Source organism: Crotalus tigris, unplaced genomic scaffold (assembly GCF_016545835.1).
Source record: "Crotalus tigris isolate CLP2741 ecotype Arizona unplaced genomic scaffold, ASM1654583v1 scf7180000020518.712944, whole genome shotgun sequence".
NCBI lineage: Eukaryota > Metazoa > Chordata > Lepidosauria > Squamata > Viperidae > Crotalus > Crotalus tigris.
Genome location: NW_024098057.1, coordinates 357,380 through 501,558, shown reverse-complemented (window position 1 = coordinate 501,558; position 144,179 = coordinate 357,380).

Sequence of the window (144,179 nt, the reverse complement as noted above, 5' to 3'; positions counted from 1 at the left end):
GTCAATGTCACTGCGTGGATGAAGGGCATGATTCATTGTCATTATTTTTCTGGTCCTCCTATCCATTGCTTTTAGTTCTGCTTGAGTCCAGTCCACTATTCCAGCTGTGTACCTAATGACTGGGATTGCCCAGGTGTTGATTGCCCTTATGGTATTTCCTCCATTGAGTTTGGACTTTAAGATCTTCTTTACTCTCTTGATGTATTCACCTCTAATCTTTTTCTTGACTTCAGTGTGCTTGATGTTGTCAGCTTGAAGGATACCCAAGTATTTGTAATAATCTTCCTCATCCAGACTCTTAATAATGTTGTTGTTGTTGTTGTTGTTATTATTATTATTATTATTATTATCACACAGTCAGTCAGATGTTCAGACTGGATTTGGCATTTTGTCTACCTATCGAGTCCTTACCCTGGACCTGGGATAGGCAGATGTGGATGTTTGATGGTATTACAGATATCGTCGCAGGATGGAAGCAGTTCCTAGTAAGGCCGCCTTTTGCAATTGACTAGTAGCAAATTTGTCAATGCCAATGGTGTTCAAGTGGTGCTCCAGTTGTTTTGGGATTGCACCCAAGGCGCCTATTACTATTGGTACTACGCTTGCTTGCTTTTGCCACAGTCTTTCTATTTCTATTTGTAGGTCTTTGTATTTTGTTATCTTCTCCAATTCTTTCTCGTCTATTCTGCTGTCTGCAGGCACTGCCACATCCACTATCCAGACTTTTTTGTCTTTCTTATCAACAATTGTTAAGTCTGGGGTGTTATGTTGCAGGTGCTTGTCTGTTTGAATTCTGAAGTCCCAGAGCAGTTTAATTTTATCATTTTCTATGATTTTCTCTATTTTATGATCCCACCAGTTTTTGCTTGCAGGCAAATGATATTTTTTGCAGATCTTCCAATGCACCATTGTTGCTACTTTGTCATGCCGCTGCTTGTAGTCAACCTGTGCAATCTTCTTGCAACAGCTTACCAGGTGGTCTACTGTTTCTTCAGCTTCTTTGCATCATATCATCATCATTATTATTATTATTATTATTATTATTATTATTATTATTATTATTATTATTATTATTATCCTAAAACCACAACTGGTGAAGACATATCCCAGAATGCCAAAAATACAGCTCCCAATAGCACTAAGTTTATAAGAGTGTTGCACCACCCATTAAGATCTTTTTCAAAACATCCTTTTAGAAATTCTGGAAATTGTTGTCCAATAATCTGTTTGGCAAAGACTAGATTTATTATGTTCTAATTCAAACAAATTCATCTTATTTGGTAAAAATAGATGCAAAGTATAGATGCATATTATAAATGCATTATTATGCTATGTCTTCATTATACTCATGACAAGAAGAATGTAGTTGCTGTGTATTACATTAAATGCACTTATACATGGGTTGTTTTACATCAGCTTGTATCACAGCTGCCAAGTATCCCCACAACAGATGATCACAATATGGAAATCAGAAAATAAGTACCAAATCTACTAACTCAAATTCAAACCAGCTGCAGATCTCCTATTTACAGTGACGGCTTGTGTTTCAAAAGCTTTGATCAATGCTTGTGTGCATGAGCTTTATATTTTTAATGCTACAAAGCAGAAAGCAAGTTGTTATATAGCACAAATCTGGCTTAAAATAGATGTTTACATTAATCACACAGCATAGTTTGATATGGATATTTCAGAAAGCGATCATAGTTAATATTGGAATGAGACATCCTGGTCATTTAGACTAGCATTTTTAGCTATAACATCTTTAAGTCTAAAATTATTTAAAGTGTGAATCTATAACATCTGAGGGACATGGGTGGTTTCTAAATTTAATAAATAAAATATAGTATACTTTAAATTCATATCTACACTGAAATAAGACTTTTGGGAGAAATAAATAAAATCTACTATGAATTCAGTTGCTAGACATTTGCTGCAGTGGCAGAATTTTATTTGTTGAAGACTAAGATACTAGCTAATTTTTATTACCAGAACTACTGTATTTAGCAATGGCTTTGTGGAGTCAGATTTGAGAATTTCAGCAGCCATTTCAGGTCCTTGGGCCATTAGCTAGGCTGGATCTGGGTTTGAAATCATTCAGATTCCTTATTTTCTTTCAAGTCCTGCCATGGCTGGCTTTGTATTTGATAAATATTTTCATTCAAAGGTTTATTAATAGATTTTCAATCATCTTTTGTTGTGTTGAATGCTGTTTAGGATTCTTTAGGACTTGGGCAGATTATAATATAATCTATAATGCTATGCTGAAAATATAGAGCATCTCCACAATTAATCTATTTCTAGTCCCCAGTGCCTCAAAAATAATTTGAAAGTTTTCTGTTATTCTCTTTATTTCTACTGACCTGTAAAATATGAAGGACAAAGAGCAAATCACATTAGATGTCAGACTCAAACCCACTTGATCATGTCAAATTCGCGATGTCACGTGATGTCACACGATGTATCGTGACTTTTTCCCCATTGCCAGTAATGGGGTGGGTGCAGTTTTGGCGTGACACATCCGGCCCACAGGCCAGCAGTTAGACATGCCTGCACTTGATCATTCCAGAAAGTATTAAAGGCCAGATTTGTGGTGGAGTGTTGCCTGTTATTGATGAGTTGGAACTTATTATATAATTATAATTACATAATTATAGATAATGATTTTAATTAAGTTGTAGATTTTAATTATGCTGTTTGCTGTGTTGAGTTTCATGGATATTTTAATGTTTGTTTTAAGTGTCTTATTGTATGCATTCATTATAGCTATGTTATTGTTAACATTGATTCTGTCCTGTGGAAATTTTAAATTTGTTTGTAAGCTGCCATGAGATAATTATTATTATTATAATACATGAAATAAATGAAATAAATAAGCCTGCATACATTATTTATCCAGTCCAACTTGCCATAATAAATTGCCTGCACCAAAGGAGACAATTAATAGAATGTATTTTGATCCAAAAAAAGAGATGTTATCCTTATAATAGTTATAATATCTGAGATGTCTGTATGGAAGGTAGACATTAACACAGGGACTGTTCTGTGTTTCACCATCAAGTCTCTTCAGCTGGATACATCCTCCCTTCCCACACTCGCATTCAAACTCAAAGAAAGTTATCATGGAGAATTCCTTCTATTGAGCTGTTCCAAATTGGAGTGCCTGGAGAGTCAGAAAGACTTCAGAATGAAAACAGAAAATAAATTTGCAACCCCAACCTTCTGTCTCATCAAAACAATAAAGCATAACAAAGACTTTTGAGTTGTGGTTGACTCTTGATTGCATGGGTGTCATGCAATTTTCTTGGCAACAAAGTAAAAGTGGTTTGCCACTCTTCCAGCAGGATGTTCTGTTTTTTGTTGTTTTTTTAATCCCCCTGGTTAGCTTGCAGCACTGCAATTTTTTTGCTGGCCTTCTATCCAACCACTAACTGGGTCTGACTCTATGTAGTTTCCAAGGTCGTCGAGGTGCTGCCAACTGCTTAGGCCACAAGTATAAAGTAGACTCAAAAATATCACAAAAGACATTTGAAAGAGAATGAATGGGTGGAGAAAAAAAGTCTTTTGCAGTCAGAGGCAGAAAAGTTCTGCAAAACCAAGAGAAAGATTGTAGCCTCATGATGTACAGTATGCTATATCTATTCTCTTTTAGGTCTTAAGTGAGTTCCTTAAATACATGAGTTTGGCACTCATTTAAAATAATTTTAAAATATTTAAAAGCAGAGCTAAAGTCTCTGGTGATAACTCTAGCTGCACAGAAGGTTGATTTAAAGTGGGGAAAATGCTGGAATTTGCCAGTTGTATGCTGTATTTTTATCATATTCAATATTTTCATGTGCTTCTGGTGACAAAGGATTTCCTATAGATGTACATTTTACATCTGTACTTATTACTTTTGTGGGGACATTGTCATTTTATCCATTTCAATGGCTACTTCCAACTGCTGTTGGCTATGAGTTCTTACAACTAATCCCCTTGCAGCATTGGTTGAGAATAGTGTCCAGTTGTTATCACTTGTTCCCTACCACTTCTTATTTCTTTTCTACAACTACTGTGGTCACAGAACAGAGTAACAGGGTAAAGCAGGGGAAGACATCAATGCTCTTTGCAACTTATCTAATCTACCAGCTCCTTCCCACTTTATCTCAATACCTGGACCTAAGGGTCAGACTATATTTCAAGATAGGTTTAAAATATTTTTAAAGGAAATATGTTTGGAAATAACCTGAGTGAAAGTCACAGGTGTTGAGTGCCCCCATCTTTGTGACTGTTCACTTGGGTAAACTGTGTGGTGGTTCATCCCTCATCCTTTGCATATACTTATCCAACTGTGCTCCATCACATGTAATGGAGAATGACTGGTGGCAGCACCTGGAAATGATGATTGGTGGAAGGAGAATCAGAGTCAGAGGAATCCACCAATCATTTTCTTTAACTTGTTTCACATTCAAAGTAGATGTCCCCTGACTCATATAGTGCTTGACGATCAGGGTTAAGCAATTTTCACTGGCATACTTTTCTGTCAGTTCATGGAGTCGAAGGTAGCATGGTAAGGCCGCTAGTGGTTATGACCTGGTTACCCATTCAGAACAAAAGGTTGGACTTCATTTGGCATAAGTAATCAAGTCATTTCACTCAGAAGAAGCCATTTTAATGTGGGAAAACATTCTGAGAATCATAAATTCGAAATAGTGCTAATAGAGTCTCAGAACATTTTTTCTGTTCTGGCACTTTTCCTGATATGTTGAACTTCAATTTTCAAACTTTCCAACCATCAGGCTAAATTGACTAAGGATTCTGAGAGCTGAAGTCCAATTGAAAATATGACTAAAAGAGGGAATAAAAATCCCCAATCAGCCATGAATTCCTATGGTGAATGTGACGCTTCTGGAATGTTGTAAAGAGGACAGAATAATGATAATAGGATATAGAAAGCCTTTGTATACTCTGCTGAGCTCTTAGGAGGAAGGCAAGATCCAAGTGAAGTTAATGCAGACTGAGTAAAAATAAATCTTGACTCCCAAAATCTTTAGATTGAAAAAAAACCCACAATACACACTGTCAGAGAAGCTTTTCAATTCCATCTAGCTTTTCCATCATCAAGTCCCATCCATCAGAGTTCTGGGATTTTGACAGCTACATAAAAGTGAGCAAGAGATTTTTATTGTGCTTGTGTGTCTGAACTCCTGCTTGTCAAAAAAGGAAAGGAGAAAAAAGTTGTTAACTATTGGTTTTCAGTTAGGGTTCCTTGAGAAATTACATAGATAGGTCTGCATGGGCATGACATAAGGTTTTGTTAACCCACTTTCTTTAATAAAGTAATGAACTCAAAATGGATGACAATAATTCCTAATGTTTTCTAGTTGCAGTTTTGTTCCATTGGCATCCCACCACTAATTGGAACAGCCATAGAGCTATTTTATTTATTTATTAATTTTGCCAAGAAGTAACTTAATGCCTAGATGTTTCCAAGAACAGGAATGGAATAACCCATTTAAATCTCTTTTTTTTCCCCTTTCAGCAGAGCTGTGAGATATAAAGGACTACAATGGACATAATTCATTCTCATTTACATGAGGAATAGCTCTGAAGAAGCCAATAGAATTACATCAGAGAGTAAAAAAGATGGACTTGTGCTAATTGTAATTCCAGCTGACCCATTTCATATAGATAAAGCCTGCAGATAATTCCTTTTCTTTTTGTACATGAAAATGAGATAATATAATAATATGCAGCAGTAATCACACCAAATAGCTGCATCTCCTGCTAGTAAAACTGGCAATTTGTGGAATTTTTTTCCTTTGAATTTGGCTTAAACATTGTGTTGTTTAATCACAAAGATAATGAGAGGTCATAAGAATTACTCAGAAGAGAGATAAACACACATCTGCTGACTTAATAGGAATACATTTATATTGCTCGTGGTTTACCTGAAATTTTCTCTCAATAAAAGCAATCCTGCTAAACAATTGTGAGAAGGGAAGGGGGGAGCGAGCAAGTGGTGATGCAGCAGCTTAAAAATAATGTGGACTCAATATACAGTGTTAAAATATGAATATTACTACCTAATCAGTGGAAACTGTGGTTCTTAAAAACAAAATTTCAATATCCTACTGAGTTTATACTTGCATCTTTATAATATTCTCATTAAAGTCCACATATAAGCGGTTCATAATTTTCATAACTCTCTCATATGTGGCTATTGTAGTATTTATTTTTCTAGAAAAGAATGCTGCTGGATGACATTGGATTTTATTTCTATTTCACCTGATCTGCATAATTCATTAGAAAATCAGTCTGAATGTGTTTTCAGAGCTTTAATGATCATTTAACCAACTTTACCATAACAACAACAAATGTTTTTATACGTGGTACTAAGGATGGCATCAGTCTTCCCACTTAGCATTTCATTGCTTGAAATATTTATGCAAACAAATAAAATTATGCAATTTATCTTATTCCAGTTATCAGGACTATGCTATTCCAAGTATTAATATATATATATATATATATATATATATATATATATATATATATATATCCCTAATAACTACAAAAATACGAATCCCAGGCATATCTGTACAATGACATAAAATCCTAGACCTCTGGGATGAATATAAACCAGATGCTTTATTGTTAAAACAATAGAAAAACAATAAAAAACAACTATTTACAAATCTAAAACAATCTTAGCTTTCGCTGGTCCACTGCCAGCGTCATCAGAGTGAGTGTTAGGGGGTGGGGAGTTCTCTTATAAAGCCTGCAAAAGCTAAGGTTGTTATAGATTTGTAAATAGTTGTTTTTTATTGTTTTTCTTTTGTTTTAACAATAAAGCAGCTGGTTTATATTCATCTCAGAGTTCGAGGATTTTATGTCATTGTGTATTTATATATATATGTCTTTTAAAATACTAAAAATGTGAATCCTGGGCATTATGTTAACAAATAAAAGAAAAAACGAACACCAGGATATAATAAACCAGCCTGTTTAATATAAACAAGCCTGTGGTTAAGAAGAGTCACTAAGCTTTCGTCCGCCCAAAAACTGCCGGCGTCATCAAAGTTAGAATAGAAGGAGATCGGGAAGGCAGCTCATATAGCCTCCTGCCTCTGTGCCCAGATCCTTGAGCGCGTCATCGGCCCATTAATTGTATTAATCGTTATCACGTAGAGTTGTTCCACATCCGGCAAACTGTCTTTGACTCCACTGGTTGTTTTACGATCCTCAAGGGCTCTTTTAGAGAGTGTTCAAGCACTTGGAGGGTGGCTGTCAATCCATCCCTGCACCTAGTCCCCCTGCCTCCCAGGGCCATTATTCTCCCCCACCCCCAAGGCCATTGTCGTAATTTCTCCGCCCGAATCCTGCAGCAAGCAGCTGTTCCGGCATTCCTGCTCCCTGTCTTCCCCCTCCCTCCCCCTTCTTCCAGATCACCTCAATGCTTCCATTCCTGGCTTAGGGCCGTTTGGTCCATCATCTCGGTCCATGGGAGTCGTGGTCGTCCCGCCTATAGAGCCATCATCCCAATTAGGCAAAATGCTTTCATCGTCTTCCTTAGAGATCGTGCCCATCTCATCCATCATTCTACCACCCCAATCCTGCCAAGGGAGAGTTAAATGTCTTCTCAGCAGGCCATGGTGCTGTTTTTCCCATCTCCTAAGAGTCTGGTAGGCCAGCAAAAGATCTATATGCTGGTTGATGGAATTTTCATTAGAGAACCAGGTTTCCTTGAGTAGGTGGCCACCCTCGATAGTCTCATGAGCTATAACCTCAGCGTTAGCTAGATCGAACGTGTGGCCAGAGCTGGACATATGGGCCCACACTTGTGAGCATTGCTCCTGCCTTCTAACAGCCAGTTCATGTTCATGAACCCTGGTCCTCAGTCTTTTAGTAGTTTCCCCAATATAATTGCTCACACAATCTTTGCAATTAATTCTGTAAACCACAGATGATCTTTGACCATTGGGGAGCGGTTCTTTTGGATGCATGACCTTGGACCTAAGAATACACAAACACACACACACATGCACACACAAACATATTTATTCTTGATTGTCTTAAAAACTCGAATCTTCTGACCACTGGATTTTACTCTGATGATGTCAGCAGAAGACTGACGAAAGCTAAGTATTAAACAGTTTGTTTTTATTTATCCTGGAGTTCAGTGATTTTGTTGTACTTTATATGTGTGTGTGTGTGTGTATCTACATCTACATCTACTTTCATATCTATATCTATATCATCTATATCTATATCATCTATCCCTTCTCTTCCTGAATACTAAAAGGAAGACCAAAAGTCCATTCAAAAACAGTCTTTCTGTTACTTTTTATCTACTATTAAAGCACATGCAAAACACACATGCATAATATAGGAATATTAAAGGGCTTCTGAATGTCTGGACAAAAAGAAAAATTTGTCAGCAAAATCTAACCACCTCTCTGATCTCACAAGACATCTTTAGAACTAAGCTGTAACATTGCCTTTCAGTTAATATAACAAATTATAGAATTCCTGAAAAGAAAGAAGAGAACTTTGGTGAAGGAGAGGAAGAGCATAAGAGAAGTTGGAAATCTTTTTTAAAAAACAGAAGTTTCATTTATAAGAGAAATGTGGTCATGTTTTGAAGAATTTTATGAGAAGGGAAAAAGAAAAAAAGGAAAGAAATCAAGTTTTAGGACATTATTTGAAGAAATTAAAGATTAAGGTTGTTAAAAGATTAAGGCAGGAATATAAAGTTAGTTTATTTGATCGAGGTTAGAATAGATATATTGTTATTTTTGATAAGAGACTTAATAGACTTTTATTGACCTGGATTGAACACAAAGCTTTAAGTATTTGTTTATAGATTATAGATGAGATATGGGAAGGAAGATATCATTTGTTGTACTTTAAGAGAAGATGATAAGTCACTAAAATTATACTTGTTGTGATATAATCATTATCATCATCATCATCATCATCATCATAAAGTTGGAAGGTATCTTGGAGGTCATCTAGTCCAACCCCCTGCTCAGGCAAGAAATCCTATACCATTTCAGACAAAGGAGAACATTTATAAATTTTCTTTTTCTTTACTACATTCTTATATTTCTTTTCTATTTTTCTTTCTATTTTTTCTTTTCTATGCTTCTTCTTTTCATTTTAAGTTTCTATTAGGTTCTGTTCCTAGGCCTTGTTTACACTATCTGTAGGCCCCTATAAAGTTTTTTTTTTGTATGGTGGGAAAATGTTATTTTTAATTCAGGGTAGTCATAGATAGAATGAATAGATATAATTCTTTATTGGCCAAGTATGGTTGGACACACAAGGAATTTATCTCCGGTACATAAGCTCTCAGTGTACATACAAGTAATAGTGATAATCACCATTGTAAACAACATGAAATACATTCATCATAAATTGTAAAATTCAACACTTCATCATAAATCATAAGATTTTTAATCATAAATTGTAAATCATGCAGTTTTAGTTGTGTTTTTAATAAATGTATTCAACATATAATAAGCACTCCCTATTTTATTTTCACTACTTTACTGTATGTATTTAAATACATTTTTCTGAGAAAGAGTCTTGGTTCCACCAGATTCTCAAAAGGCACAAAAAGACCATGAATCCCTGGCATAGAAGTAGGGAATAGGGATAGATTTACAATAGTGGTAGGAATAGAGGTAGAGAGCAAAGGAAAAAGAACTATTGTTCCAAAATCAGTTTTCCATTTTCTATCTCTCACAGATACACAGAGACATGTTTCTTCCCTTATGAAAAGTCTTGTATTTTTCTCAGGGTAATCTATAATTCATTTAAAACTCTTGTGATATTATAATAGTTTGGTGTTAGAGAATAAGAAGAAGACAGAAAATGCTGTTATGCTTCTTGAGCTGGAAAAGTCCAGTGGGAAGAGATTCTTCACAATATATTTTCTTCATCTATGGAAACAGAGGTACATTGGAAACCACTGGAGAAGCTATTCTACAGTGAAAGACAGAGCACTCAAAATAAGATTAGTGTCATACTCATGGCGGCAAGTTGGTTTCTTGTTGGTAATGGTTTCATAACCTCTCTTTCACCAATATACTTTTAGTCAATAGAAATAAACAGTTTAGGGTAGAATGAGCCACGTTATTTTCAGATATCTAAAGGATATAATTTTGTTTGAAGTATATCTTCTACGTCAATGGCCAAATAATAATAATAATAATAATAATAATAATAATAATAATAATAATAATAATAATGTTGGAAGGGATCTTGGAAGTCATTGAGTCCTGCTTAATACTTTGGAATTATAATGAGGTATTGACTGTTTGTAGAATTTTTGTTATATTTCAAATTCACTGAAGGTAAATTTTACATTTTCTCCTGTACATTTGTTTAGCAACATATTTTCTCCTGTACGTTTGCTTAGCAACACTTCCTGTCTTATTGACCCCCAGTGAGGCACTACCTTGATGTGGTTGTGGGGCTTGTGTACTCTGAGGAAGATGAGAGCTATGCCAGAGGTTCAACCATACTGGACAGGTCTCATCAGAGGAGTCAGACAAAGAGTGTCTCTCCCATAAAAAATATGGTGTAAATTTCAGAATGCCATACCGGCTCGGACGTCGCCCGGGTTAACAAGGTCCGCACTAGATATTGGAGTTCCTGGATATCTGGTGAAAAATGGGTTACAGGACTCAGGACTGTTGGCTGAGCAACCAGGGCCAGCAGCTGCAGAACTACTGGAAGAAAAGGTGTTTACCCGTCGCAGATACACAGTGATGGGAAATAATGATCTGTTACTACAGATCAAGTCCAACAAGACGAGGATATCTAAAACGAATATTCTGGAAAGAACAACATCCAGAATCAGAAATAACAGAACAGAGACTAGCAGATCAACGCCGATTTATAACACGAAATAAAGTATTTACAGAAACAGAATTGGACGAACTGCAAAGGTTTACCCAGGGCAAAGAAATCAAAGCCTTACCAGAAGTAATTCAGAATGTAGAGGCAAACCAGGGGGAGTTGGCAGTGAAGGAATCCAGTAGAGATATACAACTGTTCTCATTTGGAAACCAGGCACCTCTTCCTCAGGAAGAACAAAACCCTCTAACTAAAGAAATAAAAGAATTGAAACAAAGAATAACTGAGCATCTAGAACAGCACAAAAACAACAGAATAAGGCTGCCTGCATTGAAGCTTGTTCCAAAGAAACAGCTAGCACAAGCATTAAAAGATGCAAATACTGCAATATCAAGTATAAGCACCAATTCACTGCAAGAAACAAACCAACTAATGTACAGCACAGCTGCAGTTATAACAGAATACCTGGGATGCAAAATCAACAAAAAAGAAAAACAAACAAACAGTGCACCACAAAAATGGAAGGTTAGACTAGAAAATAAGATCAGCAAGTTAAGATCACATGCAAGCAAGCTAGAACAGATGAAAGAAAAGAAGCTGAAGAACAAGAAGACCAAAGAATACCTAATCAAGAAATACCACTTAGAAACAAGGAAGATCAAGGAAGCACTGGAAATAATAAAGCAACAAATAACAGCTATAGCCAGGAAAATCAGTAGATATGAAGCTCGAATTGCAAACTATAGGCAGAACCTCCAATTTCAATCCAATCAGAAACGTTTCTACCAATCCATCAATGGAGAAACTGCAAGGAATCAGTCAGTACCTGACAAGGAAGAAACAGTGCAATTCTGGAAGCAGATATGGGATAACCCAAAGAAATACAACAAGGATGCAGCTTGGTTAAAAGAGGTGGATGCAAATAAAACAGAAGTTGAAAAATAACATTAAGAGTCTGGATGAGGAAGATTACTACAAATACTTGGATATCCTTCAAGCTGACAACATCAAGCACACTGAAGTCAAGAAAAAGATTAGAGGTGAATACATCAAGAGAGTGAAGAAGATCTTAAAGTCCAAACTCAATGGAGGAAATACCATAAAGGCAATCAACACCTGGGCAATCCCAGTCATTAGGTACACAGCTGGAATAGTGGACTGGACTCAAGCAGAACTAAAAGCAATGGATAGGCAGACCAGAAAAATAATGACAATGAATCATGCCCTTCATCCACGCAGTGACATTGATAGACTTTATCTACCAAGGCAAATAGGTGGGCGTGGAATGCTACAAGTACATCAGATGGTTGAAGAAGAAAAAATGGCTTTGGAAGAATATCTGAAGAACAATGATGAAGATGCACTGAAATTAGTATATCAGGAAGGCTTACTAACTACTGGAGAGACCAAACTGGCCTACAAGAAAGACCAAATGAAGAACAGAATAGAGGCATGGGAAGACAAAGCACTACATGGCCAATACATGAAAAAAATAGCTGGGAAAGCAGATAATAATAAAACCTGGCAATGGCTAAGAGCAGGAAAATTGAAGAAAGAGACCGAGGGACTAATTCTGGCTGCACAAGACCAAGCCTTAAGGACAAATGCATACAAAGTCAAAATTGAGAAGACAGCAACAGACAGTAAGTGCCGCCTATGCAAAGAAGCTGAAGAAACAGTGGACCACTTGGTAAGCTGTTGCAAGAAGATTGCACAGACTGATTACAAGCAGCGGCATGACAAAGTAGCAACAATGGTGCATTGGAAGATCTGCAAAAAATATCATTTGCCTGTAAGCAAAAACTGGTGGGATCATAAAATAGAGAAAGTCATAGAAAATGATAAAATTAAACTGCTCTGGGACTTCAGAATTCAAACAGACAAGCACCTGCAACATAACACCCCAGACTTAACAATTGTCGATAAGATTTGTCATTGGCATTGACAAATTTGCTATTAGTCAATTGCAAAAGGCGGCCTTATTAGGAACTGCTTCCATCCTGCGACGATATCTGTAATACCATCAAACATCCACATCTGCCTATCCCAGGTCCTGGGTAAGGACTCGATAGGTAGACAAAATGCCAAATCCTGTCTGAACATCTGGCTGACTGTGCGATGATTGATAATAATGTTGGAAGGGATCTTGGAAGTCATTGAGTCCTGCTTAATACTTTGGAATTATAATGAGGTATTGACTGTTTGTAGAATTTTTGTTATATTTCAAATTCACTGAAGGTAAATTTTACATTTTCTCTTGTACGTTTGTTTAGCAACATATTTTCTCCTGTACATTTGCTTAGCAACACTTCCTGTCTTATTGACATGAGCTATTCATGAACCTTAATTTTGATGAATGGCTTAAATATACTTTGGAAATTCCTTCACTTTTGCTTTTCATATTAAGAACATACTTGAGGCATTTCTCAAAACATCTGTATGAGACTAATTCCCAAATATCTTTCGAACTTGAATAAATTATCCAAATGACTTATGAACAGTCAGTGCGAATATCCCAATTTGTCATTGCATTTTGCTCATTTGCTATACTCTCTTGCATTTTGGCAAAATATGTCAATCTGGTTCTCTCTCAAAAGCACTTCAGAATTGCTTTCTAAGTTCTGAGTTAGTTCTTCGTCATGCTGCTGTATGGTATCTTTACAATACAGAAATCTGCATTAATATTCTAATTTTAAAGACCACAGATTTCAGCAAGACTACAAATAGCACAATGAATGAAAAACACTGCCTTTGATTCTGTTAATTATGTGCGAAACAGAATCCACTACTCAGATAAAGTGTGACGGTCCTGCATCTCATTTTCACTATATTATTTCTTGCCTCACTATTCTTACCTGCTATTACCAACCTTGTCCCAAAATCTTTAGGGCCAGACAGCAACCCTGGAGTTTATACCAAATGAACCTATTTGTTCATTTAGCTCAGTAAGGCTTGGAAAGTACCAGCTTTGGGTGCAATAGAGGATTAGAGGACTAGTCGGATAACTGTGAATCTTTAAATGTTTGGTTTGGGCAAGTAGAATCAAATAAGCAGCTAAAATTATGTTTGGAATATTTCCTCTACTTCAATAGCCAAATCTGTCACTATTCATGTAACATATGCAGCTGATAGAAACAACATTCTGCACATGAAGCAGCAGGCATACATATGCATAAGCTTGTATTCATATAGAATGGTTCCCTTTTTGTGCTAGCTTTTTGTGAGTATGTGTATTGACAGCAAAGTGAATGAAGTTAGGAATATCATTTAAATCTGTGGAAATCCATTTCCCAAATTTAAAAAGCCTCCTTTGCGTGACCACTTGGATAATATTCTTTTGATTTCTTCTTTGAGTAAGCATTACATTCTTTCTCCACCCTAAGTCCTAATGGGGAAAATGGTCAAGATTAGATGCCCTGTTTTCACTAACCACTTTTTTATTGTACAAGTAATCATGCATATTTTTTTCTCTTTTTCTTTATATTTCAAGGTCTTTTCTGAATGTTCTACATAGACAGTAACAGAAGATTATAAAGACAGCTTCTCGTGTGGAACGGATTCCTCAGAGATCTTGGTTGCTATCATCATTGTTAGATTTGCTTGACATTTTCAATAATTGCATTCGCAAAGCCCTCAGAGACAATGGCTGTGATCTTTTTCATGAATCTCTCCTTCTCTTCTATAATGCACATTGTGTTTTGTTTTGATGAAATGATTTTTTAGGCTAAGGAAACTTTTCTGATGAGTTTGCATCCCTTAGCTGCCTTGGTAAAATCATTCCCCATGAGGAATAGGACTATGAGATCTGAGTTGCTGCCACTTAGTAGTCAACTGGATTTTTGCTGCCCAGATTTGGCACTCCTAATTAAGACTAATCAGTGCAAATACATAGGTGCCCAATTTAAGGCCGAAAACCTTAAATAAATGTATGTACATTTATGCAGCCTGCATATATTTGCTACTAAATAAGGATGACAGTCCTAAACTAATCACCCTGTTCCAAGTTGTAAATTTAATATAGTGTACACTGTAATAATACCTATGTATTAGGGAATAAATTCTACTGATCTGGGTAAACATGTTTAGGGTTCTGCTTCTTCAGACAGTTGTATAATTAAGGTGCTATAACTAAGTTATTATCTGGGAAAATAATTATCCAGGTAGATGATGTAGGTAATTGTCCATAGTCTATCATCACTTCACATAATAAATTCTGCAATTTGATCAAAATACCACTACACATTCAGCCTATTGTGAGTAATCCTAGATCTAAAAACTCCAACATTACACCATTTTAGGTTATATGAAAAAAAGTCTTAGATAAGATGATTGGATCTAGGCTGCAAAATTCTAGATACTATTACATGGCCTTCCTATCACCTTCCATTGAGATCCATTGGCCAAGGTATATGTAGTGGTCTACTATGTCTAGTTCTTAACCTGGCTCTTTTTCAGGTTTATTTTTAAGTCAAATGGTTCTCCTGCTTTGTGCAGCTCTTGTATGGGTCTTTTGAGAAGAGAACAAAATCATCTGCAAATCTTAAGTGATTTAAATATGCGCCACTGATTTTTATTTCATCTTTTGCCCAGTCTAGTTTGCGAAATATGTCTTCAAAACAGGCTGAGAAAAGGATAGGTGATATTGTATCACCTTGTCATTCACCTTCTTCTATGTTGATTTCCACTTTAAGATCATTAAGGGAAATTGTCACCATTGTTTTTTCATATAAGATAAGGTATAGAAATAAAATATAGAAAGTACTAATTTTCTCTGCTGTGATTTGGAAATATTCTGGACTTTTGTCACCCAGATCTGTATAACGTGGCAAGTTTTGGAGGAAATACATGAAGAAATCCTAATGAGGAATCCTCTTACCCTTCTCTCACTATTGCCATTTATTATTATTATTATTATTATTATTATTATTATGTTGGAAGGTACCTTGGAGGTCATCGAGTCCAACCCCTGCTCAGGCAGGAAACCCTACACCATTTTGGACAAATGGTTGTGCTCAGGATTAAGGAAATGCTGATTACAATGATTAAACTTCTGGTCTGGGGAGATGGAGCAAATGCATAGCCATTCTGGTGAAAGTCTGATTGGATCGTAAATCTATTCAATACTGATCACTTTGAAAGTAAGACAATCAGAACTGGGAAGACAATCAGAACCAGAATGTTTCTTCTGTACAAGTTTCTACTGTGCAATTAGGAGACTCAGTAGCTTCCCTGAGTCTAACCAATGGTGAATAGACATAGGATTAAAACTCACTTTGGGCAGGTATTAAAAGAAGGGAGGAAATTCTCATTTTGATTTTTTTTCCATCTCTAGTTGAGATCTCTAGAGGAAACCACAGCAGCTGGATGTCAAGCTCGGAGATTTCCCATTCCTGTCAAGCCTTTGTTTATTCCAGACAACTATTTGAGCCAAGTCTCCTTCATGATCTGGTCTCACACATGGTTAGCATGATCACACGGGGAATAGATGTTAGTTGGAACCTTCAATTGAACAAGATTTACATTTGCAATCCCAAGGAAGGACTTTTTGGCAATTGAACTTCACACTTCCAGGGTGTTCTTTCTTTATATCTCAAAAGCACAGTTTCCCTGGGTCCTTGAAACAGTCCCTGCTGAAATATGCTTCATGTTCTAAAAGGACCAGCTAGATTCATCTAATCTACTGAGCTCAGTTCAGATAAGAGATGCTTAATTTTAAATTATACTTCAGATATATGATATTGTTTGATACCTGTTCTTGTAGGATTGACTTGCTTCTTACAACATCTCTCTCTCTCTCTCTCTCTCTCTCTCTCTCTCTCTCTCTCTCTCTCTCTCTCTCTCTCTTTCTCTCTCTAAATCAGTGGTTCTCAACCTTTCTAATGCCGCGACCCCATAATACAGTTCCCCATGTTGTGATGACCCCCAACCACTTATACATCACTGGGTGCCAGGGGCGTGGCCAAAGAAAAGGGGAAAAAATGGTGGACAGCCTTGTTTGGCGACCCCTGTGAAATGGTCGTTCGACCCCAAGTGGGGTCCCGACCCACAGGTTGAGAACCACTGCTCTAAAAAAAGGTCAGGGCCTCAACCAGATATGTCTATCATTACAAATATTCATTTTATTAATGTTTTAAATTATATTTTGTCTAGGAAAAAATTGGCTTAGACCTATGTAAAGATCTTCAAAATGCTCTGCTACAATACTAATAAGTCTAGTATGTGAAAATACTTAGTTCCTTCTGTTCATGAAAGCACTCAAAAACCCTAGACCTCTGAATTTGAGAAACTGAAGGTACCTCTCAGGCCCAAGTTCAGAGATGAGGCAATGAGATCTAATTGAGTTCAATCCTTCATTTGTTTACATGTAATGGACATAATCTTGCTAAACTAAAGCTATAACTTTCTTATCTAGAGATACATTCTGGGAGATTCTTGGGTGTAGATACCCTGAATCTCTTCTGCCTTCCCTACTTCAGCTCAAGACTATGTAGTCTCTTAATTTGGAAATTTTTTGGAAAAGCTCTGTGTTACCAAAATACTCTCCCACTGCTCTTGCAGATACATACTCCACTACAGTACCATAACTGAAGCTTTGGTTGAAATAATAATTTCAAATCTTTTTTTCTGCCTTATGAGTATTACATTATAATGCAACTGAATTCTAAATCATTCATAACTTGCTTTTGATGATTTTATGGCCAAAATGAAAGTTAGTACATAATAAATACTGCAATACATATAACGTGAAGATGAACAAGTAGATATTTTTCATCAAGCTAAAGTCCAAATTATGCTTTCAGTGATGTACATATTCACTGGCAATATATAGCATCGCAACAATGATAATTAAATTGATTAACCAATGTACAGTGAGAAAACAAATTCAGATTCTTATTTAATACAGGTTCATTCTTGCAAAGTGCTCAGTATGTTTTCAGGATGGTGATGAATATGAAAGAGAAGAGAGAATGCTTGGAACTTAAACACCTCATAGTGATTGGCTGTTGCTAAATGCCTTAAAAAGAAACTATTCTAGATTTTGCAAGATGTCCTTAGGCACTTTTCTGCAAGATTAATTTTTAGTTTTAATGAAAACAAATGGTAATGATCTAATGGGAGAGTTAATTAGCCAATTATTTGACTACCTGGGCATAAACGTACCCTTAAATCATCCTGTCTTGGGTCAATGCTCATATTTTCACAAGAGGTGGTCAAAAACTATCAAATGCTGAGCATAGACGAAATACAGCAATAACAGCTTTGCATTTCTTCTTATCTCATTGTTTTCCACAGGACTAGTGTTTGTGATAGAGGACATCAGTCTATCATTATTATTGGTCTATCATTGGTCTATCATCATTAAAGTATAATCTGTACTTTAAACAAATGTGTGTGAATGTTTGGTTTGTTATGGAATATCTGTATATTTTTAGAAACCAATAAGGATTCTTTGAAGACATGAGAAAGGAACATCTCTTAATTTCATGGTCTAGAACTCTAAATTAGATGGCCCCTAAGATTTAGGCACAACATGCTACACGTATTCTCTCATAAACATGAACAATTCTTTTCCTGCTTTGTCTTCTCTTACCATTTTGTTTCCAGACCAAATGATGCCATATGGATTTTAAGAGATAAAAATAACTACTCTCCTCTTTCATTTACATCCCACTTTTCAGCATCTGGCAGAGATAAAACACAACAAACAATCCAGGTTGCATGGACTGCAACACATTGCCTTTTGCTAGATAAGAGCAAAATCCTGAAGCAATCATTTTAATTTTAATTCTGATATTTTTTCATTTTAATTTAAAATTGAGATTGGGCTGAAAACAGAACACACTTCTGTTTAATACTGATATTTCTTACTGTGAAGTAGGTACTAAAGAGCTTTCATGTTTTTTCGGCTTAACAGGATTGTATTCTCAGTGGCAGTTTTACTTACTTATTTATTGCTTCTCTACCCACCTAAATAAAATAGGTATTTTGTTCACATAAATATAAATAGAACAGGATAAATGCTGCTGACTGCATCAGGAATAAAGCAGAACATTTAAAGAAATAACAGGAAAATCATGCTCACAGTCCAATAAGAAGGGCAAAAAAGTTATGAAAAAATATGTATGTTAACTGTTGAATAGTTGGAAAATCCTGATATTTTTAGAAACCTTAATTAATAGTAGAAGTAACTTGCAGAAGGTATATTCCAGAAATATTTCTTTCTAGTTTTTGTGATCAGACAAATCTGAAGGTTATCACTGAGGCTACATCTATCCTAGATGTTGTCCTTTTTCCAAGAATCTGTGACCTTTTTGTGGAATCAGCTCCAGTATTGTTTCACATCTGATAACAAAAACATCTGTGGTTTAATATGACATCCCTCTAGTGTCTTTATCTTCACAGTAAATCTCTTAATAACTCCTCCATATGGTGGATTTCATTTCATTATTCTAATATGCTGATTTTATCTTTCCAGATTTTTTTAATAACCTGATATCTTGATGCTTCTGTCCTATAGTTCTAATATTCTATTAGAATATTAGAGAATATCTGCAGTTCAGGGTTGAACTGTGGAATTTTTGGTGCTTTCTGAGCTTGGTTGTTTGCTTGCAGATATTTCATTACCCAACTAGGTGACATCACTGCTAGTGAGTGTGGTTTTCATTCTCTGTTTATACATGTAGTTCTTGACTTACAACCATCCATTTAGTGATCATTTAAAGTTACAATGGCACTGAAAAAAAGTAACTTATGACCAGTTTTCACACTTACTACTGTTGCAGCATTCCTGTGGTCATCTGATCAAAATTTGGACGCTTGGCAACTGGCATATATTCATGACAGTTGCTCTGTCCCGGGATCACATTTGCAACCTTCCCAGCTGGTTACTGGCAAGCAAAGTCAATGGAGGAAACTGGATTCACTTAATGGCCACATGATTGACTTAACAGCTATAGTGATTCATTTAACAATGTGACAAAAATGGTTGTATGGAGTTTTTAACTCCATTGTGATTATATGATACCTATATACAGTATCTTGCCCCCCACTGCCTGGCAGGAGTTGGGTGTCTCTTTGATAGTTCCTTGATTAGAGCATTGTTTTCTGCAATTGATTGTCTGATGTTAATCTCTGCTTATTTGGATATACACTGCTAGATAGGCTATGTTCTGGTCTTTTTGTTTTCTTCATAGCTTTTTGATTGACTCTTTTGAATAATGAGAAAATGTGATTTATCTCTAGTGTCTGTTGATAGCCAATTTGTCTAGATACCAAGCTTCCAGGAATTCCCTAGATTTTTAGATTTAGCTTTATCTATAATGGTCACTGTTTCCCAGTTGAAATTATGGTTGATTCTGTCCATTTGTTTCAAGATTAAAGAGTTTTCATTGTGTCTTCTGCTACATGGTATTCATGGTGTTTATGACAAAGGTGTCAATTACATATCAGATCCATACTTTTGGTTGAATGTGTTGGGAGTGCTATATTTTCTATATGCTGTATTACAGTCTCCATTAGGAATCCTGAGAGGTAGTGAATCCATGGGTGTTCCTCTGAAATGTTGGTATATTTGTCCATCAAACTGAAAGTAGGTAGTGAGGCTTCCGGTTCCAGGTCACGGCGGTGCAGTCAAGCAAAGGGAGTCATCCCTTTGCCAGCTGAGTTTCCTCTGTCGGTAGACCCCTGAGAGGGTCGAAACGTTGCCCTGGAGGAGCAACTACTGTTGAGGAGGCTTCTCGGATGGCTGCAAAGGGGTGGCAGCACCCTCTGTAGTCTGAGTATCTCCTTTGGGCCGACGGAGTAAAGATTGATCAGTAAAATGGCCGATCATTTAGCTGCGCCGACCATAAGCCATAAGATCATCTAAGCAAACAGACCCACTGTGGAAGATTCAGTTAGACTTTTTTTAAAACCTCTATTTTCTTTTTTTTTCCTGTGAAAAGCTTTTTTTAAAACTTATTTCCCTTTTTGTTGAAGCTGCATTTTAAATGGGGAAGAAAAGCCTAAGAAAAAGACTAAATCTATTTTGGTTTTATTTTTTTTTAAATTTTTTATTATTTTTCACCATACACCATACACCCAAACAAACTTAAAATACATAAACATAAATCTTTTCTTTTAACAGAACAGTACTATACATTTTAATCATTCTTTACATCTTATTTATGTTTTATGTATATCAATAATTATGTCTTTTCCTTTCTCTGTTCTAGCCAATTATAACATTTATTCCAAATTTCATAAAATTCTGTCACTTCCTTGTCTTTAATTCTAACGTAAGTTTGTTCATTTCTGCGCATTCCAAGATTTTGTACATAATCATATCATTTGTGGGAATATTTTCACTCTTCCAACATTGAGCATATGCTATACGAGCTGCAGTCAATATGTGTATAATGATATGTTGGAGTTGTTTTTCCATCTTTAAATTTATTATGCCCAAAAGAAATAATTCTGGTTTAAAATCTATTTGTATCTCTGTTATCTCCTGTATCCGATCTCTTATTCGTTCCCAATAATTTTTTGCTTTGGAGAACAGCCACCACATGTGATAAAATCTTCCTTCTCTGATTTTACATTTCCAACACTTCGGGTCTATATTTTTATACATTTTAGCCAATCTCACTGGTGTTAAATGCCATCTGTAAATCATTTTATATTGATTCTCTCTGTATGCAGTTGATAGCGTCAATTTGCAATTTATGTGCCATAATCTTTCCCATTCCTCTAAATTTATATTTCGCCCCACATTTCGTGCCCATGCTATCATTGGCCCCTTCACTATTTCTTCCTTTAACTCTATCTCTAATAAGTATTTATAAAATTTTGATAATAGTTTTCCTTCCTTACTTATTAGAATTTTATCAAGTTGGGGTGAGGTCTGACTAATTCCATGTTCTTGCCTATCCCTATTATATCTAGATTGAATTTGTAAATACAGCCACCAATCTATGGATATTCTTTGTTTCTCCAACTCTTCTCTTGACTTGAGATTTCCTCGGTTATCCAGTAATTCTTTATACCTAATCATCTTTTTTTTCTCTAATGTATTGGGATGAATCACTACCTCCATCGGCGAGAACCAATTTGGAATTTTCCCATAGTGTCTTTTTTTATTTTTTCCCATATCCTGATCAATGCTCCTCTTATCTGATGTTGCTGGAAATATGTTGATGTTTTCTTCTGTTTCCCCCATAGAAATGCATGCCAACCTGCCTGTAGATCATGTCCTTCTATCATTAGTATCCTTTCATTATCCAAGTTTATCTAGTCTTTAATCCATAATAATCCTGCTGCATAATAATAGATTTCCCATTTAGGGAGTCCAAGACCACCTCTACTCTTGCTGTCTTGTAATGTTTTGATATTTATCCTAGTTTTTTTGCCCGCCCAAATAAATTTATTTATTATTTTATCCAATTCTTTAAAAAAAAGTTTTCTCTAATTTTATTGGAATTGTTTGAAATAAATACAATAATCTTGGTAGAATATTCATTTTAGTCAATGCGATTCTGCCTAATAATGATACTTGGAGATTCCCCCAAGTCTCAAGATCTTGTTTCATTTTTAATATCAATTTTGTATAATTGTCTTCTTTTATTGAGGAACACCTTGAAGTTATCCAAATTCCTAAATATTTAATCTTTTTCGCTACTTGTAATCCCAAATTCTCTTCCAATTTCCTTTTTTGTTTATCGGTTAATGTTTTTGGTTTTAATGGCTGATTTTATTTTTGGCTATTTGGGAGCCCCAAGGAAATTTCTTATTGAGACTTAACATGCTATGTATTTGAAGAATATTGTTTGTTTTTATTTTTATGGTGTCTGAAAAGACTGAATATTTAATTAACTTTGACGACTCTTTGGGGGACATTTTCTGCTGAAAATACGTATTGCTTTTGCTATTTTCTTCTCTTGGAATTTGTACAAAGAAAGGAGACTAAGGAACTTGGGAGGAGATGGATATTGATTGATTGCTGGTAAATATAGTCTCCCAAAAAAAGATAATGTCTTCAAATATGATAAAAATGGAGGAAACTTGTTCAGATTCTATTTATAAGTATATTTTGGACAAAATTTTGGAGATGATAATTGCCTGCAGTAAGGAGATCTCTCTGCATTGACAAAGCAAAGCATAAGATTTAAGTGAAACAGCAGTTCATATTTAAGAGACTTGTTCTCAGTCCACTGAGATGGAAAAAGCAAATGTACAGTTGGATTACCAATTGATATTGGAAAAAAGTTTTGATATTAATGGACAAATGACATAATAAGGAAATGGAGGAGCTTACTTCAGAAGGACGAGGTGATTTGCAGACACCATTTGACTTTCCAATAGAGGAAAAACTATTGGAAGAAGAGAAAAATTTGATTAAAGAGGACTATATTAAAAAAATGATTTCAACTAAAATTGATACAACTTTAAAAAAGATGAGAAATGATGTTCTGACACGAGTTATTCAGAATAGCTGTAACTCTTATATCAGCCCAATAAAACGGACAATGGGAGACCTCTTGTTGCTGTGTACAGTGGGGCAGGAAGGAATGGGAGAGCTATCTGTGGAACTAGAGACTCGACTATGGAAACCTATTTGGAATAGGAAGAAACCCAGAATAAGATATAAATTTGATAAATAATTAAATAAATAAATAACAACTCAATTTTATAACTTTAATTAATTGATTGGAACTCTCCAGCAGGTTACCACTGCTGTCTGAAACTGACCAGACCTTAATCAGTTTCACACTGAATATTATTGTCATCAGGAACATGAAATTTGATTGTAAATGCATACATTAACTAGAAAACTATTTATTACCATCATATTTGCACGTTTGCTAGACAAGGTAATCAATAACAAAGAGTGGTATAATCAAAAGTAGAGTTTTGTTGTTGCTATTGTTATTGTTTTGTTGCTTGCTTGATTGTATAACTCCTTGTGTATCTTTATGGTGAGAAAACCTTGGAATCTTCTTCTAATTCCATCTTTAATCAAGTTTTGCTATGTTTATTTTAGTAAAGTTAGCTAAGATATATTCAGCTATACGCAAAATAATAGTGGATTGATGGGAACATTAAAAGAACAAATCGTGACAATTCCATTCTTTTTAGCTACTAAAACCCACAGGTATACTCATGATCTCCAATCAGTTTTTGGAAGGATTCTTTTAATTTGCATCTGATTCAGTTCAGTTTCTGTCTTTTTGAGTATAGGTGCTGGATGTGCTTTGTGAACATTTGAATGTGGCTTTCTTCTGTAATTCTTTCTTACCTTTGATGTACTTGGACATGTTGATGCCATCTGTGAACATAGCTGCAATTTTAAACTTATTTTTGATGATCTCCACAAAAGAAAGGGTAGCTCACAAGCTAATCGTGGGACTTCAAACCAACAAGACTTTCATTTAATTAATCCTTCTTAGAAAACTGGTCCACCCATTTTCAAGCATATAAGTACAATATACAGTGCCGTCTATTACTGTATATTTTAGAATTACAGATATCACTCTAATATAAATATTTTGCACTGTATGTTTTTTGACTATATTTCTGATAACTTTACTTTAGGATTCCTATAATACTGCTCAAATTTATGCAGAATTTTTTTTAAATTAATCTGCATACATTATGACTGACTTTCCTTTTTGCTTGCATTTATGAAACATGAAATGTTATGCAACCAACAATACTTCCAGCATTGTTTGGCTATACATTATTTTTACCTTTTAAAGGTAAATTGCTAAGATTTTTGAGTGAGTCTCTAAGTTTCTTAATATCTGTTTTCTCTTTCATAACACTCAGTAAAGCAGGCATCTTTTTTCAGTAATTAGCTTGTTTGTCTCATACATTGTTTCATTCTCTGTATATAGTGGCCAAACATATATGATACTATCGAACACATTAATGTTCCCAATAAAACTAGTTGAGACCCAGCTTGATGTAGGGATTAAGGCATCAGGCTAGAAACTGAAAGTATTAGTCCTGCTTTTGGCATGAAGGCACTGCGTGACCTTGGGATATTCATTCACTCTCAACCTTTGGAAGGAGGTAGTGGCAAACCACTTCTAAAACTGTGCCAAGGAAACAGCAGGGATTAGTCCAAGCAATTGCCAGGAGTCAAGATTGTCTCAAAGAGATCAAAAAATGAATAACTAAATTTTGATGTGTTCTTTTTCCTTTTGTCTTTACTCACTGCACATTTATAACATTATACTTGGATTGTTTGTTTGTTTGTTTGTTTGTTTAAAAAACCCCATTTCACTGCCACTATTGTATTTTTTCTACATGTCAAAAAAAAGAGAAGATACTAGAATCAGAATTAGGTTTTTCAACTGCTTGCTTTACTAAAATGTTTATAGGAACTAACTAAAGGGTTTGCAAGAATATATATATATTACAGGTCTTGACGTATTCGGGTCTTTTCCTGTGTAAGATTGAGAGTATCTTGCCGACATTTCGATGAGGTCCCACTCGTCATCTTCAGGCTGAGGTCTTCGGTGAAAATCTACGAAAACCAAAGAATACACACACACACACACACACACACACACACACAAAACCCAAGATACTTGAGCAAAAATAGTTGATAGCAGGCATGTTTTATTACAGATAGTCCTCAATTTATGCCCACAGTTAAGCTCAGAATTTTGGCACTAATCACTAGGACTCAAGTTGAGACACCAGGTGACTGGTCTCAATTTTACAACCATTTTACAGAAGTTGTTAAGCAAGTTATATGGTTGTTAAGCAAGTCACCATATTTTTTAAGCAAACCATGAGGTCATAAGTCCGAATCCAGCTTATCCAATGGGCAAAATGGAAAAAAGTCACAAAATGTGATTACATGATCATGGAATACTGCAACTGGCCATAAATGTGAGGCAGTTGAAAAGTGCCCAAAATGTGAACACATAACTTACTGTAAAGGTGGTGTGGCAGACATAACCCTGAGGATGTGTTATTACATTAAAAAATCCTGTTTTAACTTCAAACGGTCATTAAGTGATTGGTTGCAAATTAAGTATAGCTGTAATAACAGTTATAATCCAATACAAGTTCCCTGTGGAAGAAGAGTCCTAAAGAGTATGGGCTGTGTTGCTGAATTAGGGGAGTCATCCCAACTGAAGAGGGAAAATTACGGTTGAGTGAGAGCAAGTGATTTTCATAGCTTTGTGACTATGTGCTAGAGCCACAAATTCTGATAAAACAATCCTTCTATCTATCCCCTCACAAAAGCTATTTTTTTATATTATCAGTATATGTACACATAACAGATAATCCTCTGGTGTATTTGGCAGTGGTAGTCTTGTCCAAAAGAGTTTATTTGTCAAGAGTGTCCTTTTTAAAAAAGAACCTTTAGATTGGAAGATAAATGCTTCTATTCAAAACACAATTATTTATTGCCTCTCAATTTTCTTCAGGGTTGAGCTTTCTTCCTTATATAGTAACAAGCTGTCATTCTTCTTCCCATTATAGTGCACCAACTTGCATGGCATACCTTGCATGGCATACTGACTGAATCTTTTATTAAACAATTATCTAGCTATTTGGGAATTAATAAGAGGCAGCCAAGAATGAGAACACTGTGGATCTTTTAACTAGTCCTTTCATGCAATTTGCTTCTTGTAAATAGACTGAATGTTATCTCAGCTGCTCCTTCCTTCTCTAACAGCCACTGTCAATCCTTAGTCTATTCACCACAGCTGACTGGGCAGAAGTGAAAAGCAGGGTGTTCATCAGCTGGAAAAAGAAGCCCACCTCTTTTTTCCAGAGCTTCCTTCCACTGCTGAGGAAACACTGAGCAGATTATCACAGAAGCTGAGGGAATCAAGCAGCCTATTTTTGTGGATGGCAACACATATTAAATCTCTTAAACATGTGCCATTGGAATTATGAATCCTAATCTTTGTTAATTGAAGTTTTCTAAAAACTTTGTTGTTCGAAGATTGAAAAAATATCTCATATTGTTATCCATTTTATTTATTTGGAAGTTTTCTTTCAGTAAAATCAGGAATCTTCTTTCCATTGAACCAGGAGGGGCAAAATATTTTACTCATATGCTAAAAACTGTAAGAGGTTATGCCAGGCAAGCCAGGTTCCTTTTGAGAAGAATTAGAATTTTAAAGAAAGCTTTAAACATGAGATGAATGGAAATGATAGTTAGAAAAATGTTAATTGAAACATGAAGAGATACATCAAAACACAGAACAAAGCTTATTTGAAGACCAAAAGATTATCCTTTTCTATTAATATTGCTTCTGCATATAATCAGTAATCAATATATATATTATATGTTGTAAAGGAAATTACATTTTGGCAAGAAGAAAAAAAGTACATTTCATTGAGCATTGTGGTCAGTTTGTACAATATATTTTGATACTCCCATTTATACATCTTTTCTATAATTCTATTGCCAATATTTAATAAAACTGTATAAAAACATGCAAAAATTACTGATTTCTGTAATTCATTTCCAATTTTTAAAATGCATTTTCTTTTCTAAAATGTGTATATCAACCTTCTAAACAACAATCTTAAAAACTATTTTAAAATGTAATGCGGTAGATTTTTGAGCTAGGAAGCTAATTTAAAAGAATTAAAATTGTGGAAAGTGAGGATTGGTTTTCATAAGGATCGAATTCTTTATATAACCTTTAGCTAGAGAAGAAGAAAAAACAGAGAATAACCCCACCTCAGATATTATACCAGTGTACTTCAGATGACTTAGTCAAATTCAATTTATTTGGAGGACACTGAATTTTAGGAAATATGAATCAAACAAAAGATTTAATCAAAATTTTGGGTTCAAGCATTGGGAAAATCATTGGGCCTCTCAATTCTGAGGGGTTTTTTTAATCTTTATTTTAATTCTTAAAAAAAAAAAAAAAACAATTCCAAACTAAATTACTCAACAGGAGCAAAAAAAATACAGCTTTTTTAAATATTTTGACCCTGGCCCAGACTATCATCATGTTGTTAAATGTATATTCATAATGAAAATATTTTTCACATAGATACAAACTTTGCATTAAATGTATAAAAAGTTCAGTTAAAAATAAAAAATGTTGGAAGTATTTCTAGAGAATGTATGCCCCTTTTACAATATGTGATGAAAAGAAATGCAATGTAACTCTTTCTCAAAATGGCTTAATTCCTGTTACTGCAAATAAAAATCTCCCAGCAGTCCTAAATTGCATGTTTTCTGATCCCATATCCAAAAGCATCTATGATTTTGAAATATGTCTGTATGACTGCCATGAAAAGCTCAAAAAGAGCAAAATAAAATCAGTCTATATTCCATATTTATTTCCAGGATATATATCCCAAAGGTGCTTTTTCAGGAGGCAACCATACCTGGATAACTGAGAATCTCCACAGACATCAGGATATAAAACCTACTCTATACCTAATGGACAGTAAGTAAACCACCAGATAAAACATACCACATAAAAAGCAAAGGAAGAAACATATAAAAAAGCATGAAGAAAAGGAAAAATACATTCAACCATGATGCTTTTAACTTGTTTAGGAAATGAAATCAGGGTTCTTTGAGGATGGTATTTCAAGAAGTAAAATACCATTGAGAAGTCCTTTCACCTGGCCCACACGCCATGAACATCATGATGGGAGGGGTGAATCAACAGATTTTCTTTGGGGACATAATAATAATAATAATAATAATAATAATAATAATAATAATAATAATAATAAAGTTGGAAGGGACATTGGAGGTCATCTAGTCCAACCCCCTGCTCAGGCAGGAAACCCTATACCATTTTGGACAATGGTTATCCAGTTTCTTCTTAAAAACTTCCAGTGTTGGCGCATTCACCGCTTCTGGAGTCAGGTTGTTCTGGTAGTTTTATTGTTCTAACTGTCAGGAAGTTTCTCCTTAGTTCTAGGTTGCTTCTCTCTTTGGTTAGTTTCTACCCGTTGCTTCTTGTCCTGCCTTCAGGCGCTAGTAGAAATTATCCTGGCAAGGCATTGTTTAATATATCTCAGTACATATGGGCTTCGAAAAGGCACTTTCAGTTGAGCCTGGAACTGTTCTGGTAACCAATGAAATATCTTAAGAACCAATGTTATACAGATGGATTGAGAACTCCCACCAGTAATCTAACTACCACAATCTGTGCCAGCTGTAGTTTCTAGGATTTCACCCATAATAGTCCCATAATACAGTAGTCCAATCAAATGATGATAAAGGCATGGATTACTATTGCTAGAAATTATATAAAAATCAGGGAAGAGACATTGTGCATTTTCTGATGAACTATTTATGCTTAAGTAATGTTTATTATTATTTATGATCAATAATAATTTATTATTTTATCTTACTTCGATAATGCAAGCCATCAAGTCTCAAAACTTGGCATCTAATCTGTGTATATTTGAGACGAAGAATTTTGAAAGCACCCCATCATTTTGAAATATTATTTTTTTATTGAAGGACTCTTAGAGGAGAAGCAAAGTTGTTAAATGCTTAGAAGAGAATAACTTTCAAGATTTTTCTTATTATTTTATGTGAAGTTTTGTTTAACAAGGTTTGACCTACTTAAAACCTTTTTAAGAAGTGGTAACTTCACAGAACAAAGAATAATGGAATTGGAAGGGACTTTGGAGGTCTTTTAGTCCAACCCCCTGCTCAAGCAGGAGACCCTATACCATTCTGGAGCACCCACAAGTTCAGGAGGTAAACCATTCCACTAATTGTTCTCACTGTCAAGAAATTTCTCAGTTGGAGCTCTCTTTTATGATCTTCCACTATTACTTCTTATCCTACTTTCAAGTGCTTTGTAGAATTTATAGGATTAATGACAATTAACTTATTTTAGATGGAAATCCATGTCTGCAGGACTTGCGGTGAGGAATTATGGTAGGCTGATGTTTCCAAAGGAGCAGAAAGAAATTGAAACCAGCTGGAAAGTGGATTCAGGATAGGGAGATAGTGGGATAACCCACATGAACTCCAGACATCATATCCTTGTTGGTAAACTGTAGAAATGGAAAGTTTTTGTAATTGACTTGAGAACTGAGTAACTGAGAGTCCTGGGATCTAAGTGTGTGTAGCCTGTACCTCATTCCTTAATCATTTTGAGAAGTAATTAAAAATATAGAAAGTTTTTGTTCTGTTTCAAGGTTGCAGGCACACATATTGCAAACACATTTACAACAAAGCTGAAGTATTTATTGGAGTTTAGGCAGATACATTGAAACATTGTCAGAGTCACGGTCAGAACCAAATTTGAATTGTGGCTTATAAAGCAGGGGGAAGCAGCATAATGGCTTTAATATGCAATGGGATAGACTGAAACAACCTACAATTCTTATTGTCTGTCCTACAGACAATTAAAAAAAAATAAAAAACTATGATAGTGATAGCTCTCTAAATTGTGTTGACATGCTACTGGACCAGGTGCTTCCAAGAATGAATCCTAACTGAACAAATGACATACGCCAATGTTACAATAAGTACAACCTGAACAATTGAAAAGAGATGGATTGTAAAAACCTCAGTAACTAAGGATAATCACATTTCCTGACTGAAACCATGGGAAAATAGGTTTTTTTAAGGCATCATATAGTTCGTAAAAGCTAATTGCGATTGTGAAAATTATCCCAATTTATAACTTAAAAGCTAAAGTATAAAAATTGTTGGGATACAAAAGGAAAAACAGACAAAACAGATATGCAAATTTATGGTCTGGAATTCCTTGTACTTCCAAAGAGGAAGATTCAACTCCATATTGAGATGATGTGCTCAAGGAGGTAGGCTATCTTAGTTAAATTAACATAGATGAAACAGCTAAAAAGAACAATTGAAATTTTGTTAATAGAAAAAATGAATGGTGGAATTGTGAAGTATTCACTTTTGAACAAGTTATCTGCTAAAGATTCAAATGAAATATGTTGGGTTGATATTAGAAGATGCCTTTATTCAAATTTCATCTACTGAATTTGTAGTTTAGGACTGATTAGCCTGAGCCACATATTTGCAGATTGAAAATGAAGTAAGGGATTTGTAATTTCTGCAGAAGGAAGGCTATGGATAAAGTAATTCCCTGCAGCTGAAGAAAATTAAAGTATACCAGACTTATTTGAAAAATATTATACAGGCTAATCCAATGAATTGAAACCATAACTAATCTTGTGCTCTTGGATTTTTCAAGAAAGTAGCAGTGCCCACCGAAGCCAGGAAAAGTTTATCAACACATAAGAGTGACACAAAATTTCACATGAAAACATTTCATGAAGTGAAATACAAATACAGCCTTCTATGAATGCTGTAATTATATCAAGCTAATTTTCCATGTCCAAGTGCAAAAAACAGTTGATTTGGAAAAAGCATATTTAGGCTATAAATGAATGTAAAAACTACCTTCCAGACAACAAAAGGAAGGGTAAAAAAAAGACATTGTTATTAAGCAAGTGGGTAAGTTAATTAATGGATCATCCACTTTGGGATATATTGCTTTTTCATTGGCCTCCTAAATAATTGAGTAGCTGCTTGAGGCCATCATCTAGAGATGACTTTAAAGAACAGCTGTTAAGAAGGTGAAAAAACTAAATACAAGAAAATAAAACTACCAGGCAAGTAGACTGGGGCAGATAAGAAATGAGGAAATAGAAATCTAAACCTTTCACTCCAAAAAGAGGAATTGCATTATTCCAGAAGTGACCAAGACTGGGATGGTTTGGATGAAGGTGAACATGCCAGCACAGCAATGCTGCATTGTGAATAAAATGGAGTGATTCTTGCAGATAACTGGAGATTTCCTTCCAGCATAAGAAACTAAGGTGTTTCCTACATTTCGAGGGGGGAAGGACAGGGTTCCCTTTTTTACACTATGCTAAAGCTATATTTACAAAAAGTTCTGGTCTGGAAGAGAGAGAGAGAGATCAATGAAGTGTTGAGTTATATGACTTGTATTGTTTTTTTTATTTGCTCACATCCATTTGTCCATTCTTTTTCAATTTAAATGCCAAATCAGAATCATAGAATCATTGAGTTGGAATATTCTTTAGTGGCCATATAGTCCAAACCATGCTTACTGAAGGATCCACTAAAACATCTTTGACAGTTTTAATCAACTGGTTCTGGTCCTAACCTTTGAAGGAAGAGAGAATGTCAATTCTGTCTATATCTATTTGAAGGAAAGGAGTCCCTGCAGATTTTACTCCACTAGTCAGGACTTTTTTTAATCACAGAATGCCCAGAAGGGAGTTCCAGCACCTTTTTGGGATGGAACCTTGTAGAGTAGGCAAGGCGGGTTGTATGACGTGTGTGAGTTCTGGCATCTTTTTTTTTTTTTACCAAAAAAAGCACTGCCAGTAGTCATTGCTGACTAGAAGGGATGGAACCCATGTCCACTTCAAGGTTATGAGCCAGGGTTGTCTGAAGATGTTTTCATGGTCATGTGGCCAGGATGACATTGTGGAGTATTGTTCCTGCCCCACCAAAGTGGTACCTATTTATTTGCTTGCATTTGCATGCTTTTGAACTGCTAGGTGGGCAAGAGCTAGGTAAAGACAGGCACCCATCCTGTCACGTGACATTCAGGTCTCAAACCAGGGCTGTCAGCTTTACAGTAACAAGCCCCTTGTCTTAACCGCTGAGTCATCGTGCTTCCCAATATTTAAAGATTTCTTGCATATATCATCTCAGTTATCTTTTCTGTAGGTTAAACATCTCCAGACCCATTAACTATTCCTTGTAGGGCTTGGTTTCCAAATAGCTCATAATCTTGACATCTCTTCTCTGAACTTACTCCAATTTATCAAGATTTAACTGTGGCACTCAGAACTGGACAGGTGACTTTAAGTGTTCGTTTGTTTGTTTGTTCGTTCATTCATTCTTCATTCATTCTTTGTTTGCCACCCATTTTGCCACAAGGTGACTCTGGGCAGCTTACAACATTAAAAGCAATAATACTACACACACACACACACCACACAATCACAATAAATTACAAAGTATAACTAAAAGATGGGGAGGGAGCAAAATGTACAGTGGATGAGGTGGGATTTGCTATTGGTCCATTAACTTTCTCCAGTGTGATACTATTCCTTTGGTTTTCAGGCCCTTATGGAAGGCCAGGCCAGGATCTGAATGTGGTCTGAGTGGATCTACAGAGTAAAACAATTGTATCCCATGATAATATTTTCCTTTTTAGCAGCTATATTACACTGCACTGCAAGCTCATGTTTAAGTTAACAAGGATATCAATATCCCTTTTATGCAAAGATCAAAGTAAAATTTCCCCTGTCCAGTCATGTCCAACTCTAGCGGCTGGTGGTCATCTCCATTTCTTAGCTGAGGTAGCTAGCATTGTCTAAAGACATTTCTGTGGTCATGTGGAAATGGAGAAATGGAAAAGTACTGTGCAGAAGAAAATATAAGAAGTTAACCCTGCTAACAGAAAACACACCTTAATTTGCAAATTAAGTGTACTTCCCCAATCTCACTCCCACCCCTCCAAATTTTAAGTGGTTATTCTGGTCATTAGCATAAATAGTCTCTGCCTGATTTTTTTTTTTTTTTTTTTGCATAGTAGATTTTTTTCATAACTTATTTCCATTTTAAAATAAGCTAAGAGATTTTTGGAAGCTTTGGAATACACCCAGAGAGCTTAGAACATAAGAAAAAAAAATCAAGAGAGTGATTTGCTTGAGATGTTTCCCTATTATAGAATGAAGGATAAACTCCATGCCTAGAACAATCTCCAATTTCAAACTGGGTATCTGTCAACACTAGAATCAAGACAGCTGGATGCTGCAAAAATAAAATTGAAGTGGGGGGAACTGTTTATAAGCAAGGAGTCTGTGTCCTGCAGAGACAAAAAAAGAAGACAAGTAAGTAGGTGGGGAAAGAACTAAATAGAAGCCATTTTCTCTTAGGCAGATCATTCCTGTCTTCCATCCCATCTGACTGGAACAACCAGCCTCCTAGAACTGCTACAGAAAATCTGGTAATCCTATTGCAACTAAATCTATCCTGCTGCTACAGCAATTTCCATTCTCTCTATTGGGCAGCATCCAGTGAAAGACACCAAAGAAACAGCTTAGCAGCAGCGGTGGTCACAAATCTGAAAAACCACAGGAAGCAATAAATATTAAAATGTTAATGTATGAGTTCTACTTTTTCTTCTCTCTTTTTTTTTAAATCTCTCACATAGTTACATTAGACTGCAAAATAAATAGGGTTTTTCCTCTATGTTTTGACTTACCTGAGCCCTGATTTAAAATACTGAAAGGCTTGATGCGTATGAAACAAATAATTGCAGAGGTCACAGTTATAGGAATGATAGCCTGATGCCAGCAAGATTCTCATTTTTATTGAAAAATCGAAGGGAGGTTTAATGTTACTCCCTATTCCCTTCTCAGAATTAAAAAGCCATTGTGAAGGCACCTAGGTTTGCAGTATAAAGCTAATTTATCCTGGCATTAAGAGCTAATTTTTTTAGTTCAACCTTTTTTTGTTCTTATTTCCATCAAGGTTGGTATCTTGTCTCTTGATGAGTTGAATTCAGTCTGTAGATTGTTTATCTGAGCCTGTAATTCTAGATAGCTAAAGCAGCACAACAGCAAATGCTTATAAAAGAGTTCATGTTTCAGAGCTAAAAGCTTAACAAATTCATGCAGAATTTGGTCTAAAACTGGGATGGTCAAAGTACTGATCATTTTTACCATTATTACCAAATGATTTTCCTGGAAAAATATCTTGGGCCTTTTAAAATTCTCATCAAGCACTGTATAGGCAATCAATCCTGCTATTTACCATATGTACAAAATTTAATTTTACTCTAACCCTGATTACATCAGCATTACAGCACTGATAATATCCCAATTTTATACATTTTTAAAAATATATTGCATAGCATATATATTTCCAAGTCATTGTGATCAAGTAAATAATGCATATGCATATTTTTGACATTTCAAACATAAAATAGAATATAAGTAAATGGTGTGGTAAGTATTTATAATATTTATGATTTGTTTAGAGAAGTATATTAATACAGAATTTCATGAAGCTTGGTAGAAAGTATATTTACAAAAAAAAGTCATAAATTATTCAGAAATAACCTTGTTTATTTAAAGAGAAGCAGCAAGAATAATAATGTCTACTGTCATAGTTAGAATTTTAAAATATACCTTTTCTGTGTGACCTTGTGTATATATACTCTTGCATGCTGTCATTAACATATAATAATGCCTTCCTTTTTGAAATAATTAGACATTGTTTATTGCAAAAATAAAAAATATATAAATAGCCACAACAGATAGAAAGCTAAGTGGAGAAAAAAGTGGAGACTGAACAATCTGAAATAAGATATGCTCTATCTTGATTGCCCATTCCTTCAAAACAAAACAAAGCATCTACTTAATATTCCATTATTACACATGCAGATGTAACAAATTTGCATCTGATTCAACAAACTGAAGATGAGCAATTAAATTTCCTTAACTTAAAAATTGACAGATTTGTTCCATGTAGTCTTCCACCATGGGAAATACAAAACGTCATGGTCTCTTTCCATTGCAGATTACTGATGTTCCTCCTTAGTTTCAATATGAGATGTTATTTTCTGTGATTCTTGGGTTAGGGGTTAGATAACCTGGGCTACTCAGTGTGGTATCCAAGCAGGCTTTATTTCTTTGCCACCTAATCTCCACCCTCAGCACACAGAGGCATATATATATTCAGCCTTCTTCTTAGGAAAAGAATAAGAGATAGTTAAGCGCAATTATGACTGATATGTTTGTACAAATTAGTACAGTATAAATACTATATATAAGGTAACTAGCATTTTCAGATTGCTGTCGGAGTACCATTTTAAATCAGACCAGGGATATTGGCAGAGCAGATTAGGACTGTTTCCCTGAACTGGTATAAATCATCAGAATGATATGATGGCTGATATGGAGAAAATCATTTCCTACAGCTGCATGATAGCTCCTATACACAAAATCACATATGGGATGAAGATCAATCAAATGCTAACTTCTCTGTAGGAGATAGAAACCAACATATACTTAATACTGATTGGAAATGACTACCAGTTATCATGGGATAGGGAATGGAAGAAGCAACTTTTCATAGTAAATACATATAGAACACTCTGAGTACACTGTATGTAGGAATTATAGTTGCATTTACTGTTATTCAGTAATTCAGTTTGAGAAGAGAACAAGAAAGAAAGAAATCCTTGAAATTACTCTGGCCAAAGTCCCACAGGCATACCCGCAGGCTGGGTCTAGAGGGAAAAAAATATTTTTAAAAGAACAGTCCTACCATTCAAAGAGTACTAAAAATGCCCATTGCAAGCATTTAGTAAGTTCTACCCTCCTGTGCAGCACCACCAGGGAAGATGTAAAGAAGGAAATTTGCAGCAAAAACAATGGAATGCAACTGACTGCAAATTTACCTTCATAGTGCAGGAAAATCCTCTGCCTCATTCTTACATCTCAATGCACCTTCTCTTTGAAATGCCACAATTAAATGCCTCGAAGGCCTTAACTGTCCTCTTAGTTTAGGAATGTAGACTGAAGGCCTCTTGGCAAAGCAGTGTAGAGTATTCTACTTTAACTTCCCCTGGGCCTGAGGGACAAAGGTTTTCTTGTTTCGTTCAGTGTATGCCCTTCAAATGTACATTGTCGCATGGAGCAAATCATGTACCAGGAAGACAAATAGTTAACAATGAAAGCCCAAAAAAGATGAAAAGGAGAAAGGAAGGGGGAAGGGGGTAATAAAATACTCTACCAGGTCTTTGGTTTCTCTAAACCATTTCTATATAATTGTCATTTTCACTGCTTTATTCTGAAAAATAGGCTTTTTTTAAAAAAAAAACAAAAACCTGTTTCTGCATAAAGCTTTTTGACAAAGATAAGGTTTTGTGGGAGAGAAAAGCATCTGAAAGAAAGCCTTAGTTACAGGCATGATGTGACCTACTTGCATATTTCCTTTTGTGCAGAATAAAAGGCTCAAACCTCATCAAAATCTTCACTCGAAAGTGGAAGCTGTCTCAAATTGTTAATTCACAACTCTTTCTGTGGTAATTAAGCATCTAATGCTCCAGATGGCTAAGTGTTCAAATTTAGTAAATTTCAGCTCAGCTGAACAACTTCATTTCAAAATATGTGCAATACTAACAACCAGCAGTTTTTAGCAAGTTTCAAAATGAGTCTCTTTAACATTGAGATGCTTCATATTGTTTAACAAACAGTACAAGGTTGGGCTACAATCTGCTTGCTTCTGACTTTGGAAGGCACCATCAGAAGCACACAATGGGAAAAGCCAACTTGCCAGCACAATGAAAGCTTAGACCAAAAAAGGAAACAGAAAAGAGTCTTTTATCACTAAAGAGAGAGGTTGCATTAAATAATACAATCCGCGTACTAAGGACTCTGTCATTTGGTGATGGTCCTAGCAAAAAAATGTCAATGTCAGAAATTGATTGACCATACTTTCAACCACTATTCTCAGTGACTGCTGAATAAGCAATGAGGGAATCTTTCTGTACCAGAAGCTGTGGAAGGGAGAGATAAGTGGTGCTCCTTAAATGATAACTATCAGAAACAGATCTGCACTTCCAATACCACAGAGTGATTGCTCCAAGGAAGGAACTAGGCACAAAAGGAACCCTTATCCTTCTCTCACATAACATCCATGGCAAATAAAACTGGGGGCTGGTTTTCAAATGTTTCATTACCAGACTAGGTAACATCTTCAGTGGAGTTTAGGGAATGTCAGTGTTCTGTTTACAAGGGCTTCAGGTGTGGATATGTCAAGTGAGGGTCTTGTGATGGGTCTTGTGATGGGGAGGTTGCATTAGGTCAGGATCATTGGGAGGTGAACTGCTGGTGAGAGGGGGGGGTTGCATGGGTTGGTTGAGGGTCGGTGCTGTCTCTGGTTGGCTGTATGGTTAATTTGGATTCTGAGGGGTTCTTAGGCTGCATGTAGGTCAATGTGTCTGTTGATTGAATTGCTTGTGGGGTGCCAGGCTTCGAGGAAGTGGTAGCATGACCAATGATTTTAGTGTTGCTCCAATCGAACTAGTGTTGTTTGATATCAGTGTTTGTAGAGATTAAGGATTTGGGAACATGGCATTTGACTACCAGCCGGTGTTCATGGATCCTGGTTTTTAATTGATGTGATGTTTGTCCCATGTAGACAAAAATATTTGGGTCAGGCTATCACCTTTAGTAGAGATGTACACTACTGGACTTCAAAGCTGGCGAGAACACACTCTCTCTCAAGGAGTCTGACATCACCACATGGACCTAATTGCATGTCACAGCCCCATTAGCATTAACAAATCCCATTCCCATTCATTTCCTCAAGAATAATGGGACTCCCCTGATTCATACATAATGAAATTCCCCTGATTCTTCCAATGTTTTAGGAAGACTGAAGGCACAGTTTATGTGGGAAGAAGCTAGAAAATTCTATTCTAAACTGAAGCAGAAAAAGACATGTTTAGCTGCCTTCTTGGCAAGGATGAACTGAATGCTATATGGTGTATTGAAATCTATCTTAGCAGGTCATGTGGAAGAACCAACCTATGATAAGACCTAATGTGATGTCTGAATTATGGTTAAATTCTATTACAGAGAACCCAAAGATGTTTTTACACAAGGCAACTGGACTTTCTTCTTTTTCTTTGAAGACATTTCGCTTCTCATCAAGAAGCTTCTTCAGCTCCGACTTCAGCTGAAGAACCTTCTTGGATGAGAAGCAAAATGTCTTCAAAGAAAAACAAGAAAATTCACTTGCCTCGTGAAAAAGCATCTTTGGGATAACTATGTCCTGGATGACTGAGAATCTCCATAGACATCTATTACAAAGAAGCAGAATTTATAACAATGGTTTATGATTTATTTACTTAGCTAAATTGTATGGGGCATGTTATCGAAATCTGCTGTAGACAGTGGAATTTATTTATATTTAACTGCTCTTCTGGCTCCAGTCATAGAAACAGCAGTGGTGTAAAAGTGGAGCTATTTCATTCAGAACCATCCATAGGATCCAATGTTTATATTATTTGCTCCTTTATGATTTATCAATTGTTGCCCCTGATGTCATTTGTAATGTGGTTTTTTTTCTAATTTTCTATAATCTTCTAAAAAGCTTGATTTAAATTAATTAATTAAAATAAAAATAAAAAACCACCACTCTAAAGAGCGCGGTTATATTGCCTGAAATTAGTTTTGTATGGGTCAATCACTCAAAATCAAAATGAGCTAATATAGGCAAGCACATTTCACACATATGAAGTATCTTTTCGGTTTTCCTTTCATATTGCAATTTCCTGGTAATTTCAGGATAGCTTTTTCCCTCTGGAGAGAAAGAAATTAAAAAGGTTGCAGAATGGAGCAGAAGGAGAAAAATACAAGTTGTGTGAGCTAACTTAAAACAGCCCAAACACAATCCTGAGTTTCTAAAGAATTATAGGAATTCTGGAAGGTCAGATTCTTACATAAAGTTAACATTAGTAAAGCAGGATATCTGCTATTGATATTCAACTTCCAATTCATGGCAAATAATTGGGATGGAAAATGAGAGCAGTGTAGCATATATTTGTCACTTTCAATCCTGCAAAGGATTGGAAGATTGACTAGCGATGACCTCCACCAGTGGAGTTAAACTGCCTGACCGTCATTGCTGTTCACTGCTAGATAATATAATTTTTCCCATTTAGAATTTTATGACCCTCAGATAAAATTTTAAAATGTTATAGCTTTAAAACTTTATAATTTTACAATCATAAGTAATAGTAAATAAATTAACACTCATTCATTAATGCTTATCTCCCAAGGGCTATTGTTTAAATAGTTTAAAAGAATTTAAGTATTTTATTGCTTCTGTATTTTAGTAATTGATCATTTGCTTAATCATTTTAGTAACCCTGTAAATTAGCTTTTGCCTTTCAAGTTTCCTTTAATATCTTATTATTATTATTGCAATCATTTGTTTTATTTTCTTCTAATTCTTTAAAAAAATATTTATCTTATTTTCACTGATAATAGAAGTATGAACTAGTAAACTAACAAAATAACAAACAATCAAACAGAAACCCTATAGATAAAACAAGAAGTAATTGACGACTTGGCATGAGGAATCCAATTAAATTATTAGCCTGCATAATCAGCTAAATAATAGCAATAGTAGTTAGACTTATATGTCACTTCACAGTGCTTTACAGCCCTCTATAAGTGGTTTACAGGGTCGGCATATTGCCCCCAACAATCTGGGTTGTCATTTTACTGACCTTGGAAGGATTTAATACAATTTTCATTACAATTTGTAGAACGGTACTAGAACTTCATATGATCCTGATTCTATCACAGTTTACTAGCATTAAGCTGAGTTTTACCTAGTCTGTGCTTATACAGTTGGTTTTTCTTACTTTTATCTACACTGAATTTCATTTTGCTAGATACGGCCCAGTGTTCAAGTCTATCAAGATCTTTTTGGATCTTGAGCTTGTCCTCTGGGACGTTGGCTATTCCTGCCACCTTAGTGTCTGCAAATTTGATTTCCATTTCAGTTTCCTGGCAGTTCACCTAATGTGCAAAAAGAGTTTCACTTGAGGAGATTCTACTGTAGATTATCCAGATTTGGGGGGAGGGGATGGAAGCTTGAAGGATGATATGCATAACCTGGTAAATGACAAGTCTAGATCCTATAGGAGTCTTCAAAACAAAACAAATCAAAATAAAAGTTCCACCCACCACATTGTTCTTTAAGACATCCAAAAATTGCATATGAATCCTGTATCTATCCTGAGAGAAACTTGTTTCTCTTTGTTCAAATATTCCAGCACAACAAATGTAATTCTTTATGTGTTAAAAAAACTTCTATTTTGGCACTGCATTTTATTCTTTGAACACAACTCTCCAGCTGTGTGTTTAAGATATGTGTCTGCTTCAAATGCATAAATATTCAAATTCATAGATGAGGCAGATGAAGCTGGTTTTAAGCAAAGCAACTTGAAACAAATAAAGCTCCTATCAAAGACTTGAGCTGCCTTAGAAACTGAGAGGATATAGATAATTAATCTCAAAATATCTTTTTAAATGGTTACATTACATCTCCCCCCCCCCCAGTACTCTGTGAAAGGAAAATTAGAAGTGGTTAGAAATGTTTGATTGAAGGGGAAGAAGCAAAGACAGGGAAATCAACCAATTCCTCTCCTTAACATGCCCTCTTCACAGTAAGTAAAGACATAGCAAATGACTTGCCTGTATGGTTTTCTACACGGTCAGGGACTGCTGGATAGCCCTTTAATGTATTGAGAAGAGCTCTGCAGTTTCCCTGAATAGCATTCAACACAAAGATCCATACTAAAATAAATTGTTTCTGAGAATTTGTGGATGGCTTATCATACAGCCACTTTCTGGAATTAGAGCTCAAAAAATAATCTTGGATGCAATTTAGGTTCTCTATGTAGAAAGAAAAGAATCCCAAGTCATTTTGACTAGCTTCATTGTAGCTCTTCAAGTTATACTCCATATTACTTTAAAGATTTTTCTAGGTTTCAGGAGCAGAATTTTACATTGATCAAGGTGAGAAAAGAATGAGAGCATCATATTATTTGTTGGATGTAAAACAGTTTTTTATAAAGCAGTAGTTGCATTGAAGGTTGCTTCTAACTGTATTTGCTATCTTTGTGGAGCAACAGTTCTACTAATCTTGAGAAGACCACAAAACTGACCTACAGCAGTGGGGGACAGGACATATACTGACATTTTCCAGATCATAACTGATCTTCACATTGTCAAGATTAGGCATTTGAAGTAAACTAAAATCAGGGAGGAATCAGTGCATCTAAGAAGTTGTTGAAAGGACTATTTTCTCTCAAATGATTTGTTTCACTTGAAAGAAAGATTAAAGGAGGAAATGATAGTTAACTTCAAATGGTAAAATGACTGGAAGGATGCAGGACCATGTCAAAGATCTGAAAAAACCACCCTGCTTGATTCAAACATATGTCACAGAGAAAGGCCAGATGCAATTCAGTCATGCATAACATGGATTTCTACCAGCTCCTGACAGCAAATTATTATTTGTTCACCCTCAATCTGCCATCCACAATATACAGACCTTATAACTCTGTCCTACTTTATAGGATTGTGGAAAACTTTACTGTGCTAAATGTAGCTTATGCTCAGAATACAGAATAACAGAGTTGGAGGGAACCTTGGAAGTCTTCTACACCTGCACAAGCAGGAGACCCTATACCATTCTGGACAAATTGTGATCCAGTCTCTTTTTAAAATCCTCCAGTAATGGAGCATCCATAACTCTAAAGACAAGCTGTTCCACTGATTAATTGTTCTCACTGAGATTGGATTACTCCTTGGTAAGGTTCCACCCATCGTCTTTTGTCCTGCCTTCAGGTGTTTTGGAGAATAAGTTGACCCTCCCTCTTCTTTGTCACAGTCTCTTAAATAGTGGAAGTCTGCTATCCTCTTAGTCCTTTTCTTCATTAGACATATCCAGTTCCTGTAACTGTTCATCATATGTTTTAGCCTCCAGACCCCTAATCATCTTTGTTGCTCTTCTCTGTACTTTTTCTAGAGTCTCAACATCTTTTTTGTATCATTATGCCAGAACTGGATGCAGTATTCTAAGGGTGGTCTTACCAAAGCAGTATACAGCAGAAGTAATATTATTGATATTATTCCTCTGTGGAAGCAGTCTAGCATTGCATTGTTTTTTTCTGGCAACTGCAGCACACTGCTGGACCATACTTAAGTGGTTGTCCACTAGGTCCTAGATCCCTCTTACAGTTTCTGCTGTTGAGTCAGGTACTACCTATTCTATACATGTATAATTGGTGTTTCTTCCCTATGTGTAACCAAACTTTTCTCACCACTGAATTGTATTTTTTTGACTATGTACAACAAGTCCATCCAATATGGGCAATAATGAGATATTAATGAAGCTTTAGCCCACAATATTTAGAGAGTGCTTGACTGCCTCTACTCAATGTATGCAAAGAACTTTTGACACTTGAAATATACTATAATAAAACTAATGCACTTATATTATTCAAAATCAAGAATACAATTTCTACATTTATTTGTATAATAATTTATATACTTTACTTCTTTTACTCTTTGTAAAATACATTATATATTTCTAAATATTTTTAAAGTACATTTGCTAATATGTTTTGTTTTCCTAGTTTCCATTTCCCATCGGTCTTTAAAAGGAATATTTTAACAGGGCTTGGTTTCGCTGATATATTGCATGAAATGAAAAATCTTCAATACATTTTTGAATTGCTTTTAGGAATAAGTGTTGGAAATAAATATTTGGAAATAAGTGAAAGTGAAAGCACTCCAGAGGATAATTCTGATTTCATAGATCAGGAATGTTCCACCAGAAAATATTTTATATTCAAACTTATATGAACTTATGCACACATCTGCACATGCATGTATATGCACACAAACACATAAATTATTAATTAATTAATTATCTATTGGATGATATCGTTTTCTCATAGTCTGAGTTAGGAAATAGCCATGCTTTTGTTCTACGCCTGTGTCTGTGTATACTTTAAGGACCATTGCTAAAATTGTGTAACTCATTGTGTAGATCTGTGCCTCAGGTGTGTATTTAGCATTCTAAAAGAGGGATTGAATTCTTCTGAAACTTCAGCCCCCCAAACCCTATGTTATGTTATGTTATATTATGTTATGTTATGTTATGTTATGTTATGTTATGTTATGTTATGTTATGTTGTGTTGTGTTGTGTTGTGTTGTGTTATGTTATGTTATGTTTTATGTTGTGTTATGTTATGTTATGTTATGTTTTATGTTGTGTTATGTTATGTTATGTTATGTTATGTTATGTTATGTTGTTATGTTGTTACATTATGTTACGTTACGTTACGTTATGTTGTTATGTTATGTTCAATGGTGGGATTCAGCCAGTTCGCACCACTTCGGCAGAACTGGTAGCTAATTTCTTGTTGCCCAGGTTCAGAATGGACTTCTGGAAGTGGCATCCACACAGAGAACCGGTTGTTCACATATTTGAATCCCACCACTGGTTATGTTATATTTACAATAACAGTGATTATCCCCTGTGCGTAACATAACAGCATGTTGAAAAAGGAACCCGAATCTCCACATCAAGATCTATAGAATATTAAATCTCCTTGAAATATAGCATTTTGATTTACTTAGCAGACGAAAGCTAAGTATTTTTTTTAAAAAAAAATATGATAGACATAGTTTATTACATCATATGTCCTCCCATGCAGAATGACGGTAGAATTTATGAAGGAGAGTAGTTAAAAAATAGTATATACTGTTATTCAAATAATGCCTGCCTGCTTCAGGCAATCACTTATTCTTACAGATGCTTACAGAAGGGCCTTCTCTGGGAAACAGAGGGAACAGAGCATCAGCTATAATGAACTTAATTCTTACTGACAAAGATGAAATGATAGAGGGATTAAAGCTGCAGGAACCTTGGCAAGAATGACCATATCATATTGAAATTCAACATAATGCAAACACAAGTAATAGAGCAAAGTCAAACTAATGTCTTAGACTTTAAAAGATATGATTTCCACAAAGTCAGAGAAAGCTTAGAAAGGATTCCATAAACAGAATTCTTAAAGAGGAAATCTACTCAAGAAGCTTAGGAAACTCTGAAATATGAGAATATAAAAGCCCACTTTGTCTGAAATGGCATAGGGCCTCCTGCTTGAGCAGATGGTTGAACTAGAAGATCTCCAAGGTCCTTCCAACTCTGTTGTTCTCTGGTACATATAGAGATGTAGAATATCAAATGTAGATTTGAAGATAAAAAGTATATTTTTGAGAAAATGCAAAATAATGTATATTTGGGGAAGTTTCTTGTTTTGGAGTAAATAAAAGCCTATTATTGCAAGAAGCATGTTAAAAGTGTTCATTATAGAGACTTACCTTTCCCATAGTCATAATCTCTTCTCTAGTTAAATATATGCTATCATTTCAGCCATGGTTTATAGCAGGGGGGTCAAACTTGCAACATCATGTGATGTGTTGTGACATATCATGACTTTTTCCCCACCCCATTTTGCCAGCAATGGGATGGGCTTGGTTTCAGCATTACGCATGCGGCGCGTGGGCCAGCAGTTTGACACCCCTGGTTTATAGTATCAGTTTTCCATTACTTTTAATTATTTCATATCCCATAGAAAATAATAGCAGGTAATGTCACTCGGGCTGAATGATGATGATGATGATGATGATGATGAGTCCACAGTTATCGTATCATGACTTTTTTCCCATTGCCGGCAAAGGGGTGGGCACAGTTTTGGCATGACATATCTGCCCCGTGGGCTGGCAGTTTGACACCCCTGTTCTAATCTAATGCCCTGCTCTGGCAGGAAACCCTATACCATTTCAGACAAATGGTTGTCCAGTCTCTTCTTAAAAACTTCCAGTGTTGGAGCATTCACAACTTCTGGAGGCAGGTTGTTCCACTGATTAATTGTTATAACTATCAGGAAATTTCTCCTTAGTTCTAGGTTGCTTGTCTCTTTGATTAGTTTCCATCCATTGCTTCTTGTCTTGCCTTCTGGTGCTTTGGAGAATAGCTTGACTCCCTCTTCTCTGTGGCAACCCCTTAGATATTGGAACATTGCTATCATGTCACCCCTCGTCCTTCTCTTAATTAAACTAGACATACCCAATTCCAGCAACCATTCTTTATGCATATATTTTTTCTTCAATCATGTTTGTCATTAGTGTCCAGGTCATTATATAGTAAAATCTGTTTCAGTACAGGAAGAGGCATGGAGGGTTTGTAACATTTAGTTGCAGCCTGCATTTGTAATTATATGATTTTAAAGTGAGGATTTTAGGATTAGTTTATTATAAATTAGGGATCTATTTAGGATACTTTAAGTGTACTATAATATGTAAAATATGACTACTACAAATGTGTGTTTACAAATCTTTGATTCATGCAGATTCACTTGTAAGTAGTGTGAAACTGCCTACAGTACTGTATTGCCAATACTATATAATACAGAGGATATTCTAAGAATCCCACTTGTTTACTATGTTCTGCCCCAAAGTCTAATATTATGCTACTGGAAGGATAGAGATTTATAATTTATTTTGTTTTGGAACTTTTAAAACCTCACATTTCTAAAATGGAGAAAAATTCAAATTCCAGTTTAATAAATTGGGATATGGGTTTGTAAACCTCATTTTATAAACAAAAGCATGATTTTAAAAAAAACATAACCAATTTCTCATTAAAATGGTGGTTACAATAATATTCAGTTACAACTTCATATTTTCATTTCTCCTTTTCATATCACAGAATATTGAATCAAGTCTCAATGGACTCGTATAAATTGTTTTTGCAGAATAGAAGCAGGAATAAATTATAAGCATCTTTCTAGAAAATATCAATAAAGCTACTTTTCAATCTTCTTAACTCATATTTATATCAAAACTATTCATACTTAGCACTTTGGGATATCTGAGTTAGAAGAAAGCAATATTTCAGCTCTGCAGTCATTTCAAATCACAATGCATTCTTTATATTACTTAATTATTTCATGAAGTATTCTTTTTTAAAAAAATCATTACCATGTCACTTTATTTTTGTTGAAGACCCAGACATCCAGTGGTGACTTAGATTCTAATTTACAGGAAGAGAAGGCATGATAATTATAAAAGCTAATAGAGAATCCACAAGTATTTGGCATTTCTATCCTAATGCTATTATGAATCTGGTAAGCAGGGATTTCAGGAACAAGAGAACTCAAATTCCTGCATGATAATAGATTTCACTAGGTGGCTGGCATCAAATCCAGCATCCTGACTACTATTGTGCACTAAGTACATCATTTTCTAGGTTTTTATTTCTTTAGCTTAGATGCTCAGTGAGCCAGAAAATGTTAGGGTGATTCCTTTCTCTGTGTGGTAGCAATGATCAGATCCCTGCATAATTACAAAAAATAAATAAAAAATACAGCAGTCTGTATATTTTGAAGAATTTTGAAGACTGAAGAGAGTCTACACATACTGTATCCTACAAAGAACAACAACTGAACAATAAAGAGCCAGATTTAATCTCAAAGTTCTGCCAAGGCAAAGTATGGGAGGTTAGTCCACTCTGACTTGTTGAAACAAGTTATTGCTTTCCTGAGACTTGCCACTGAAGTGCAGGATTATTTTTCTTGCTTATTAGTTTAATTTTAAGTTCTGTTAAAATAATAATTGGAATCAAAGCACTGTATAAAATCTATAACACATATATTGTGAAAGGAACAAGACAGCTTAGAGCTGAAATCCGAAAAGATTAAGGAAAATTGTTGTTTACTATGATTCCTGATGTAGAAGGGAATCCACTGGTGTATGATGAATGAAAAAAACTAAAAAGAGATCAATTTTCTACAAATGTGATCGACAACTTTGAGTTGGGTTAATATTTTTGGAAAAAGCCAAATTCCAACCTTTGTTATTGGGTTGCGCCTGGTAAGACCTGCTGTTATTTCCCCAAAAGATGCAATTACTGTTTGTGCTGCTTCATGTAACATATTGATTAATGTTTGGTAGGGTAAGGGCTCGTCATCATTAACAAAGGAAGAAAGGAAAGAAAGGGGAAATAAACAGAACAGAACCAAAATACATGGTGCGTTATTATCATGCATTTTGATCAGGTATGTTAACACTAGTTTGTAAACCCCCTCCCCCAAATTCTTTACAGCTGAGCAAATTAGGACACTTATGCAAAAATACAGCAGGCTGCCTACTCTTTAATACTTGCATGAAACATAAAGCAACATTTGGTGTAATTTGATGGGTGTTGCATGCCATCTGTGCACCAATTTTAATAAGATTTCCTACAGCTGAGCGGAAGTTGTTGTTATTGGCTGCTGATTCCGGAGCTTTTCCCAATCATAGTCAGATATGATAAAGAGAAATCAACCTCCTACACAGATTTTATGTGTTCTATACTGAGCATCCATTAAGTATCTATTAAATTCTGAAAATAAACCCTTAGATAATTTATTGGGAGCTACACATAATTTTTAGTTAGAGATCATCTGCTGTCCCATTTTGACATTGCTTGACTTAAATTGTTTTCGATCCTGACATGTAACAGGTAGAACCTTAAATCCATGTAAGTTCTAATGGCAAGGTTTTTCTAATTCTTCACTTAATCTGAGATCCACGATAACTTGTCCAAAATTATTGTTTATATTCTATATGTGATATGATTGGAAAATACTGGGCAGTCAAATTCAAATTCTTCAAGAGTGTACATTCCGGTGGATTAGCGTCGGTGATGGCGGCTACTTTGTAGCCGTCCTCCTGGGAAAGCGTTAGAACCGCAGAGAACAGCAGGCACCAGTTGTTCCGCGGCTCAAAACCTCCCTCCCGGGCAAAGGGGGGGAGGGGAGTATCACCTGAATAGAGGTAGAGCCTCTGAGACCCCCCAGGAAGTTTTCTTTGGGGGGTGAAAAGAGTGCTCCCTTGGAGTTCGGGCTGTCTCTGCCTCCCTGCTGTCTTTGTCCCTTGCGGACAAAGCAAGACGCCGCTTCCACCTCCGCGCTTAAAGAGACCGGGTGAGTTACTTTTAAAAGCGGACAGAGCTGGATAAAGGATTTTTTATTGGATTTTATTCGGACTTTAGTTTGAAAGGTTGATTTTTATTTCCCTTTTTTTCTTTTTTTTTCTTTTTGTGAGAGTGAAAGTAAAATGGCGATCGGAAAGTTTTTTTTTTAAAAAAAGCGAGTGGAACAGAATGTAATGGACTAGATTGTTCTTTTTTTTAATTTTTTCTTAAGGTGGATTTGTGTTTTAGGAAGATTCTTTTTTGTTAAACTCTCTTTTGCTATTTTTTTTTCTTTTAAGGGATTTTTTTTGTATTTTTTATTTCTTTTTTTAAAGAAGGAGGAAAGAAGAAACAAAACTTTTTCTTTTTGAAAATGGCTTCAAAGCGGCAAGCAACATCTACAGTACCTAAGGTGGCTTCTTCTCCTGCGATCTTACCAGTACAACAACCTAAAGCTACACCACCACCCTCTCCCCCTTTGGCAGCAGTAACGGTAAAAGATATGCAAGACATAATGGGAAATGCTATATCTCAAATCAGAGGGGAAGTGAAAGAGCTTTTAGTGGAGAATAATATTATTTTGAGGCAAGATATAGTTATGGCTTTAACAGGACTTGCTTCTGTGGTTGAGAAGTTGGACTCTAGAGTGGAAGAAGTTGCTGACAAGGTGGAGATTCTGGAAGATAAATTTGAAGGCATGGAAAAAAGATGGAAATTTCAGAAGATGATATTGTTATGTCTCAATATAGAGAAATGGAGTTTGCTTTAAGAATCAGGGGGCTGAGAGAAGACATGCAACAAGACTTGAGAGAGATTGTAGTAAATGACTTTGCTGCTATTCTGGATAGAGAGGAGGAAATATTTAGAGAAATTGAAAAAATATTTAGAGTTACCAAGAGTTCTGCAGTACATTCTTCAATGGCAGATCTTCAAGCAGTCTTCTCCAGGCTTTTGGTCAAGGGAGATGGTAAAGCTCCTGACATGGAATGCTAATGGTCTCAATTCCCCCCAAAAGAGAAAGAAAATATTTCATTACTTAAAGCAACATAACAATGATATTATTTGTCTGCAGGAAACACACATTATTTCTAAAGATCAAAAATATTTAGTTAATGCTCGTTTGGGATCTCATTTTGTATCTTCTGCTCCCGGGAAAAAAGGGGGAGTAGTTATTTATGTTAAGCAAAACTTATCAGCCTGTTTAGTAGAATCTGATCCCCAAGGGAGATATGTTATGATTGAAGTGGGTCTGTATGGTAAGAAAGTACTTATAGTAGGATTGTATGCACCAAATCAACAACAGGAACAATTTTATAGATTGTTACATCAAAAACTAACTTCGTTGGATTATAGATCTGTTATATTAATGGGAGACTGGAGTGGTGTTTTAGATACACAAAGAGACAAAAAAGGATCCTCTATTTCTTTTAAACAGGCCAAATTACCTAAAGCTTTTTTTGATTTGAAAGAGGACTGGGAGTTGCGAGATTATTGGCGTGAACATAATTTGGAGGAGCGAGACTTTACTTTCTTTTCAGACAGACATCAATCTTTTTCAAGAATTGACTTTTTTTATTACAATGGATCTATATTTTAGGGTAAAGAATGTTAAGATCTTCCCTAGGACACTGACAGATCATAGCCCAGTTTGGATGGAATTGGTTAATGAAAAAGAGGAGAGGAGATCTTGGAGGATGAATGAAAATTTATTTAGACAAGAAAAGAATGTTCAAAAATTAAAGGAGCAATTAAAGAATTATTTTGTTTTAAATATGTATAAGGGAACTTCAATGTCAATGGTCTGGGATGCAGGTAAAGCCTATATGCGGGGGATTTTGATACAAATGAATAAGGTCTATAGACAGAAGCAGATGCAGAAACGTAAGAAGTTGGAAGATGAGATTAAATTAAAAGAAAAAGCTCTGATTTTAAATTCCACAGATGAGAAGATTAAGGAATCTATAAAATTGCTTAAATCACAATTTAACATGTTGATGGCTGATCAAACTGCAACTAATTTACTGTATATGAAACAAAATACATTTTGTAATGCCAATAAACCAGGGAGATGGTTGGCTCATCAACTGAGAAAGAAGCAGAAACAGAGAATTGTAGATAAAATAAATTATAATGGTAAATTGGTATATCAGAAGGTGTTGATTAAGAAATCTTTTTTAGATTATTATCAAAAATTATATATGAGTACTAAAGTACAGACTTTAGATATAGATAATTATTTAAAAGATGCTAATTTTCCTCAACTAACAGAAGACCAGAAACAAGAAATTAACGGTCTGATTACTAGTGAAGAAATTGAGTTAGTAATTAAAGAATTAAAATTAGGTAAAGCACCGGGTACTGATGGATTGACATCTATTTATTATAAAACTTTGGTACAAGAGTTGATTCAACCTTTAAGGGAGCTTTTTAATAATATATTACAGGGTTCAGAGACCCCCTTGTCATGGGGTAGAGCTTTCATATCTTTGATTCCAAAAGAAGACCAAGATCTTACTTTACCAAAGAATTATAGACCTATATCTCTTTTAAATGTAGACTATAAGATTTTTTCGAAAATTTTAGCTAATAGATTTATGAGGGTCTTGCATCATGTAATACATATGGATCAAACAGGTTTTATAACTGGAAGGTATATGAAAAACAATGTTAGACAAATTATTAATTTATTAGAATATTTAGATAAAAACAATCAAGTTTCTGCAGGATTGATATTTTTAGATGCTGAAAAAGCTTTTGATCAGTTGAATTGGCAATTTATGTTAAGATTAATTGAGAAAATGAATTTTGGAGAAAAAATTTTACAAGCTCTTCGTGTTATTTATCAAAAGCAAACGGCACAATTTATAGTTAATGGGGGTTTGTCAGAGGTGTTTTCAATTGAGAAGGGGACTAGACAGGGCTGTCCATTGTCACCATTGTTGTTTGTTTTAACTTTGGAAATTTTGTTGATCAAAATTCGAGAATCACAGCAAATAAAAGGAATAGAAGTTAATAAAAAAGAATATAAATTAAGGGCTTTTGCAGATGACTTGGTTGTTACTTTATCTCAACCAACTGATTCTGTAATAGAGTTATTACAATTGATATATCAGTATGGACAGGTTTCGGGTTTTAAAATTAATAATAATAAGACTAAAATATTGCCTAAAAATATGACCAATCTGGACAAGGAGATCCTGGTTAGGTTGACAGATTTTGAGGTTGTCAATAAGGTAAAATATCTGGGGGTTATCTTATCTGTTTCTAATGTAAAATTGTATAAAAATAATTATGAAAGGCTGTGGGTCAAAATACAAAGAGATTTGGAAAATTGGGAGAAGCTGCAATTGTCTCTTTTGGGGAGAATTGCAGCAATCAATGTTCTGCCAAAGTTTCTTTTTTTATTTCAAATGTTACCCATTTTAAAGAATGAGGTTAACTTAAATGAATGGCAGAAAGGTATCAATAAATTTATTTGGGCAGGGAAAAAAACCAAGAGTTAAACTTAAAATTTTACAAGATATTTGTGAGAGAGGTGGACTCAAGGTACCGAATTTGAAATTGTATTATGACGCTGCGGTTTTAACATTAATTAGTGATTGGGTTAATTTAACAAATGTAGAAGTACTCCTCTTGGAGGGTTGGGATTTACTTTATGGATAGCATGCCTATTTAATTTTTAATAAAAAGGTTGATAGGGTTTTTAAATCTCATATTATAAGGACCTTTTTACTTCGGGTTTAGAAGAAATATTATAGAAGTGATTTTAAAATTCCATTATGGGCTATACCGTGGCATGCGATAGAAGGGATAAGGAGAGGAGTCAAGATGGATAGTGTTTCTTATGTACAATTACTTAGATGAGATGGTAAAAACTGGCAATTAAAATCTTTGGAAGATTTAACACAAGAAAATATTATTTATTCATGGTTTCAGTATAGACAAATAGTGGAGAGGTGGAAGATAGATCGTAATGTGGATTTGCTTAGAGAAGATGAGAATTTGTTAAAACAAATAAAAGATCAAAGACGAACTCATATTAAGAGAATTTATGGGGTGTTGGTAGAATTGGATTCAGAAGTAGAATTAGTGAAAGAATGTATGGTTAAATAGGCACAAAATTTTGAAGAACCGGTTCTATTAGATACTTGGGAGATTATTTGGGTGAGGAATGTTAAATTTACACAAGCCCAAAATTTAAGGGAAAACTTTATAAAATGTTTTATAGATGGCACCTTGATCCACAAAAAATGTCTCGTATGTATCCTGACTTGCAGCCTAAATGTTGGAGATGTGGATGTTTGGATGCTACTTATTATCATATCTGGTGGTTATGTAAAAATATAAAAGCTTTTTGGATTAAGATATGGTGGAATATTCAAAGAATTTTTAGAAGGAGGATAAAATTTATTCCACAATTGTTTTTGTTAGGTATTGTTTCTGATTGTGATAGTAAAGAGACTATATTGATGTTAAATTTAATTACAGCAGCCAGGTTGTTAGTAGGGCAATGTTGGAAGAAGGAATCTTTGCCTACTTTGCAAGAGTGGTTTTTAAAAGTTTCTTATTTGGCGGAAATGGCAAAGATTTTGGCTTTTTTGAAAGATCAATCGCAAGAGAAATACCTCTTGGTATGGAAAAAATGGATAGATTTCATACAATATAAGTTGGATATAAAAAATATTATTTAGTTTTTGAATAATTTATATTTAAACTTTAAGATATTTCATAGATATTTTTTTAACTTTTTTTCTTTTTCTTTTTTTTATTTGAATTTTTCTTTTCTGATTCTTTTTTTCTTTCTTCTTGTACTCTTTTTATATATTGCTGTTAACTATTTTATAAGTTGTTTAATTAATGTACTTAGATTTGCTTATGGTTTACATGTGTTTTAAGATTTTTTAAAAAACTTTTTTTTAATTAAGCCTGTATTCAGCTCTGGAAAGGTCGGGGGAGGGTAGGGGAGGGTTGGGAGGGTTTGGGGAAGGGAATTTCTTTTTGTAAAACTTAAAAAATTTCAATAAAAAAAAGAGTGTACATTAAGAAAGATATTGTAAAAGGGATAGATGGAAGGCAGTTTCTGTGGTAAAACAAAGAACAATAAAGAATGAATATAAAACTCGTGTCATTATAAGAAGCCATACCATCCTAACCCATAAGTCTGTTGTAGGTTCTCTGATTAAGTACATTACATTGAATATATACTTCACTCAGGTTTGCAATTTCAATAGTTCTGTTTCCTAAAATTTATAATAGCAATAACAAAAAAGGGATAATGTCATTATGATTTTTTAAAGATTATTTTAATATAATAAAGCATATGAGATCTGAAGAAAGCAGATTAACACTTCTGAAGAACCTACATCTGATTTTTCTTGTTCAGGGACATCCACAGGGAAGTAGAAAAATCAAGATGTTATTCACAAGATGCTGGCCACATCAAAGTCCTGCCCCCTTTTAAGGTGAATTGATCATGCCCTGGTCTAACTCCAGTTCCTAATATATGTTTGGTATACTTTCTATCTTGGTATTCCTTGCTTCTGATACTTTATCAAAATCACTGCCTATTTGCTAAAATTTTGCAATGGACTAATCTTAATTAGATACAATTTTAAAAAATGAGTGAATAAAGCTTTGTATTCAGTTCTCAGAACTGAATTGAATTGTAGTTTCCTCCTATATCAGACATGTCAAACACAAGGCCCGGGGGGCGGATGTGAAGTGGTTTAATGTGGCCCGCAAAGCCAACCTGGAAACAGTGAGGGAATGGCCCCCATTGGCCCTGGCCCAGGCCAGCCAGGAGCCAATCTACAATTTTGTGGTGGCCATCTATGCTGAAACGTATTCAGTCTTAGCTCCACAAAGCCGTCTGGAAACGGCTTGGTGCCGCAGGTGCTCGAGGGCCAGGCTGGGCATTTGACCTCTGCTGCCCAGGGCTCCGGGCAGCCCATGTCACCATCCAGCCCCCCCCCCACATGGCTTGAGAGGAACAGTGAGGCTCCTCTAGTGGACCATGCCTTGGCACTTCCCCTAGTCCCATCCCCTTCTACCAGAGACCCTCAGATCTGTCCCACTCCTGCCCAGGCCCCCACAGGCACCCTTGACATGAATGATGTAGAGCTGGCCATGCCCACCCAGTAGGCCATACCCACTCTGTCCATGCCCACCCAGTAGGCCGCATCTATCCTGGCTACACCTCCCCCCCCGAGAACAACCGCAATGCTGCTGCGGCCCTCAATGAAATTGAGTTTGACACCCCTGTCCTATATCATCCACCTAATTATAGTTCAGATGTTCATTCCTATGACATGCAATGCAGTCCAAAGAAATCATAATATGGTACAACCATTTTTCAATTAAGCTACATTCTGAGATATCAAATGTAATCTGTTATATCTTGTTCAGCATTTTCTTCATTTAGTATAAAACTTTCCTATTTTGATACATGGACTGAGGGTGAAAATTAAAAGTCTAATGCTTCTAAGTAGACTTTCAGCATACTATGAACAGACACAGCATATTTTTTGCCCTTGATTCTGATGTCAAGTTGATATTGATAATGGTAAAAGCTTTTGAGAATGTGCTTTGATTCTGGGTAACAACTTTTATAAAATATCATTCAGCAAGATGCTGAACTAAAACATATTTCCAAATTAAGTGTATAACACTTATAGGAAAGAAACAAGAATTTGGGAAAGGTCTTCACTATCCTAGACCTGAATATTTTTGAAAATCTGTGGGGAGATCTCAAACATGCAGTGCATTTTTTTCTTTTCTCTTTTTCTTTTCTTTCCTTTCCTTGTCCATATTGTCTGTTTAGGGACAAAATTGCCTTCTCCTTCATGAGTCTTCCTTTCTATTGCAAAACATCTCATTTTTTTCCAGTGGTTACGCCAAGGCTCTGGAATTCTCTTCAACATTCAGACCTACAGAAAATATTTCTATTAATTCAATTCCATACTCAGTGCAGGAATCCAAACTAATTTAGACTCACCTCAGCTTTAATACATTCAGTGAAGGGGAGTGGGATAGTTGTTAGAGTAGGGGTGTCAAACTCAATTTCATTGAGGGCCAGATCAGCATTGTGGTTGACCTGGGGGGGGGGCAGGTGGGTGTGACCAGGGTGGGTGCAGCCTACTGGGTGGGCATGGATGGAGTGGGTGTGGCTTACTGGGTAGGCGTGGCCAGTTGTACATCATTCACATCAAGGGTGCCTATGAGGCCTGGGCAGGAATGGGACAGATCTGAGGGTCTCTGGCAGAAGAAGGTGGGACCAGGGCAAGTGCCAAGATGGCCACCCCAAAATTGTACACTAGCTCCTGGCTGGCCTGGGCCAGGGCCAAGGCAGCAGGGGCCATTCCCTCACTGTTTTCAGGATGGCTTCGTGGGCCACATGAAACTACTTTGCGGGCCGCATCCAGCCCCTGGGCCTTGTGTTTGACATGTCTGTGTTAGAGTTTCTCAATACAAAAGTGCAAAAGTCAGTTGCTACCAACATCAAAATTAAGAAACATAAAACAAGACTAGAGGTAGATGAGGGTGAGACAGAGGTTAAAAAAAAGTCTAAATGGTGATTTTCTGAAGTCTCAGCCACATTCTTTACTTTATGAGTCCTAGCATAAACACATCTGAAGCGAAGTGTTTGTTAGAAAATGGGAAAGAGAGGAAAAGTAATGCATTTAAACTACCAGGACTATAAAAATCCAAGATATTTTCCCCAAGACAAGTGTCTTCAAGCATATTAGTGTCCTATCAAATTCTACCAGATTTGAGAGGTGTTCTATCTGCTTCTTGAGGTCATTAATTATATTATTTAAGAATAACCAAGGACAAATCTTTGTGGTACTTCTTTTGAGAGAGAACATATCCCTCTCCAATTTGTTGAGCAACTCTTTCAATTTGATTTTTAAGCCAGTTGTCTACTAACTTAAGGTCATGCCATTTAGCCCACATATAACTAGCTTACTAATGAACATGTTAGGAAATTCTTTGTCAAACACATTGCTGAAATCATAGTATATTTTGCCTATAGCATTCCTACAATTCCCAGAAAAAAATTATCCAAATAAAAATAAGTTTAATCTGGCAAGATTTGTTCTTGAGTCATACATGCTGATTTGTGACAATGGCTCATTGTTTTCAAGGTTTTTACTAATCAATATCATAATGGTTTCTTTTAGAATATTTCCAGGAATCAAAATCAGACTGACCTGACTGGCTCTTCCTTTTCTTCCTTTTTGAAGATAAAGATCATATTTAATCTCTCTAGTCATCTGGCATTACACACCTCTCCAAATTAATAAATGAATATTCAGTCTGATGATTGTTGCATTGCTTTGTATCCTAAAATACAATTCATGTGGTATTGAAGATTTAATCTTATCCAAAATAAAGGGGTATTCCCTCATCACCTTTGTATCTTTCTTAAATTTTAATCTAGTCTCTTCATCCTTTTCCTCATAATTGCCAGGTGAGTGCTTCAGACACATGTAATAAGTATCATAATAGCTCTTCAGCATCATGGATTAGATTAAGATCAAGACCATTCACTTAAAACAAAAACACATCTCTTAGATAGAGCAAGTCTTACCAGTAAAAGAACAAGAACTTGATCATATATTGCCTTAATGGAAGATACCACATAAATGATCTTCCATACAAAATCATAGTCCCAACTTTTGGGGCAAAATCCATATATGTACTTTATGGAATATAGACTTTATGGAATATAGACAAGAGGTGTGTGCTAATTTTTAAGTATTTTGTTATTAATACCATTCTATACCTTTCCTTCCATCAATTTGTTTTAAAATAATAAATACATAATTTTAGAAACTTTCATGAAAACATTTCTTGGGAAAAGAATAATGTAAGACATTCTACACCTTGATTGCCATAATTTTGAAAACATGAATACATATTTCTTTCTTAATCAACTTATCACATTCAAGTCTTTTAGGAAAAATAGCTTAACAATATGAAAATTTATTGTGTAAGAAGAATGTACATATGCGTATAGAACAACAGAAATTCTTTTGCATGCTTCACAGGGTATGCTTTCTACAAATAACATGTTCCAGACCTCTAAAAACATCTGTCTATTGGAGAATATGTTGTAATGAAGTATGTTTGTAACCTATAATTTGCTACATTGCTTGATACAATGTTTTGCCTTTCAAAAAGGCTTTCTTTCATCAAAAGGAACAGAAAGTACGTTTTTGAGATATATAAGTTTTTGGGCCTCAATACACAAATTAAGCTTTCACCATCTAAAATAAAGGCAATACAATTACTTTCAGAATATTCATACCTCCACTTAAATGATTATTTCTTCCATTGGTACTTAAGTGATAAGCAACCACTTAAAAATAAAAAAGAAAACTTAAAGTATCTCCATGTTTAAAATAAGGGTTACTTGAATATTATTATTTAAACCAGCTCCTGTTACTCTTTTCATTGACATTAATGTTTAGCATTCATAAAAGATTACCAAACCATATATTCCAAGAGGTATGGCTGCCATCAGCTTATATTTTTCTCCTCCTACTCCCAATACACACTGTTCTGCAAGGTAACTTTATGGCCTTTAGATTTCTCTGTAGTAGCACCAGTTATGAAGAATCTTAATGAAATACTGTGTAATTATACTTCATCATGTGTTTTTTATTTGTGTGTTTGACTAAATAACTCTGGGGAAATTCACAATTTTTTGTCAGTACTTCCTCAATATGAGGTAGCAAGAATTTAACAAGTTTATTTCTTTAACTTGCATTTTGGCTTTACAGTTTGATCTTTAAATGCAGTGCAACTGCTCATCTGTATTATGTTTCAGCTTGAAGGTCATTGAAGATAAATTTTGATTTGTAACATTATTCATTTTTCTGAATCACATCACAGATAACTCAATAGCCCTTTGACATATGAGCATGACTAAGATGGATGAAAAATGGACAGGATTGATAAGAAAGGAGAAGCAGACATATTATTAGAATATGTGTGACAATAGTACTGCATATACTACTGTGTGATTGCAATAATTTTAATAGCACATTTTGTTGTCATTGGAAAGATAATGGATAAGTGACCTAGATATTTTCACAGACATCTCTTTATGAACAACTTCCAAGCTCCTTTTTTCCTTAGGATCACAATAAGAGTTGTGCTTGGAATGTTTTCAGAGAAAGAGCCTCTAGTACAGGGGTGTCAAACTGCCAGCCCACGGGCTGGATGCATCATGTCAAAACAGCACCCACCCCATTGCCAGCGGCAATGGAAAAAAGTCACAATATGTTGCGACACATCACGTGATGTTGTGAGTTTGAGACCCCTGCTCTAGTATAAAAGCCCTTCAAAAGCAAGACAGCGGGGTAAGCCAACTTGCGTATATGTTCCTTTTCATATTTTGTTTCCACAATCAGATATTTTCAAGACAGCAGTAAGGCAGTTGCATCCAGACCTCTTTGTTCCTAATTGCCTCCCTCTTTGCCTTATCAGGCCACTTTACCTCAAGTTTTTTACAGACTGGAAAAAAACTAATTCTGAATAAATTTGTACTTAAATATAGACATGTATTTGCTTGAGGTAAGGGGATTTTCATAATGTATGAATACTTCCAAGTTGCCCAAGAATAAACTATAAATTTAAGAATAAAAATTATAGATATTCATTTTAACTCTGTTGGATCACACATAACAAAAAGACACTGGTATCTAGGCCCTATGCCATGGCCTTTGCCTTGAAAGGCTTTATAGAAGATATCATAAGGATCTTATCTTATACCTAGAAGACCTGGTAACCAAGGTTGTGGGCAGGTCTGTGACATTCTGGACCAGCTTATCTCCAAGGGCAACTCCATATATAGTGTGATTAGTCTCCAGGGGAACTGACTGAAGAATGAGTAACTGAGAGGCTCCCAGTCCAGCAGTGGGTGCAATTGGCACACAGAAGAATCTAAACAAAGGCCTTATTAACCATAACTGCCATCTGTTCCTCAGAATAAAGTTTTTTAAAGTATAATTGAATTTATATAACTACTGTCCTGTATGGAGCAAACTGAATGGAAGTATATTAATTTGTGAAACTAAAATTTTAGCGTATGAGTTTCATATGATGATGTCTGCGGACCTCTTCTCAACCATGGGCCTTCAAAAAAGCATTATATTCCCCTTATATTATGCTCTGTGGCTTCAGTCCAGATCATGGCACCATTCTTTCATGGCAAAAATAAAGTGAAGAATAGAGTAGAAAGGTGGGCAATTTATTTGGTATACATTCTTAGTTTCTATCAGATTTCAGTAAAAAGAAAGGTGAACAGCAGAAGTAGATCTTTTTTTTTTTATTAAAAGTTTTATAAATTTTACAAAAAAGAAAAAAGAATACAAAACAAGAGACAACATATACAAAAAAATAAAACTAAACAATACATATATATAAAAAAAAAAAACCCCACCCCTCCCAAAACCCCCCCCCTCCCTTCCCCCCCCCCTGAGCTTCCCAGAGCAGAATATAGGCTTAAAAAGTAAAAATAAAAATTAAATTAAGAACTTTATATTTATATATATAAAAAGATTATCTATAATATATATAAAAATAAAACTTATGAAAAAACTATATAATATTTTTGTATACCCAATCTAAATTGTATAAATTTTATCCATTTGTCCCAAACAGCAAGAAACTTCTCTTGCGTTTGTTGCTTTAAGAAAGCCGAAATCTTTGCCATTTCCGCCAGATAAGCTACTTTAAGAAACCATTCCTGCAATGTAGGCAAGGATTCCTTCTTCCAATATTGTCCTACTAACAGCCTAGCGGCTGTAATCAAATTTAACATCAATACAACCTCCTTTGTATCACAATCTGTAACAATACAGCAGAAGTAGATCTTGTGAAAAGCTAGTCCATCTCAACTGTCCTTACATATCAGCTACTGTTCTGACAGATTGATCAGAAGTACAGGTAGTACTCTTCTAACGACCACAATTGAACTCAAAATTTATGTTGTTAAATGAGACATGTGTTAATGAAGCTTTGTCCCATTTTACAATCTTTCTTGCCACAGTTGTTAAGTGAATCATTGCAGTTGTTAATAACATGGGTGTTAAGTGAAACTGGCTTCCCTATTGACTTCCCTTGTCAGATGATCATGTGACAACAGGTCTCTGCAGCTGTCCTAAATGTGAACCAGTTTGCTAAGCATCCAAATTTTGATCATGTGTCCATGGGGATTCTGCAACAGTTGTAAGTGTGAAAAATGCTCATAAGTCACTTTTTTGAGTGGTGTTGTAACTTTGAACGGTCACTAAATGAATTGTTGTAAGTCGAGGACTACCTGTATGAAAAGCATGGCTACCTACTGATTCTGTTGAAAGATCAACGTCACCTGGTTTCCTTTTTCTGCTGTTAAACTTTAAGAACTGGGGCCCTTTGAGTCCACTTGCTTTTCTCTTATCTCCTCATTTCAGTTTCCTTTTGTGTGGGTTTTATTTTTTTCAGATTGTAAGCCTACAGGCAAGTGCCATCTCACGTTTCTTAATTGATTCTGAAGAACTGTGCACAAAATGTTTAAAAGAGTAATGAGATTACAGACTTGTATCTAGTTGCACGCATCCATGGAGAAGAATGAATTCTATTTGGTGGCTTAAATTCACCACTTCTGTTGCACTATGCATGCACAAATACACCATGCACATTTCCAAATTTGCTCTCAAATGATAGAAATATGGGGCGGAAGCAAGGAGGAGGGAAGAAGGAGAGGTTATAAAAGTCATGTCAACCCTAATGTAGTTTATGAGATACAGAAATCTACTGAAACAAATTTCATAGGCTACTTATTTATTTATACTTTTTATACATGTACTGATTATTCTTATTTTATCGTAGAATCACAGAATGTAGGAGTTAGAAGGGAACTCAGTGTTTATCTCGTCCAACATTTATCCAGTATAGGAATTTACTACAACGAAATGCCCAACACATGGCCATCCAACTTTTTTAAGTGTAGTGTAGATCCTTTTTTTATATTGATTGTTCATCCCTAAATGTGATCCAATTTATCAATTAAAGCTAGAGTTGTGTAAAGTTTAAGATGCTAAATTGGGACTAAGGAAATCCAGATTCTAGTCTTCCCTGGAAGCTGGCTGGATGACTTTGAGATAATTACTCTCTCTCAATCCTATATTGGAAGTAGTCTGATAATTTACAGTCCATTATCTCCAATGAGGAGAACTTCATTCTTCTGTGGACATATGCAATATCTACATATTTCACAAAAGAGACAATGAACAAGCCAAAAAAGGGAACAAAAAAGCACAACATCTCCCCACTAGCAATCAACACTCAGATGAGCAAAGATTAATTTCATGATTAAGATCAGACCATCAATCAAGAAGCAAACAATATCTCAATCAAGGAACTGCCAAACAAGCTAGCACTAAATAGTCCAAGCAAGGAACTTCCAAGACCACTCCCACCAATACTGACAGGGCAAGCCACTTTAATATAAACTGTGAGCAAACCCCACTCCTTATAGTAATGATATATTTGGGCAAAGAAACATCTGCATGAAAACAACTTCACTCAGAGAGCACCAAGGACTCTTAATTTCAATCCTGTTCTACAAATATTGTCCTTTATTGATTTGGATTCTGTCTATATGAAGTTACTATGAGAGAAGCTTCCTGGCTACAAAGTATCAATTCCACAACTACATTTAAGGGGCTCCTGAAATTAAAGTTAAAGTTCCATCACCTCCATATGCTTTTTCTAGTAGTTATAACCATGGTTGCATATTTCTATACTAACTGAAGTAAGACCACAAGAGATTGTAAGCAAAGCCTACAGCTGGGCGCCACAAATAATTTGCTTAAGTATTCATCCAAATTACAGGAAAACAGATTCCCCTTGAAAGTTATGTTAAGCTTTTTAATAGTAAAATAATTGGTTCCAGTTCAACAGTGGAATCATTTATTTATGCTTCTGTTCACTGAAGAGGTGCTTGGTTTTAAAGGTCAAACAGCAGTTTTCCAATTCTTTGATTCTATAATTTTAGGAAAATTATATTTACTAAAATTATATTTTCTTAAATTATATATATATTACTTATTCTTAGTTTGGGAACCCTTGCCAATACTATCATGCCTCAATTATAGCTTGTGGAAAGGATTCTATCCTGTCAAGATGAAGCAAGGTACTGTAATATTAATTCTTTAATGACATAAATCTATATAAAATTCTATGATTTCCTCAGGCATCTAAGAACAAGAAATGAAGGCAAATTGAAAAAAGTCTACTGGGATACAGTAGTTCTTTGAGGGCATGTTTGATTATTTATTTCTGCCCCACTTTTCAAAATAGCAGATAAGAGCAAAAAATGTTTACCCTGGGGAGAAGCATAAAGAAGTTCCATTTTTTTTAATAGAAATTAATTTTTGTTTGTTTTTTCCAATTGCAGAGATGCATTTATATAATGACAAGAGTTGGTATCTTATAATTAGTAGACTCAAATTCTTTTTCTTTTCCCACAGATGTGACTTTAAAAAGGAAAAAAAAATACTTATTGTCACAGAAACATTGATCTTGTAGCTGAAGAAAAAATACTGGCATTTATCTATTCAGAGGCTGAGCATACTCTACACACAAAGCCATGCTTATCCTGTTGAATAAACCACAATTGGTTGGGTCCCTACAACAAGCTAATTCATAAACTTTAGTTTAAAAATCACAATGTCTGGATTCACACTGTGGCTTAGTTTATGTGATATGTATCCACCATATCCCAGCAGTGGGAAAGATGCAAGTCTCCATTTAGTTATTTTCTTGAAGATTAAAAAAAAAAGATAGAAACCCACCTTCTTCAAACAGTCTCTCCAGATTAATTCCTCACATTCTACCCTAATTGTTTTCCTTTTTAAAGAACATTTGGACAAAAAATGTGTAATCTAGATATGTAAACATGTATTGGTACACTGTTCCACAAATTCCTCTAAAATTAAAGCAGTTCAGCTTTTCTTCATTATTGTATTATAGCATTTGAAATTCATGCCCATATTTCATGCCCCTTAACTGTTGAGTTAATTGTACCATCAAAAGGTTTATAATGAGTCTGCCATGATTATCTTCATTTATGCGTGATCAAACAAATCTGCCCATTATTTTTCATATAGATATGTCATATATTTTTAATTTTCTTTACAGTCAGAAGAAATAAGGATATTTCTTAAACAAAACAAACATGTTTTGTATGACCTTGCCATTCCATAATGATAGCAGTAAACACATATTTATAACATGTGGGTCAAACAGCAGGAAAGCATATAAACATATATTGCAAATATAAGCAGCTTCAAATTCATCATCTCCTAAACTACCTTGAAAAATGCTGTTTCAGCAATATTTTTGATCCTGTCTATCAAACTCTTATTTATGGGATTTATTTTCATTCTCTCCTCACTCTTCAGTTTGGACAAATGGATGTTTCACTGATGCGTTCAGTAACGCACATTACAAAGTGCTGAAGCATTGCAGCATCTTCAGGTTATTTCATCCTGACCTTGTGAATTGATTTCCTGCACAGTCTTTTTTTAAGAAATGAGAAACAAAGTTGATGGTTGAGGACCGAGAATGAGAGGGTTAAATTCTCACTTTTCCTGTTCTAAAGGAGAAATAAATATATTTCAGGAGCATTATTGCTACAAGATCTCAGTGGTTACCTAAGGAGTATATTATAGCTAAAAAAAAGTGTTTGAGGATTATCTCACATGTAAAAAAAACAAGAAAAAGGTTAAGGAAATGATTGGTCCATTAATAGAAGAAAGTGGCAAGAAGGTGACTAGCAACAGGGAGAAAGTAGAACTACTTAATTCATTTTTTGCATCCATCTTTACACAAAGGGAAAAAAACAGTCCAACCTATCAAAAATAGCACTATACAAAACATATTAGAAACACAAGATAGGCAAATAAATGGTAAGTGAGCACCTGTCCACCCTAGACAAGTTGAAATCACCAGGACCAGATGGATAATACCCCAAGGTTCTAAATTATGGCAGATGTGATCTCAGAACCACTGAACTATATCTTTCAAAGATCCTGAAGCACTGGGGAACTATCAGAGGACTGGAAAAGAGCTGATGTAGTTCCTATCTTCAAAAAAGGAAAAAAAAATAGATCCAGGAAACTATCAACCTGACCTCAATACCTGGGAAGATTCCGAAAAAGATAATCAAGCAATGAATCAGTGAACACCTAGAGGCAAACAAAATCATAACCAAAAGCCAGCATGGGTTTGCCAAAAACAGATCATGCCAGACAAATCTTATTGCATTCTTTGACCAGGTGACAAAATTAGTGGACCAGAGGAATGCTATAGATATAATTTACTTGGACTTCAGTATGGCATTTGATAAAGTAGACCACAACCTACTATTTGATAAGATAGAAGAATGTGGTCAGCCAGCAGATGGATTCGTAGCTGACTGACCAGCCATACTCAGTGTGTGGTCCTCAATAGAACTGCATTTACATGGAGTGGGGTGCCCCAGGATCTCTTCTGGATCCAGTGCTCTTCAACATCTTTATAAATGATTTGGATGAGGGGACAGATGGGGAACTTATCAAATTTACAGATGACACCAAGCTGGCAGGAATAGCCAATACTCCAGAAGATAGGCTTAAGAGACAGGAGGACCTGGACAGACTTAAACATTGGGAGCTATCTAACAAAATGAAATTGAATGGTGAAAAATGTAAGGTTCTACATTTAGGCAAGAAAAACCAAATGCACACGTATAGTATAGGTGGTACCTTGCTCAATAGTAGTAACTGTGAGAGGGATCTCAAAGTCCTAGTGGACAATCACTTAATTATGAGCCAGCAGTGTCCTGCAGCTGCCAAAAAAGCCAACACAGTGCTAGGCTGCATTAACAGAGGGATAGAATCAAGATCACGTGAAGTATTAATACCACTTTACAATGCCTTGGTAAGGCCACACTTGGAACGCTGCATTCAATTTTGGTCACCATGATGTAAAAAAGATGTTGAGATCCTAGAAAGAATACAGAGAAGAATAACAAAGATGATTTGGGGACTGGAGACTAAAACATATAAGGAACGGTTGCTTGAATTGGGTATATCTAGTTTAATGAAGAGAAGGATGAGGGGTGACATGATAGCAGTGTTCCAATATCTCAGAGGTTGCCACAAAGAAGAAAGAGCCAAGGCAAGACAACAAGCAACAGATGGAAACTAACCAAAGAGAGAAGTAACTTAGAACTAAAGAGAAATTTCCTGACAGTTAGAACAATTAATCAGTGGAACTACCTGCCTCCAGAAGCTGTGGAACTACCTGCCTCCATAAGCTGTGAATGCTCCAACACTGGAAGTTTTTAAGAAGAGACTGGGCAGCCATTTGTCAGAAATGGTATAGGGTTTCCTGCCTGAGAAGGGAGTTGGTCCCTTCCAAAATCATCATCATCATCATCATCATCATTATTATTATTATTATTATTAATCATTGCACAGTCAGCCAGATGTTCAGACTGGATTTGGCATTTTTGTCTACCTATCAAGTCCTTACCAAGGACCGGGATTAGGCAGATGTGGATGTTTGATGGTATTACAGATATCGTCGCAGGATGAAAGCAGTTCCTAGTAAGGCCGCCTTTTGCAATTGACTAATAGCGAATTTGTCAATGCCAATGGTGTTCAAGTGGTGCTCCAGTTGTTGTGGGATTGCACCCAAGGAGCCTATGACTATTGGTACTACCCTTGCTTGCTTTTGCCATAGTCTTTCTATTTCTATTTGTAGGTCTTTGTATTTTGTTATCTTCTCCAGTTCTTTCTCTTCTATTCTGCTATCTCCAGGCACTGCCACGTCCACTATCCAGACTTTTTTGTCTTTCTTATCGACAATTGTTAAGTCTGGGGTGTTATGTTGCAGGTGCTTGTCTGTTTGAATTCTGAAGTCCCAGAGCAGTTTAATTTTATCATTTTCTATGACTTTCTCTATTTTATGATCCCACCAGTTTTTGCTTACAGGCAAATGATATTTTTTGCAGATCTTCCAATGCACCATTGTTGCTACTTTGTCATGCCGCTGCTTGTAGTCAGTCTGTGCAATCTTCTTGCAACAGCTTACCAGGTGGTCCACTGTTTCTTCAGCTTCTTTGCATAGGCGGCACTTACTGTCTGTTGCTGTCTTCTCAATTTTGACTTTGTATGCATTTGTCCTTAAGGCTTGGTCTTGTGCAGCCAGAATTAGTCCCTCGGTCTCTTTCTTCAATTTTCCTGCTCTTAGCCATTGCCATTATTATTATTATTATTATTATCATTATTATTATTATTATTATTATTATTATTATTATTATTATCATCATCATCATCATCATCTTTGTTTTTTTTTAAATTAATTTCTGAATTAGGAACACTTAGGGGGCGAATATATAACAAGCCAAAATGGAAGCTACACCAATGTAACTGAAACCCAGTTTTCCTATTTGTTGCACAAGCAATATGTGTAAAAAGGGTAGAGTTTCAATCATGGAGTTGCAGCTATTATGTTGACTTTTTAAAAAAATTTACACTGCAGCCTTTCTTGATCTTATCTGAATTGAGGTCTCGTTCTTTTTTAAAAGATAAAAGACCATGTTAAAAAAAACATTTAATATATCTAATGTGACTGTGTGTCCATTGAGAAATTAGCCAGGGTTGTATCAGGCTTCATTGAAAAAAGAGCACATTTCTAGACACATTTATGTCACATGCTTTGATCTGTCTTTAGTAAAAAACCAGTGTCAGAAGGTCTAGTCTACCTGATGATTGAATAGGTTATGGTTATAGGACTTTCTAAATGACTTTTGGTCATTTAATACTGACAGAGGCCTTTTTTGTTTTATTTTTTTATTTTTTTAATTTTGATAAAGAAGACATTCTTTTTATTTTTTAAAAAAAATAACTGGAAAATTTTGCATGCATGAGGTTGCATTTGACACAGTGACAAGCAATTTAGAGACTGTGAGTTATTTCCTGTCTTTCATTGTGCCATCATCTGTCAATGGTCTGCAGTCTCCCTGGCTTCCCACACTTCAGTTTAATCCTAAAACCTAAACTGAAATAACTTTTCCCAAAACAGATGCATACAAAGAAATATTAAATATTTATAATAGAAAAAAAAACACAAGTACCGTCAATCTTTCTAAAGTCAATTTCAAAACAATTACTAAAATAAACCCTAAGGGGAGTTTAAAAACATCATATAAGTAAAAGCCACTTTCAATAAGAAATAAAAAAATAATACAAATGGGAAACAGATGTTGGCACATTAACCAACCTTCAGGTGTGCCTGGCTTAGAAATGGAAGTGCCATATTGCAAAACTTTTACTGTTCCCAGTTAGGTACACTTCATACTATACAATTATCCTGAAGGAATGCTGCCCCATCCTACATCCCATAGAAATGAGAAAGTTACTATTTTTCTGTTATGCATTATATGTCACTATTGTTTTTATTGTTATAGTCCAAAGCTAAAACTGCAACAGGGCAAGACCAATGCAAAGTATGCTGGAAACATAAACATTAAATGAGAAAAATGTGAAACTATACACAACAGTAAAAGTAGAAAGCAACAAAAAACATCTAAGAACATACAGCCCAAGCCATAAAACAGCTGAAATTAACATTAAATCTAGGGGAGGGGTAACCAATAAATAGAAAGGATTATCTAATATTGCAGGTTCCAAACTGGGTTGATCACTGGGAGGTTTAATCATCTGAGCTTTTGGACTTGTGTTGGAGCCCATCTTCAGGGAACTTGCTCTGAAGATGGGCTCCAGCCTGAATTTGAAAGATCAAATGATTAAACCTCTGGTCCCAGTGACTGACCCAGATTGGATCCTGCAACATTATCCTGGGACACGTATCATTCGTGATTATCTAATATATCTATATACAATAATAGAAGCTATAAACAATTAGAGATGGGAGCTCATTCATATATTGACAAGGCCCACTAACTTTTTTCCATTAAGAAAAATGGTTATTATTTTATCCAGGTATTAAAGTAAACATAGAAAATCTATTTTTCCCCTGTTGAGGGCCATGCAAAATTTGGAACAATCTATTAAATGCTATATGTCTAACTTTATTTATCATAATATAAAGGGGGGGGGGGCAAAGTCAAAGCAAGGAATAAAGTTAGAATCAAAACTTAGCAAAAGTCCTTTGTTCTCTTTTTCTGCTAGCCCTTTGCTCATCCCTCTTGCTCCAGACCCCTATATCTTTGTATAGGGGTCACGAAGAAGGCACGGGAAATTCCAGGGCAATCAAATCTTCATTCTAAATTTATGTTTTCTAAAATAAATCCCAGAGGTCGTTTACATAGCAGCTCTAGAGTGGGAAAATTTGATTCATTTTGGTGATATTCAGAAGCAAGACAATTGCTGACAATGTTGACTTAGCAACTATATATGATGCAATCTGACATACACAAAAAGCCTCTTACAATTTTTTTCAGTTCAATAATTATGTTCCTAGTTTCTCTGTGTAATTTATGGAAAGTTGGATTCACAGAGGAACACAATTCAAACAGATGTAGTTGTTGAAAAAAACCTCAAATTTACAATATCTACTGTATGTTTTCACAGACTTCAGCAATTGTTAAATTCAACCTGTGGTTGTAACAACATAAGCAGCTTCTAGAACTTCTTTCAAAAACTGTACTTATGCACCATTAAGTGCCCATGTCATGATATCATCAAGCATTATTATAAATTTGTTCTATGCATTTTTTAATTTATGCCATAAGCCAAAGTTTTTTATATAGCTTAGTAAATAGTATCTACTACTCAAAATCATCATCCTCAATAACTTTGACTTCTTGGAAATTTAACTCTACAACCATTCTTCTCATGATACTTAACAGAATTACACTTGTACATTTCATTGCAAAGTAAACTATTTTAGACTGAATTTTGCTATCAGTCAGCTACAAGAATTCAATAAAAATTTCTTCCCTGTCACTCAATTTCTCATTTTCCCAGACTCCATGCTGCACAGTTTTTATAAAATTACAAAATAATTTTTAATAGCAGAGAAATTATTACTTTCTTTTATAAGTTCTTTATGAAAAGCATTTGGGCTAAAGCTGAATATTGCTTGGCTCTCTTTGCCTGACTGTACTTCTCTCAAGCCACCATTCAATCTTTGTGACCTGTACTTCTCTTACACAGTCACAGGTCTGTATAATTCCCAGCAGTCTTTTTCTACCTGCTGTACTTCTTGTGAGGTTCATCTCTGCTCACATCCTTTGCAACAAGCAAAGCTTCCAGTTTACCTTCTTCCAATCAGGCTTTTGTACCAGGCTGGGTTGAAATCTCACCTTGATTTGTTAAATTGTATGGATGTACAATATTTTGAGACTGATTATATAGGTTGTTTTGTTGAAATATCACCAAGCCCAGGCAATATATTCACATAAAGAGCTACATACTATAACAAATCACAGGTAGCATCCCCAGATAATTTTCCTCATCCCATTCATCCTTATAAATGTCAGGCTTGCCAGTACTGCATAATTGCTCCTGCCAACAAATGACCCCTTCTATGGATGTCTTCAAGGAACTTCTAGGATTTCTAGGTAGGTTCAAGAAGGAGAAGAAGAACCTGTGAAAAAGCCCTGAGTGGGAGTGTCTTTCCCTCCCTCAAGTAGACCTTCAAACAGGTCTAAAGTGATACTTTTATATCAATCCTTGAGCATTTTGCTTTGTTTTTTTGGGGCCACTATCGTTTCTACTTCTTTGGAGAGGTTCGCACTATCTCTTCTCCTTCCATTGGTTTGTTCATTTTGGTTCTCTATTTCCACTCCCTGGTTTTTTTCAGAGAATTTCTCACTCCATGTTCTTCTACTCTCAGGACTCTGTCCACTTGCACAAAATAAAGCTAAGACCTAGTGCATTACTTTATCCCCCTGTCCCTTGTTCAACAATTTGGGTCATAATCTGCTATGTTTTGTGATTGTTCTGCTAGGCTGCCCTCTTTTTCAGCTGAGCAAAAGAGGCAACAGCTTGAGATATACTTAAGTGGTAAATCTTTAGGCAGCTGGGGATGTGGGGGGGGGAGAGAAAACAACTGCTTCTTGCTAACTGCAGCCCCTCTAAGCTGCTTTTCCTTATGAAGTGCATATTTTGTCTTGTTAAGCTCTCATCCAGCATCATTTTAGCATAAACAAAAAGTTTCCCTTAGCTGTAATGAGTAGGAATGATAATGCACTATTACTCTCTAAATGTTTGGTAAATTGTGGCAATGATGAAGTTGTCTAACTGAGCAAATGTAAGGGAGGCTTGCAAATTCAAGACTGTTTTATCGAAGTAAATATATTATTGGCATAGTACTGGAGTAAAAAGTATTAAAAGAAGCATGTTGTGTCTGTTTTATCTAATTTAAAAGGCAGTCAACACTGGTATTCCAATCAAAACAAATTCCAATGGAATTTTTAGGACACTTTAGAAAGAATTGAAATTGCTAAAATGATCTGGAGTACTTGTGTGGAGATACTTTCCTAATATTTTACCTTACATTTCAATGGGGTTTCTTTTCCTCCATACCTGATATTCTTTCATTCACTAAAATAAGTGATTAAGTAAACTATGATTAATACAAATCCTACATGGAGGGGATGGCAATGAAGGAATTTAGCTATTAGCCCATGCTACCTGATGAAAATTACATGTTCATATATTCTCTTTCTTTTTTTCAGAGAGAGAGAGAGAGAGAGAGAGAGGAAGGGAGGGAGAGAGAGAGAGATCTGAATATACACAGACTTTTTAAATATATAGAGAGGGATTTATTTCCATCAAGACATCAGGAATCTGTTTTGTACACTATCAACATTCCTGTTTAGGTCTGCCATCATTCACAATCTACATATATAAACAAACTATTTGGCAATTTACCCAATTTAGCCCTTTGATATATCATTGGATTTGTTGTAAAACTAATTTGCCACATTGGTTAAATTCAATTTACCTGATTATATCAATAAATATAGCAGGAGTTGTTTACTAAGAGGCCTTATATTACAACAATAAATTTACAAACATTCTAGTATGAATTGTTCAATCTATAAATTATGGAAAATAAATTTAAAAATAGGATTACTATCACCAAACTATACAATCACTAAAAATGGTAAAATTACAGTTAATATTAAAATTATGCTGGCTTGGGAATTCTGGAAGTTGACATCCGCACATCTTCATGTTGCAAGGTTGAGAAATACTGATGTATACTATGATATAGTCTACTACAAATTTTATACAAAGTGATATATGGAAAGCAATAAGAGCAACAATGAAAAGAGGAATAAGTGTACTCATATAATATCAGAGTATGATCTTTATCTGCTTGACCACTCAGCAATGGTAAGTTTCCAGTCAATTTCATATGCTGCAGCATAAGACACGACAATCTTATATATAATGAAAAGACTACTATCTGACAAATATATGATTGATCTGTTCAACCTATTGGCTTTATAAACAGTGGGGAGAACAGACTGCTTCAAATATCTCTATAGAATATGGACTAAAATATCCATAGACTCAAAATGTCCATAGTTACAGGGGAATAAACATTGTTGCAGGATCCAATCTGGGTTGGTCACTGGGACCAGAAGTTTAGTTTTCAGAGCTTTCAGATTCATGATGTTCTCTCTCACCACAATGTGTTTGCCTTCATTCATAATAAACACTGTGAACTCAGGAGCATCTTGTATTTTTCCTCCAGAGCAGCCAAAAGGATCAATTCTAACATGCCAAAGTACGACTACACTTTTTTATCAGATTTCTATGTTTTGGGATTTCTGTTTCGGGTTTTCTAGCTTCAGGTATTGCTTTACCCATTTATTATAGGTAAGACCACAAGAAAAACAGAACCAGACCATTGCTCCCTATATCCCAGTAAGATTAACAATGATTGGCAGAATCTCTTTCCAATCTTATGTGTAGATGACAAGGCTGATTAAGAATGGTAATATAGCCTTTTATTCAGTCAGTGAGTTATATCCTTTGCTCTATTCAGTTGTATCAAAGTTATCAGCATCACGAAGTTGCTGAAAGGAACACAATGCCATATGATTCGCTCCTAAAACTCAGTGACTAAATGTACAGCAATAGCCTACTGAACCAAAGAACATATATACTTGCTTGCAAAATGCCTAGTTTAGCAAGAACTACAACATTCCTTCTAGTGCAGTTTACCATAGCATAATAATAAAGAGTTTAGTTGTGAAATTATCTCTCTGGCTGACATAACTTGAAAATAAAGTTACTTAAGAGAGTATAACCCTAAAGATAGAAATGGACTTAAAATCAATTTTTCATTTTGTGCCTGCTATGCTTTTTTCAGCAAAAATGAGTTTTTAAAGTTTGTTAAAATAAAAATGTTTACTTTAAAACATTGCTGAATAAAAGAAATTTAAAATCATCAAAGAAACTAATTTCTCACAGGAACTAGGAAGATATGTGGTTTATTCCAAACTAATTATGCTATGCAAATATCTTCACAAATCTTCTTTCTAGTTTAAAGTTCAATAGTCCTTCGTGCTTAATAATTGAGAAAAAAAACAAATTAAATCATTAGTACTGAATTGAGCAGTACAACATTAGTGGAATGTGGGCAATGGTTTCAGTTGTGCTATGGATGAACCCAGTTCTAACGTACAACATCCCAAGGTTTTCTCTCTAAACTAAGAGCTATAGCAAACTAAGAAATATTCATGTTGAGCTGTTTTTACACCTGAACATTTTTGATTCAACAGCTGAGAGAGCAAATGGAAAAATGTATTCAATTTTGACATTTACTATTATAACAGTGCTTCTTAGTCTCTATATTCTTTATAGGAAAACTGATGTATATCTCATCCAATCAATGTTTCTGTCTGATGTTCACACAGTGGGTTCCTAATGTATATACAGTGACTGCATCAAACTGACCAGATGTGTTGGTACCCCCAGATTTTCTAGGGCTCTCCACAGCTTGATCGTTGGCACAATCAAAGGCTTTCTTATATTCAATAAAGCAGATGTAGATACTCTTTTGATATTCTTAAGAAATTTCTATGATCCAGCATAGATTTTTAATATGGTCCCAAGTACTATGACCCCTCTTGAAGACAGATTAAACATTTGATAATTCCCTCCAATGGTTGGCACCATATAGTGCTGTGCAAATTTAAGGAAATCTGGGCATTATTGTGCCATAATTGGAACAATAGTTGCCTTTTTTGGCTATAGAATAAATACTGATCATTTCCAATTCTGTGAATGTCATTTCTCAATTTTTCAAGCACAAGGCTGTGATGGTTTTGGGTGGCACAGGCCTCAGCAATTCTGTAGAGATGGTATCAACACCTGGGGCCTTGTTGTTTGGCAATTGGCTCATTGCCCAGATAACTTCCTCCTGCAGGATGGCTGGTTCTATTTCTGCTTCCCTTTCCTCATCATCCTAAGGAGTCTGGGCCTTGTTCTTGCTGGCACACAGTTCTGTATATTACTGCCTTCTGCTCTTGATATCTTGTTAGTCAGACAGTTCTTTTCATTGCTTGCTTTTGATAATGCTTCCATGAGCAGTAAATGTTTTTTTTAATCCTTTTAACTTGCATAAATGCATTCCTTTTGTGGCTTTTATGCAATCTTTTTCTAAATGCTTGCAATGCTAGACCCAGTAAATTTTGTTGTTTTTCTCTTGCTGCTCTTTGGAACTCCGTGTTCTATCTCCTTGTTTCCTGCCATTTGCTGCTTTGGCTGATTTTCTTCCCTCATCTAATCTGATGGTTACATCTGTGACTTACTTGCATTATTTCTCTGGCTTCATATATAGTATGTGTTCAACTACTAGTTGATCAATTGAATTTCTTGCCACAGTTTGGTGGGCATTTGCTCAGCAGTGTCCAGCAATTCCAACTTACTTTTCATCTCAGTTGCATATGTGGAAGTGATTTTGGTAATACCAAACTTCTGTTTTTTGATGTTGCATAATTTGACTCTAATCTTAGCCACCAATAATTCATGATCGGAACCACAATTGGCATCTGTATATTTCTTGACAAAAAGGACTGAAGTAGTCCATCATGGATGCACAGGACATTTATGCCTACACAGTTCTTTTATGTTTGCAATAGAAGATTGCACCACATGCATTTTCTGTAGTACAAATGAAGGGGAAGGTCATAGTGTCTTGTGAACTGAATCCTTCATTGCTTTTTTGCCAATAGAAAAGACGCCAGTCTAGCACAGGTCCCTGCTGGGAGAGGAATTGTGGGGGCAATTTCCACTGAATCCTTCTTTGTGCAGCCCTCTGTGTTTTATTCCCAAGCTGTTTGGGAGAGTATTCTTCAAAGCAGATGGAGCCCAGAAAATTGCTTTTCTCTATCTTTACACAGGAAAAAGCATGCAGTGAAAAGAGTTTCACTCAAGGGAACATAGGAGCCAAATCAAATGAATTCAACTGGTTTCCAGATTAATGTACATAAATCAATAGGTCAAACTCTTACATTTGTTTATGGCACTTTACAGTACTCTAGCAGAGTACAAAGATATTGAAGTAGAATAAATTGCTCATTTCAAGTCCTCTTTTCAGTATACATATGTGTCCACTTAGTCAATGCAAAAGCATAGTAAAAAGTCATTCATGTCTGAACAGTTCACATAACCTTCCATTGATATCTAGCATTTATTTTGCATTCCCATTAGCTGAGCAAGCTTATTCTAGATTTTTTAGGTCTTGCCATTTAATATTTAGGAAGAAATCATGCATATTTTAATAAATTTTCTCACATATTTATAAAAAAATAATTTCAGATATAATCTGATTTGTTATAAAATATACAAATATATATCAAAATCTTTTTTCTCATTTAGGCTACAATCCCTGCAAGGCATAAGCGCAAATTTTAACTTTGAAAGAAAAGCTTTAACATTGGGCATGAAAAAAAATCTTCTGGTCCTAAGTGCAAACTTTTGAGAATGACTTTACCAAAGGCACCAACTCAGATAGAAAGAAAGGGATACGAGAGTTACAATGGACAGTGACTGTAGATTCGCTAGAGCCACAAACCCACATGAACTTAAAACATAGAATAATAGGGTTGGAGGGGATCTTGGAAGTCTTCTAGTCTAACCCCCTACTCAAGCAGGAATCCAGTATCATTCCAGCCAAATGGCTGTTCAGCCTCTTCTTGAAAACCTCTGGTGATGGAATACTCACAACTTCCAGAGATAAGCTGTTCCACCAATTAATTGTTCTCATTGTCATGAAATTTCTCCTTAGTTCTAGATTGGTTCTCTCCTTGATTAGTTTCTATCCATTGCTTCTTGTAATGCCTTCAGGTTTTTGGAGAATATGTGGCTGCCCTCTTCTCTGTGACAGCCCCTCGTGTATTGGAAAACTGCTAACCTATCGACCATGGTCCTTCTCTTCATTAGATGAGACATACCTAGTTCCCTCATTTTTTTATCATATGTTTTAACTTCCAGACCCCTAATCATCTTTCTTATTTTCAACTTGTGATAGAATTTAGACCAGTGTTTCTCAGCCTTGACAATTTTAAGGCATGTGGACTTCAACTCCCAGAATTCCACAGCCAGCAATGCTGGCTGTGGAATTCTGGGAGTTGAAGTCCACATGCCTTAAAATTGTCAAGGTTGAGAAACACTGATTTAGATCATGCTTTGAACAATCTAAATTATTTCAACCCAATTTCCTGTAAGGAGGGAAATTAAAAAGAAGAATGTCCAACAGAAGAGGAAAAGAGGAGCAGAAATATCTTATAATCACATCCTTATTCCTAGGTTGCAACCAACAGGACTTTGATTGTGGAGCTTTCCTTCCAAGGGGCTCATAACTATCCTGCCCAATAAGGTGCCAGAAGTCAATATCTAAATCAGACATCCAATGGAACTATGTTCTTTGTAACTTAATTCACTTCTATGGCCTCCAAGACAACCCCAAGAACTTTCGCCACATACCATACAAGAAAGTTTGTTAACAGATTTCAATTTGTAAAATGTATTCCAGTCATAGATAGTTCCTTCTTATATACTATATTCAAAGGTTCTTTAGCAAACTGAATAACCAACATCCAAGTTGCTATCTTTACTTATCCCATAAGACTAATCAAGATTCACTCACTTTAATTTAATTTAACAAAATGATATGAGTCTGGCAAGCATCTACATCTTTTGTAAATTTACAATTTATAAACTATGGTAAATTGGCTTATTGTACAAAATTTGCAACACTGTAATACCATATCTTATTGTAAATTTATCACAAAAATGCTGACTGAATAATGCAGGTATTCCACACATGGCAAGACAAAGATCATATTTGTTTATGCCTGACTGATCTACAGCCTTTTAATGGAAATTGTATTGGCAGGACTGGAAAAAGAACAGGTGGACGAGTGTCTGGAAGGGGTAATGGTGAGATGGGTTGCATTGCAGTGCTCCAATGCAAACTCTGCGTCTTTTGTTCTTGTGTCATGACATTGAATTCAAGTACAGGTAGTCCTCAACTTACACCAGGTCATTTAGTGACTGTTCAAAGTTGCAGCACCACTGGAAAAATGACTTAAGACTGTTTTTCACACCATTGCAGCATTCCAAGGTCACATGATCAAAATTCAAATGCTTGGCAAATGGTTCATATTTATGACGGTTGCAGTGTCCCAGGATCATCTTTTGAAATTTTCTGACAAGCAAAGTCAATGGAGAAGACAGACTCATTTAACAACCATGTTACTAACTTAAAAACTGCAGTGATTCACTTAACAACTGTAGCAAGAAAGGTCTCAAAATGAGGCAAAATTCATTTAACAACTGTCTCACTTAGAAGCACAAATTTTGGGCTCAATTGTGGTTGTAAGTTGAAAACTACCGGTATGTAAGAAATGTACAGGGCCCACATGTAGGTGTTGTGATATCACAATGCCCCTTTCATCTTTTTGACAAAATCTTGAACAAGTGTCTTGCTATGAGCCAATGAAAATGTGTTCTTAGTACCTTGAGATGCTTACCTTTCAACAGATTGGCATAAAAATACTGGATATTATTCTTTAAAACCTACATTTTATCCTAGAATATGATGCTTAGAATTCTTTCAGAATTGAATATTTGAGGGATTTTTATGAAATAATTTGTATGGGGATACCAGAAGCCAATCTTCCATTAACTGACATCAGCTGTTGAAAATGGCACCCTCAGGACCAAAAAATAATAATAATAATTTAATTAATTAAATACTCAATAGAAATTGGATAACCCATAAAACAGGGTTGTTTTAATTTTATATTTGTTTTGCAAATAAAAAATAACTCCCTTCTCACATATATGAAACTGTTTAATTCTCTGATGACATCCAATACTGTTTGCTATAACTGGTAGAGTCTTTCTAAAACTATATTCTACAATCTGCTGCTCTCCAGGTGTGTTGGACTTCTTCTTTTATAATATGCTGACTTATTTCTCTGTTCCTCCCTGCTGGATCTAGTATAATGAACGTTGTTGTCCCAGGTATCTAAACAGCATTCAGTTCACCACCCTTGCTTTACAATTATGAAAATATCTTAATGGAGATCGTAGACAACCATCATGGCATTTTTTTGCACAGAAGGTACAAGCCATGCTCTGAGGCGTAAACATGTGCCTGACTTTTTATAAAAGTTTATTTCCATGTCTATAGGGTTCAAAGATTTTTTTTTTAAAAAAAACCCTGCATTTTCAAAAAAATGCAAAGTTTCATTTTATAAATCATCACTATAGTTCAGGGGTGACAAACTCAATTTCACTAAGGGCCGCATCAGCATTGCAGTTGCCCTGGGGAGGGTGGGTGGGTGTAGCCAGAGTGGGTGCAGCCTATTGGGTGGGTGTAGATGGAGTGGGTGTGGCCTACTGGGTGGGCTTGGCTAGCTCTACATCATTTGTGTCAAGGGTGCCTATGGGGGCCTGGGCAGGAGTGGGACAGATCTGAGGGTCTCTGGCAGAAGGGGGTGGGACTGGGACAAGTCCCAAGATGGCCACCACAAAATTGTACATTGGCTCCTGGCTGGCCTTGGCCAGGGCCAAGGCAGCAGGAGCCGTTCCCTTACTGTTTCCAGGATGGCTTCGTGGGCCACCTGAAACCACTTTGCAGGCCGCATCCAGCCCCTGGGCCTTGTGTTTGACATGTCTGCTATAGTTTATCTACAATGGAATACCATCAGAAGAATCCATGTGATACTCCCAGGACGGGAAATAATAAATTTCATGACTAGTCCCTATTATTCCTAGTAGCATGAGGTGAAGGAGATATATATGGAATTTACTATCAATTTCGTTCATTTTTTTCCTTAGAGCTTCAGAGGAAAAGTAAATAGAAATGCATCAGAATGTCATGCTTTCTAAGATCAAACTTCTAATTTTCCTTTGAACAAGAGACTGTATTTGAGCATGGAGCTTTGCATATGAATGAATCCTAGCCAAATAGCTAGCCTGCTATTTTCAGTTCAGTGCCATAATCTTCAAATTCTTCACAGTAGCTATGGCAATAAGATGAAATGGCATTCTGATATTTTTTTTTAAAAAAAAAAACAAATTAGCAAATTAGATGACAATACAAGAAAAGAGCATTCCAGTGGAACTCAGAACATTTCTCAAAATAATGATGTTTCAAGCATCCTATATCAATTTTTGTGAAAGATTTACTGGTAGCGCTAATAAATAGTTAGCCACAAAGTCTCTGTAACACCACTTCTTCTCCCTTAAAAGGATATTCAACCCCTGAGATCCTTTGATATGGGCCTCTTATAAAACTAGCAACTCAATCTATTTTAATAATACTCATTATGATAAAACCTTAAAGTCCATGATTTGTTTGAGAAGAGAAAAATTAGCTAAACTCTGCTCCCTAAGCCTTAGGTCTTGTTATAATGAAGGTAAAGAGTCAATGTTACAGAGTTTTGAGCATTTAGTTTGTCCTCTATGTTAATTTTCTTTTTCCTCTGCTTCGCCCTCACGATAAATACCAGACCTCAATAAGCAGATCAAATAGAACATCTTGAAGTTCAGGCTTAAAAATAGTATTATTCCTTTTATAAAGTTTCTCCCCTGGTCTAGATTTATGCATGCAAAAACTGACATAGAAAAAAGAGGATACACTTCTAATTCCACATCTATTAAGATGACTAAAGTGATCATAGTTTTCATGTGCTTGTTTTCTTCTGTACCCAGTGTCTTCTACAATTGAGATCCTTTGTGATCACAAAACTAAATGTGAGAATCTTGCTTTTTGACCTAACAGATAATTATTGAAGTCAAACTTCACACCAATTCCTTTTGAGCCATGATTTTTTAAAAAATAGCCTTAATGAATAATGAGTTACATAAAAATGTTTCATCTGAAAGTACCCATACAACAAAGTCATTATTTTCAATAAAATCTTGAAAATAACCCTTCTTCAGAGGCTTTATTGATTCAGGCAAGGAGAAAAGTCAATATTGTTTTCAAGCCCATTTTCTCAATGATTGGATTATATATAATGAGCACATTTTCCCATCGATCTTTCAGATTTGGGTTTTCTGAACAGTTAACTTAAGTTCAGCCTCTCATAAATAAAGGAATTTTTAGGGATTGTTATGTTGAACTTTAAGAACTACATTTATGGTTTGTTGAAAGTCTTTCATTAGACAAAGCCTCATTTTATATGACTGTCATATCTTCAAGTGAACCAAATTTCAAGGTTTTATATAACACCTATGATCTTAAGCTTCTTATACAAAATACCAGAATAATGTTTCTCTTGAATAAATTAGTAAAAATAATGCCTTCTTGAGTATCTTGCTCATATGATTATTGTTATTAATACCAAAATTACTTAGTTTGGATGTATTCTCTTTTATCATGTGAAAGAAAACAGGACTGTGTTGGAATGTCTTATTCATTTCATTGCTTTCTTTTCAGATGACTAAGAAAATGCAGAGTGTTAATTCTCACAAGAATAAACTAATTCATTAATTTAATTTCCAGATTATGCAGCACATGTGTGATTAAGGGCTCATAAAACTTTCAGTTTAATTTCCTTCAGCACTTCATCTTTGGTCAAATGTAGTGATGGGTCATAATCGCAGGAGACAGTAACTTGTATGGTGCCTGGAATTCTGGTGGAAAGACTGGTTATGCTAACAAAATGATATTATAATAAAAGTAATCTAACAAATTAATAATAAATAATACTGCTGTATACTGCCCCGCAGTTATGGCTCTGGAGTCTTCATTCTTGCTTCATCATAATCTACCATCTTGTCCCCAAACAAATTATCCTTCAGGAAAAGTGTAGCTCTTAAAAGAAAGAAAAAGGAAAAAAATGCAATGGAAGTTTTGTGTGCAAAAGTCCTCATTCTTCATATGAGTTTTAATTATGTGAGATGACGAATGCCAGAAGGAAATTTAGGAATATTTCAGTGGGGAAAAAATGGTACCTGGGCAAAGTATTTGCTGGTGATTGATGCTTCCTATTTAAATGTTTCAGATGTATGAACTGGAAGTCAGTTGCTCTCTTTATTCTAAACTAGGTTTCTCAAGGGAATAATTAAGCTTGAAATTAGCAAATCTGCCTTATTTCAGTATGGAGATTATTGTGTTCTGCCCTATTTATTAGATTTGGACAGCATCTAAAATAGTGTTACCAGAATGTTGTTTGCTACTCCCTTAACTTAAAAGTTTTTAAGAATTTCCTGTAGGCCAATACAATGGATGACTATATCACCCTATGCCCACTGAATGTAGCTTATGGAAGATGCAGGTAACAGCACATTTTATACCCCTGGCTTCCTGAAAATTTATAATCAGTGGTCATATCCGATGCTTTCAAGAAATAGCAGAGGGCATGGCAATTGTTTTGCCCATAATTCCTAGAGTCTCCTCAATTATTCTTTACCTATGTTGTTCTTCAGCTACCACCAAACTTTAAGGGGGGGATATAATATATTGTTTGCTCCAATGAATATGAAAATATATTGAAGAATGCTTATTTCCCTTCTTAGTGTAATTTTTTTTAGCTCTATTATTGTCAAATGGAATGTGCAGAATGACATGCACACTGGTTCTACTTTAATGTGTTTTTCTTTTCCCCATCCTTTAAAGTGATTTAATTCCAAATCCTCAGTGAAAGCCAGAAGCTGGGAGATTACATTGGGAAGCACATAATGCATTATAAAAATTGCTGGTGATTTCAGCTCAGGTAGAACCCTAAACGGGGGTGGAAATGTACTTGCTTTTCCCATCAGTTATCTAAACAACTGCTTGCATTTCAAAAGAAAAATAAATGATTGTTTGCTTATAAATAATATTAGTCAGGTTTGTTGCCTGCAAATCATATCTCTTCTGATGTCAGAGAAAACACTAGAGTAAAACACTCAAAAATCGGCTTGTGCTTTTGAAAAAAAATGGCTTACTTTTTAACACTAAAATATAGTAAAAGATATGTTAAGCTAACAAGTCTGAAAGAGGAAGGAAGAAATCAGCAGGAGAGATAGTTTGCTGTAAATCTTTGAGAATAAGCATGGTAAAGAAGAAGTTTTTCTTAAGCAGTTTATCTAACCTGGAGAAAGAGTCAATATGTGAGCACATTGTTGACTCCTTTCATATTTTTTAAAACTATATATTTTAAAAACTCTATGTTATCACTGTAATATTGTGATAAAACAAGCAGACTCTAATGGTGTCCTAATCTGGGAATCCGTGGATTAAGTAGCATCAATCTGAATCTCAGTTTTTCCAAAAGAAACCGTATGGGAGATGGATTAAGTAATGTTCTTTTATTAAGGATAGAATGAGATTATTCCTTTGTGCCATTCAAAGTAACTGCAGTTATGGTTGTATTGGTCCCTGCATTGCAGAGGAAAACTATGTGGGTTCCCCCATACACAAACATACCATCTTGAGAGCTGTTCATTACACATCTGATTTAACAATCACCAAAATCAGATGCTGCAAGGAGCCTGGGTTTCCTATCAATAGTTAGTCCCCTATAGAGAAGGGTTATAATGAATTTGTCTTTTGATTATCTCTAAATTTGCATCTATAAATTAGCTCTTGCAATGTTTATGCAAATTAGGACTCTCTGGTGATAAATTTCCCTTTTCTTGGAAAAGCTAAGGATGAGAAAGAATATAAGTAATACTTTATTTTGGAATGTGAATCTGATATGGTTTTGCTGGACAATGCAAAGATTTTTCTAACTGGCAAAATTAAAAAAAACAGTCTAAACAACAACTGGTTACTTAGTGAAATGAAAGAAAGAAAACTGATGAATGTCTTCATAAATTTATGGTGAAGAAACTCAAGCACAAAAGAAATCTTGTTTGAATTAATGTTTTTTTTCCTTCACTGTGTTTCTCTGTGCACCTCTCTCTCTCTCTCTCTCTCTCTCTCTCTCTCTCTCTCTCTCTCTCTCTCTCTCTCTCTCTCTCTCTGTGTGTGTGTGTGTGTGTGTGTGTGTGTGATAGCCTAAGCAAATCTGTTGCAATTTGACCTCTCATATCATGCTCAACCTGGAAACTTTTACAGACATCAGACTTAGCTGTGACCTGTTGAGGCCTCCAGCTGTGCAAAAGTAAACCTGAATATTCTTTCTGCAGAAAAACACCCTAGTATTGGTGTTAATATTTGTCTGGCTAGTTAACTAATGATTTTGTACTTTTCAAAAATGATCATTATACTGGCTCACCTGAATACATAGTTTTAAAACACTGTGCTTGACCACCTTAAAAAAAGGTTTTACCTAAAAAAAAATGACCAGGTTTCAAATTTACGGAATTCTATTTTTGCTTTGCTAGCTGTGACTGCTTTGTTTTTGCCCTTCAGCATTGGTACAAAAACTTGAGCAAACCGAATGGCTCCTATCTGGTAAGCAAACTGACTTGTGCATAAAAATGTTCTTGGATCACTAAATACCATCATTATGTGACTTTCTGTCCTGCTTAAATGGATCCACTTTAATTGGGGAGTAGAGTTTTCTAATTACTTCACCATGCCTACCTCAGCTTCAGAGGATGTCTCTATGTAGTAAGATAGATTCTATGGAAAATGTTTACTCTCTCTCTCTTCTTCCAGGCCAAAATACCAGGGACAAAATGAGGCATTGCCCACGGGACAATGTAGCAGATCAGAAGGAGATGCTTGATTTTTACAGTAGCAATTTAAAATCTTTCCTTAATCAGATAAAACTAAAGATATTGTTATTTTGGAGTGAAGAATATTCTAAGAGTTTTGGAGCTTCCAGGCTGGAATTTCCCTTGGTCTTTGAAACAGAGCTTATACATCTTCTCTGGTATTGTAAGCCATGGAAGGAAGGAAGGAAGGAAGGAAGGAAGGAAGGAAGGAAGGAAGGAAGGAAGGAAGGAAGGAAGGAAGGAAGGAAGGAAGGAAGGAAGTCAATTTTTAAAAGCAGTAACAATACAGTAACTCAGCAAACTTTAAACACGTGTAAGAGAAGAATCAAAATAAATTTCCAAAAGTTGAAACTAGAAGTCAGTAGACAAAAGTAAATAATAGCAGTTACATTTTTTTTTCCAGAAATGGAAGAGTAGGATAGGGTAAATTAGTTATAGATTTAGGAATAGGAATAATGAATATTTAAAGCAATCAGGGTGATTGTAAGAATTAAAGGCAATTATACATAATATTAAATGCATCTTTGGAAAATGCATATTCCGCTTTTGTTTCTGTTGTTTTACTTTTAATAAATTGGATTGAAGTAGCCAGGAAGTAGAAAGGGATTAATCTATTTTCCTGAAAAACCAACAGGATTAATCAAACGTTTGATATATAAAATGTGACTTTCTTAAGGATGGCCTTTCTAGCTTACTTCTTCAAACTCTCTCCTCTTCCAGTTTTAGCTGCTAAGTAATACATTAAATAATAAATAAACAAATGGGCAATGCTTATAATTTTGTCACACAGATGTTTAAGGGTTTGTTGGTTTTACTTTTGGACTTTGTCAAAAGGCTGAGAAGAAAGTGCCTGCTATGCAAAGATAAACAAATATTTGTTCTTCCTTAAGTAATAGAAACCAGAAGACAAACAAAAGTCTTGTGGTAATTAGCTCATATAGTGTGGTATTGATTATGGAATCTACTTCATGAGATGCACAAACAAGTATCTCAAGAACACAAACACAGAATGCAGCACTCAGACTGCAAACTTAAATCTAGGGAATCATATAATTGCTATTGAGTTTAATGGACTATTCTGACAGTGTCTATACAGGTAATTAAAGTTACAAAACAAATGATGCTTTTCTGAGCCTATTTTCATGAAATTGTTTTAGAAGTGGAACTATTGCCTGAAAAGTTTCTGAGCCTATTTTCATGAAATTGTTTTAGAAGTGGAACTATTGCCTGAAAAGTTTGCAATATTCTTTGTTGTTACAAATAGCTTGTCTGCTCAGGAAAAAGGATCCCAAAGATGAGATGATGATGATAATGATAATGATAATGATTTTAAATGGACTTTTAATTTTTAAATTATGGTTTCTTGGCTTTTTTAATATCTGCCATTGTCTCTACTTACATTCCTCTTTTTTTTAATAAAATAGATATAAACAAGGACATCAAGCAATTTTGCAGTTTTAAAACAGAAATGTGGATTTCAAAAACAAAGAGAAGAAAAAGAATTAAATACATATGCAGGGGTATTAATAGAACAAAATGAATCCAAAATTATGATTAATTTTAAAGGGGTCTATTAAGGGAACAGATGTGGAAAAAATAATCATAATATTCAAAAATCTTTTTTTCATTTGACTAGAAAACAAAATAATTAAATGTTAGCAAACAGACATATCAACAAACTATCCACTACTAAAAGTTCAGCTGTAGATTTTTCCTCCCAGTCCTTTAACCAGTTCCTATTCCTGGAAAATCACAATATTCTGAATTCTTAATAGAATCCAAATATTAGAATAGAGCCATGAAGGATATATGTTTCTTTAATTCTGATTAATTGATCCAATCATATCAATTACTTTGTCAATTTTGGTCCAGAAATAATTTGGCAATAATACAATAAGTATAGATTATGCTCCATGGAAATGAGGACTGAACATGTCAAGAGAATCATAAATTGAATATAGTAGGAATGGGATATTTAAGAAATATGTGTGATAGAACGGGAAGACATTGGGCCAAGAATGAATGAATCAGTCTTGTTTGAATGCAAAAGTGGATGGCCACTATGAAACAAGTACACTTAGATGACTTGATCAAGTAAAGAATGAATAAAGATAAAAAACGAAACAAATATTTAAAGGAAGAATAAATATTTTGCAAGGAAAAAGAAGGAAGAGCAAACTATTTTTTTTAATTGAAAGTTTATAAAATTTTACAATAAAATACTCCCCCCTCCCAACCCCCCAACCCCCTCCCCCCTACTTCCCAAAGCTGAATACAGGGTTAAAAACAACAAAAAACATACAACTTAAATGAACATCAAACAATTATACATACATCCGAAAAGCAAAATTTTAAATACTTTAACTCCAATACATAAAAACAAAAATTACCATCCTTAAACATAAATTATTCAAAAGCTTACCCTTAGATATACATTATTCGAAAGCTAAATAATACTTTCTAATATCATATTTATTCTGTATAAAATTCACCCATCTTTTCCACACCAAAATATATATCTCTTGCGATTGGTCTTTCAAATATGCCGAAATTTTTGCCATTTCGGATAAATAAGAAACTTTAAGAAACCATTCTTCTAAAGTAGGCAAGAGATCCTTCTTCCAGTATTTCCCAATCAGCAACCTTGCTGCTGTAATTAAATTCAACATTAAAATAATCTCTTTACCATCACAATCATCAATAATACCTAACAGAAACAATCGTGGTGTAAATTTTATCCTTCTATTAAAAATCTTCTGAATATTCCACCAAATCTTGATCCAAAAAGCCTTTATATTTCTGCATGACCACCAAGTATGATAATACGTTGCATCCAAACAACCACATCTCCAACATTTGGGCTGCACATTTGGATACATACGAGACATCTTTTGTGGATCAAGGTACCATCTATAAAACATTTTGTAAAAATTTTCTCGTAAATTTTGAGCTTGAGTAAATTTAACATTCCTCACCCAAATCATCTCCCATGTGTCTAGTAAAATCGGCTCATCAGAATTTTGAGCCCATTTAACCATACAATCTTTAACTAATTCTGTTTCTGAATCCAATTCCACTAAGACACTATAAACTCTTTTTATATGAGTTCAACTTTGATCTTTAATTTGTTTCATCAAATTCACATCCTCCCTAATAAAACCCACTTTTTGATCTATTCTCCACCTTTCTAATAATTGTCTATACTGAAACCAAGAATAATTAATATTTTAATACAGCTGGTATATTTTTCTTAACATAAATAACAACACCCCCTTTTTTCCCAAGAGCAGATGATACAAAATGAGAACCCAATCGAGCATTAATCAAATATTTTTGATCCTTTGAAATAATATGGGTTTCCTGCAAACAGACGATGTCATCATTATGTTGCTTCAAATAATGAAATATTTTCTTCCTTTTCTGTGGAGAATTAAGGCCATTAACATTCCAGGTCAGGAGCTTTGCCATCTCCTCCATCCTTTAGCCTAGAGAAGACTGCTTGAAGATCTGTCATTGAAGATTGAACCAATGAAGATCTCTTGGGTCTTGCTCCTCCCACAGGCTCAGAAGCAGATTCTTGTATAACTTCTTTAATTTCCTTCTTCTGTTGTTCCTTTTCTTTTTGTCTATGCACTGCTCGAGTCATTCTCTGTTCTTTCATCTCAGACTGCTGTAACAGCTCAGCCTGTAATCCAACTTTCATTGATATAGCCTCTTCAGCCAACTGCCTCCTTCACTTCCAAAGCTTTGAACATTCTAGATGGTGATGAGCGCGCTCCCAGGACCGAAATATAAAACTCTCTTGCCTTAGAAACAGTATTAAGTCTATAACGTTTCCCCGCATGACTCACCACAATTCCAAATGGAATATCCCATCTGAATGGCATCTGTCGCTTTTTAAGTTCATCTGATAAAAAAGCAAAATCCTTTCTCCTTCTTAAAATTTTTGATGGAATCTCCTTTAAAATTATAACATCCTGAGCAGCAATCTGGAATCTCTTGTTGTAAAATGCTTGTATAATTTCATTGCACAAAGATCTTTTCCCAAAATAAATCACCACATCTCTTGGCAAATTTCTCTGCTTTGCAATCCAAGAATTGACTCTAAATATTTTTTCAATTTCTCTAAGTATCTCATCTGGATCCCTCTCCAAAATCACAGCGATGTCATTTGCCACCACCTCTCTCAGATTGTCTTGTATATTTTCCGCAGACCCCTGATTCTCAAAGCGAACTCATCTCTCTGTACTGAGACATTACAATTTCATCCTGTGAAGTTTCCACCGTTTTTTCCACACTTTCAATCCCATCCTCCAATAAATCCACTTTGTCTACAACATCCTCAATACGAGAGTCCAGCTTTTCAACAACAGAAGCGAGTCCTTTTAAAGCCAAAACTATATCCTCCCTCAAGATGTTATTTCTCTCTACTAAAAGCTCCTTCATTTCTCCTCTAATTTGGCGTACAACACTTCCCATAACTTCTTGAAGGTCTTTTACCATAAGTGGGGCAGGCAGAGAGGGTGGTGGTGATCTGGGTTTGGATTGTTGCGCTGGTAATATTGCCGGAGAAGAAGCCACCTTAGGCACAGCAGAGGTCGCTTGATGCTTAGAAGCCATTTTTTAAAAAGTTTTCCTCCTTAAAAAGAGTCCAAAAGATCAAAAAGAAAAGAAAAAAGGAAAAAAAACCCTTTTCTATCTATAAGAAAATATAATCCTCCTCTTACGAACAGCCAAAATCCCAAAAGAAGATTTCTAAAATTATTATAACAAAAAAAGAAAAAAAAGAAAATTCCTTTCACTTTCCTTCCGTACGCTTAAAAAAAAAAGGAGGAAAACCTCTCATCGCCATTTTACTTTTCCTCACTGTAGAAAAAAAGTATAATTCTTTGGAGTTAAAGTCCAATTAAAACAAAAAAAATACAATCCACTGATCAGCTCTGTCCGCTTATAAATAACTTCACCAGTTTACTTTAATTGCAGATGTGGAAGCGGCGTCTTGCTTTGTCCCAAAACAGCAAGGGACAAAGGCGTCTGAGAAGCGGAGAATGCCCTGAACTCCGTGGGAGCTCACCCTTCGCCCCCAAAAAAACACTTTAGGATTTCAGAGGCTCTACCACTATTCAGGGTAAAAAAAACTCACCTCTTTCCTTTTGCCCAGGAAAGAAGTTTCAAACCGCGGAACAGCTGATGTCTGCTGTCCTCGGCGGTTTTAACGCTGCCTCAGACGGACAGCTACAAAGTAGCCGCCATTGGCAACGCAGCGCCACCAGAAGCCCCAAAGAGCAAACTATTTGAAAGGAAGGGGAAAATGGAAAATTATGGTTGGATAAAATTGTTATTTTTTTTTTCTGAACTCAGGTCTTTAACTTCTTTTACTTACAGTACTATCTATTTCTCCTTTTGTCTAATGAGCCTCATACCAAAAGAGAATAATGTGATAAGATGTGCATACATGATGAAAATATTGTCAATTTTACATTAATTATTTTAATCACAGCATCATCAACATGCATAGACATATTCAACTTTTATTGAGTAATGCAATGATGACCAGTTAACTATCAACATGTTGTATCTTGTTTTACATATGTGCTTGTTTTAGTTGGCAACTACAAAGACAATGTCTCCATATTGCCATCAAAAAGAGTTTTTAGCCTGAGAAAGGAGGTTAACCCCAACATAGTTGCACATATGCAGCTGCTCCATGATTTCTCAATTGATTTGTGTCCCTTTCTTTCTTAGTCCATATATCACGAAACTGCATTTTTCTAATCTGATTTTCAGCTAATCCTGAAAATTTAATTTTGCGGCTAGTTTCTATTAAATATAAATACATGCTAGCACTAAAAAATGTATTTCATCTGGGAATCTGCTGTGTACTGGATCATTTTCAATATATTTGATGTACCATCTAAACTGAAAGCATTTTAAGTGCTAAGAATAAAATGTAGCATTAGCAGGAATGAAAGGCAAGCAAAACCATACACATTTTTTAAACTAAATATTCTTGCTTGAATTGTTTTGCTGTTCTCATATATTGAATGATAATTCTCATTTGAAGCCTGTAATGACATTAAAAATTTATCGAAGCATAAGCCAATCTGCTTAATTTGCAGGCAAGTAGTGAGGAACCAGTGCTTTAACAAGCCATGGCCTTCCCTTTTATACTTTCTGAGAATAATGAGCCCAGACATTAGTAACTGGCAAATCCTGGCTCCAAAGCCAGCCCAGTAACACCCAGACAATGATAGTTCATTAAACTAAGCAAAATAAACACCAAAGCTCCTCACATAGGTTAGCCTTGATGAATTTAGCCTTGATATTTCTGAGCTGTTATCATTAGAGCATGATAAAACAAAATGCTTTAAAATATCTTTGTCAAGCCCCATGGGCCCAACATTCATGGGCAGACAGGGACCTACACACAGCACCGCCACTTCCTTGTCGCCCTCCTCACCGGTCAGAATCACCACCGGACCTCCCAGCTGATGGGCGCAGGTCTGGGGGGTTGCCAGCTGATGGGCACAGGAGTTTGGCACTGAGGCGACCTCCCGGCCATTCACCTCCTCGGCTGGGGCCATTGCCAAGGCCTGTGGGCTCATGGGCATCCAGGAGCACGTCCCAGGACATCTTAAAATAAGGAATTCTTAAAGCAATTTTAATAGCAATAGCAGACATATATATCGCTTCATAGCGCTTTACAGCCCTCTCTAAGCAATTTACAGAGTCAGCATATTGCCCCCAACAACCTGGGTTCTCATTTTACCAATCTCGGAAAGATAGAAGTCTAAATCAATCTTGAGCGGGTCAGGATCAAACTCCTGGCAGTGGACAGAGTCAGCCTGCAATACTGTGCCACCATGGCTCTTTAAAACATGTTACTAATATCTTTGAAGGCCAGATGAAGTATGGAAAGAGCAAACATGCAAAAAGAGAAAAGAAGAAAAAAGAAAATTAACAATTGATACAGAGAAACAACCTAGAACTAAGGAGAAATTTTCTGACAGAACAATTAATCAGTGGAACAACCTGCCTCCAGAAGCTGTGAATGCTCCAACACTGGAAGTTTTTAAGAAGAGATTGGACAGCCATTTGTCTAAAATGGTACAGGGTTTCCTGATGACCTCCAGGTTCCCTTCCAGCTTCATCATCATCTTCGTCGTTGTTATTATTATTATTATTATTATTATTATTATTATTATTATTATTATTATTATTATTATAGGAATTAGATACTGAGTGTATATATCATACACTGACTGATATATAATATTTACAGACATTTGAATATTTTTGTGTATCTATGATTTCAATCCTTTAGTCAGTTTTTCCCCCTTAAAAACATTATTTTAGATATGCCTTGCTGCCTAGTTCTTAATATGTAATATGTTGGAAACCATTCATATTTAAATATGATAGGCTTCTATTGTGAATATATGTTGCTAATTTTGCCATTAAATTTCCCAACTAATATCTTTGATAATATATCTCTTTTCCAATGCCATGCTAAATTTATTATTGCTGTTATAGACATATAACTTACTAAATTGTGACTTATTTTGCTGATATTTTTTTGAATTATCCTTGGTAAAAAGAATTGTGGCTTCATTTCTATTTTGACTTATACAATTCTCTGAACAGTGTTGAGTATTTCTTTGAACTTTTTTACATACACTACTACACATAGTGCATTGTACCTTCTGTCTTGTGGTACTTCAAACATTTATTACTATATGATTTATCATTCTTCGTAATTATTGATGAAATTATTGATGATTTTTCTATAGCCATCATCTTTTCTGTGGCCATCATTAAACAAATTCTATGATCATTAAGCAAACCAATGGTTTGCTATGGGCGGGGTTTTGCCAAAAATTGAAGTAAATGTGGGATTTGACTCTATTTCTTTTTCTACTCCATATTCATTTGCTGACAGTTTTTTTACCCTTCTTGAAAACATTTTATAGAATCAGAATCAGAATTTAAAATCAATAGTTTACCTTGATTAATGCATTAATCTTAACCATCAAATTATTTTTCTTCATCATCGTCATCCTTTTAGCCATTGTCTATGCAGGATGAAGGCCTCTTCCACATGGTTCCAACCAATATAGTCCTGAGTTTTCTCTTGTCAGTTGTGTTCTGTTTCTTGCATTGGTAGGCATTGAAAAGGCAGGACTCACAAACAGGAACTTCTTTATTTGCAGCTAAACAGAATTCAGAACAAAATGGCTTCACTCCTTTTTATACATTCAGCTTAGGGCGCTGTCAGCCAATCAATGCAACGTATTCTCCCGCTCAAATGCATACTAATGATCAGCCAGACAGTAAGTCTGGCTAGCAGGCCACATGGTCTGCTAATGGTTTCCTTGCACCTGTTCCTAGTTTAAGCTCAATACATAACAAATTGGGCCCGCAATACTTGCTGATGTCATGAATCCATCTTGTTTTAGGCCTCTTGCCCTCAACTGTAGCCCGAGTGTGGCTTCCCCCTTGACATGCACTCAGGAATTCTGGAAGTTGGTCAAAACGAGATTCGACGGCCTGAGCTTAATTCATTGGCCGCTTCTACAGCAAATCTGTTTAAGGGTTCTTTGGGAAATTATGGTCAGAGTTGAACCCGTGTCCAGCTCCATGTCTGAGGGGACCCCCTGCAGTTTAATTTCAAGATGAAGCTTTTTCTTCAGTGAGCGGTGGGCACCTGTTCTAAATATGCTCCTTCTCGTCACGCAAAAAACAACCCTGTTCTGATTGGGGACCCCAGTACCTTTCTGAGGCAACTCTTCTGATGGATGGTCTTTCTTGTGACCCAAACAAATGGCAGCAACGTGGCCTTGCCAGCCACACGCCCAGCAAGTGGCGGAATGAAAACAACAGTCAGTACGTTTGTGGCGGCCTCCACACCTGAAACACCTAGAGAAGGAAACTGCCTTGTCAAAACTTTTGTCTGCTTGCCTTTGAGGTCTTCATTCCGGAGGTTGTTGCAACCGATCGACCTCGTTGTCCAACTCAGAATCTTCAACCCTCTCGGCTTCCTCTTGATGGACCGTGTCCGAGCAAGGGGGGTTCTTGGAGAGCCGCAAGGCCTTAACAGCTCCACCTGCTGCTTGTTCAGCCATTATCTCCCTCAGCGCATCTTAGAAGAAGCAAAAATCTTTTGCTGAAGTTCTCGGTTTCTCAGACCACAAACTAGTTGGTCTCATAGCCGCTCTTCTAGGTCCTTAAATTTGCAAGGCTTTGCAGCTTGTCGCAGAGCAGTGATGAAATTAGCAGCAGACTCCCCAGGATGCTTGTCCCAATGGTCAAAAGCATGTCGCCAAGCTATGACCAACATCTTCAGCTCAAAATGTTCTTTGAGCATTTTTTTTCAGCTCCACATAAGCAATGGACTCCAAGGGTGGCGGAGCAACCAGGTTTTCCACAATATCAGAAGTTTCTTGACCACAAATGCACAGCAGCATTGCAGCCTTCAGTCCGTCCTCCTGAACCTGGTTGACTCTCAGGTAATTCTCCACCCTAGCAATGTAGGAGCTCCATCGTTCTGGATGCTTGATGTCGAATTCAGAAAGATGACTAATCTTTGCCATGGTGGATCTTTGGCGGCCTTTTCAATGGCTCATGCTGCACAGGCTTTCGAAGGGTTTCCAGAATGATTCCTTGCGGCACTCTCCTCCAGTGTTTTTGTACTGGCAGGCAGAGCGAAGAAGGTTAGAACACTGTACTTTTCAGCACTTCTAGGCTTTCTGTGGTGAGTCAGCCCTTGAATTTATGGCAGCACAATCCCACCTTCATCGCCAGTGTTCTGTTTCTTGCATTGATAGGCATTGAAAAGGCAGGACTCCCAAACAGATACTTTTTTATTTGCAGCTAAACAGAACTCAGAACAAAATGGCTCCGCCCCTTTTTATACATTCGGCTTAGGGTGCTGTCAGCTAATCAATGCAACGTATTCTCCCACTCAAATGCATACTAATGATCAGCCAGACAGTAAGTCTGGCTAGCAGGCCAGGTAGTCTGCTAATGGTTTCCTTGCACCTGTTCCTAGTTTAAGCTCAATACATAACAAATTGGGCCCGCAATATTTGCTGATGTCATCAATCCATCTTGTTTTAGGTCTCTTTCATGGATGCTTTTTATCAAGTGGGATCCATTCTAAGACTACATTGGTACACTTGCCATCAGTTCATCAAATTGATCCCAAGTAAAAAAAAAACACTTTTATTTTTTTCCATCTTTCAAGAACTCATATTGATATATTTCTTGATCATTGCCTGTCAAACTGAATTTATTATATGACAGCCAGATTCCTTCCTTGGCAAGAACATTTTTTTTTGCTTGTAATTATTTTTGGATTTTGAACATCGATAAACATTGGGTTTTATATCTTGAGAATTTTCTAACCTTTGGATTACAATCATCAACAGCATTTTGTGGTTCTGGGATTGTTAATACTCCAAATGTGTAACATTTAAAACTTATACTCCTTGCCACATATTGTGATATCAGGAACTTATCAGCTCAAACCTTTTCTGACAATACTTCTAACGCAATGATAAGTGACAGAGAACAGAATGGGCATCCTCGCCTAGTTCCTTTACTTATTAGAAAATTTGTTCCATTGGCCATTGTCTTTGCCTCTTGCCATTGATATCTACTTTTAACCTAGCCTTTTACCTAGAACTTAGGTAATAGGACTTTTACCTGTAACTTCTTAACCTAGAACTCTTGTCCTGGTTTCCTGTAGTTCAATACTGCAAGTAAAAGTACTCTGTACATATGCAAAGCATGGGTGTCTGTAGAAAAGGGGTAATAGAAATTTTAATTTCATTGCATTATTTGCATCATGATACATATTACATCTGTGACTTCTAACAGATGCACATGCAATGGACTTCTGAAGGAAAAGGAATATATTCATTAAGTACAATTTGGTTATAAAAATATGCACACATAAATCCCATAATTTCCAATAGAATTTACATATGTGCAAATAGGTACACAATATAATCTATTTTTTTTAATTTAAAGTTATGCACGTTTCCCTCCCCCAAGGAAAAAGTAAGAAAATAAGAGCGGTTTTCTTCTATTTCTATTTATGCAGACCAAGTGCACAAGCATGAGAATCAATGCTACCTACGTAGGAAAGATTTTATTTCATACCAATTTTACTTGAAAAAGTGTTTTCATGCATGAAATGTCTTGAGTAAGATTCTCTTGCTAGGTGTGCTATACCATTCCTTATCTACAGTATCTTGCCCACACATTTCTGATCCACTTTGATTCTATTTAAATTTTTCTTATTTTATTATAAAGCAGATATTGACTGCATTTGCTAATAAATGGTATATTAGTGATTGATCAGCAGGGTTATTTTATTTGATTTTGGAAGTATTGTCTAAGTGTTTTTTTCAAAATGTGTAACTCTTCTTTACAGAAGCAGAAACTATTTTAATCTCAGTAGCTGATTTTCTGAAATTTGAAAAGCAAAGAAATTGATATTTGAAGGATCTCCAAATTTCTATAAAAACAGCATATTAAACCACTGCAGATTTCAGTGATTAGATTCAGCCAATTCAACTGGATATAAAAGAAAAACGGAAAATTAGCTTTCTGTGCAGTGTAGTTATAAATAGTTACCTACAATGACAGTTATGTATCCTCTCAAATATGGAATTCCTTGCTTCCTCTCCTACTTTTCAAAGAAATCCTTATCTTAGCCATCAAGTCATTTATCACTAGGACCTCACTATATTAGCTTTTATTAGCCAAAAGTAAGTAAATACCATCTCTTGCCTCTCTCTTTTTTTTTAATTTAATCACCTCTAACTATGTTGTGTAAAATTTTGTACCCATCTAATATTGTAATGTTAACTATTCTTCAGCTGCCAAAAAAGCTAATACAGTCCTTGGTTGTTTAAAAAGAGACATAGAATCAAAATCACGTGAAATGTTAACACTGCTTTATAAAGCCTTAGTAAGGCCGCACTTGGAATACTGCACCCAGTTTTGATCACCACATTGCAAAAAAGAAGTTGTGGCTTTGGAAAAAGTGTAAAGAAAACCAACTAAGATGATTAAAGGCCTGGAGACTAAAATATATAAAGAACAATTGCAGGATTTGGGTTTGGCTAGTCTAGAGAAAAGAAGGTCTAGGGGGGACATGATAGCAGTATTCGTGTTTGAGAGATTGCCACAAGGAAGAGCGGATCAATTTATTTTCCAAAGCACCAGAGGGTAGGACAAGAAACAATGGATGGAAACTAATCAAGGAGAAAAGCAATTAAGGAGAAACTTCCTTACAGTAAGGACAATTAATCAATGGAACAGATTGTAGGTGCTTCATCACTGGAGGTTTTAAAGAAGAGACTGGACAGTCACTTGTCTGAAATGGTATAGGGTCTCCTGCTTGAGCTGGGAATTCGACCAGAAGATCTCCAAGGTCTCTTTCAACTCTATTCTGATTGATTGAATATGTGAATATGATTACAGTTATATTATATCCAGGCAATTGCTATGAAACTACCCAACAAAGAAGCGCTAGGAAATAGATAACATTCTTGTCCTCCTCTACCACTGATGCATTTTCTAAAAAAAAAAAAAATAGATCAGAAATTTTGTGACAATGAAATAAATTTAACAGGCTGACTGTGATACAGGATTTTAAGTACAAATGCATGCACCGACAATTGCACACTTTTGAAGATGGTCAATTTTAATCATACTCTTTATACTGGTATTTATAGCAAGCTATATATTTTATATTAGAATAGAAAAAAAACAAATACCATCATATAACTGTGATAACAGTGAAGGTAAGATTTAGGAAAAACTGCATGTGCTCAAAATCTGGTTTTGCTTCAGACTAGGGGAAAAAGGAGCTCTAAGATTGCAATCCTTAGAATGCAAGGCATATCCCAGCTAAAGGGCCATGATTGTCTAGAAAGTCATCCCAATAATACTATTGAATCCAAGTTATGTTATCCTACTCCACCACTGATCAGAATAAACACAATGGTCTGGTTTGGTAAGTATCTATAGAAAGATACTTGAAAAATAGTAGTTTGTGGTAAAAAAAAAAAGATATATTTAAAGTATGTTTTCTTAGCAATAGCATGGAAGTGGATTTACATTTCCCTCCAGAAAGTTTTTTGGTTTCCCTTTCTAGCCTTTATTCCTGAGAAATAAATAAATAAATAAAGCCTACCTCAGCCCAGAAAAACAGTAGAACAACATACAGTGGTAAATTTTCTACTAAAAAAAAATAGCTTTGGAGTTTAATACTCTTGTGGAATGTTGTTTACCTTCTTCTAGTAAAAAGCTGAATTCTGAAAATTATAGTGCTATAAAAGCATAGATCGGCAATGTATGTAGTCTCTCAACAGCCAAGTATCTTGTTCCTACCTCAGAGCTCCCTAGAGTAGGAAGAGCAACATTTTCAGACTGTGTGTTTTCTTTGCTTGTTCATTTTTTTTCTTTCTATAAAATTGGGAAGGATCAACAGAAGCTCATAACAGCCATTGCACTGCTTAAAATCAACACACATACACACAATTGGATTGATTCTCCTGCTCCTCAGGAGGCATCAAAAGCAGAAAGTTGGTGGCTTTGGAGTCTGCAAAGCTTTATGTAACCCTTTTTCCCCTTAATATTTTTAGCCCAATGTCCATCAAGCTTCTGACGGAACATCACATATAAGCCATGTCAGGAAAAAGTTATCCCATCCTTGCAATAAAAGACACAAAAACAGCCCCACTATTTCTGCAAGAGAGTTGATGATTCCAAAGGTGTCATCAGCCTCACTGTATTCAATGTGGTTTTGGAATGTGTTATAACAATCTCAGTTCCATTTTTGATAGTAATTTTAAAAGCTGGGTTTTTTTTGTTTCTCTGAAGACTCCAAAGCAGAATCAGTTCCATAACTATGCACATCTTGAGGCATATGTTGCCTTGTGACTGGTTGTATGTGACATGAAGGTTTAACCAGGAAGAGTGCATATGTGTTGTCTGTCATGTTTGTTCTGTGTGTGAAAATCTAATTATGATAGATGTATTTGAGTTAGACCTATACTGTATTTGTATTTCTTATCCCCCATCTTATTCTAGCTATGGTTATGGAGGCTGGTTCATGGGATCAGAAGGAAGGCCAGAGAAGGCTTAAGACAGGAGAGTTAGACAGTTTTTCAAATATCTTCTATGTATTGGGAATTTTTTTTTCTGAATTTTTCCCCCACATCACCAACTTAGATCCAACCTATTTTCAAACTCAGTCATTCTTTTGTTTGCTTCTTCCACCACATCCATTTGGTCCTGTTTGGTTTGAACAGTCATTCTGCCAAGAGCCAGAGTTCTGAACTCTAATTCTTCCAATATTCTGTAGGTGGGTAAGAAAAGACAAACCAAAAATATTTAAGGTTCTGCAGTTCTTCAGATAACCAATCTTGCACTGAGCCTTGTAAAATCCCAGCTTTCTGTTTAATATTGATAAGCTCACAGGAAAGTCAATTTCAGCGCAACATATACAACATGATTTTTTTCAAGGAATAAAATGGTTATATGAAAAACAGTTGAAGAAATGTCACAAGAGGATTGGGTAAGTAGATTTGTTTATCCCTATTAAAAATAATAAATTTTGAATTTTGAACACCCAGGGCATCAGATCAGGAGTAAGCAAGGCTAAATGAGATAGCTTCCAAAGTAAGACATAATTAATCACTTGTATTAAGGAATAAGTCTCAGTTGGATTTTCTTCTATTCTTCTTCTTCTGTTCTTATACCTGTAGCAGTAGGGGCTATAGTTTCCATATCACAAGACAAGAGGATCTCTCTTCCCTGATTCAAAATTAGAAATAAATGGATGGATGTTTGAAAAGTTCAGGAAGCCAGCTGTCCAATGGTCCTAGTGTATTTCAAAAATGCTTTTTCATTTTTGTGGTTTTATCTGTCCATAATCGAACCCAAGATCTGCATTATTATAATTAGATTTGATTAAACTGGACCTATAAGTATGTCACGGATACAAATGGTTTCACAGTAAACATTTCCCAGTGTCTTTTTCAGCATTCCTGTTGAAACCCTATCTGATGATATGGACAGTTGGCACAATTTTTCTTAAATGTTTCTTGTTTCTTCAAGAGATAAATCAGCCCAAAGTTTACTAGGATGTTAAGATCAATGAAGAAGATATCTAGGGGAAATCTCAGAACAAATCTGATTGATCATTGATTAAGATACATTTGGAATACTTACTTTTCAGCCTTCGTTTCACTTATATACGCTAAGTCAATGTTGGGATATTTTAATATTATGCAATGTCTCTTTTGCTAATATAGAAATAAGGAGTCACTATTGTCAGGCAAAGCTGATCAAAGACACCTTAATTTAACTCCAATGTTGGGATATTGATGGAACTTTCACAACAATTTGCCTTATTATTTTGGATTCATTTTAGGGATGTTTAGCATATTTAGGCCAACTATCTGTTAACTTGATCTTTGACCCTATTTGCTAATTAAATGAGCTAGAACAGGATTGACATTATAGTAAAAAAAGATGACCAATGTTTTCTTGTAAATGCAGTGTATTTTCCCATACCTAAAGGAAGCAGATGATGATGATGATCACTTTTCATACTGTTTTTGCTTTCATTTGCAACAGACATTCTGATTTAATTTGAGGTCTTTGTATTTTGTGATTTTCCCCAGTTCTTTTTCTTTTCTTCTGCTGTTTCCAGGTACTACCATGTCCACTATCCAGACACTTTTGCCTTTCTTATCAACAATTGTTAAGTCTGGGTGTTATATGGCATGTGCCTGTCTGTTTGAATTCTAAAGTCCCAGAACAATTTAGCTTCTTCATTTTCTATGACATTATCTATTTTATGGTCCCAGCAGTTCTTCCTTACAGGCAAACAATACTTCTTGAAGATCTTCCAATGCACATTGTTATTACTTTGTCATGATGTTGTTTGTAGTCATTCTGTGCAATATTCTTGAAGGAACTAACTAGGCGGTCTACTGTTTCTTCTGCATCTTCTCAGAGATGGCATTTGCTTTCTCTTGCTATCTTTTCAATTCTGCTTTGCATGCATTTGTTCTTAAGGCTTGGTCTTGTGCAGACAGAATTAGCCCTCTCTCTTTCTCCAATTTTCTGTATTAATTTCCTTAATTATGTGTACATCAGCCCAATATTTATACTGGATTTGGCATTTTTATCACCTGTTGAGTCTTTCCTAAGAACCTGCCATAGGCTGATGGTGTTGCTTGATGGTATTAAAGGTATCATTGCAGGATATAAGCTATTTCAAGTAAAGCTGCATTTTGCATTGACTGACGGTGATTTTGTAAATGCCAATGATGTTCAGTTGATGGTCCAATTTTTGGGGATTGCACCCAAGATGTCTATTGTAATTGTTAGTAGGTGATGTGCTCTATTTCTGTAACCCTTACAAAATATCCTGAAGATGCAATTTCTTTGCTAACCAGTAATGATACCAAGATTATACTAAGATTTATAAAGATTGCTGTTGCTAACTGGACACAATTTAAGAAGAACCTTAAACATGTTAATTGTTTAAGTATTAAACAGTTTAGGAGTCAAATATGTGAGTGAATCCCTGTCCTCTCACAAATCCATCTTTCTGCAGGTCATAGCCTTTCTCAATGCCCTTTCTTCAGACTTATACATTGAGCACATGAGAAAGGGCCATGTCCTACATCAATCTCAGACCATGAAATACACCATGGTCACCATGAAATATGCCATGAAATGTTGCATTTGTCTCCTACTCTGATTTTAGAAAAATCTGCAGAGATGTTGCAGTGGTGAGCAGGATTATAATTTATTCATGTGAATATTTTTTTACTTTACTTTCCATCTTTACTTGGGAAGAAAGCTGGGATATATATCAAATTTAAAAATTTATCAGTAAGAGTTCTCTTTTACTCCCCATTGTTAAGAGACCAGTGATAATGATACAAAAATTATGATACAAAGGGATGTAGATTATAAATATATTCAGTACATTTTTGAATTGCCCCATTTTTTTTCACTAGAGGACAGTTGCACCCTTAATTAAGAATTATCCTAGGAGTATCATTAAAAGAAGTTAAACAGGACCTTTATTATTCCAAAGATCTGACCTGTATTTGAGCTGTACAGTATTTGAAGTAAAAATCACTGTTGCTAATTTTAGAATATTTAACAATAAGGAACGTGAGTTTTATTAAGGTCAATTGCCTTCTCCTGACAACTTTCTAAATTTGGAGCTTTTTCTACATTGTGGCTTGGGAAGTTATCACTGTGTGGTTGGAACACAGCTTGAACTTAATCTTTCTTTCTCAGGAAGGGAGATTCCTTCCTGTTGTTGAACTCAGGACCCAGGCTTCCTTCTCCAGGATGCTGATTTTGACTGATAGCACCTCACTGACTGCCTTAAACGCTGCAATATGCTGAGCTCAGCTAGGACCTTTTCTGGTCCCTCCTGCCCTCTTGGTGAAGAGTATCCTGTGCGTAAAACCATTGTGCAGTAAGCATTATGTCCACAGAGTACAAAAAGCTGGGATTGGTAGGTACTCTTGTGAATATGAAAATAAAAGTTGCCTACGTCAATGTAGCTGGGAGCTACCAGGTGAAAGCTGAAGCAACAGACAGAATCAAAATATTGAACATACAAAACAGGAAAAAAGAGAGAGAGAGAGAGAGAGACTTTCTCACAATGAGGCAGAGAAAAACATATTTTAGCTGACTTGAAACATTTTGTGTGGATTAGAGTATCTTATAATATATTTCTTACAAATACATCTGTATGAATCAATTCTTTCCTCTCATGCCCACATAATGTATTGCCACAGTTAACAAAACAGTGCAACTTTTATAAAATTTAACTAACAATTTTATACTATAATTAGTTTTTTTGTAATATCATTTTGAAGGAAATTGGTTTAAATTCAAGGTTTTTTCGGGTATCTTACAGTCATTTGTTTAGTGACCATTCAAGGTTATAAGTGCACTGAAAAAAGTGACTTATGACTGTTTTTCACACAACTGTTGCAGAATCCCCGTGGTCACATGATAAAAAAATTGGACATTCGGCAACTCGCATGCAGTATCTTCAGGTCATGTGATCACCTTTTGTGAATTTCTAACAATTTATGACAAGCAAAGTCAATACAGGATTTACTTATCAACCATGTCACTAACTTAACTGCAGTGATTTACTGTTTGAGGAATATTTATCGAAGCTGGTATATAATTGCTATATAAGAACAATTTTTCTCAATGGGTTGTATTAATAAGGTGCTAAATCTATTTGTAGAAGGATCATATGAACCAAAAACTGAGAAAAAAAATCTAATCATTATTATGAAATAGATTTTCATATTCACTTTTTGAAACTATTCTAGTAAATAATTTATTGGAAAAATATTCTTGGGAATAGTATATGGTGAATAGTAATTGCAAAATGTTTCATGCAAGGCAAATTTTCATTTCAGAGTCTAAGCTATGTGACTAGGGATGCACTGTATCACGAAGTAATGCCATTCTGAAATATATTCGTATCTATTCAAATAAACTGTTTTACAAAAGAACAATTGTATTTGAGGAACTCATTGTTTCAGATGCTTTTTGGGAATTAATCAGTAATCTGCCTTCTTTAACATGGATTGTTGCAGTCTTATTTTAACTTTTCTATTTCTATTTCTGTTTCTATGTATTTAATTGTTATTTTGTAGCATAGTAGCAGACCAATATTTTAAATTCATTTATCAGACTATAAACTTATTTTGGATATTATGAAGATCAAAATGAATAAGTATGAAATTAGTAAATGAATTGCAAGATGCAGTTGCTTCCTAACATCTGCCAAGCCATGGGACCTCAGTCCTCATGCTATATTGTACCACTGTCTCCAGAATTCTATAGATTAAAAAAAATTGGAAAATAACCTGGAAGAAGAGGAATGTTTATCTAATTTAGGATTTCTTAATTTAGCTTTTTCATAATAATTTCCTTAACAATCTGGCAAGCTCCTTAAGAACCAGTATTATTTCACATAGAGTCATGCATACAACATATATCTTGAAAGGGTTTTGATTTATCTGAATTACATTATTACTTATTGAAGGACCATTACCTTTACAGGTTATTTATACAGTGAGACTTTTAATGTCTTAAAATATTGTCTTTGACTCTGTTTATTAGAAGACTTCTCTTAAAACTCTTATACAAACAAACTCTGGGGATAATGATACTTCCTCATTTATTTTCAAAAGAGTGAAGAGGGCCAGAGGACTACTGCATTCTGACCCCTTCAAAACAATTTAACAGAGGGCAACTCATGAACTTATGGAGGAAGAAAAACAAGGGAAGGAGAATGCCATTAAAATAAATACTATTGCTGTTTCTGGACAGGGAAATGGGCACAAAGACCAAACATTTCAAGAGATTTCTTTCTATGCTGCTAGAGCTTGATACATAAATGTACATTCTGCAAGGCTGCTTTTATAGGATCTGGGGTAAGCACATGATCTTAGAAATAGGATGGATGATCTACTACAGTGATGGCAAACCTTTTAAACTGCAACCCAAACTGCAACCCAAAACCCACTTGTGCATCATTGGGTGCCGGGTGGGTGTGGCCCATTGGGTGGGCGTGGCTGCAGTGGTAACAGCAGACTGGGTGGGACTAAAAAGTTCAATCAATCAATTCCAACTTTACAAGATCTTTTTTTTTTCATGAGAAGTTGAAATTGACTGATTGATTGAACCTTTTTTTTTTGTACACGGCGGCAGAGGCCTAAAGCGAAAAGGTTTTATAAAACCCAGCTGAAGGCCTAGGGCTGGGGCGATGGCGTGCATGCCCACAGAGAGGGCTCTGAGTGCCGCCTCTGGCACCTGTGCCATAGGTTCGCCACCAGTGATCTACTACCTCAAATTTATGAGGAACAAGAAAGAAATATCTAGCATTTCCAGTTATCCTTATACAAATACATTTCTTATTTGGAAAAAGAGGGAGGCATATTATGAAACAAAGACAATACAGAAAAAAATGGAAGTATTTTGCTTCAAGATTCCTCATCTTCAGTATATTTTATAAAATATATATTTCTCTAATAGTCCTGCTGAATAAAATATGGTCACATTAGTCTTATGGATAATGCTAAGTCCACATCTAGCATAATACATATTCAAAGTCAAAATAAAAAGTCAGACAATGGAGCAAAGTTATATGATCTATCCATATAGAGCAGACTACCTCAATATAAGTTCCCTGTAGAAAGTTGCACTTCAAGCCTTGAAATGGCTATATGCCACACATCTGGAAGATGCCCAGATTTAGGAGATGGATATACCCTAGACCAGTGGTTCTCAACCTGTGGGTCGGGACCCCATTTGGGGTCAAACAACCATTTCACGGGGATCACCAAACAACGCAGTCCGCCATTTTTTCCCCTTTTCCTTCGCTGTGCTACTCCCTTTTATTCTATTGCCTTTTGAAAGCCAATAGAATAGACTCTCTTGAATAGAGTCTAATTCTATTGGCTTTCAAAAGACAATAGGAATTGTCCAGGCTGTCTCTGCCCTGCTGAGCCCGCCAAAAGTCCCATTCTGCAAACGGTGCTGCACCAATTGAGTAGTCCTCGACTTACGACTGGTTGGGGGTCACGGCATTAAAAAGGTTGAGAACCACTGCCCTAGACAGAAAAAGGGAAGTCAAGCATTTTTTTAAAGATATCTAGCAAAATAATGAAGCAGCACAATAGTACTCATTAGAGAGACAAGTTGTTCAATGCAAAGACAGCTGGATGAAATTCTATTTTGATGGCTGAAGACCTTGATCTTTGAAGTCACATGATTCAGTCAAGAGTGATATATTTTGATCAAAGTATTATTATGATATGATCATGATATTCTTGAAGTTTCGCCATTATTGATTTGAGATCTATGGAGGAGCAAACCATTCAATTAGACTACTAGATTTCTGTTGGATTAAACATAATATATAGTTTTACTTGTTTGATTGATTGATTTATATTCTATCTTTTGTACAGGTGTTCAACACAGTATACACAGTTCCCCTTCTGTGATGTATGTTAATGATAGCAATTCTAATAATAACAGAAGATAAAATTAATAACTCAAAAGATAACCTCCATATCATGTGAGGTTTCTTGCATGCTGTTAGTGAAAAGTAAAGGTTTAAAACAAAAGATATTAGAGCAAAAACAGAGAATAAGCTGATCCAGATGTGGAAGTGAAAATAATAGTTCCAAGGTATTAAATTCAGCATAATATGCAAAGATTGTAGGCAGGATGTAACACTTTAAAAGAGCACATCTAATGACTTAACCATTTTCTTTGATTTTCAGATTCAGTAGAATGAGGAGACTTCTGTATGTGCAGCACATGGTTGGGTCTTCATGCTTACTAATTTATGCAATACAACATAGCAATATTGAAGGAGTGTCGTTTTGTCCCCATTAGTTACAGATGTTTGCATTTAGATTACTGGAGACATCTAATTGTTCTGAGCTAGAGCGAGGTGGAACACTCTACAAAATGACACTCGAGAATGTTAGAGATCAGTCCATCATGTCTCCCCTTGATGCCTCATGCCTCTTAGGACAATAAAATCAATCCATGCTATTCAGCAATAATTTCATTATGGGAAAGATACAGTAAGGCACATGATGTCCTTTGTTTCACTGATAAGTATTTTATATATCTATGACATGTCAGTATGACTTATTTTAATCTGATTTGGAATTTTAGCACTATAAAATAATGTACACTCTATTGAACACACACACACACACATTATTTAGATTAAAGCACATTATTCTACAGTCACAATGAATCAGTAGTATTCAGTTTAGATACAGTGGAACTAGTGCATTATTCATTACAGTACGCTAAAGTAGCAGAAGCTATTCTTTGCATGAAAGATGCAAGCCAGTGTAGTTAATAGTTAGACAAACATAATTGATATTATCTGCTTATTCTTTTCCATATAAATGTGTGTCCCTTTTTAAACTTTACATCCTATATAGCAGAATGTAAGCCTTAACATTTTGGATGAAAGCAGACAGCTTATTTATCACCCAGGACCACATCAAAAAAGTTCTGTAACATGAGTTCCTTTGTCAGTGATAATTTCAGTAAGCTGACTTCACTTTTCAGTGGTTTCAGCAAGTTCATACATAATTCACAACCCTGCGTGACAATAGCTTTCTGGCAGGGAGAAAACCTGCCAACTAGAGTCATAGGCTGAACCAATTCCCCCCAAAATATAAAAAGAGTGTAAAGTTAATTGTAAAAATTAATATCTTATTAATTTAATCATAACAAAAAAAAGTGGGAAGAGGTTAGTCTTTTTTGCCTTGTTCCACTTTTGATCCTTTGGCATTTATCACATTTAGAAACTCCAGATATTCAAACAGGACTTCTATGGTACTGCTCAATTTGGAGTTACAAAACTGTGTATTAGCCACATTCTTATGATATTTCTTCCCAAACTGTTGGATTAACTTAAGGCTTCATGTAAACAGGAGAGGAAAAACTACTGGGCCCTGTGACAGCTCACAAAAAAGGGAGCATGTTAGACTTCACTTCTCACCTCTTCCCCCCCCTCCCTCCAAACACTGACTGGAACTAATAGGAAGGAGGAAAATCAGCCCAGGTCGGCTTATTATTAGTAAACTACAAACATAATGAACAATTGACGTACTAACAATTGTAGTTAGTAAAATACGCCAGACCCTGATGTTCATTTTGCCCCTACATGTAAATCAGCAGTGCCATCACAGGTCTCACAGTGCCTTCACACACAAGATTAGAGGCACGTTTACATTTCAAGCCATCTCAAAAGGTCTTAACAACATAACATGGATTTTTAATAGATTACAATTGCTAATTAACTTGCAATCTTAACCACCCTTTCCCCTCCCCAAACACACACACCTTTGCCTCATCCTAGTTTTCTATATGAAATTTCCCACTCATATAAACAGATGATGTTAAAACTCTAAATTTTATCCCCCACCCTCCCATTGTATAAAGAGAAGATTGTAGGAATAGTTTTCGGAATTTAAAATCAAGGTATATTAAAAGTGAAAGGTCTCCAATCTCCTTAATATCCAAGTGTGCAGCTAGAACTCTGTCAGTGTCTCCACCATTTCTGTTTATGGAATCAACAGGTTTGTGGAGTCTAAAAATGTATGTATGTATTCACTTAGAATGCACTGAAGCTCCTGATACCCTCTGAAAAAAAAAGCAAGGTATTCCTACCAGATATTCTGTCTCCATGAATTTAAGATATTAGATTAGTACAATCCAATACTGGAATAATTTAAGAATATTCTTAGAGTGCCATGTACATGTATGTGTTGTTAAAAGACATGATCTTCTATATCGATATATTTTAAGTTAGAATTTTGCATTCTTTTTTACTTTTCTCCTGTCAGGTCAGGACTTTGATATCTATTTTTTTTATCTATTTTTTCATTTTTTTTGTTCTTAGGAAAGTGCATGATCAAATGCAAGTACAAAATTGTTCTACCTATGTATGGAAGGAAAATTTTTTTTTTTTCTTCCATAAGGGAGCAGGTTATATCAAGATCAATTAGGGCTGAGTTTCATCAAGCGACTCTGAGGAGAAAAAGATATTTTGCTTTCACTGAACTCTAGCTGAATAGAAATATTGTTTATATGTGAGCTTAGTATTTAAATAATTTCAAAAAAAAAAGACCCACAGACCATGTGTTTATATTGAAAAACCTGTGCATGAGTTTCCACCCTGTGAATTTTCAGTGACTCTTTTCGGAGTTTTTCAACTAAAACTAGACCTGTGTGGGAGTAGCCGTCAGCCTGTAATATGACATCAATTGTTTTCTTCAGATTTAATTATCTCCTCCTATGTCAGAAGGGCAATACCCTTAAGTGAGATTTATAACATATTTTTTTAATTAAACATATTGTTTGACATATTGGTATTAAACAGTAGGAACCGAGGGTGGATCTCCATGGCCATTTTTGTAAAGCTCAGGGAAATGAGCTGATTTTCCCTTCCTCTGTCAATGATTCCTTTGATTCATTAACCACACTTCTGTTTCGATGAGAACATGGGAATATTTGCTCCAATATTCTTTAAAAGTTGGCTTCCTGTTTTTGTGGTTGCAAATGTGTGCTTTGAAGTGTGTGAATAACACATTTTGACAGTCACTTATGTGAGATGGTTGGTGAAGAAATGTGATGAATAAATAAATAAATAAATCTGTAAATTCAGAGGTGTGACTAATATTTGGGTGGGTAGCATTTAGCCTACTGTGCTTCTTTTTCCACCTCAAAAATGGAAAAATAAAAATAGTAAACATTTAAGAAATATGCTTAAAACATGTTCCAAGAGAGGGATGTATGTGTAACAGAAATATGCTGGGACCTATGAACATACAGTCCTTGGCATCTCTCTTTGAATAATTCAAGCAGCCACATCTTCACCTAATTGCTTCGGAAGTCGCTCTTGGCTGTCTCTGCATGTCAAATGCAGGCACAATTTGCTTACAATTTACCGTATGTTCTACAGGTTAAGCAACAACAAAAGTCTCACTGGAAAAATTCAGTAACATTTACTATTGGATTTCTATTCTGTTTCTTTTTTTTCAGTAATTTTTATAGATACAAAGTGGTTTTTGTTTGTTTGTTTTGTATTGGAAACAGAATCCTCCCTTTTTTTAAAACAAAATATTTTTTGTTTTCTGCATCTTTTTATTTTGCTGCTGTATTTTTTTTAATCAGTTGGTACATGGTACAACCCAAAATACTTTTTTTTCCCGAGCTTATTTTTAGATCTCAGCTTTGTCAGCTGCCTGAAAATTGACTGGATGTCCTTCCCCTAATTCCAGCTGATGTAATGCATCCTCCATGGTGGTCTGACAGCATAAACATTGACAAGATTTTGCCATTCACTGTCTTTTAGTTACAGAGTAATTTTGCATCCCTGGCTCTCTGCAAGTCAGAATGGAAATGGAGACGTCCAACAAGGCATGATGGACAGCCCTGCTGTGCGTAACTAACAGGTGCCACACAGATAGATTTCACTTCCCAGTGCCCAGTGTGCAGGGGCTGTCAGAGTCTTTAGTGCTTTGCTGAGTGACTTCATAGTCCACAAGAAAAACATGTGCTGTATTTTGTGGGGTGCAAAAAGGACAAGTCATAACAGGCAGCCTTCTGTCCAAATGGCCAGGCACTTTGCTTATTTAAAGAATAAACCACAGACATTAAATCTACAAGGATGTAAGTCTTAATGGATCAAGCACAGCTTACCCTTGAGTAAACACATTTAGAATAGAACTACAAGATGATAGATGAACACATACAGACACACTTACATCACTTGGAAACACACGACATCAACAGACATTACTATCAAAGCTTATTTATAGGTGGTTCTTCTGGACTGCATAAGAGCACATTAATCCTTCCTGAGCAACTACTGAAAAATGTGAATTTTAACCTTTAGCTCAATAGCACAAGAAAGAAAAGAACTAAAGAGCACTGCAGGGTTGAAAAGATTGTTTTGATTTGCTTCTCAAATGCTACTAGCTGAACTGTAAAACCACCACAAAAAGACTTCTCAGATTTATTGTTCACCAAGAGATTTTTTTTAAGTGCAAATTTTCTTTCTGTTCGGCCTTAATGTCATGACAATGCCCTTGTATATGCCTTACCCCACTAATTCCTGGGTTTCCAGCTTTGAATAGATGGACTAAACCTTCAGCTTAATCTCTTATCAGATTTATGGAAGGGAGGGAACCAAAATAAAGGTCTAAGTATACATGAAAAAGAAAACTCCATGCTGCCTGAAAACTGATTGTGTAAAAGCATGTGGGTGGATTTGGGAAAGCATCAAAGCTACAGTGAACTGTTCACCTTTGAGGCACGCTAGAACAAAAATCCTTTCTAAGTTTGCAAACTCATTGCTTTTTTCCCACGAAAAAACACAAGGAATTGAATATGCCCATTACAGTAAGATGGCAAAGAAGCCAGGATGCTAGAAAGGGAATTTTCTTGGTGACAGCTGTGTCTTTCTGATCTGATTCAGCAAATATATAGACAGAATGAACGTTCTGCTCAACTAAGTTTTTTTCAATGAGAGCAGAATTCAGAGGAAGAAAAATCAGATTAATACCTTAAAAGAGTTACAAGCTACAAAGAAATATCTGACACCTCAATCAGCTGTTCAACAACTCCCAGCATGGTGGCAGTGACTGAGCTGGCAGTGTCCATGCGGACTGGAGGTGTTGGAAGCATTCAACAGTGACTTTTGGTGTGGAAGTGACTGCAATAACCAAGCCACTGGTGGTGGATTCTTCCAGGCAACAGCAATCAGAGTGTTGGTTATTTTTCAACAAATGCTGGTGGGCTACACAAGGCTGTTTGATAGTCAGCATGCAGCCTGGCATAGGACATATGTTGTTCAACCTTGCATTACAGCACCGGTGGAGAACACAAGATGTTGTAAACATTGTCAGATTACAACTCTCATCAACCCTGAGTGCTGTCCATACTGTTGGGACTGGATTATCTCTGGAGGACCACAGATTCTTCCCCCTTCTTTATAGAAACAAACCCTGAAACTGCTAAATAATCCTTCAGAATGTTTATTTGGTGGGTTCAACTGAGCAAATCATTTCAACTCACACACCTTACACAACCCGCCTTGCCTATCCTACAAGGTTTCATCCAAAAAAGGTGCTGGAACTCCTTTCTGGGCATTCTATGACAAAAAAAAAGAAGCCCTGAGAAAATCCATTCTTATTTCAAAGCACCCTGTGTTATACCAGAGTTCTAGTAGTAGCACAGAGAAAGATGCAGATTACTTAAGACCTGCTGACAAATGTAGTGTGTATGCTATGACTGTTCTGAACTTTTTTTTTTCAATTTTGGATCTGAAGTGCTGCATAACCCCAATCTAGAGTAATTACCACCCTCATGTTTGCTAACCATGCATATAATCCCAGCCAGAAATACAGTAGATATCTGGGGTACACCCAAGTCATTGCAATAATTTTCTCTGTAGAAACTCAGCTTGTCAAGGGGTCTCATGGGAAAGTTAAGGACAAGTCTTGGGTGAGTAGCTTTTATTGCAGATACAAAATAGCCCCTAGTAACAACGAATATTGACTTCTACAGAGTCAAGAAATATTCAGCTAAGAATATAGCTGTATAGGTATGTGTAAGCCCTGGGGTTTAAATTCTTTCAACATAAACATGTCTTGCAACCTGTTTTGCAGGCTTAACTGTTTAGGTACTTGCAGCATGGTGTTTATACAAGGGGCTTGCCTGTTCCCAGGATATTTGTTTCTCATCTTGGTTCAGTCCTTCGTATTTCTTATTGTTTGTTAAACTGTGTTTGTATTTATCTACTATGATAACTTAGACCTTATACCATGCCTCTGTTCAAATTCACCTGTCCCTATCACCATCCCCCATTCTTTTTTCATCTATGATCCTTTGTTATTCAGCATCCATAAAATATTCACACTCTTTGGTCTGCTTTAGGTATATTTTTTCCTCATTTTCTTTTTCTTTCTTTCTTTTCTTTTTCTTTTTCTTTTTTTCTTTCTTTCTTTCTTTCTTTTTTTTTGGAGCTGTGGAGTTCTTGAAGTCCTCTAAGCTTGGTTGTTTGTTTGCAGATGCTCCATTACTAGATGACATTATCAGTTTGCTTCCTGTTTATATACAATAGCTTGTCTTGCCAGTGTTGGTGGGAATATGATTTTTTTCTTGATAGTGCCTTGATTAATGTATTGTTTTCTGCTTGATTGTTTGTCTGGTGTTATTCCCTGCTTAGCTGGGTATTGCTTGCTGGGTGAGATGTGCTCTGGTCATTTTGTTGTATTAGCTTTTTATTGCCTTTTGAATTGTTAATAAATGTGGTTTATCTCTAGATATCTATTGATGGTTGATTTATTTGAATGCCACAGATCCAGGAATTCCCTAGCAGGTTTTTTATTATTGTTATTTATTTATTTAGCTTGGTCCAGGATGCTCAGTTTCCCAGTTGAAACTATGGTTGAGTTTCTATGTGTTGTGAGGTTAAGGGGTTTTCATGATGTCTTCTGGCTGCCAACTGGTATTCATAAATGTACTCTGCTTCTCTTCTGCCTATCTGTCCAACATAGCAGCCATTAAAATCCTTATATTGCATGTTGTAGATGACTCCTATTTTTTCATCTTGGGCTACTTGGTTTTTAGTTTTCCTTGCAATGTTTGGAGAGGTTTAGTTGGTTTGTCTGCTGTGGTGATGATGTGTGATTGTAATAGTCTGTTGGTAGTTTTTGAGATGTTTTTGATGTATAGCAGTACAATCCTTTTCATTTTTTCCCATCTTCCCATTTCTTCTGTAAAGCTTGTTTCATTTACCCAAGTTTTAATTTTCTCTATGTCTGATGAGATTTTCTTCAAAATAGAATAGAATAGAATAGAATAGAATAGAATAGAATAGAAGCTGGAAGGGACCTTGGAGGTCTTCTAGTCCAGCCCCCTGCTCAAGCAGGAGAACCTATAACATCTCAGACAAGTGACTATCTAGCCTCTTCTTAAAAATCTCCAATGATGGAGTGCCCACAATTTCTGAAGGCAAGCTGTTCCACTGGTTAATTATCTCAATTGTCAGGAACTGTCAGGTGGCTTCTCTCTTTGATTAGTTTCCAACCATTGTTTCTTGTCCTACCCTCTGATGCTTTGGAGAATAATGTGGCCCCCTCTTCTTTGTGGCAGCCCCTCAAATACTGGTATACTGCTATCATATATCCCCTATTTCTTCTTTTCTTTAGACTAGCCAAACCCAAGTCCTGCAGCATTCTTCATATGTTTTAGTCTCTAGGCCTTTGATCATCTTAGTTGCTCTTCTCTGAATTTTTTATAAACTCTCAACATCTTTTTTAAGTTTGTAATTAGTTTTTACTACACAGAACAAATAAACACCAATGTTTATCTTTAAGAATCTGTTTGCAACTGATGGTTGCAAACATCACTATAATGCAGCGGTTCTCAACCTATGGGTCGCAACCCCATTTGGGGTCGATCGACCATTTTACGGGGGTCGCCAAACAATGCGATCCGCCATTTTCCCCCCTCAGGGGCCGCCGCCACACATGCCCACCGCGCATGGGGCCGCCACCACGCATGGGGCCGTGCATGGGGGCCGCCGCATGGGGGCACCGCCACGCATGCATGCCACGCATGGGGGCGCTGCCACGCATGCGCACCATGCCACGCATGCACAGCACATTCGTGTGACGGGGGTCGCCGTCACACAAACATTGAGAAACGCTGCTATAATGTAAATCAAAGGTTAGTGGTTCAAAGTCCACAAATATCTGTGATCCCTTTCATGATTATTTTTCTTTCCAAGTTTCTTTCTTCTCTTGGTGCTTTGTTTTTATTTAATAAGTACATTTCTACCATTTCATGTTTTCTGGTCACTCAAGATAGAAGGATTTATCCCAATTCCCAAATAGCCCGTGTGAACAGTAAATGGCCTTATTGCTGAAATACTCAAAAGAAGCAATGCAAGGTCAGTCAAGTATAGTCTGGGATCCATATCAATGAATCAAAATATCTTTGAAACAAGAATAGTCACATACGGTCTACTAGATGCTAGCTAGTCATCAATATCTATCATTCCTCTCTGATGCCCAAGCTGAAATTAGAGTCATACTTTGCCAGCATTTACTTAGGCCCTTGGAGAGCAAGTATTTACTTTATTAATCCAGTTTTATTTTATTAATAAAATCCAGTAGTTTTGCCACTGCTGAATATGGCTCTTTAAATTTCTGTGGTTATTTCTTTAGTGTCTTGCACCATTAGGAAACAGGTAAGTGAAGGCAGAAAGAAAGTTGTGAAGTAGGCAAAAGGATGATGCCTCACACATAATGGGATCTTATTTTTTTCTTATAAAGAAAAACTTTTCTGTATTCTATAAAACTATACTAGGGAATCAAAAGTAGTCACAAAACTGAAGAAATTTCTAAGTTTAAATAGTAATAAATGTAGTATACTGAAGAAGTCTTGGAGAACAGATAAGATTCAGGGCCATTTATGGCTTTGGGGGATGGGTTATCTAACTTGACTCCAAAATGACATGTCCTTCTGTTAGTGAAACGTGACTGAATTTTCTTTAAGCATTTATGAACCTTTGACTCAGGAGCAACATGGCAACTATTTTAGTAAAAACAAAAAGGTATTAAATCAATTAAAATGTGTGTGCATGTGGGAACATGCATGTGTGTTGTATTATATATATAATTTCAGTATCAAAGTCAATTAGATGTCTGGGAGAAAAGCTGCAGGATGGAACAATTATTGAATTACATTCTCTTCCATCAGAGTTCATCATGGTGTTGAGCCAGCTCACTTTAGAAGATGGTCAAGGTGTGTACGAAATCACTTAGATAACCAGTTTGGCCTGGAGTTTTGTTTTGTTTTTAACCTTTTCTCAGAACTATTCTCAGACCACAAAATCAGTTTCTGATCCCCATTGAAAAGTAGGAGCTGTGATGATAATTAGCTCTCTAACTACTGACATGATGTGAAGATGAAAGAATTCCTTGTTATTTGTGCTAAATGCAGCTTTGCCAGCTCTTTCATTTTGCTGTAGCATTTAATCACCTTGCCTGAAGGATTGTGTCAATCATGGGATGTTATTTTTTTTTCTTTGCCTCTTCATCTGCCAGTGTGAAACACGTCCACTCTAAATGGTTTTCCAAAGAAACATAACAGAGCTTACTGTAACCAAATATCACTCAATGTATTAACACTATTTATTTGTAATCTAGCTTTCACCTAGCTGATGCTTCCAGCAATTCTTATGGGAAATCTGTGCAGAATATAGAAAATCAATTTTCTGATTTATTTATTTTTTTTGCAGGAAAAAGCAATCTGGATTTTCTAGAAACAATTTGAAGAATTTAGGATACCCACTTTCTACCCTATATAATAATTAAAATGGAGAGAAGGGGAGTGGAAGCAGGCTAGAAACAGAAGATTGTGGGTTCTAGTCTTCTCTTAGGTGTAAAGCCATCTGGGTGACTTTGGGCCAGTCTCTCTCTCTCTCTCTCTCTCTCTCTCTGCAAATCAGCTCACATGACTGTTGTTGCAGAGAAAATAGGAGGAGAAAGGAGTGTTAGGTATATTCACCGATTTTTATATATACAGTAAACATAATATATAACTATAATTATAAAAATAATAAAGGCAGGATAAAATATTTTAAAAATTAAAATCACAATATCGGTGATTCCAAGGGATAGTTCACAGATGGTAGTATTTTTGGAATGATCCTTCCTTCCTTCCTTCCTTCCTTCCTTCCTTCCTTCCTTCCTTCCTTCCTTCCTTCTCTTCCTTCCTCCCTCCCTCCCCTCCCTCTTTAGATTGCTTGATGTACTTTTATCAATGTACAGGTGCAGTTTGCAAGAAATATGTACCAGATATTTATTTAGTAATTTTATTTGATTTATACGGCCACTCATCCCCCACAGCAAGTCTGGGCAGTTTACAAACCACATAAAACACAATGTTAAAAAGAATAAGCAAAAATATATAAAACCTACATTGGCAACCGAAGACACAATCCAATCAGCTATAAAATGATCCAACAAAGAGTGCAACTGGCACACAGTTCAAAGTTGTGCAAAAGCCTTCCAGATGATGACTGCCATTTGTTCCTGTAAAAAGAACCGCAAGACCAGGAGGTCCCTGAAATTGCATCCCAGCCGTTTAGGTTAATGCACCGATTAATGCATTATGCATCATAATGAGGGGAAATCACTGTATCCAAGACACCCTAAACCCAAAGCTATTCAGTCTTGCTAGGAGATTCTTTTTCCCATGCAGGCACCCAGCCTCCAGAAACAAGACAGAAACCCCACAGCCTCACTTGGTCAGTCAGTGGTGGAGGCAGTAAAGACGAATCTCAGCATTCTGATGATACTTTATTCCGTGCCATTCCATGACCTTACCCAACGGTTTCATATAGTTGTTATATAGGATTGGGAAAAGCAAGCAGCCCTAGGAGACCCTACAAAAATTAGGCTGTGATCCAGATCTACCTCCCCCATCAACACCAAATGGAACTGAGTCAGAGAAGGAGAAATGCCCCCCACTTCTAACTTCTAAAATCAGTCCAAAAGGATATCAGATACTGTGATCTTTGCTAGACATTTCAAAACAGAATGTGTGGAAGACAGAGATGAGAGATACTGTGTGTATACAACTCCTAAACATGCAAACAAACTGTATCTAGTGCACTGTAACCACTATTAAACATGTATTAACATGTAGCCCCTAGAGCTACAACCACATTATAAGCCTTAGAAATGTTGGAAAATTCAAATCAAACTATTAATCTTTCTCACCTTTGTTGCCAACACTGATTAGCAGAATTTCTCCAGAAATATATTTCACCTCAGAATCCCTTAGTGGAAAATCTGTATTCCAATAGTAAGACCTACTATATCCACTTTCTCCATCATAATATAGTGTGTGTGTGTGTGTGTGTGTGTGTGTGTGTGTCTGTGTGTGTCTGTGTGTCTACCCATCCTTTTGCCATATATGCTTATTGTTGCACACAAAAGTTTAGACACTCCTGGTCAATGTGTATATTGTAATATTTTGAATTTGTAAATAAGTGCACGTGAATAATGAATATGCATTCAAATGTTCAGAAAAGTATGTGCCATTCAGGGATTGTAACAGTTTCTGTTCACTTAGTGTCTTGTTGAATTTGACCAGCAATTTCTAAGCTTGTGCTTGTTATGTCCCGAGCCTTGCAAACGGGCTCGGGGCGTTTGCAGGCAGTCCCGGGCAGGTGCAAGCTGCCCGGGACCAGACAGGCTGTCGCCAGTGCCTGTGCGCATGCGTGGGTGCTGGCGCGGGAAAAGTAACACATTGACCCGGGAATTGCCTATATAACAGGCTGGGAGGTTTTGGGCGTTGCTGAAGCCTTCACCTGTAAGCTGAACACAGAATAAAAGAAAACCTGAGAACTACAACTGCTTCTCGCGTCTGCTTTTCGCCAAGGACTCAACACTGGCGACGAGGGTGGGATGCCTTACATCGCCTGGAAAGGAAGAGGTGTAAGCTTACCCAAGTGAGTCCTGAGCGGCGGAACGGCGTTGACTCAGCAGCTACCCGCCAATCCAGTGCACATTCGGGGGTAGGCTGGCTGATAGACCCGTCTTCTGAAAAAGGCAAAAGTCGGAAGGCTTTCGGAATTCGACGTCTCACATCCAGAGCAGTGGGAGTCCTACGTAGCCAGGGTGGAAAATTACCTCAAGGTAAACCAAGTGAGGGAAGATAGCTTGAAAGCTGCCACCCTGCTTTGTGTCTGCGGTCAAGACGCCTTCGAAATCGCAGAGAACCTTGCAGCACCTGTCCCATTAGAGTCTGTCAGCTACGCAGATCTAAAGAAGCTATTGAAGGAGCACTTCCAGCCCAAGATGTCCGTCATCGCATGGTGCCACACCTTCGAGCAGAGGGATCAACGATCCGGAGAGTCGGCCAAAGAATACATCGCCGCATTGAGGAAGGCCGCCAAGCACTGCGAGTTCAAGATCCTCGAAGAACGACTGAGGGACCAATTCGTGTGCGGCTTAAGGCATTGAGATCTACAACAGAGGCTTTTCACCAAAGAAGACTTGTCCTTCCAAGATGCCTTAAGAGAGGTCACCGCAGAAGAAGCAGCAGGCGGCGCCGTCAAAAACATGCGGCCAATCAGGAACAGTCCAGATGTTGCATCCGTGCACCAAGAGGACGTCCAAGGGAACTCCGAGGAGGATCCGGACGAGGAAGTCGACCGTCTCCACCCCACGAAGGAAGGGAATCAGAAAGGAAGCTCTGCAGTTCCCCTCAAGTGCATCGGCTGTGGAGGTTGCCACAGGAGAACCGACTGCAAGTTCCGCTCCGCTATCTGCCGGGCATGCGGGAAACAAAGACATATTGCAGCTGTGTGTCTGGGCCGACGAAAGGTACAACCTCAGGAAGAACTGCACCTGAAAGGTACCAGGGTCCCCAGCCAGAATAGGGTAGGTTTTTGCGCTTCGCGAAGAAGCATCTTCAGGACAGGCACACACAAGCCCATCAAGAAAAAGCTGTCACTCAAGGTGAAGCTACAAGGGGTTCCATTAACTATGGAACTAGACACGGGGTCTGCCCTTTCAATCATATCCTTACATACATTTAGGAAGATTTGTTCCGGCAGTGGAACTCAGGCTAAATTAAGGCCTTCTGACATTGTGTTAACAGACTTTCAAAATTCGAGAGTGTGTGTTAAGGGGGAGGCCACCCTTAACGTACAGTATAAGAATTTTGAAGGTCCACTAGACATATTAGTAGTAGGGGGTGAACGAACGAGTCTCATAGGACTCGATTGGTTTGAAGCCTTGGGGATACACGTCACGGGGCTCAACAGCTTACAAACACTCGACCTACAGGAAGTCTGCAAAGAATTTGCAGATGTCTTCAGCCCCCAGCTGGGCACATTCAAGGGACCTCCTGTGTCCTTAAAACTAGACCCCACTGTCACTCCCATTAGAATTAAAGCAAGAAGGGTCCCTTTTGCTTTAAAGAGTAAAATTGACACTGAGTTAGACAAACTGATCCAACAGGGAATCTAGAACCTGTTGATTCCAGCCCTTGGGAGACCCCCATTGTCACGCCTCTAAAGGCAAATGGGGACATTCGCATTTGTGCTGACTACAAATGCACTCTTAATAAGGCATTGCAGCAACATGCCTATCCTGTTCCTGTGGTCAGTCATATTCTGGCCTCCCTCAAGGGGGGGCGCGTTTTTGCAAAGCTTGACCTAGCTCAAGCGTATCAACAGCTGCCTGTTGATGATGATGCTGCTATAGCTCAGACTATTGTGACCCACAGGGGAGCCTTTAAGGTAAAAAGGCTACAGTTTGGAGTGAATGTCGCTCCTGGGATTTTCCAAAGCGTAATGGAAAACACACTACGGGGCATACCGGGGGTTTGCCCCTACTTTGATGATGTCTTAATTGCAGGAGACTCCACACACATTCTAGCTGAAAGGCTAAGGGCTGTTCTGTTAAGATTCAGGAAAACAGGCCTCAAGCTCAAAAAAGACAAATGCAAAATTGGGGTGCCTTCTACTGAATTTCTGGGATTCAAAATTGATGCTGCTGGGATTCACCCTGCTGAATCCAAACTAACTGCCATTTTAGAAGCACCTAGGCCAAAGTCTAAGGCCGAACTTCAGGCCTTTCTGGGCCTCCTGAATTTCTACAATTCCTTTCTTCCACATAAAGCTAGTGTAGCTGAGCCTCTTCACAGGCTATTAGACAAACAAGCAGTGTGGCAATGGTCACAAACACATGAGGCTAGTTTCAATGAGGTCAAGGCCTTACTCACTTCTAACAGTGTACTTGCACACTTCAATGAGTCCCTTCCTGTGTGCATCGCTTGTGATGCTTCCCCTTACGGGGTAGGAGCCGTCCTGAGCCACCTCAGGTCTGATGGAACTCAGGTTCCTGTTGCATATTACTCCAGAACACTGTCTTCTGCTGAGCGCAACTACGCTCAGATAGACAGGGAGGCTCTGGCTGTTGTTGCTGGAATTAAAAAATTCCATGATTTCTTGTATGGCAGGCATTTCACGGTCTTCACTGACCATAAGCCTCTTCTGGGACTGTTTACCACACGTAAACAAACTCCCCAAATCATTTCCCCTAGAATGCTTAGGTGGTCTATTTTTCTGTCTGCATATGATTTTTCCTTACTCCACAAGCCTGGGAAAGAAATGGGCCATGCTGATGGCCTCAGTAGATTGCCCCTGCCAGTAGTAGAAGCTGACCCTGCGCCAGCTGTCAACATTCTATCCATCCAAGCCTTGCCCGAGTCCCCTCTGAATGCCAGGGATGTCGCCGCTGAAACAGGCACAGATCACACACTTTCACGTGTCCTTTCTTGGGTTTTGTCTGGATGGCCTGAGCACTGCCCTAGTCCTGAGTTTCAGAGTTTCTGGTCCAAAAGGAACGAGTTGTCCACTTCTCAGGGTTGTCTGCTTTGGGGAAACAGAGTTGTCATTCCCACCTCAATGAGGACTAGGATCTTAGAGTCCCTCCACGAGGGTCATCCTGGCATTGTTCGCATGAAGGCCCTTGCGCGCAGCCACTTGTGGTGGCCGGGTTTAGATAAGGACATTGAGGCTAAGGTGCATGCATGCCACCTGTGCCAGCGCTCTCGCCCAGAGATGCCCCAAGCTCCTGTGCATAGATGGGAGGATACACAGTCCCCATGGTCTAGGGTGCACATTGACTACGCTGGGCCCTTTCAGGGCCAGTTCTTCTTGGTCCTCGTTGACAGTCATTCAAAATGGCTTGAGGTTGTACCTGTCTCATCCACCACCACTGCAAAGACTATTCAGGTACTGAGGGGGATTTTTGCTGCACACGGGCTCCCAGATGTCATCGTGTCTGACAACGGCCCTCAATTTACTTCCTCCGAATTCCAAGCTTTCTTACAGGCTAACATGATTCGTCATGCCACGTCTGCACCCTTCCACCCGTCCACCAACGGTATGGCTGAACGCATGGTCCGCATCACCAAGGACGCCTTGAAAAGACTCACCTATGGGGACTGGCATCACAGGTTGGCTGACTTTCTCCTTTCTTACCGCACCACACCATCCACTTCTACAGGGAGAAGCCCAGCTGAACTTCGCTGGGGGCGCAAACTTACTACGAAGCTTGACCGGTTGCATCCGGACAGACTGCCTTCATCTACCTCACATCCTAGGGCACCTAGACAACTACTTGTGGGTGCCCCGGTTTGGACTCGCAATTACGGGCCTGGTCATACATGGGTCCCCGCTTCTATTTCCAGGGTCACAGGTCCTCTATCCTATGAGGTAGCCCTGGACAACGGTCGTGTCCTGCGTCGGCACATCGACCAACTCCGCCCTAGGCGGGATCTTCCAGATGAGACTCCTGGGTCTTTTCCAGGGGGGAGGGGGACCCTTTAGAGCAAAGGGAGGGGCACGAGCTGCTGCCCACCTCCAATGATGGAGCCACAAACGGCCCATTCCAAGATTCCGCGAGTGCCCCAAACAGGAATTCTAAGAGCCTATCCAACTACCAGGCATTCACGCCTACTCCAGCCAGGGAGTCACCCCGGGGGTACAATCACTATTCACCTGCACAGCACAGTACTCCAGTCAGGGAGGATACCCGGGAGCATCCCAATAAATCATACCCCGCAAGAGAGCTGGCACATAATCCCCAGAGTTGGCCTGACCTTACCCCAAGTCCTACAGGGGGTCAAACATACAGGGAGGTGGTCGAGGAACCAAGTCCCGACCGCAACACCTCTAGCCCAAATCAGGGAGTAACTGAGTTTTGGGAAGGTACAGAAACCCACACGAGCCCGGACACAGAACGGGGTTTGGGAATGGACAGCCTCCTGACAGGTCTTGGACGGACCTAGGAGGTTCTACAGAGACGCCCAGCAGTGGCTATCACTTCAAGGGGCCCGAGGGCCTACAGCTAGGCAGGTCAACCAGGTCACAAAGTGACAGAAGCCCTGGCCTGACGAGCCCGATGGGCGAGCGAGAAGGCCAGGCATTGGGGCACAACCCTTGGAAGGCACCAAGGCATGATAAGGAGAACAGGCTCACGTCTCCCCTCAGTCAGGGAACACCTGTCAGAAACCCAGAGCTGAGAAGGTCACAGAGAGCAAGGAAATCTCCTAAATACTTAGAGGATTACATAACATTGCTGGCCAAACAAAAGCCAGTAAACAGTAGAAGCACTGGGGAGTAGAACATTGCATCAAGAAATAATTGTATGTTGATAGTAGTCTTAGCCCGGGGGAAAGGGGTGTTATGTCCCGAGCCTTGCAAACGGGCTCGGGGCGTTTGCAGGCAGTCCCGGGCAGGTGCAAGCTGCCCGGGACCAGACAGGCTGTCGCCAGCGCCTGTGCGCATGCGCGGGTGCTGGCGCGGGAAAAGTAACACATTGACCCGGGAATTGCCTATATAAGAGGCTGGGAGCTTTTGGGCGTTGCTGAAGCCTTCACCTGTAAGCTGAACACAGAATAAAAGAAAACCTGAGAACTACAACTGCTTCTCGCATCTGCTTTTCGCCAAGGACTCAACAGTGCTGCAACCATATCTGAAATATGTGAAGTCTCTGAAGTGACCACTGAGGTAAAGAAAGAAACCTTTTCTTCTTTCTACCACTCCCAGGTTTATATCTGTCAGTTTCTGAAAGGGTTTAGGGGATGAGGAGATGTAGCAAGGTATTCTGGGAACCAAATAAGATAAAGAAAAGAAACAGGTTGAGATAGAAGCAAGAGGTAACTGTGTTGTTCCAGCTGAGATATTGATCTGAGCTGAAGGGAAGGAGGAGGAACTTTAAAACTTCTCCTGCTTTTGATGGAAAGGTTTTTTTTTTAATCTCAAAAATTAGTTCTAAAGTTGTGGTATACGTGAAACAGTTCTATTGAGCTTGATTATGTGAAATTTAATTTCAGTATAGAAAGTAAATTAATTAATTTTACAGGTAGTCCTCAACTACCAATTGATCACAACTGGGACTGGAACTTCTGTTGCTAAGTGCTGTGGTCACTAAGTGAGTTTTATTTGATTTTACAATCTTTTTTGCCAGGATCTTTAAGTGAATTTGGCTTTCTCCATTTACTTCATTTGTTAGAATGCCCAGGGAAAGTCAATCACATGACCCCAAGATACTGCAACCATCGTAAATATTTTCTGGTTGCCAAGGACCCAAATTTTGATCACATGACCATGAGAACTCTGCAATAGTTGTAAGTATGACAACTGTTCATAAGTCACTTTTTTTAGCATTGTTGTACCTGGCAAATAGATGGGGAAGAAATGGAGGTAGTGACAGATTTTATTTTTCTGGGCTCAAAGATCATCTCAGATGGGGACTGCAGCCAAGAAATTAAAAGACGCTTGCTCCTGGGGAGGAAAGCTATGGCAAATCTAAACAGCATACTAGGCAGAAACATCACCCTGCCAACAAAAGTGCGTATAGTCCAGACCATGGTTTTCCCAGTTGCAATGTATGGCTGTGAAAGTTGGACCATAAGAAAGGCTGAGCACCAAAGAATTGAGGCCTTTGAACTATGGTGCTGGAGAAGACTCCTGCAAGTCCCTTGGACTGCAAGGCATTCAAACCGGTCAGTCCTAGAAGAGATCAACCCCGACTGCTCTTTAGAAGGCCAGATCCTGAAGTTGAAACTCAAATACTTTGGCCACCTAATGAGAAGGAAGGACTCATTGGAGAAGGGCCTAATGCTGGGAAAGATTGAGGGCAATAGAAGAAGGGGACGACAGAGAATGAGATGGCTGGATGGAGTCACTGAAGCAATAGATGTGAACTTAAATGGACTCCAGAAGATGGTAGAGGACAGGAAGACCTGGAGGAACATTGTCCATGGGGTCGCGATGGGTTGGACATAACTTCGCAATTAACAACAACAACAACAAACTTCAAATAGACATTAAATGAATGGTTGTAAGTCATGGGTTATCTATACACCTTAAAAAAAATCCCTTGAGGTCTGGGCCACTTCTATTTAAATTAATCTTCTCAAGTGTTTCCCAATATAATGCTTTACAGTTCTATTGAAGTACAATTCCGTCCATTCTTAGAACTGCAAGATATGTTCAAAGTAGTCTTCTTTGTGACAGCAGCAGGAAGACAGCATAAATCTTCTATTAGATTTATTAGATTTATAGAAATCTTCTATTCAGTTGTCACAAGACGCATCTGACCAGTAACCTTACCACTGATTGGGCTAGAAGTTTAGTTTACCTGCTAATTCTTCAGTATTTAAGACATTTAAGTCCATACTATGAACAAATACACAGATTACTTCCACATTTAATCATCGTCATTGCCAAAGAAACCCTCACCAAGCAATTGTATTTCTCAACAATAGAACCTATATGGTAATTCATGTGGGAAAAGTGACAATTTCAGGATGAATTTAGGCAGCAATCACTATTTTCATAATTTCAAGGTAAGACAGGTTTTATAAGAGGGGAAAGGGATGGAGAACCTATCCAGATTTTGTTCTTTCCAGATGTTGCTGAACTACAGCAATCCTAACCAGTATGGCTATTGTTGGAATGTATAGTTCATAAATATTTGAAGAATGAAAACTATCAGAGGCACATTGGTGTTTCTGTATTAATCCTGTGGGCCGACTTGATCTCCTAAAGTCTGGAACAGCCGATAGCCAGTCTTGGCTGAATGAGCAAGATTGCCTCCAACAAAATCCTCTAATCTTATCATGTATACACAGAACTTTGAATCTAGTTTTGTCTAAGGAAGATTCCCCAAGGGATAAAACTGGGACAAATGATCTTGCTGAATTTTCTGCACTAAAGGAGGCACGTTGTAGGATAGGATTCAGGCCAGAATCAATCCCTGCTAATTTATGGCCAGGTCTTGATTGTTGGGTTGTATACAATTCTTGTTAATAATAAAGAGAAAAAATAGATATATTAGTACAGCAATTCTGCCAATGAGAATAGTGGTAGTTGCCAGACTGATTATCAGTATGTGCCAAAGCAGTCACAGATGAAGTCCTTTGGGATAAAGATATATTTAGGAGTAGCTTAATACAGATTAATAGCTTTGGACCTAGATCAAATTTGTTGATCTACAAATTACATTAAGATGAGTGAAGTACATCTTCACTCTAAGTTTACGTCTCTTTTTTATGGCAGTTTAATTATGGAATAAATGTCCATTGCTTGTAGCCTGTGTGACAAGCTATATTTGCATGTTTCATGTTAACTTAATTAAATAAATTATCTCTTCATTAACAAGTATTATCTCTTACATTCTTGCTTTTTCCACCTACAGTCACAATTAAGATTCAGATTAGTTTGGTTTAGGGAGTTACTCCCATAGCTACCCTTCTGTATACATCTGTGATCTGTAATTAGACTATGAGCTATATAACTACAGCTTTGGCTCTTCAATTTTTGAAACACAATACCAGATCTCCTAACTCCTACTAGGTCACAGTTTAACTCTAGCTTTCCATAACTTTCTAGCTTTATGCTAGAGAAGATCAAACAAATTTCATTCCCTTCATAAATGATGAAGTCTTTGGAGACAATGTTCCCATGCTCTGGTGTCACACTTCATTTTGTCTGATCCAAATAATGTTATTGTTAATTTGATTGCATTTAATGAGATCATGAGCCACATCCAAAAAATCAGCTTGATTTATATGTGGGCCAAATGCCAGAATTATTTAGAAAACTCAGAATGTTTCTCCTTTGATGGTGGATTAACACTGTAGTGGCTAGATGGGCTTCATATGTGAAAGTCACATATGATTTCATTTCCTTGATAGAAAATATTGCATTATATTACATGTTTCCAGAGCTTGTAAAGCCTTCCTTCAATGTAAAGCCTTCCTTGTTTATGTAACTCTTTAATTGGTTTGATCAGGTAAGATAATTCATTCAATTTGCTCTATCAAGAGAAAGTACTAATTCAGTACTGAGTTCATTCACACATACAAATGGCAGCCTAGGCTTAAACAGATTAATTAAGTTTCAACCTGTAGATCAGGGGTGTCAAACTACCAGCCTACAGGTCAGACATATCACATGGAAGCCGCACCCACCCCATTGCTGGTAATGGCAAAACCGGCCTGATACGTTGCAAGATACACGTGACGTCACGAGTTTAACATGTCTGCTGTAGATTATGTGCTCTGGGGCAGGATTGGGCCCCCTTTGTGCCATTTGACTATCAACTTTATTTTATGTAATTCTCCTGCAACTTGTGGTAGAGTCAAGTGGTGATGATGCTATCTGTTCAATTGTGCTTGATTCTTGGTGATTCTATGGGACCAGTTTTCTCCACATTTTTTAATCTTGTATGGCTTCTATCAGTTGCTCTATGCTTCATCTGGGCCAGCTTTCACAGTATCTAACCACCATGTTTTGGGGAAATATTGTTTCCTTTTACCACTGACCATTCAGATAACCATTAAAAGTCAAGTACTATAGTGGGCAATGAAATAGAGAAAGTAATTAAAGGAGAAAAAAAGCATTTTGTAAGGTGAATAGATTTCAGGTGGATGGTGTAAATGGAAATGGATTAAGAATGAGAGGGAAACTCTCCACATGTCTCTATCTCTCACTGAAAGAAGTATGAAAAGAACAAGATATCTGGAAGAATGTAAAAGAGGAGAGAAAAAAGGAAATTATCAAATACCATTTTTATGTAATCCCTACAAATTACTTCCAAAAAGATTGAATTAATCCATACTGATTTCAGTGGAGCCAAATTAAAGTACTTTATTTGTGAAGGCTATCCTTAATTTTGTTTTTCTTCAACATTAATAAGAAGACCAAGAGAGATTATCCTAAATATATTTATTGCCCAAAAAAATGGCATACATTTGTCTAGGATAAGTCACCCATCAGTACTAATTATGAATTACTGATTAGGATCAGTAAATTTGTATAGGAATTGAAGTCTAAATTATCTGAAGGAGACTAAGAACAGAGATGCTCTTTTCAGAAACAGCTATATGTTGGGGGTACATATTCCTTAAACCAGAAGCTATACATGAAAGACTATATAGCAGTCATTCATCCAAAAACACAGAAACCTTAGAAAAAAGCACATCTGGATGCATTTGATTGTTTCGGGACTCCTGTGAAAACTTCATGAATCATGTTACAGATTCTTAGAGGATACAATTAGGACCTTTCATAAATGTAGTGTTCAGTTTAATTTCCATGGGAGTTAGTGATTTTCGCTTCCCCTTTCCACACAACTCAGTATGTAAAAAAAAAAAAAGCTGAATCTCATCCAAGCATTTAATCAAATTCATCTCATCCAAGTTTTTAATCAAATTCATTCCAAATCATAAATTTCTCATCAGCAACTAGTGCAAAGGCTAGACTAGTGCAAAGAAAATCAGGAAAACTTCTGGTATGAATTGAAACCCAAAGGGGTAATCATAATGAAGAGTTATCCCCATCACAAAATAGGAATGGAATTTTTATTCTTACCTTTGCAGTCTTTCAGGAGAGCTGTTTTATGGTTATTTCTGCCTTCTACACTCAACACATGAACATAATGAGGAATCCTGGGAGGATTATAACAAGAAACTTGGCAGTAGTTTGTATTTCTGCATTTAAAAGACTCTGCTGATTTCATTTTTGAAATAGTTTCTTATCTGTAATCCCTAGTGCAGTGCCAAAATTTATATATACGTAGATAAACATAAATATGTGTGTACAGATAGTTAGAGTGGATAGATATTATGCAAGCACTATGAATTGAGTGAGACTTACTTCAAGATCAATAAGTCAGTTGTTTTGATTTTGTTTGGATAGAATTAAAGTATCCTTATAGGAAAGAGTGATTAGGTTCATATTGTATATTCTCCTACTGCGACCTGTCATAAAATATGCATCATAAATTGAAGACCCATATTCTTAATCCTGGTGTAGATCCATAGAAAAGCATTATCTTACCCCAAAGCACCATTGTTTCTTCTAGATTTTCTTTGCTCTGGAAATTTTTTTTGTCTTTGCTCTGGAAAATATCAGCCCCAGGCATTAACATTTCAGATCATCATTTCTGAATAGACATTATACATTCTCTCACAAGATCATTGTTTCCGCACACCTGTTTCAAAGTACTCCTTATGTTTGTCACCTCAGAAAACAATATCTGATCTAAGAGGGTAGCCAAGATAAATATATAGTGCTAGAATAAAATATAGATTACAGACAAACATATATTTAAAAGATAAACAGATATATAGAAATAAGGGAAAAAGTGTAAATAGTATATTATAAATAGTGAGCAAAGTTCAAGAACTATATGTCTATATAGTAAAATACTATTGTAAAATGTTGAAGATGTATGGAACCAGTGACGTCATATCTATGTCCAATGTGTTTTTAATTTTGTATTATTAATAAAAAAGTATATATTTTTTTAAAAAGTATTTGTCTACCTGCTGTTGTCATTCAACTAAACCCATTGCTAGCTTTTTACATTTCTCAAAGTACCCATAGCAAACCTCTTATTTTGCACAAATGCTCATTAACATCAGCATAGCACTCACAGTGCCCATTTGGTTGGTAGTATCTAACAAGCCTGGAGTACTCTCAAAAAGGTAAGGAAAGTTAGATTTTGTGAGTACTTGGATGGGAATCCACTAAAGAATTTTAGGGCAGTAGGCCAAACTATGAAATAAAACAAATGAACAAAAAAACAAATACAGAAAGTAATACTAACACACCCTTGTATATTTTTAACATTTGCATTTGATATATGCTTTGCCCTGAACAGCTAATTTTCAACTTACAACCACAATTCTAAGTGCTGTAGTTGTTAAATGAGTTATGTCCAATATTATAATATTTTTTCTGCCATGGCCATTAAGCAAATCACCTTGGTCATTAAATGGGTTATTAAATGAATCTGGTTTACCCCATTTTGACTTTGCTTGTCAGAAGATTACAAATGGTGGTCATATGTCTCTGGGAAGCTGCAACTGTCATAAATGCATTCCAGTTTGCCAAGTTGCCAAATTTTGGTCATGTGACCATGGAAATACTACAAAAATCGTAAGTGTGAAAGCTATTCATAAGTCACCCTTTTTCAGCATTGACATAACTCTGAACAGTCATTAAACAAATGTCATAAGGTATACCTGCTAGCATAACCTTTCTTGATTTCCTTTCCCATAGGTGAGTAGTTCCCTTGCTTTAATGCTGAGTACGGCCGGTCAGCCAGCTATGAATCCATCTGGTGGTGATGCTGTCTAACCCGCATTTTTCTATCTTATCGAGTAGTAGGTTGTGATCTACTTTATCAAATGCCTTACTGAAGTCCAAGTAAATTATATCCACAGCATTCCTCTGATCCACTAATTTTGTCACTTGGTCAAAGAATGCAATAAGATTTGTCTGGCATGATTTGTTTTTGACAAACTCATGTTAGCTTTTAATAATAACTTTGTTTGCCTGTAGGTGTTCACTGATTCGTTGTTTCATTATCTTTTCCAGGATCTTCCCAAGTATTGAGGTCAGGCTGATAGGTCTGTAATTTCCTGGATCCATTTTTTTTCCTGTTTCTGAAGATGGGAACTACATCAGTTCTTTTCCAGTCCTCTGGTAGTTCCCCAGTGCTCCGAGATCTTCGAAAAATATAGTTCAGTGGTTCTGAGATCACATCTGCCAGTTCCTTGAAAACCTTGGGGCGTAATCTATTGGGTCCTGGTGATTTGAACTTGTCTAGGCTGGACAGATGCTCACTTATCATTTTCTTGCCTATCTTAACTTGTGTTTCTGTACTGTTTTTATGGCACTATTTTTGATAGGCTGGTCTGTTTTTTCCCCTTGTGTAAAGACAGATGCAAAAAATGAGTTAAATAGTTCTTTCTCCCTATTGCTAGTCACCTTCTTACCACTTTTACCCACTAATGGACCAATCGTTTCCTTCACTTTTTTCTTGTTTTTTACATGTTGAAAGAAGCTTTTTTTTTGTTATTTTTGACTTTGGTCGCAAGCCTTAGTTCATTTTGAGCCTTGGCTTTCCTCACTTCATCTTTGCAGGCTTGGGTTATTTGTTGATATTCTGATTTAGTTATGTGCCCCCTTTTCCACTTTCTATACTTGTCCTTTTTATCTTTCAATTTGTCAGGGAGTTCTTTATGCAGCCATGCTGGTTTCTTTTGGGAGCTGTTATTTTTCCTCTTTCTTGGTATTGAGCTAGACTGGGCTTCTATTATCTTGCTTTTCAAAATTTCCCAAGCTTCTTGTGTTGTTTTCCCCTGGAGGATTCTCATCCATGGAATCCTTCCCAAACCCTGTCTAAGTTTATTGAAATTAGCTCTCTTGAAGTCCAAGACTCTAGTTTGACTATGTTCTATTGCTTGTGCTCCCATAATGTTGAATTCCAATATTGCATGATCACTACCTCCCAAGGTTCCTGTGGATATAGGAAGAAGCTAGGGATGGAACAGAAACCTTTAAAATCTGCCATAACTACATAGGTACATGTTCTTAAATACCATATAATTTGTGAACTTATACTATATGGCAGAGGGAAAAAACAGACCACTGGAGTCTTTGAGAAATTTCTGCCAACAGAACACTTATGTTGATTGGAAGTGAAGCTTGAGAAGAAATAGAAGAAAGTCTTTAAAAAGACTTTTGAAATGTTTAGGATTTGAAACAACCTCTCATTATGGGCGTATTGTTATTTCTGCAAAAGCAGCATTCCAGTCTAGGCAAACAACAGATCATTTTTTTTCTGTTTCCTAGGTACAATAGAAAATTCTAGTGAGCACATATCATTACAGGTATATGCACCTTTGGTAATCTTCATTTTCATCACTTCCTGGTAGAGAATTTAGTGAAATATGCTTTATATGGCTTTACTCTTGAAGACCACCTGGAAATTACAATTGGTCCAGAATGTGGCAATTTGTACAATTCTCAGCTCCCTTCCTATTGTCCATGTTGCACTGCTTCCCAGTTTCTTTCTAAGTACAATTCAACAGGCTGTTTAATATTCTGTATGACACAGGGTCAGGTTATTTGCCTGAGGGTATCTGCCATTCCACTAGGCTAGATACTGTATGTGAGTCAGGTCACATCCCTTAAGTGACGCCATCTACTGTGGTCTAGAAAGCATGCCTTCCCATAACAGCTCTGCCCCTAGCCTGTAGAATAGCCTTCCTCCTGGGATTTGGTAGCTCCCAGGAAAGTCATGAAGAGCTGGCTTTTCCCTTAAGCACTGAGATAAGTCATGTTGAATCTTGAGGATTGTATGAATTGAAGGATTGGAGATGGTGGGTCAGGTGCTTGCTCTCTGTGGTTTTTCTTCTTTTGGGTTGGGTTGTTGTAAGCAGCCCAGAATTGTGTTTTATAAAATGGGAAGCCATATAAACCTTATGAATACATACAGTACATACATACATAGATATCATAGACCAGGAAATGTGATATAGTGTGTCAAATAGCAATTTTTGAGAGTTAGGATATTTAACCTTAAGTTGCCACATTTAGATATATGTGAGCAAAGCTTTTTTTCTCATAGAACGCCCAGAACGGAGTTCCAGTACCTTTTTTGGATGGAACCTTGTAGGGTAGGCAAGGCGGGTTGTATGATGTGTGTGAGTTCCGGCACCCTTTTTTTTAAGAAAAAAAAAGCACTGTATGTGACTACTATATAATCAATAGAAGAAAGTTTGCAGATTTCAAAAAAACATGTACAGTTTATCATTATAGACTTGTGGGAAGTCACCCCCCCCCCCCCAGAGAAGGAAATATTAAAGTGGCAGAAAAGCATGCCCAGTTTTTCTAAATAGCCCCAAGTCTCCCTCCCCCAAGCAGAAACCAGCTCTGTAGAAATGCATATGTAAATAATCCAGGAAGGTTAGAGGTCCCCAGCTAGAAGCTAGGAAGACAAAGATATCTAAAATCTACATATCCCACCCAAACTCTAAGACAGGATTAACCCACAGATGCCAAAGAACACACTCAGACTCAAACAAAAGGCTCCTGTGGGTATAAAACCCCACTCCCTACATGTGCTCTCTCTCTTTTTTTTTTCTTCCAGAGCCATCTTCCTTTCTGGCTCTCCTCTTCAATAAACTGCAATCTTCTTTCTAAAGCAGTTGCCATGTTGTTTATTCCTGGCTTGGACTGAACCATGATGAAGACTTTTCCTTCAACAGACTAAAACATGGAAAATAGAATAGTAATTTGATGAGCACATTTGCCCTTATTTGTACTCACCCATCAAGCCATAATAAAATTGCTATCCATCACTAAATATCATCTCAACATTTGTAATGACTAACAACAAATAATAAAAATCACTGATGTTCTCCATGTCTCTTCATGCAGACCACAATATGGCCCAACAGCAGCTGTTACAGTAGGAAAACAGTTGTGTCTTTCTGGTTTGCCATCATTTCATTCCAGTAAAATACACTTTCTTAAGTGTATTACAGATGATATTAAGGAAACAGAACAGATGTTCTCTTGCCAAGTATAGAGATGCAGCATAACAGCCTTTCTCAACCTAGATGTGTTTTAGATGAGTGGACTTTAATGTGTAGAATATTTAGCATAGCTTTGCTGACAGAAGTTGAAGCCCACACATTTTGAGGGCTTCACACCAGAATCACCTTGCCCAAGTTCAAAAAATATATTTAATACAATGGTTTTTCATTTAATCTTATACTGTAGAATATTCAGTCTTGCTTTTTTTTTTTTTTTTTGAAGTAGTAAGTGTGTCAAAGGCAAAATATGCAATAGTTTATCGCTTGAAATTACTTGTTATAAACAGGGCAAAAAGTACCACCTTTTTTCATTGTTTGAACACTTGTTTTCTGGATAATTATGTCAGAAACAAAGCATTTATTAAAAGGATCATTGTAAAAAAATTCATCTCAATCTACAATTTTTTCAGTAGATCACAGTCATTAAAATGCTTCTAATGTTATTGAAATACATGTAACACTATTCAAAGGTTTGTTTTATCATTGTTTTGACAATTGGTGCAGCTTTTTAGCGCTTTTTCAGCATTTCTGTACATTGAATGAAACTGATGTTCATTAACTGACTCCAAGCTTTTTATTTATTGGCTTATTCACAACTTGACTAATGATTTGAAGCAGTAAGCTGTTTGAGTTTAAACAGAAGGGCTAGGAAATGTTTTGAAATGGGATTTTACCTAAGTTTTCCTGGATCATCAACAGAGAAATATTTTGAGAATGAGATTTAAAATAGCCTATAATACTAAGGGACAGGGGAATTCTTTCTCTCTGTATGTGCACTTTGTTTTTCTGGATGGGGAATAATCAGTAATTACCTAGTTAAGTTCATAAGATCAAAAATAAATAATAAAATGTAACAGGCAGGTGGACAAAACCATTAAAATGAACAGAAGAAAAATGATCTAATATTTGTCAAGCACATATTTCAAAACAGAATTGCATGCCAAGTTTCCAATGAGGATAAGAAAGATTCATGTACACCTTCAGTCCTCACATTGGAAAATGAAATGTCTTTGCAGATAAGTTGTAAGAGCAGGTACTGGGGGAGGGGGAGAGACAAGAAGGTGAAAGGAGTAAAGTCAGGAAGAGGTCACCAGTGTTTTTTCTAAAGTAATATCTAAGATTTGCCAATTTAAGTACTGGCAAATCATTAAAACCAGAACAAGTTTTTCCTCTGTACTGACAATGAAAGGTCAATATCCGGTAAGAGAACAAAGTGATTCTAAAAGTGAGCCATGGGCTAAAGGGTTGGTATTGTCAAAAGAAATTTGGATTCCTGAACCATGGTCTGCACTACCTCCATGATGGACTTTTGGCAAGGGACGGGCTGCACCTCACAAAAACTGGGAAGAATGTTTTTTGGAAAACGCCTGGCTCAACTTATTAGGAAGGGTTTAAACTAAAACTGAGGGAGGACAGTGACCAAACTTTAGAATCTCTAGGATCCAATTGCAAGCGAAACTCCCTAGAAAACAAATCAAACAATGAGGCAAGGAGGGATGTCAAGGAAGACAAACTCAAACACCAAATAGGAGACATGGGAAGCATACCCAAAGTTAGACATAAAGATCTCAAATATACAAATGCACAAAGCTTGGGGAACAAACAGGGTGAACTAGAATTATTAATACATGAAGGTAGATATGATATAATTGGAATTACTGAAACTTGGTGGGACAAGACCCATGAGTGGAACACACTGATAGAAGGATATAAACTGTTCAAAAAACCCAGACCCCATAAAAAGGAGGTGGAGTTGCATTGTATGTAAAAGACCACTATATTGCTGCAGAAATGCATGAGACCAAACTTCCCAGAACGCATATGAGTCAATATGAAAGAAAAAAGAATGACATTGCCATAGGAGTATACAACAGGCTACCCAACCAAGCTGAAAAAATAAATATACTTTTTGTTAACCAATTAACAAATACATGTAGGAAACATACTACAGTAGGAATGAAAAACTTCAATTACCCTGATATTAACTGGAAGACTAATTCTGCACCAAGTAAGAAATCAAATAGATTCCTGATCAACCTAGCTGACAACTTTTTTTATTTTATTTTTTTCAAAAATTTTATTAACTGTACAGCTGACAACTTTGTTGACCAAAAGATAGAGGAGGGAACTAGAGGGATGGCCATACTGGACTTAATTCTCACAAACAGAGAAGAAGAGATAGAGGGAGTTGAAACTGCAGGAACCCTGGGCGAGAGTGACTATGTCATACTGGGATTCAATATAATGCAAACACAAGCAATAGAACATAATGATATCAGAGTCTTATATTTTAAAAGAGCTGATTTCAACAAACTCCAAGAGAATTGGGAAAGATTCCTTGGATGAAAATCCTAAAGGAGAAAACAATTCAAGAAACTTGGGAAACTCTGAAAAATATGGTCATAAAAGCCCAATCCAGCACAATACTACTGAAAAAGAAAATAAAAAAAATCTAACAAGAAACCAGTATGGCTGCACAAAGATCTCTCTGATAAACTCAAAGACAAAAAGAACAAGTACAAAAAATGGAAAGAGGGATGCATAATTAACACAGAATATCAGCAGATAGCCAGAATCTGCAAGGAAGAAGTCAGGAAAGCAAAGGCTCAGAATAAACATGAAAATCCTAAAGGAGAAAACAATTCAAGAAGCTTGGGAAACTCTGAAAAATATGGTCATAAAAGCCCAATCCAGCACAATACTACTGAAAAAGAAAATAAAGAAAAATCAAAGATAATAATAAAAGTTTCTTTCAACATATAAATAACAAGAAAAAAAATCAAGGAAACAGTTGGTCCACTAAAGAGAGAAGATGGCAAGGAAGTAACAGGCAGCAGAGAGAAATAAGAGCTACATAACTTATTCTTTGCATCGGTCTTCACGCAAAAGGAAATTATAGCCAAACCTACCTAAAACATAACTGAAAAAGACAGACTAGAAATAAAAGTTAAAATAAACCCCCAAAATGCTAAGAGAATACCTGTCTGATCTTGATGAACATAAATAACTGGGACCTGACGGGCTCCACCCCAAATTCCTAGAGGAGCTGCAGATGTCATCTCAGAACCATTGTGCCATATCTTTCAAAAATCCAGGAACACCAGAGAACTACCAGAGGATTAGAAAAGAGCTGATGTAATTCCCATCTTCAAAAAAAAAAAAGGGGGGGGGAAACAGATCCAGGAAACTACAGACCAATCAACCTAACATTAATATCTGGGAAGATACTGGGAAAGATAATCAAAAAACAGATTTGCGAACAACTAGAAACAAACAAAGTTATAACTAGAAGCCAGCACGGGTTTGTTAAAAACAGATCATGCCAAACCAATCTTATTTCATATTTTGATTAGGTGACTAAATTGGTGGACCAGCAGAATGCTGTGGACATGGTATACTTGGACTTCAAGAAGGTATTTGACAAAGTAGAACACAACCTACTTCTTGGAAAGCTTTAAAAAAGTCGGATAGACAGCATCACCATCAGATGAATTTTTAACTGACTGACAAACTGTACTCAAAGAGTAGTCCTTAATGGTATTACTACATGGAGGGAAGTAAGCAGTGAGCTACCACAAGGTTCTGTCCTAGGCCCAGTATTCTTCAACATCTTCATAAACAACCTAGGTGAGGGAATAGAAGGGGAACTTATCAAATTTTCAGATGACACTAAACTGGCAATAATAATCAACACCCTAGATGATAGGTTCACGATCCACTAAGATCTTTACATACTTGAACACTGGGTCCTATCTAACAAAATGAAATTCAACATACACTTAGGCAAGAAAAACCAAAAATACACATATAGATTGGGTGAATCCAGGCTTAATAGCAGCAACTGTGAGAGAATTGTCTTAGTAGACACTTAAATATGAGCCAACTGTGTGAGATGGCAGCCAAAAAAGCTAATGCAATCCTTAGTTACATTAACAGAGGGATTCAATCAAGATCACATGAGGTACTAATACCACTCTATAAGGCCTTAGTAAGTCTACACCTAGAATACTGCAACCAATTTTGGTCTCCACACTATAAAAAAGATATTGTTGGTGCTTCATCACTGGAATCTTTCAAGAAGAGACTGGACTGCCATCTGTCAGAAATGGTGTAGGGCCATGGTGACGAACCTATGGCATGGGTGCCAGAGGCGGCACTCAAAGCCTTCTCTGTGGGCACACACACTGTCGCCCCAGTCCTAGGCCTTCAGCTGGGTTTTATAAAACCTTTTCGCTTTAGGCCTCCGCCGCCATGTGCAAAAAAAAAAAAAAAGGTTCAATCAATCAGTCAATTTCAACTTCTCGCAGGAAAAAAAAAGATCTTGCAAAGTTGGAATTGATTGATTGAACTTTTTAGTCCCACCCAGTCTGCCATTACCACCGCAGCCATGCCCACCCAATGGGCCATGCCCACCCGGCACCCAATGATACATAAGTGGGTTTTGGGTTGCAGTTTGGGCACTCGGTCTCTAAAAGGTTCACCATTACTGGTGTAGGTACTCCTGCTTAGGCGGGGGGGGGGGGTTGGACTAGATGACCTACAAGGTACCTTCCAACTCTGTTATTCTGCTCTGCTCTGCTCTGCTCTGCTCTGCTCTATTAAAACAGATGGAATTATTGAAATAAAATACTGGATAGCAAGCTAACTAAGTATCTAGTAAGGTTTTTAGTTGCTTGCTTGCTTCCTTCCTTGGTTTTCATTTTGTTCTGTTTTTACAATGAAAAGGTACCTATTCCATAGTAATACACATGAAGATTGAAATAAGTTCTTCCATAAGACTGTTAGGTTCAGGGCCTAGGCTTACTTACTGTAGCTGACTCAGCAGGCCTGGACTTAAATAAATCATTAAACATGAAGTAACCCTCCAATCTGGCTTTTAGCAAATTACTTTCTCAGCCATTGCTTAATCTATTTCACAGGCTTGCTATCACCAAAAATGCCTCTCTGGAGGAAGAGGGGAATAGAAATGTAAACATAAATAAAGATGTATAAACTGTTTTCTGTGAAATCAGTTCATATAAATAGTTTGAGGACCTCCATTTCAATTGAACTGCTGATAATGTAGGATTGTCAAATTGGTGCTTCTTTGTTATAATTGCATTGTGAAAAGAAAGTCTTTTTTTAAAAAAAAAAAAATCAGAATTAGTTTAGAATTAAAATTTGCCAAGAGGCAAGAAAGGTCGATGAACATGTGTGGGAAGGAATACTCCATTATGATATAATGCTGAATAGTCAACTGAAATTGCCAAACAGGATGCACACAATACAGGCTTGGAAAGGTATCAGGACATGTGTATGAAGATACCTTTTGTATTCGCTCAATTTTTTTTCTTCACGTGATACGCTAGCCACACAAACAGGAAAGTCAGAGAGTGAGTAACAGTAGGACAAACTAGGCATCATCTACCTTCTTATCTTTGTAGCTGTAAGGCAAAGAAGCTTACTAACGGCAGAGCTATGGAACATTAACTACATTAGGCATTTGTAAATCTCCACTCTGATAGTTTTAGAACCCCAAGGAACTGAAAGTAGGGCACATGAATTTCCTTCATAGAAACTTATCGGGTAAAAATAGAACATTCCTAAATTTATTGATTTTCATTTTAAATTTATGTGATCTTCAATGGTTCACTTCTGTGTATACTTATTTGGGAATTATGCCAAGGGTTTTCTTTTGAATAAATATGCATGAGATTGTTCCTGGAATAGAGAAAAGTGACCATAATCCTAAGAAAAGGGTTGGAGCAAGAGACAAGAGATTCTCTACTTACTTCACTTCTCCTTTAGGTAATGCTTTAGTTGCAAAGTAGTCCAATTTTTTTTTATTATGAACATTAAAAAAAAATAACGGGTTTCAATAATATTATATCAAGACTCCATAAACAAACTAAGATGGAACTGGAATGCAGTTTAGGCACAAATGGACAGGAGGTCACGTAGAGGGATAAAGGCCAAAGAGCTAGAGACAAGTATATGACGAACTGGTGGGCCAGAAATAGATTTTTTTAAAAAAAAATCAAAAAATTTAGGGGTCTTAATAGAAAGCAGCAGTTAAGAAGGAGGCTGCCTAATCACATTTAGCATACTGAGTTAGGAAAGTTAGGAATTCCTGCCTTCTAGGGAGATAGAAGATTAGGTATAAGGAAACAGGCCTTTTCCATGGCTACCCTATTCTATGCAATAGCTGGTTACCAAACCTCAGGTGTTCCCCTTATCCTTGCTTTCAAGAAAGTGATCCTTCTTTCATTCCTCTTTCTAGTTTTAGATCTTTTAACTCATTGCTATTATTGTTGTAAGTATTTTAGCTATTTTTGATTTCACTTTTTTCTTTCTTTTTCACTCCTCACATTTTAAGACACTTTGAGTCAGGAAGGAAAGAAGGAAGGAAGGAAGGAAGGAAGGAAGGAAGGAAGGAAGGAAGGAAGGAAGGAAGGAAGGAAGGAAGGAAGGAAGGAAGGAAGGAAGGAAGGAAGGAAGGAAATCTGGTGAATTCCAGTTGGCTCTAAGACAAAAATATATAATATTCAAGCTGGAAGATCAGCTAACTCTGTTTAGAAACCTAGATAGCTTTCTTTCATGTATGAAGAGCTTCTCCAATATGTCATCTTCCATAAATATTGAGATTGCAGGTTTCATAATTCTCAAATAGGATCATCACAGAGGCTCTCTGAAAAGCCATAATGTTCACAATTCAGAGAAGATGCTAGTTTCCAGAAACCCTAATTGACAATCCTGTTACCTATTATCTCATAGTGAATATTTTGTCTGTTCACCGAAGTAGAATGACAGCTCTACGCACATCAGAACAAATCTAGAGTACTGGTTCTCTGAAGTAAAGAATAAGAAGGAGTTTTTATATATCAAAGATTATTTAATTTCTTCAATATAGATGCTTTCTTCAACACTGATTGTGGGACAACTGCTCCTAAAAGACAGACTGGAAAGGGAAAGAACAGGCCAATAGTCCATAATTCCCTGCTGCAGGAGTATGTTCCCACTTTTCAGCAGCTGCCATCTAAAGAAACTGACTCATTTGGTAATGGTACAACTAGCCTATGTTTGCATGTGTTTATGTAGAAGAAAGGACCTTACCAAATATAAGTCAGAATTAACAATGATTCATTATTCCTTTTTTGTTTTCCAGCAACAATTTCCAGGTTTATAAAACATGAGACTTCACCTAGAGTATACTTAAGTCAGGCTAAAAAAAAAAAAAGAACTATAGCACACCATTGTTTTAGTTTCCTTTTCTTGTTCCTAGTTCCTGAAGCTAAGTGACACTACACTTAAGGTTTGGTGATGGCATTTGTGCTGCATCCATTGACTCCATCAATTTTTGAAGACTAACGCAGGTCGCCATGAGGGTATATTCTGCAGCCAGCATGCACATTAGGATCCGGATGCTAAGCATAAGCAAAGCAGCCTTAAAAGATCATAGTGTCCCTGCTTATCCTCTGGAAATTACTTCCTGTATGGGGAGGTTTTATTGTCATGACTCAGCTATTCTGACAGATGATGGCATCCACAGGATTTCAGCACTAGAAGGCAAAAAGCTGGTTCTATATGTGTGAGCAAATCTACTGACTAAGGACATCTATGTCCTGGAGACATTTAAGATAGTTTTCAATTGGCAGATTTTCACAAGGGAAGATTCCCCACCACCACCAATATCGCCCCTCAGACATCAGTGGAATTCTGTACACCTCAACTCAGACCTAAGCCTCACTAATTTCAATGTAGCTTTTTCCAGGATAAGGGAATATCATATTAATGCTAAATGAAGCAACCATGAGTTCCCAGAGAGGATTGTTAAAAGCCCATGATACCATGAGTTTCTGTCTGGTATAAGTAGTCCCTGACTTGCAATCATAATGGAGCTCATAATTATGATCATAACCACAGCAGTTGTTAAGGGCTGTAACCATGTGACCACACCTGATTTTACTATCTTTTTTGCAGCAGTTATTAAGCAAAAGCAGCAGTTGTTAGATGAATTCATTATAGTCAATTGAAGTTTTTGGGTGGAAACTGCCAAAAAATAAGCGCCAAACACTGGCAAAAAAAAAAAAAAAAAAAAAACGCCTGCCAAAAATATGTGACCCCAGGATGCTACAAAGACTGTAAAAATGAGCCAATAGCCAAGCATCCAAAATGAGATCATGTGACCACAGGGGTGTGTACAGCCATCAGAACTTCAGAATTGGATTGTAAGTACATTTTGGGGGGATCTATCATAACTTTAAGTGGTCATTAAGTATCTGGTTGTTAAGAGAGGACTATGTATAATGGAGAACAAGAGCCATAGTCAGAGAGGCAGATCTTCAGTTGCAAACATCTTCAGTGTGGTAGAAAGCTCTGCTTGCCATTAAAGAGCTGCCAGATCGACTCTTCACATTTATGATGGGGATAGTCCAAGGTGGCCATGGTGTATTGAATATCCAGATTCAAGGCCAGTCAGGCTAACAAAGGACATCTGCCTTGAGTTATTAAAAGCCTCCTGCATTAAGTGGGATAGACTCTTCAAAGAAGACTGTTCAAAAAAGTCTTCAAGGAAGGGATGAGATGTAGCCCCACCATTCATGTTAATGTGTATGTGATTTTGCAACATGTATCTCCTTCTCCAGACCCTTGAGATAGGAATATGGGGCATTTTTTCTGAGCTCTTAGATCTTACCTCTGAATAGAAATACAAAGAACTTCACTATCAACTACCAGTAAGTGGACTGAAATAATTCTATGAGCAGCTGACAAACTGCAACACTTTTATGTCAATACATCAAAAGCAGGTATGTAATTGAACTCAATTCGCATTCAGTTGCAATACTATTTCAACAATATATTTTTGCTCACATAAAAGTTTCATACTACCTATAGAAAATAAAACTGACCTGTCAAAGAAAACATCAAGCAAACAAATGATGCTTTCAGAAACTGTAGCCACAGACCACATAATTTTGAGCAAGTTGTGTGTTATAGGACTTTCAGTGAACTGCAGCTTTTCAAACTCTAAATTCATTTCTGCAAACTGATATTCTTCAAGTCTCTTGGGATGACATCTTCCAAAATTCACATCAAGAATGTTCTAGATAGTGTGCTTTTAACATATCTGGAAGAACCAGGCTAGGGGACAAAAAACTAGTTGAGATATTAAATCAGTCATAAAGCAAGATAATAATATGAAATACTGAAATAGAAATAATGTTTTTCACAATAGATTGAAGAGTACATAATTGCAGCTCTAATCAGGATTCTTGAGTACTAATCATTGAGAACAGGATTACAGGATCATTTAATAAACACAATAGCAGAAGTATATTTTAATGCAACCTTATCCTTTTAAAAGAACTTTGTAATTCTTTGGACTGAGGAATGCTATTCCAAATTATAGAGTCTAGCCTTTAACTTCAGTAGCTTCAAAAAATCATTAAACATATAAAGATGAAATGATAGGATAAGGCATACCAAAATAGCCATGTCAGTACTTAATATTAAGATGTTATTCCACTGTGAAGAAGGAAATTTTGCTTGTAAATATTCAGATCTATGAAAGATTTTGTGCTTAACAGATGTCCATTATTCTGTCATGGAATATCTCAACCTGAGTCATGCTCTGATATTTTCTCAGCCTTAGACATGTCAAACTTATGACTTTTTCCCCATTGCCAGCAATGGGATGGGCGCAGTTTCAGTATGATCCATGCCTGGAAGGCAAAAAAAAAGCTTCAAGATGATGATAGAAGAGATTTTTCCAAGAATAGTATAGAACTTGTAACCTATCATATTTGATGGGCATCAGACTGAGGAAGGTACTTCAGATAATATTGGATGAAAGTGATTCTATTTAGTCAAGACAGTGAGAGTTGAGAGTATACACAGTACTTACTATTCTACTCAAAAGACAAAAACGATGAGGGAGGCAACAGGAAAAGGATTCAAACCTTGTACACACTTAGCATATGGCAGTTCCTTGAGTACAGAAATGCTTTTGATCTAATCTGCAATCCCTGAACCCCTTCTAGGCAGTCCCCAATGTCCTCTCTGAAATCCAGCTGTGTGATTGATTGAAAATAATTTTATCCTAGAATGCAGAATATGCCAGAATGGCTGACAACTTTTATCGCTTTCCCTCTGGTGGGCTCATCTCTCATCTCTTCTGCAACTTGTTTATTGCTTTAGTCAGAGTAGGAAATTGCTTTTAGGTCTTTTCCTCCCCCCCCCTTTTTTTTTCCCCCTCACTCCCTCACATAAGGTAAGTCGCAGTTTAGATAAAAATACATAAAAACAAAGAAAGCAAATCCATCTGTTCTTCCCCCTACCAATCCTTCTTTCAGGCAAAGCAGTAATGTGGGCTGTGCTCTTTACAGTCTGAGCATATAAATGCCACCAGGTTTACACATTGATGCTGATCATCCTTCCGCAGCAATTGCAAAAATGATTTGGAAATGAAATGAGGAGGAAGTGAGTTCAATCTAGTTAAACAGAGAAGCATCAAATGGTCAGCATGTCAGTGTTAATAAATCCTGCATATCCCCACACATCAGCAAAAAAGTTTATTGCAATTTGCCAGCCTGCCAACTATCTCTGAGAGTGAATTCAAACGACTGTTCTAAAATGGTAGTACAAATACTGTACACTATCATGCTTGATATATCTTTTTTTTTAAAAAAAATATCTATTTTATTTACTCCACTTAAATACCACTGAACAATAAAAATCACATTGGTTTACAACCATACAAATAAACAACCATACAGTTAAAAGTTAAATCAATAAGTACCATTTTTATGAATAATAACAATCATGAATAAAATTATACAGCCAGGGTAAAACAACAAAACAAATACATTAATTTGAACATAGAGGACAAAAATAGGTTAAAATAATAATAGTCAAGAAATCACCAAACTCCATGAAAAAGTTCAGTCTTAAGCAATTCTGGAATGCCAAAAGCGTTAGGCAAGCCTTAACTGAAGGGGAGTCTGTTCCATAAGACTGGAGTCTCCACTAAGAAACAGCTTCTCCTGGCTTCCATTACTCTTATTTAACCAAAGTTGGATATAACCAAAAGCCTTTCCTAAAAAGTGTGTACTGGGCAAGCCTATTCTGTAGATTTCAGGAATTAAAATGGAATACTTGCTATTCCTTTGGCAGATGGTGGGACTTGGCCAATCTTGTTTGGACTCAGAAGTTAAGCATGATCAGAGATAGTTGATCCTTGGAAGGAAACTTCCAGGGAATATCTGAGTTGGAGATGAAAAATAATTCCTGACAAGTCAAAAGGAAAAAAAAATTAGATTAGGGAAATGGCAAATTATATTGCTGATCAAAACAAAACAAAAATTACAGACTTATTTGTAATGTCATCAGGAAGCAAGCTCATTGTGAAAAAAACTTTATATTAATTATCTTCATACTTATGCCTTATGCAACTAAGAATTATTAAACAATTAATATTATATTCTGAATGTTATAATGTGTGTACACTAGGAAGTGTTACTGACTTTAGTATGATCCAACCTCACTTGACTGTATAAATAATTAAAAAAATAGGATACAAATTACTAAAATAATTTCTGCCAAGGTTGCTATGCTACACATTCTCTGTCCAGCTTAGTTATACAAGATCTTAATATATATTTCAAAGGTTTTCAAGAGGGATACTGTACAGATCAGAGTTAGCTGAAGCCTGAATTGAATTGAATCACATTGTGGAAATTCCATAATTCTCCAAAAATGAAGCAGGTTTTACTTAAAAATTATTAGATGAAATCTTTTTTTTCCTTTCTGTTTAATTGTGTCCAATTCTGCCTGGACAACTCCTTATAGTTTTCTTGGCAAGGCTTGTCAGAAGTAGTTTGCCATTACCTCCTTCTTAAAGCTGAAAGTGACGGGCCCAAGGTCACCCAGCTGGCTTTGTGCCTAAAGCGGTACTATCCTAGTTTCTTGCCTGATGCCTTAATTTTCCCCACACTGTACAGGGTTTGCAGAAAGATTGGAGAAGAGATTGGGGAGGAGAGGACACTAGTTTGTGTTTGCAAATATGGAAACTAATTGGTGTGGAGAATAAGAAGAAGAGTTACAATTCTTTGGGAAGGTGGATGAGTAATATTAGACTCTAACACAGTGTATCTCAACCTTGACAATTTTAAGGCATGTGGACTTCAACTCCCAGAATTCCACAGCCAGCATTGCTGGCTGTGGAATTCTGGGAGTTGAAGTCCACATGCCTTAAAATTGTCAAGGTTGAGAAACACTGCAAACACAACTAAGAAAACTATTGTTAATTAGTCTAGAGCAGGGGTGTCAAACTGCCGGCCCGCAGGCCAGATTTATCATGAGAAAACCGCACCTACCCCACTGCTGGCAATGGGGGGAAAGCTCTGATACATTGCGCGATGTCAAGTGGCATTGCAAGTTTGACATGTCT